Source organism: Sturnus vulgaris, chromosome 4 (genome assembly GCF_052056855.1).
Source record: "Sturnus vulgaris isolate bStuVul1 chromosome 4, bStuVul1.hap1, whole genome shotgun sequence".
In the NCBI taxonomy this organism is placed as follows: domain Eukaryota; kingdom Metazoa; phylum Chordata; class Aves; order Passeriformes; family Sturnidae; genus Sturnus; species Sturnus vulgaris.
In genome coordinates this window covers 36,070,113-36,185,036 of record NC_142246.1, presented here as the reverse complement: position 1 = coordinate 36,185,036, position 114,924 = coordinate 36,070,113, and the positions used below count along the sequence as shown (strand labels likewise).

The window sequence follows — 114,924 nt, the reverse complement described above, 5'->3', positions numbered from 1 at the left end:
CAGGTTTAACTCCATATATGAAGGAAGTGTGTCCCACAAGGGTCAGACACTGATAATTTTGGATACCTCTTCATAGCAGGGCTTGCATGTTTATTTCCATCACAAATATTCAGGAACTGAGAGGCAATCAAGCCCTTTTGCAAGGAATTAAATTTAGAATAAGGAGAACTGCCTAATCTTAAATGTATTGATTTTGAAATACATGATCACAACCGAGAAAAGCTTTGCAGGACCCCGAGTTTGTTCTGAGTTTTCCACCGATGGTGTGTGTGTGTGTTCCTGAGGATACTTTATAGATAGTACATAAAAGCAGAACATTATGGTCTACTTTTTTACTTTAGTTTACTATTTCTCTCTATCTCAAGCAATTTTGAAAGAAGAAAAGTATTTAGCTAAATTTTCCTAGGAAATGTCAACTTGGATCGCTGTGAAGTAGCTCTGCCTACTCCCTTTGTGGATCAAGATAAGTGTTTCTCTTCGGACATTTCATACAGCTCTTGTGGCTCTGCTTTCATGGCTCCTTGCAGCATTCACCTCGTTTATGCATTTCAGGTTTTTTATGGATTTTTTTTATTTTTATTTTGTGTTTCTTCCCTTCTGCTGGCTCGCTAACTGCCAGAATCCTGGTCCTCTTTCTTCCCACCTTTCTGGTCTGTGCCAGAGGTGTTTCTGCTTCTGCAGATCCCTTCCTTAAGATAAGAGCAACTAAAGCTGTTTTGATCTTGACTTGGCAGAGCCTCAAGCCCTTCTGCCTCGGGATACCTGGTTTGTTCTAGCAGAGGGATGGGGAGGAGAAAGGCACCTGAGGAGAAGGGAGAAATTCTGTTGTTATGGGCCAGTTTCACTGCAGATATTGTCCATGGAAGAGTTACAGCTCATAGTACGGACAGACAAACATCTTTGAGGGGAAAAAAATTGCATTGGTGATCTACTTTCTCATCCATTTTCAAAATTCAGTGCTGCCCAGAGAGGGGAGTATGTAAGAGCAGGAAGTATCTAATTCAGTGGATATATTTAGTTTAATTTTTATACTTTGTTTCATGTTTAATTGTACTTTGTACAAATATTTAGAAGCAACTGAACTTCTTGACTTCAAGTTTTTAAATTATGGTTATCCCTATTGAGCTAATATGGATACAAGAAACTGAGTAGAACTATTTTTTAAAGTGTTTTTTTTACAAGCCATCAAGGGGTTATAACAACTTTAACTGAAGGCATTATTCCAAATCTGAAGTGGATGTGTAATCTGTGATGAATGCATGATACAGGTTAATCTCTAGTCAAGCTGCAGAGACTCAGAGGGGCTTTATTTACAAAAAGAGAGAGATTGTCCAACGTGCGGAAGCCTTTTGCTTATAGATGTACAGGGCTCTAGTTTATTCCCCAGCATGTCAGCAAAATCAATATCTATAATGATTCCCATTGTCAAAGCAACAATTGCAGGGATGGCAGTAAAGCATCACCTTTTCCTTCCTACTAGAAGAGAATCCTTTCACCAGTTTCCTGTATGTCTTTATGCACCTCCAGAGTTTATTTGTAACCAGAACATATGGATAAAAGTTATACCCTGTTCTTTCACTAAACAAGTTCCTAGGAAACTGCAGTACCAATGTAAAGGCTGTACAAATGCACTGTCCAAAGGATTGTTAGCCAAGGAACGGGAGTTTCATACAGAAGAAAAATAAGACCTAAATGGACATGACCCAGCCATTTGCAGAAAGCCAAATGTGTCCTGGGCTGCACCAAAAGTAGCGTGGCCAGCAGAGCCAAGGAAGGGATTCTGCCCCTCTGCTCTGCTCAGACCCCACCTGCAGTGCTGCACCCAACTCTGGGTCCCTAGCACAGGAAGGACATGGTCCTGGGGGAGCAAGGGCAGAGCAGGGTCACCAATTAGAGGGATGGATCTCCTCTCCTGTGAGGAAAGCCTGAGAGAATTGGGATTGTCCAGCCTGAAAATGAGAGGGCTAAATTCTTTACTGTGAGGATGGTGAGGTACTGGAATCAGTTGCCCAGAGAAGTTGTGGATGCCCCATCCCTGGAAGTGTTCAAGACCAGGTTGAATGAGGCTTTGAACAACCTGGAAGGTGTCCCTGGCCCATGGTGGGGGGTTGGAATGAGGTGATCTTTGAGGTCCCTTCCAACCCAAACCACTCTATGATTCTAAAGTTTATTTTCCTTTATTCCTGTCATAGCAGCCTCCAAATTGCAGCTACTGCTCTATATGAAAACATATCATGGTAATCCACACCTGGAAGGATAGTGATGCATCAAGCCTCTGCTGCCAGTTTTTCATACAAATCGCAGCATGGCTATATAAACCTGTTCTTTGGGGTTGGAGATTGTTCTGCACAGTTGTTATCCTGGCAAGAGGTATATTCCTTCCAACTTTGGCTTGACCTGCAGTTTTCCACCTCAAACTCTGTTGGTTGAAGTAGATTGATATTGCCCAGCTCTCCAGGTAATGTGGTTCATTGCACATCTCTCAACACCTCACAGCAGTCTAGTCCACACACACACATATGGTTAAGAAGTGCTAGGTAGCAAAATAGAAATATGTGGTCCCTTCTGAGCCTCTGAAATGCTTCTACTTATCAGCTAGTCTTTCTGATGGTCAGAGTGTTTTCCAGGCATCTCTGTGAATAAACATACTTTCCTGCAGGTATCCTGCAAAATATCCATTTCTCTCACTTTTCTGAGAGTCTGGAAATACAGCCTTCACTTGCTGTTAAACAACATACAGGACAAAACATTTCCTGGCAATTCAGCTATTATAAACTATATATAAAGGGCCAAGAAGAACTGGAGATAACTTTCTGTAACCCCTGTCCAATGTCCCAGTAGGCAAGACAGACAGAAACGAGCTGGGCTGATAGGCAGCTATAGTAGAAATCGATCAAAAGTAAAATGGAGTTGTCTAATTTTCTGTGAAACAAGGTCAAAATATTTGTGATTTAGGAAATATAGCTCTCTAAAAAATGGGGGAGATATTTTCAGATGTGTGCATTTGAAGTATTATACAATAGGCTACAATTAGTAATATATACATTATAATAAGTAAAATGAAAACATACACTTCTGTGCTGACTAGACTGAGATAGTTGGCTTAGATATTATTAAACAACAGCTGTAGAAACTGACCAACTTACTGAATAATGTTTTCAGGACATGCTTAAAGGATTTACAGAGAGCACATGTCTGTAAATTTCTGGACTGTAATGAAGAAGCTGAACTCTGGAATAAAAATTGTACACCTGTCCTATTTTATATTTGGATGTATTATGTTACAGGATACAAAGTAAAGAATTGCTGACAGCAGTTTCAAAAAATTACCACGATCTGAATGAATAAATACCTCTCAGAAGCTACAGCATAAATTTTTCAGTTTGTTGTACATCTCCTGCTGCTAAAATAATCTGCTGTGTCAGGTGGGTGAAGAACTGGGCAAGCCCAACCAACTGCCCAGAGTCATATTGCTGCTCCCATTCCCGCAGCTCCAGCCATGCCAATCATGTAATATCACCAGAAGGAGAAAACAAAGTCTTCTCCATTAACAAAGAGCACTGTAAGCTCTGGCAATGCTGTAAATCATGTCTTAAATGGCCACCTAAACAGAGAAATAAAGAAGTGAGGACAAAACAGTTGTATACACATAATGGTCCACAAGTGACAAGTAAGGAAGCATTGAAAAAGTTTATAAGGACTTGATTCCAGTAAAAAGTCATGTAAGTCAAGATTTATTTGTCCCACTTCCACAAAAAAACAAAACGAAAAACACCAACAAAGCAATAACAAAAAAATCCCTAGAAATTCCCAGCACCACTAGTCCTTCTACCTACAATTGGTAAGACATAAAATACATAATCTTCATAAAGAGGATTAACTGCAAAATTTTAAGTCATATAGAAGAACAGTATTAGTCAATCAATCATCTTCAAAGGCTAAGGAAGAAAGAGTTGATTACTATATATTATTTATCTTTAAAGGAATTATTTTTCTTTTTTTTTACATTTGTGTCTCTTTAAGTCCTATAACTTAATTTTATGCATACTCATGCATTTCAGTTCTTCCGTGCTGTACATCTATCCAAAAATCTTCTAATCAAAAATTGTTAATTAAATCCGTCCCTGACATCTACTTCGTATGGCAGAGTTGTGGTAGGATTTAAGTGGACACAATCTAATTTTTATTTGTTTCTGAGGGAGCAGTTAAAGTGAACATTGCTTCCAAAGACCTCTGAACATCAAAACTAGCAAAACTAAGAGAACTATAAGCATGCATTGAAAATGTGACTCCTCCTTGTCTAGAGAGCTTAAAGGCTACTGTAGTCACATTCAAACTGAAGACAGCTCAATCAGGGGAAAAAAATGTGATTTTCTCTCTAACCTTTCCACTTAAACTGTTTGGGACTAATTTTTTACAGGCAGTTCTACTGAACAAACCTTGGTAAATATCTTCGCATTGAAATGGTGATTATAACAACAAAACAAATTGTAAGTCGGGGGCTTTGGCGAATAACGAAAACGTCTATCAGTCACTAAAGGGACTGGAGTCATTAACATTACAGGCACGACCCTTGGCAAGAGAACAACTAGGAACAAAGAAGAATTATTACTAAAAGAACAATAAAGTAGCTTAGATACATCAAGATCAATTAGGTATTAGTTTTAATATAGCTTAAAGTTAAAAGCTGTAAAACAACAGAGAATTTTTCCATTTGCATCATTTAAAGTTCACAGCTCAAGAAAAATACCGTGTATAAGTAACCAGAGAGCCTTTTGTGAATTGTGTGTCAATTATCTAATTACCTTTGATAACATCAGGTGCAAACCTTCAAGGAAAAAGCTCTAAAGAGCTCTTGCAGGTACTGGTGTATTAGGAGGGTAATGTGACTTGTTGCAGGGAGAAGGAATTGCATTTTGTACTGAAATGAGTGTCTTGTCCCTGGTTGCAAGAATGTGAGAGATAAGAGTTACACAGCGGTTACTGGAGCATGTTTATCATCTTCAAATGCAGCTTCTAGCTTGGGAAGAGAGACAGGGAGACTAGGCAAGTTTCTACTTTGACTCTTGCTTCTAGGCTGAGATGCTGCCATGTATTCCTGATAGTCAAGAAGGAGAGAATCCAAGGCTCCTACCTCCTGGCCTCCCTCCTTCTTCTGCAATGTCTGTGGATGGGGAAGGGTGAGTGCACTTTGTGATCCGGCTGCCTGGGCAGCTCCTTGCAGAGGTAGCAGAGCTCTCTGACAGAGGAGGTCAGCGACAAGAACTCAGCCTACAGACACAGCTCTCTCTTAGGGCTTGAATGGGCCAGCTGCCTTTGAATTCCCTTTATGAAAAGCTTTTGCACCACCAGCTTGGGCAATAGCTCTGAACATTAGCTGCTCAGTGGTGGTGCTTACATCCCTGCTTCTCTGGCTGATAATTCCCCACAGCAGTTGTAGGAGTGTTGCCTGTCTACACAGTGGGAATTGCTTTGAAGTCTGCACAACACACTGCCCCAGCCAGGTGGGAAGGAGATGTGTCTGCACTCCTGGTCAACACCAGTATCTGCCCTCTGGTTTTTGAAGGGAAATTGTAGTGACTTCTTCAGCTGGAAGCCTTGGTGAGTAGATGCAGAGGAGGGTGGCTGGTGGCATGTTTGTATTTGGATGATTGCTCTAATTAGCTTTTTTTTTTTTCTTGCTTTAAGATGAGGGGGGAAAAACACAGGAGTTTTTAATAGCGTTTTTTTCTTCTGCCTAAGTGATTCTCAAGTGACATTCACTACTGTTTTAATTAAACATGCCTCCCCATTTAGAATTGTTGATCTTCTACTTCAAGGAAATGCCAGGGTAAACTTTTATTTTGGCGGGGGAAGCAAAACTGGTCAGTAGAAGGATAGTGTCTCCTAAGAGAGAAGTGGGAAGAGTTCTGAGAGTGCAGCTAGGGGGGGACTAACCTCAGTAGTAGCACCTGCAAACTAATCTGTCACAGCCCTTTGCCACAGAGGTTGGCTCTGTAGCTAATGCCTGAACTAGAGGAGATGTGCACTTTGTCTGGATTACTTGGTTATTGTCATCTCCTCGGTGCTTCCCAGAACTCCAATGGAAAGCAGGAAACCTGTTACCATTGGACATCCCCCTGAAGTGCCTCCTTGGGCCACCCCACATGCTTCAGGTGACCCAAGAAGATCCATACTAGTACCAACAGCACAGGCGACTGCAATCAGGGGCAGGAACTGCCAGCTCCTCATCAATCCCACTAAGCAAGAGACCATGACAAAGATTTATATAAAACCTTTACAAATACATGCTCAAGGTTGGGGTTTTTTCAGCTGTTTGACCCGGGGTCTTGTTTGTACCTCCTCCTTAGCGACCAGCTGAGCCTTTTCCATCTTCATGACAAGAAGCCTACATTTGCAGCTCTTTAAGAAGGTATGACCCCGACTCTTCAAGGACTGGGACACACAACTGACATGAGACCACACCAACTAATCAGGTCAGTGATTAAACTTCTTGATGTTGGCAAGTCAAGTGTCAGTATCAGAAGAGAGCTCATGAAGTCATTTGTAGTTGTAGTCCTGAGAGCAAGAACTGTCTGTTTAACTCTTTCTGAGATTGCAGCCTGTGGGAGAGGAAGGTGGGGAGGCACAGCTTTTCTGCTAAAAAATTAATATGTTGTTTTAGGAGCTGCCACATCCTAATTTCCAGTAAATGAAAATTAACGACAATAAATTTCATGCCCTGTGTGCTAGCTACTTTTGGTATAGGGAATATTGCTGAACTTCTGTTCCATTGGAAAAAATCTTTCTCTTGTATTAGGTCTTCACCTCACTCATTACTGAGATAATCTTCAGCTAGCTAAAGGCTGCAGCTATGGTGGTTCTCGGAACAGTCTTGTCAATGCATATGTAATGAAATTAAGGGAAGTCTAGTCATGAATAAGGTCACTTTTTCTAGTTCCCCTGAGAGCTTCCTTCAAATAAAATTATTTTCCTTTTAAAGCACATGTTTGACAAAGGGGAACTACATATTTTTGCATTATTTGATTGCTGGAATATTCTTTACTTGGTGTCTGAGCACATATATATACAAATGGCGGCATATACAAATATTGCAGCTCATTTTTTAAAAAAGCATTATTATATCAGTAATAAAGAAAACAGTTTGCATTTCAGATAAAGAGAAAACAGTATATCACAAAATATTTACTCTGCCCAGAAGAGCAGCAATTTACAAACTATTTAACAGCAGTTTGTGTATGCATTTAAGGATTACATCTTTTTTTTTTTTTTTTTTTAACAAAGGTTTTTATTTGTGTGCTAAGTAGTTTTCTGTAAGTAAAAGGATTAGACCTTGTCTGGCATCTTTGAATTTATATTCTATAAAAAGCAGTAGTGACTTAGATCTGAGTTTTTATAGTATGTGGCATGTGTGTTTAGCTTCTTGTGGATGTTTTTTAATTTTTTTTTAAATAGATCATAGTCTTTATTTGCTTTTCTGGGGAGAACCAACATAAGCTCATAAGTGTTCTACTTTTAAGCAATGTAAAAGACCTAACCAAAAGAAGAACATTTTTACTGAGAATGGATCTTGGTCCCTCTTTTCTCTGGTTTTCTTGAAAAAACACGAAACAACACCACCACAAAAAACCCAAACGTATGATCTCATCAGTTGACTGGAGGGGCAAAAAAGAATCAAAAAATACCTCCACAGAGCACCTATTTTTACAAAGATTGTGGAGAACTGAGGGGAGATATCAGCAGGGAGTAAAAAAGGGCTAGGAAGAGCCCTGTCAGTGCATAGCCCTGGGGCAGACTCTTGATCCCTCTGTGTCCTGTGAGCTGAGTGAACTAACCGGCACAAGGGAATTTTGTATTGCTGTCATTAGAGTGCATCTGGTCACAAAACTGTATTGCAGACCTCTCTCTAAGCTTTATTGACTAGCAATGGTGACAGCTGTGTGCAAGGGTCAAATATGACCCAAATATTCATGGAGATGTTCTCATCTGCAAAGCCAAACCTCAGTGAAAGTTCTGTGGCTCTGGATGGTTTGTGTCTCAGACTGTGAACAGCAGGTGCTCATGTGGAGGGGGCAAGAAGTTTCCTAGTTCTTAATGAAATACGATTTACAAGAAGAATGCCTATTAGCACTTGGCTCTCCCCAGAAAGATGGAGCTGCTGTAATTCCCCTTACACAGTACACCATCACTCACTGTTTTGAAGCACATGTTCTCAGGCCACAGTGAAGTATCGAAGAGGTCCCTAAGTGGACTTTTTGCGTGATGAAATTCACAAAGAAGTGATTTGCTCCATGAATGGCATAACTACCTATGTGTAGCAAAATGCACCGTGTCAGACAACCCAGGCAGCATCTATATATCCTCACCTAATTGCTCTATTACTTGTGGCAATGATGCTTCAGAAGAAATCCCCCAATGCTTTTGACTAGAGCTGGGGCCCTGGCTGCCACTGTCATGGCAACTGAAGTGCTGCCAGCTGAGTCCAGAAAAGGTCACCGGAGTCCTTTAGAAACCCTGGGAAACCCTTTATCCTCAAAGAGGAAGAGGCACAAGTCTGAAGCTGAAAAGACAAAATCATTTGCCAAGGGCGAGCATACAAAATTTCCAGTTTGTCTCATAAAGCATATGTTTAATGTGTTTTTATTGCCTTTAGGGCTATTTAAGCACTCTGCATGGTTTTAGGGGGGATTGAAGGGTGACATGGCTTGGGGAGCAAGGATGGGAAGACTCTGGTTTTCTTCAGTTTCCACAGCTTGAATTTATTTACAAAGCTGTAAGGACCGAGACCTTACAGAAAAAGCCCCAGAGTTGCAAGAGCTGGCATAAAAAGGAGAAAATATATTGCCATTGGCTTTTTTCTGCACTGTCCCAGTCCAGCATTTGGCAGAGCAGATACAAAACACAGCATGCTGCTTTTGGGAGTGCTTGTTACAGTACTAATCTGGGTACTGTAACTTGGTCCCACCACTTGTGACATCCTGGAGTTGTAGGAACTGTTGGATCAATTTACCAGATCTAGGCTGGATCACCTTCTAAGTGGAAAGCTTTTTAAAAAGTTTCAATTCGTGAAGCATCCTTTCATGCTTAAGGCTGTATATGATTCTAGGAGTTCACTCTTGCATGCTTAAAGCATTTGTGTAATGCTTAACCTGTGAAAACTATATCTGAAAACAACTGCATTGGGAAGAAAAGTTCCCCCTGCCAAGAAAAGGTGTATTAAGGCTGCTGGGGTTCATACAGGAAAGAAGGTGAATGCACAGCAGCAAAGGCAGCCTGGTTCACTGACCTGAAACATTGCACTGGCCAAGGAACAAAAGCCTGATTCCAATCACCTTGCCTTTGCATCCCCTAAAGTAGCCATGCTGAGCCACATCACTGGGCAGCAAAATGAAGTAAAAAAAAAAGATGCCACCACCACACCCCTCCCCAAACCCCCTGTATTTAAAGGGGATAAGCTAAAAGGTGCTGGTTGGGAACATGTATTGAGGATTCAGACACATCCTTGGTACTGCAACCATCTCTACTCCCAGTGCGTGCTAAGCAAGGAGGTGATTCTGAATGCCAGGAGACTTTTTTTCTTTAAAATGAAAACACTTTAAGATACCTACAAATGCTTGTTGTATTACTAAGACATAAAGGATTTTAAAAAATAATATAAAAGCATAGCTGGTACAAGAAATAAGTAAGAATGAAGCCTTCTAAACACTTTAATGTGTGGAAATACTCAACAATTCTTACCATTTTTAAAAATTATTTTTAAAATTCTTTACCTTTCTACCTGCCTTTCACCTTTTCCTGTCTATGCATGTTATTCTGGTAACTTTAACATTTTCCAGGGTCTGTAAAATCTACAGCTAACAGTTCTGGTTATGTTTTTCTTCAGCAGACAGTTAATTCCAATGAATGGATATTGCTGTTTTGATTATGAAAAAGTCAATATATTTATGCAGCTTTGTCAGCATGACAGACACAGCACAAGCCTTAGTATCTTGGTTATCAAATTACTTAGGCATATGTATAACTTTATGATAACAGGGTCATCATAGATTGGCTATTGTGTAATTCCTGAGGAAAGTGGAAGGCAAATGAGGCCATGTGTGAAAACCCACACATGTACGAGATAGCTTTTTTTTTTTTTTTTTCCTCCTTCCGTCCCTTCCATGAGACTTGCACTGCATTCTTATTCTCCAGTTCTTTGTAATTATATTATAGCTCATTATTAACAGCATCATCTAAGCAAAAAGCTGCTGATGGGGAAAAACTGTGACACCCAAAATCTGGTGATGTCTTGAGGAAGCAGTAGCACAATATGCATTTTTGGTATGCAGGGGGCTTCACCACATGCTTTGACTAGCTCGGAAGAAAAGAGCAGGATGAGATGTGGTTTCATTGTGCCAGGAGAGGTGAAGGAAGGGGAAGAAAGCAGTAATACGTGTCTGCATCCTGGATTGCATCAGGAAGTTGGATTTCAGGTTGATAAATGTCCCACAGCACCCAGGGAGAGCACACACAGCAGCGGGTGTGGTGGAGGAGTGCCGGGCTGGCCTCAGGCAATGCAAACACCCGAGCACCAGCCGGTGCAATCAGCGAAGCCACCTCACCCTGCTTGGCAAGCTGATATTGCTGTGCTACAGCATCACTGCGAAAGCAAACAAAGGTATCCGAAAGCAAACCCAGCCCAAATCACCAGGTCGGGCATACTGCAGACAATAGTTACATGTGAGGTAGGCTTACTTGTCATGAAACTTGATGGGAAATAGTAACAGAAAGTATAAGGAGCTATGAAATGTCAGGAACAATTTGTCTGCAAAAACCAAGCATTTTAGATTAGCATTTTGGGCATTGCTAACTTGAGAAATGTGGCCCGTGAGTTACCATTTTTGATTGGACTGAGACTTTCTATAAGATATCCGCAAGCTGCTTCCACTTATCAGTGGAAATGTGGTCAGGCAAAGAAAGAGAATAAGTTGCTTGTTAAAGAAATGTGTAGTGCAAATATTTTACACACACAAATGCTAAGTGCAGAGTGGAGGCAAATTGGACAAAAACTGCAGCATGTATCAGCTGCTGCTAAGGATGGCACACCCTTGGGTTATAAAGTTAAGAGTAGATGTTCTCAAGCACAGTAAGTAACTTGAAAAAGAAAAGGCTAACTCTGCTGTAAAGGATCCATGCTCCAAGCACAGTGTTTACAAGCTAGCAGCACAAAGAAACCGATTTTTTGAAAATCTTTTAGCTCTAAAGAGTAAATCTTTATAGCAGTGCAAGGGAGTCATGCCCACAAATCTCATTATTCTGAAAGCTGCTTAGAAACTTTAGCCCTTAGAGTCAATATACCACAATGCATTCAGAAGTACAATTTCAAAGAGTTACAAATGCTTCTAACAATTAGCTAATTAAAAAAAAAAATAGGGGGAGAAGAAAAATTAGGATTTAAAAGGACTTACAAGGAAATAATTGGGGGAGGGGTGTTATAAGTAAAGAAGGAGGTAACTGAAAGGGATTGAGAGGAGTACAGTAGGAAGTGGATGTGGTTAAGGCATTCACAAGATTAGTTAAAGAAAAGTCTGGTAAAACTGGAAGTAAGAAGCCAAATCCTGGGACAAATTAATATAATTTCTTTCATGTATTTCAATATAGATGATTTATACATACTCAGTATCTAGCCTGTGGACCTTAAGAATGATTGGGCAAAAATAGTGACGAAAGCTTATTAAAATACTACCCAAAAAAAACAGTATGAAGAATTTGATGCACAAAAGGTTCTTATACTCTCAGAGATTAAATACCTAGTCATTGGTCCTGAGCAGCTGCAGGTATTTCAGCCTCAGGAGTCTTACAGAATTAAGAAACTTGACAGTAATAAAAGCTGTGACTTGCTATGCAAGCTGGTTTATTGAAAACAAAAATTGTCACAGGATTCATTACTGCTTTAGAGATGGATTGTGAGCTTGAAACTCATTTTCAAATTTGTCTTCACAACAAAGAGGATGATATGAATGCTAAAATTAGGGTGGATGAGGGCAATTTAAGGTGATGAGTAAAGCTCTGGCACACAAATCATACGAATTCCAATTAGTGCAGATACAAATTCCTGTGGGCTTTTGTATCTATAGAAAACATATTGAAATCCCGGATAAGTAGGTTGTGTGTGCATGTGTGTGCCTGCCTGAGGTCTCAACTTCTTCCAGGATTAAGAGACTGCAAACACAAGTCCCATCCTGTAGGTGCTCTAATAACAGCCTGGACTGGCCTGTGCTAGGCAACTGAGCAAACACAGGACAAGGATACACAATAGACAGTGTACCAAGCAAAAAGACAACACAGATAAAGAAAGAGGTGAACCAGGTCAGCATAACAGTACCCAAACTTTGTACTCCTTGCTAAACTTGCAGAGCTCCTAGGATCCTTTTTTGCATTTTGCATGCTGAAATTTCAAAACCAGAAGGCAAGGTAATCTCTGTCCTGATGTTAAGCAGAATAATTTCTAAGAAGACTCCTGTTTCATTTACCTTGCTTCAGAGAGCCAGTGCCATGTTCAGAGCACTGTCAGCGTTCAGGAAGAATAGAGGAGCACTGAGAGTTTCATGCTCTTAAAAATAAACATTGTCAGCAGGATATATAAAATAATGTATTGAATTTGAAACACAACATCACAGGAGAATGAAGAAAACCAAATACATCTGCTAAGGATTTCTGGACAGATCAATTTACGTAATGATGTTCTTTATTTTAGAAGTTGGACAGGACAGTGCTTCAGATCTGAGGTAACCAACAATGGACACCAGGCTTTTATTATGTCAAAAGAAAAGAGAAGCTCTATCCTTTATTTTAGTTTGGCTCAAATCTCATCAGGATGCTCATCCCCAGAACCCCGGAGCTTAGACTTGGTGGAAAGCTGGGTGTGTTCAGACAACTATGTGAAGATTTGTTTGCTTGATTTCTGCCACTTCTTTGGAGCTCGGGTTTTGGTGCACAATACAAGGATTGTTGTAATGAAGGCATGTGTTCTTATGCAGAGCTGAGGAACACTGAAGTCATAAACTTAGGCAGAGTGCAGGTATTTGTTGAGGGCTTTGGGTGTCAGAAGCTCTTGAACCGTGACATCCATTTGCTGAGTGATTCTGCCTGCTGTTTGCCTTTTATACCAGGTCTCAGGTTTCATCAGCGACACACTGCAGCACCCAAAGTGGCTTGTTTGGAGACTTGTTTGGTCACTATGAGAAGCTGCTCCTCCTACACCTGCAAGTAGCAGGGAGAAGGCTGTGGCAGCAGCTTTAGAAAGGTCTGGCTTTATATTAGTCTGTGTAACAAGTGTAAATGCTGATGGTATTGCTGGTCCTTTCCATGCACCATGGTGCACAGTGAAACACTTGTCTTCCTACTGGCAATTATTGTGGATAATTGAATGAAGATAATCATTTAACTGTACCCAGATAATTGACCAGGAAACTGGAATCCTGGTATCAGGAGCCTAATGAGGAATTCATAATATATTAAACAATTTTTCTTTTTACTTTTTTTATTTTTTTTTTTTTTTTTCAGGAGAGGAAGGAATGGCAGACTAACAAAAGGGCAGTAAAAGGAAAGGAAGAATTAGGTGAAAGCTTTGAATAGTCAGAAAGGACACTATTATGATATGAAGCAATTTCTAGCATTCAAGGCATACAATGAACTGTTTAAATTTTTCAACAACAATGCAAGTTGTGCAGGTACTCATAAAAACTTAAAAGCTCTTTTTAAAATAATAGCATGCATTTTACATGTACTATGTGTACTTAGTCTCTTAGAGTGCAGGTTATTTATCATTCTTGTCTAAGCTAATAGTGCATCGCTGTCTGGATTGCAAAGTTTAATTAACTTCTGTAGGTGTTACAAGGAAAATGATGCCTAGCTGACTCTAAAATCCACATTCTTGAATGTAGGGTATTTTTAAATTAACGTCTGATACACTTTTTGCATAACAACTTCACGTTTTTCTTCATACAGGGCAATAGCATTCCAAGTTTAGACCTGGTAGGATCAGCACAAATAACACGCCTTTCTCTCTCTCTCTCTCTCATCAAGATGCTACCATGAAGACTATCGATAACTCTAACAACTGTAACTTTTATTGTGCTACTTAAGGCTGGTGAGTCTGAGATGCTGGCCACAAAAAAGATGGTGAAAATTTAGTAGCCTAGTGGGCATTGTACATGATGGGGAATTACAAGATTAGAGAGCATTTTGGCTCTCTACAAGAGCAAGAGCATTTTACCTTGCTACCACCACTAAAGCACAGTTTGTACAGAGTGTGAACTGAGTGATGAAGCACAAGAAGGGATAAATCTCCAAAGCAAAAGGACAAAAATGCTATAATCTCTCAATAATGGTAGTATCCCACACCATCAAGCTTATTTTGGTATCTTACTTAATGCATAGCATCAGGAAGCTTATCACAGTTAAAACATCAGTAATAATCTAGTTCATCCTTCTGCTCTGAATTGAGCTGCATGACCAAAATTCAGGCAGAGACACATATGCATAAAGGACTCTTAGATACAGTCAGAAATTTGGGCCATGACAGAAAAGATGAGAGTCCTCTTCTAGTGAAGTCCGGTACCATAGTAGGGGACCTTGGTGGAAGAGAAATGTGAATTGTAAGGGCTTACACTAAGCTGGAGTGTTTTTAATATCATATCACCATCCAGTGTGCATTTTTCACCTGTCAAAATGACAATATTTTTTTACCTATCTGTGTGCTCATGCTAAGACATTAAATGCAAGACAGCAGGATTTGGCACTTTCCCTGCATTGCTATGGATTGCAATACCCCTATTGTACTTTTGCTGCAGGTGCACTCATCCTACATCTCAGAAAATCTGCCTTCCTACTTCTAATATGAGCTAAAACATAAAATGACTTCTCAAACACAGGTGCTAAGTATGTCAATTACCCACAACTGCACATCTGGAGGGCAGGTAAATCTTAACTCATGCAAAACTCATGACTGATACTGATTTGACTATTTTTCTAGTGACGTTAAAAAAAGTTTTGCTATAGGGATTTTTTAGTGTGTTAGTGAGCATTTATGAATAGCATTTCCTGCTTTAGTAATCAACTCACATAGGAAAGGAAAATGAGTATGTGACAGATCTGCATCTTATTTACATTTTTAATATTACATAATTCTGAAGGTATCAGTAGCAGCATTTAAATGAAGGTATTGACAACAATCCTGTACAAAATGCAGTGAAAATCCTTTTGAGATTGCAAGGACATAATTTGAGAAATGGAGGGTGAAGTTAAAGAACATACCTCACCCACTGCAAAAATGCCTGGGCTGTTCTTTTCCTGTGTTTTAAAGTGCATATTAATAGATCTCAAATAACAGGTATGTCTTGTTCTGCAAGTAGTAAGCTGTCTTGTCATGTAGTACTTTATCATCAGGTATAATTAAAAATCCACTGGCTTTTTGCATAGATGAATGCACGTTTACAGAGCACTGATTCCAAAAGTCACAGTACTTCACTCTTGGTGTACAAATGTGGTACTGCTTGAGACAGCCAGCACCTTGCATAATTGCATATAACTTTTGCATTGTTAGTTAATGGTCTAATAAATTAATGGTAAAATAAATAATAAATTAATGGTCTAATTAATGTTTTTAGTACTGTGATTCTGTGCTTCACTATTGTGATACACAGAACACAGATGCAGCATGTGCTTAGCTGAGTAAATGCTCTGGGTTATTTTTCAGAAGCCACCAGCTGTATATTCACTGCTCCATAGTGTTGGCTTGTCTTGATTTAAGCACCTCCTGGAGCTGTTATGTGTCTTTGCAAACTGTTTATGTAATTCTAGTGATGACCATGGCAGACTGCAGGCTGCAGCTTAAAGTGCAAAAATACAATTTAGTTCCTTAACTTTTGCTGATCTCCAGCAGGCTTTAAGGTGGAATTTTTATTGTGTTTTTTAGATCTTTTGTCTTTTCTGATCTTTGTTTGATTAAGCACTTTGTATTCACGTTTGGCTTAGAAAAAGTATGTGATTCTTTTGCATAGCAGCATCAAACTTGGAGATGAGAAGGCTGGTAAATTTCATCCTTTAAACAATCGGGAGTGAAATCTTGGCTCCATTTAAATCTGGCAACATTCCAGTAATTTCAAGTGAAGCTATTCACCTCTACTAAATAGTTTACATCCTGAGGGCTCTGTAAGTTGTTGCATAAACATTATGTAGTTAGACAATGAAAAAAACCACTTCCATTTGCCTTTAGGAAAGGAAGAATCTTCACCTAAGGTAAAATCTTTGCTGCCAGGTTTCTGAGGGAGAAGCTGACAGAGGTAATCCAGCAGTGATGGAATATTCTGGGATTAATTAGACGTGGCCTAGATACACACGAGAGAGTATCAGAGCTGACCTAAATGTTGGGAGGAACAGAGCCTCTATCTCCTGCTTTCTTCTAATCAGCCCTGACACCAAACACTTAGCAGGGCAAATTTGGATATAAACCTGAAAGAGAGGCAAACTGTTACACTCATTTTCAGTCATATTATAAATCTGCTCATTTAAATCTAAAATGTTTTGTAGACATGCTTGCTGTATCTTGGAGATTAGTAAGAAGTCATCCAGGTTTTTCAAGCAGTTAGCCAACAGTCTAAAAAAGTCCTGTGCTAAATCACCATGCTTTAATTGAATATGAACTTTTCCTGTCATTTCTGCTTTGTCCCAAAGCACTATTCGCAGGCAAAAAGAAAAAAATCCAAACAATTAATTACACAGATGCTGTGCTCATTTTGGGATATATACAAATGTCGGAGTTGTTGATAGTAAATCAGGAATGAAATAAACTTCAGCCTAAGGTTTACAGGAGCAGCTTTCATTACTCAAAGAATCAGTGAATGGAAATAAGGGTAAATCAGTGATTCTTCAGTTTAATTTGAAATAATGTTAATTGGATTAGTCTTCTGCTCTATAAATACGTTTTAGAAGTTGAATCGAGTGATTTTTTTTTTTAAGGACAAAACTGTAAATCAACCTTTTCCCACTTATCCTGTAAACTCTGACATCTAAACCTAAGGGTTGTCCCTGATTTGATCAAACTACTCAGAACAAAGATTTGGTTAAGCCAGAGTTGATGCCTTAAGTTTTTCTGTTGTTCTTGGGTGTGCTTTTCTGTTGTGCTTGGGTGGTGAAGACAAAACAGTCCTATTCCAGCTAAGGACTCAAGGACAATTTCTTCAAACTTCAGGCCCTAAGTATAAACAACATGGAAAGAGGAGGGCAGGAAGGCAAGCAAGCAAGGAGGATGAAACATCACAATTTGAGACTATTAATTGGATAGTTGACTCCTGCATGCAAATGGACTAAAACCTATAAAGACGCAAGATCTGGTGACCAAGCCCTCTTTTGCTTCCATCTTGGAGTCATCCAGGCAGGACCCACGACTGGCACTGCCAGGGTGTGGCCTTTGAAGGCCTCTCAATAAATACCCATTTTATTCTCCTTAACTCTGTCTAGCCTCTGTTCCAGCTCCTCTAGGCATCAGAGTAAAAATAGGAGCACAGTCTAGAGATCTGCTTCTTGCTAATTGCACACACCTGGGAATTTAGAAAAGTTTTTAATTCAACTACTCAGCTAACTAGTTTTTAAATCATTGCAGTTTGTCATGGATTCACCTCAGCCAGCATCCAAGTCCCACACAGCCACTCACTCACTTCCCCACCAGCAGAATCAGGCAGAGAATCAGAACAAGAAAAGCCAGAGAACTCATGGACACAATAATAAAAAGATAAAAACTGTTTAAGGGGAGAAAAAAAGCCTAGCACACAAGCAAAGCAAAACAAGGAATTAATTCACTGCTTCCCATGGCAGGCAGGTGTTCAGCCATTGCCAGAAGAGCAGGGCCCCATCACATCTAATGATGATTTTGGAAGACAAACTCCATCACTCCAGATGTACCTCCCTTTATCCATCTGCCCCAACTTTCTATACTGAGCATGATGTCTTATGGTCTGGAGGTCATTTTGGGTCCCTGTCCTGGCTGCGTCTCCTCCCAACCTCCCATGCACCCCCAGTCTCCTCCCCAGCACTGCAGAACGAAAAGCAGAAAAGGCCTTGGCTCTGTGCAACCCCTGCTCAGCAATAACAAAAACAGCTCCACATTATCAACCCTGTGTTCAGCACAAATCCAAAACACAGCCCCATCCAGCCACTGGGAAGAGAAAACCAGCCAAAACCAGCACACTGTTATGTATTAGAAAAAGGAGGGGTGAGTGGCAGTGATCTCATATCAGTGATCTGAGGGATCTGGAAACCTGCAATATTTGAAGATTGGTGAAATCCTGCCATTGTCACTCTTACTTGTCATGGGTGACTGAAAAGCAGTGGAGTTTTGCTTGCCAAGGTGATGACTTTATTATAAGTCTTTACTTTCATTTCAATGTCTTTTTGACTTGTCTAATAATTTTTACCCTTTAGTTGGTTAAGTGTGGGATTTTTTGTTCATTTGGTTTTGTCGGGGATTTTTTGCGGTTTTTTGGTAGTTTATTTTTTGTTTTGTTGGTTTTTGGGGGGTTTTTTGTTAACCTCTCAGTTTGTGAAAAATTTAGAAAACACTAAAAAAAAATGAAAGAATTATTTATATTGATACCTGAGATAAAGACATAAAAGTTAGAAATAATTTAATTCGTACCAAGTAGGGATATCTGTAGCTTTGGACCTGAGGAAAGGGAAAAACTGCCACAGGATTCTGCATCTACTAAAGCCCTTATGAAATCTATTTCATTGTGGTTATATTTAGTAGAAGATTTGAATGTGTGCAATGTTATGATACAACAGCTGCTATTGCCTGCAATTCCTGCAAAACATGCCTCTTATAAGGGAATCATTTCATTGAATTACTAATCAATACAACTTGGTGTCAGACGATACATAATAGAAATAATCTACTGTTTGAGAATTTCTCTCCAAATGGCAGCTTGCTACGAAAAGAGACTGCTCAGCATTGTGGTGTTTGTTTCCAACCACTAATAACATTGAACTTAACAGTTTTTGAAATCTGCAAATTAAGAGAGCTCAGAGCTGCCTAGAAATGCTTTTGTGATTCACTGCTACTAAGACCCTTAACTTCCAGTTAACAATTTGTGATAAATACCACAAACTTTATATGGCTAACAGCCATAGTCTTGCTATCATTCTGTGTTGCAAACAGCATTCCCCAGGATCCCAGTTTGAAAATCAGAGTCTGGCAGAACTCTGCAGTGTATAAATCTATCTACTGGACTGGTCTTTTCTAGTAATTATTCATGGACCTTTTATGCATTTATGTAAGATGAGGCAGGCCACTCTCTTTGAAATGGTGACTAAGCCAAGGAACAAAAAACATATCCTGGTTTTAGCATCTAGTAACTGCTGTACATCCACACTTTTCCATGTAACCAATTTTGAGTGTCTTTTTATATTTCTCTGTGAAACTTCATAAGGCTTTATCTTGTGCAGATTTGACACATTGGCTTTATTTAACTTTTCTAATGCTTTACAAATGGTTCATATCTTCAGCAGTTAGTTTTTGTTTAATTTTGAACAAAATGGCAGAATATATCCTGAAAAGAATTGTGCCAAACATATTGAAGGTTTATAGCTGATAAATTATACTGAATTGATAATACTCAAGTTGCCAGTTATTTGCTAAGATGTCAATGGTTTATCACTAAATAAAAAAAATCCTAAGAAATACAAAAATCTAATAAATTTACAGTTGTAAAATTTTCCATTTTTTTCTCTCAAAGGCACTGTGGTTCTTGTTCAGGCTGACAATTTCATCAAATTAACTCCACTAATTTACTATACTTGAAAAGTCTTTTAGAAAAATAGCTCAGCATCTGAAATTGTAGGTGTTTAAAACATTCATTTTTTCAGCATAACAGAAATTGCAGCAACCTATTTCAATTTTCTCTGCCCTAGATTCAAGAAATGATGCAAAGTTAATTTCTGTTTGAAATACTCAGAAATATGGCACCTTGAAAAAGGAAATTTTCCAGACCTGAGACTGGTGTGAGTATATGACTACTCATACTTTGTCTGTCTCAAAATACAGGTAAGAGTTTCTTTGAAAAGTAATTTAAAATATATAATTTACTTTTTAAATGGCAAAACCATGCTCAGAATCACCCACGTAACAGACTATCCCATCCACTATTTTAATGAGATCTAAATCTGTCAAGGATTGTCAACACTCATCAGCGTGAATATTCTGAGGACTTGTAGGTGCAAAAAAAGTTAATTTTTTTGGACAAAAGCAGTATTAATAATACAACATAGTTCATAAACATTGACTGGTACTCATTATCAGAAAGGGCAGCTGGAAAAAAAAATCATTTTACATTCCAATCTTCAGGACATTGGTAGAATTCAGACCGGTACAAAATAATGAGCTTGCTTACTGTTGCTGTGTGGGAAAAGAGAAGAGGAGCTAGAGGTGATACTGCAGGAATAAAACAGACTAAGTAGGCATGACAGGAGTATGGGGGCTAAATGTAATGACAGGAACTTCATAACACATTCTTCATAAGAGTGACAGGAACAGCAAAGGAGGCGAACAGCACTCTGCCAAAAGCATCTATTCAAATGCTGAAATACTGAAAGATAATTTTTGGTTGGACATGCATGGCTAAACTGCTGGTGTAAGAAAAGAAGGATAATTGAGAATTACGGGAAGGATGATACTAAAGACTGGAGATCATGAACACAAAACAGTGAAGATTAAGCAATCATAGTCTAGGTTGCAAAAGCATATATTAAGTACTCCCTAGAGGCACTTATTTGATTAAAGTACTTTTAAAACAATCTCAGAAATTAAGAAGAATTTTAAATCCTGTACTTCAGTTCCTTTTTGTCAACTCTGAGGTTAAATATACACACATTTTAAATATTTAGAGCATAATTTTATATTCATGATAATGTATGCCAAATTGTGCCCTTTGGATTATTCCTAGAAATGACCACCTCTTTAATCCAGAATCTTTCTTCAAATCTTTCAGTGCTTGGGATGGAGTCAGAAGGGAATATGAGCTTAACATAAAGTAAGGAAGATCTGGCCAGGCATCTTCAGCCATACATTGAGTTCCTACTTTCTCAGATGAAAACTAGGGACGGCGTGTCCTGGATTCCACCAGGACACCCCAGGGCTCCGATATGCAGTACTAATAAATCTGCTGTAGGGCTAAGACACTGCACAAGCTTTCCGTAAGTGTCAATGGCCAGCTCGCCTTAGATCCAAAGGAACAGCATGGAAAACAGCAAAGTCGTTGTTCAGAGATGGCCATCTAAATGCAAGGTCAGGATGGGAAAAGAGATTACATGGAGCTGGAAGGTTTCACTGGAGCAAAGGTGTTCCTTGTGTTGAGAGTATTCCATTTAGGAATGCAAGTTACTTTCTGCCAGCTGGTATTTTCGAACACTTCCTTTAATCAAAGCATGACTAATTTTGCTGTTATATGAAGCCTAGAGTATATGGTGTAGGGAAATACTGCACTTAATGAAGTGCTGGTAGTTATATCTGGAAACATCTAAGGAAAGTGTAACTTTTTGAGGTCTAGAATCCATTTGTCATGGTTTAACCTCATCTGGCAACTAAGCACTATGCCACCTCTCACACATCACCCCCAGCAGAATGTGGGTGAGAACTGGAAGGGTAGTGAGAAAACTTTCGGGTTGAGACAAAGACATTTAAATAAGTAAAGGAAAAGCCATGCACACAAGCAAAGCAACAAAAGGAACTCATTCACCCCTTCCTATGGGCAGGCAGGTGTTCAGCCATCTCCAGGAAAGCTGGGCTCCATCATGCCTAATGGTGACTTGGGAAGACAAACAACATCACTCCAAATGTCATCCCCTTCCTCCTCCTTCCCATGGTGCATATGGTCTGGAACATCCCTTTGGTCAGCGGGGGACAGCTGTCCCAACTGTGTCCTCTCCTAATTCCTTGTGTACCCCCAGCCTCCTCTCTGGCAGGATGAGGTGAGGAGCACAAAAGGCCTTGATTCTGGGAAAGCCCTGCACAGCAACAACTAAAACATCCTGGTGTTATCCTTTCCAGCACAAACCCAAAATGTAGCACCATACCAGCTACTATGAATATAAACACTACCCCAGCCGAAACCAGCACACCATTGCTAATTTCAAAGATTTAATTTCAAACATGACAAAAAAAACCCAGTTGTGTTTTGTGCTCTCTGCACTAAGTAGAAAGAAAATTTGGTCTCTGAACTGCAGATTTTACAAAGATTGTCTGTGTGTTGACAGAAGAAAACCCTCAAATGAGCAAAATGTGAGGTTTTATGTAGAGTGAAGCCTTTACAGCAGCTTGTTGTATTATGGAACGTGAATTTCACCTTGAGAGGTACAAAAGTCTGTAGGAATTTCCTTTCAGGCATTGTGCTCTGAACAAGCAGAGTGTTTTTTTGTGGCCAGATATTCAGGACAAGAGTTAAGAGATAGATCCACATCCAGATGCTTCTCCCATGAGAGGCACTGCATGAGGTTTTGACATTGGTTAGTGACCCTGCTCCAGACACCATCCCCCAAATCCCCAGCAATAAGTCAACTGCATGGCTTAGGGGATTGGTAATCGGATACCTCACCTCCAGGTCATCATAGGTCTCTGGTTCAAGAGCAGCAAGTCTTTGTAATGACTTAAATGCCATTGCGTATTTATTTGGAGTCATACATGGAAAAGCGAACATATGATTTCTGTGTGACAAGCAGTAGATGTCCACATAAAGATATAAACATTGTGACAGTCGCCAGCCTGTTTGAAAGATTTGAATGACTGAATATCAAACAGAGATTGAGTCCCTAATAACAGAATTGTATTTTAATACTGCCTGTATAGTAAAAGCATCATGATTTTTATATATTTATACATTTATCTATTATGTATTTGTTTATATATATTTATATTTTTATATATAAATTTATATTTATTTATATTTTGTAACTGAGTGAGACTAAAGCCTGTGTTTAACCCTCCCTCTTCTTCTCTCCAGGTTGTAAAAGACTTTGAAAAGTGGTTTTGAATAGTACTGGAGGCAATCCAAAGCCAAATTTAATTTTAATTTTCTGTCTTAGCTGATACAAATTCAACAAGAGTGGAAATATGTTCTTTAGGTCTTTTAGGCACTTTACTACATAGGAGGAACTGTAAGTGCAGAATTTGAAACTTGAGCACATCCTTAATGAGGATACAATTGAAATAAAACTTCTTCCAAGGTCAGTATTAACCTAATACTTCTGGAATCAGACTGGATGGCCTGTGTGTGAGAAGAAAAAAGGTAGATGATGTTCGTTGTTGAGGAATCAGGGCAGGCAGATATAATGGTCAAATAGAAACATGACACCTTCTCCAATCTGCTGTTATTGGTGGTTCCGGCAGAGAGAGGGGCTGGCTGGCATGAACATCCTGTCCATTGGCCCGTACTGCCTCCCAGTGGGCATCAGCTACTTCTCTTTCGGGATAAAACGCAGGGGGGTTTAAAATTCTTGGTACAGAAGCCATTGTCCTCGGATAGCTAATGGGGGAGTTTACTCACAGCAAGTCTTCGGGTATCTAAAACCAAAACGACAAAGCTCTTGATGATCTTCCAAGGGTGTAGCTCTCTATGAAGTCATGAATGCATGGTTTACCTTCCCCTATGGCTTCATGGAGAGCATACACCTCCATGTGAAAAAAGAAATAATCTGGTTTTGGCAGGCAGCCTTACAAATATGAGTTCTCATCATACCAACTTGCACGCAGAGGGCTCTGTCCCTATCACTCTCAGCTCTGAAGAGCAGCAGCAGAGCAGTATCACATCCCATGGCCGTACCCTCCATGCAGTGCTATAATTAACTTTTTTTTCTTCTCACTTTTCTTGAGTGTGCTGAGAGCAACAGCACAGGGCATTAAACAGGGATGCCAAAAATGAAGAATGAAACAAGAAAAGAGCACTGTTTGCTGCAGTAACGTCTCCACTAAGGAGTGAAGGAAGAGTTGAGGAGATACTTCTATACTTCTTTGACAGCCTACTGACCTTCACAGTTTACAGCCCCAACTTGTCTTTTCCTTCTGGGCTCAGCAAGCCAGGGGATCTCTACAGAGCTAGGCATCTCAACTCTGTTTGCCATCCAAAAAACCCCTAACAGTCCTTCCCAGCCCTGTGCAGATGTTGTTATCTACCTGAAAACAGTCACCTAAATCTTTGTGTTGGGATATTTGTGTGGTTGCTGCAACTGCAGACAGGGAGGAGGCTTTGAGGAAAACATTTCTGTGGTCCTCTGGAAGTCACAGGGCTGTGCAAACACTTGTAAGGATTAGAGCTGTTGCTCATACCTTAAACACTGCATTTGTCTGTGTCTCCTACCTTGATCTTACAGAATGAGGAAGAAAAAAAATACATCACACAGTGCTGTAGCATAAGTTATAAGAATAAACAAAGGCTTTTGTGTCTAGGTGTGTCCAACTACAAAGGTCAGTTAGGTGTGGGCAGCTTTTTCCTTCAAACTTATCCTGTTCAAGGTGTAATATCCTGTTTTGTTTCTGCGGTCCTTATCACTGAAAGTCAATGTTCAAGATCCATGGATCTGAAACCCTCCCAGTGCACGTAAGAAATAGAACTAAAAACATCGGAGCAAGGGAATAGTACTGAATACACAGAAAAGACAAAAGTCCTATTACATTGGAAGGGCTGGTTTTGCATCACTCTGGTTTTTTGGAGAGCATACAGTATCAGGTTTCTGTGTGTGTGTGTGTATGTGCGTGTGCGACATTCCTTCAAAGAAGGAAATAGGATGCCTAACTTTTAGCGGAGAAAATTAGTAACAACACACAAGCTGTGAGGCTGATAGCATCTCTATAATCTTGTACTTAATCTGCTATCCCCAAGAAAAATCTGTTCACTTTCCAGTTCTACTCTGCCTAGGGTGCACACAACAATTAATGGGCCTGCGTTACCCTACGTGTATATGACAATCCCTGAAGTTAAACATTTGCACCTTATTTTTTGCACAAAACGGTGCCCAAGCAGCGCTGCCCACCCAACTGTGAAAGCCCAGAGCCCACTGGAGGCGTCCTCCTGCTCCCCCCTGTCCCGGAGGGCTGCGGGCGCGGCTGTCCGCAGCCGCGGTCCGGGCGGAGCAGGTGCACGGGAGCGCACGCCCGGCGCTGTGCCGGGGCGGGGGCAGGAGCGAGCGGCGGCCCGGGGCGAGGCGCTCCCGCCCCGGTGCGGGGCGGCCACGTGGAACCGAGCGGCTCCCGCAGCGGCCACTTCCTGCTCCGCATCGCCCCGGCCCCTGCGCCCGGCGGGGAGGCAAGCGCGCAGCCCGCAGCCTACCGGGGCGGCGCGGGGGAGAGAGAAAAAAAGGGGGGGGAGGAAGAGAAAAAAAAAAAAAAAAAAAGGAAAAAAAAGAAAGTTTGTACGTGCGGCGGCGGCGAGAGGACAGCCTCCGCAGGCGGGCGGCTGCCGGAGAGCAGCGGCGGCCGGGGGAGGCGGGGGAGCGGCGGCGGGGCCGCGCCGAGCGGTGCCGCGGGGGACGGAAGGCGGCCGGTGCGCGGGGCCGGGCGCTGCGTGCGCGGCGGCGGGAGGCAGAGGGCGGGCGGGAGGATGCGGCTGAAGCTGGGCTTCCTGCTGCGCGCCGTGCTGCTGGCGGGCAGCTTCTTGGGGCTGCTGCTGCTCTGGTCCTCGCTGTCGACCCGCGCCGAGGAGCCGGATCTCCCGGGACGGACGCGGGTGAGTGCGCGGCCGCGCCGGGCGCCGGGGCGGGCGCGACGGAGCGGGTGGAGGGGCCGCCGCCCGGGATGTGACCGGCGGCGGCTGCGGGCGGGCGGGGGGCGGCTGCCCGGGCTGCGGCCTGCGGAGCCTTGCAGGCCCGAGAGGGGAGTGCGGAGCGGCGGGGCCGGCCCCATCCGGCACCCGGAGCCGGCGTCCCTGCCCGGGCGGCGGCGCGCCCTGGGGCCGCCCGCGGTGGGGCCCTGGGGCGCCGTGTTCCGAGGGGCCCGGGCGGCCGAGCCCGGGCGAGGTGAGGTCCGGTCCGCGCCGCCCCACCCGGCTGGAGCCGCCGCAGCCCCCCCGCCCGCCGGGAGCGCGCCGCCGGTGTCCGCCACCGGCGCGGTGCTGCGGGCAGCGTCCCGCCGGGGCCCTTCCCTCCCCGGGACCTCCCCGCCGCCGCTGCCCTGGGCACCCGAAACGCGTGGGATCGTCTTCCCTTTGGGGGCTTTCCATCCCTAAATAACCGCGCCGCTGTCCCCTGCGTAAGTATCCTGCAGAGGTGCCCCAGAGCTTCAACAAAGGGTGCAGGTGTTCCCTCGCCAACTCACCTAGCTGCCGCGGATCGGCTTCCCGACGCTTTACTAACCAAAGGGCAGGTTTGGCCAAGGAGAAGCGGCAGATCAGGTAACCGTAAGAGCAGCGTGCGGAAAGCCAAAAGGCGCTGGATTTACCCAGCTGGTGGTGCAGGTCTCTCATGCCGAAATGGTGGGAGTACAGGTGATAGGCGAGATGGGCAGCGCTTCAGCTAACTTCTAGAAATGCTTCAGGAGGTCAGACGAACAAATCTGCAGTATGAGTCTTGCCATGGCCTTGTATTAGTCAGGTGAAAATAATCTGACCCTTTGACACCAGGGTCTTAGAAGGAGTCAAAGTAATTCTTCAGTTTTCCCCAGATGTTTTAGAGCTCAAGGACATAACTGGACTTAAGGAGATCTGCTTGAAGTAAGATTAGCCAAGATTAAAATAATCTTGGTAAATTTTCCAGTGATTATCTTAAAAAGAGATCTTTTATTATGTGTTCACTAATGATCTTGGACCTCTCTAGTGGGCTGCTTTGGATAATTGTGTAAGGCAAGTGAGTTGACAGAACTCTTGTTTTTGAAAACTGGAAATGATTTTGGACTCCTTCAGCAGATGCTCTGTCTTCTGAAGCTGTTACAGTTTGCTCTATCTTGGCAGTGACTGCTGAGATAATAGACCATAGCGGTTTTTTTGAAGATAAGCAGTTTATTAAGTGGTGAAGTTTTTGTGATCTGTTCTTCTAGACACAATGTGGGATTTTCTGTGTGTGGAAAAATCTTCAGGAATTTATTTGTATGCCTCCAAGAAAGTGTCAGGCAGTAGACATTTTGCATCAAAACCGGTTAAATTACTTTTCCTGCACAGGAAAGGACTGTGAACAGACATTCAAAGTGACAATCTCGGGGAAAAAAACTTGTGGTTGCATTGCTGTGTTGGCAGTGACCATCTTCAGATGCTTATTCTGGAGTGACCACTGAAGTATTGTAGACGTGCCGTGCGTGTGCTGTATCAACTTATTCAGGTGCTGTAATGCATCATGCTGTCCTTTCTCGTGAGCCTGAAGGCTTTTGCTCGGAGATTTTTGATCTGAACCTGCTTCCATTCGCATGTGAGGTCTAATTCAGAAGTCTTTTTTAGCTCATTTGTGTACCAGTAAAGAAATTGCAAGAGTTTTTACAGTCCTGCCCCTGATAAGGCAGCATTCTGTCTTGGTTACCTGGTCTTGACCTGAGGAGGAAATATCCATGACAGCCATCTCAGGAAATAATTCAATCTCTGTTGAAAACAAATACAATTATATTAAGTAAACACTGTCAAAGATGAAATCTAAACAGTGTCTGATTCATTAGCTAGATCAGCTGTTTACTTGCCTTTGTGATATATATGAGAATAACACATGCTGCTTCATCATTTTCTGAGAAACATTGTTGTTATTACTAAATTCATGTTTTGGATTGGAGTGCTTTCCATCTCAGAAGCTGCTCAGGTAAGGGATGAGTTATGAAGCAGTAATGACTGTGTTTCCTACTAACATTGCTCTGGCACATTACTGGGAACCTGTCAGAGCCCAGGAATATGTCCAGAGGTTAGGACCTGCATACCCTGCATTGTGTTAGGAGAGGCAGAGCTGACCCCCCGAGATGAGCTTGTGTCTTGGAGTGTGCTCCCTGCAGCACCTGGGAGCAGCGTGTGCCTTGGTGCAGCTTCAGCATAAGGGAAGTAGGAGTTTAATCTCAACTGCTTCTCAGAAATGCAGTGGTGTGCTCTTTGTTCAGTCGTAGAAATGTGTGTGTTCACTCTGTTGTCAGTTGCCCAAAAGTTTGTTAAGCTAAAGATGACAGATAAATAAATCTTCCTGTACAACACCCTCCTCCCTTTTCTTGCACTAAAAGCTCTAACCAACAAAATGAAATTCCTTGTCAAACAGTACCAGCTTAAAATAAAATTTAGCTTTTTTAGCTAACTTCAGGCGATACCCTTTTCCTCTCTGCATTGTAACCCTGGGTACTTTTTAATAATATCAAAGCACCAAGGATGCAAAGATTAAAAGATTTTCTATGTTGTTTTTTTTTATGTTTATAACCTTCAATGTTTTCCTGCTCATAGCAGCAGACAATAGGTAATACAGAAGATCTTTTAGTGTTATAAATATGTACCTTTAAAAAAATATCCTTTCAAATACTGTGTTACCCTTTCTTTTCCTGATTTAAAAGATTTCAGAGGTCTTTAGGAAAGTAAAAATGATAAATGTACAGAAAGTTTTCAAAACAAAAGTGAAAGTGGAGGGATGGCTGTTTAGGAAGGAAATGAGAACAAAGTGGCAGTAGCAGTAATACAGATAGTTGGAGATAACGCCTTTCTTTCAGAAGGCTCTGACTGATGCGTATGCAGAAGTTAGGAGGCTGTTCTCTGAGTAACCTCGCATGGAACTTCCTCCATTTGAGGAAAAAGTGCTTGTGGGATTTGGAGTGAGAGATTAAGTATTCATTTGCATTAGCAGAAATATCTAAAGATATTTTAAACTAACTCTGATCTTTAAGAACAAATCACAACAATGAAAACACATTAAGGTCTGTTCTCAGAGTCTTAAGTGCACATCTTTTGTGTGAGTGATACCTGCTGTGTGATAGTAAGGATTGTAAGGCTACCAAATATTTAGGCAGAGAGGTAGATTTAGGTAGAATCATTGATTTGATTACCATTTTGTGTCTTTTGGATGCTTTCTGATACCTTCTGGTCTTCTGGATGAAGGGGTCACAGTTCTGGAGCCAGCAGGAAATGAATGAGAATCACAGAATATGCTGAGTTGGAAGGGACCCATCAGGATAATGGATTCCAGCTGCTGGCCCTGCGCAGGACACATCAGGAGTCACACCATGTGCCAATCACACCACTGAGGCCATTCATCCTAACAAGATTGCTGTAGGGATCCCAGCTACAGTATTTGTTGTTCTCCAGTGAGATGTGTTGCTAATGATCAGCCTCAGAGGTACAGCCTTGAAGCTGCTGTTGTCAAGGAGTAGGTAGTACAGCAGACAGAACCAATGGGTTGAAACAGTAAAGAAAGATTCGTTACTGAAAAGCTGAAAGCTTATTTAAAGGAATAAATGTACTGTAGGTCAACTTTAACTCTCCAAATCTGACCAATTACAAATTACCCCATTCATTTGTCTTTATGAAGGACAGTAAGGAACAGTGTCTATTGTGTTCCTAGGGTCCAGAGGGAGATAGTAAAGTAGTAAAAGATTTGCTGGAAGTATGTGCCTGACCTTGCACAAGGCAGAAATGTAGTGATGAGATTGCTAAACCCACAAAATAAATTCTGTAGTCTGTCCTGTTCACAGGTGTAATGAGGAGAACTTCCTGAAAATTTGGCACAGGCTGCTTGGTCTTATATCTGGGGCCCTTATGCTTCAGATTTGAAACATTACAGTAAATTCAGCATTTTCCATAGCTACACCTGAGCCACCAATGGACTTGCCATATATTGAAGGCATTTCATTTTCTGTGTCTGTAAGTCACATGATTTTACTAGGGTTTTGTTGAGGTCTTATTTGTTTATGAGGAGTTCTCAGACTTTCTGGTCTGTGTTGCAGGAGTTTTTTCAAAGAGTGCATGAGTAGTTGGACAACAACTGTCCCCCTCCTCCTTCCACCCCTGAAAGTGTGCATGTCTGGGGTACCAGATGTGCTTAACAGGAGCTTGTGAGGTCAGTCTCCCACCCTTAGACATTTATACTCTCATCTCCCTGCCAGGACAGCTAACTGTCCTTGCTGCCAGATGTCATGGCACCCGTGCCAGAGTGAGGGAAGAGTGGTTGCCCTTGGATAGGGAGAGGAGGCTTTTCTGAGTGCCCTGGTCAAGTGGCAATTCTGGCACATCCCTCTGGTTCAGGAAACCAGATGACGATCTTCCAGCTAGGGCTCTAGGGCTGTGGGCCTTCACCAGCTGCCAAGTTTGAACATTACAATTCCCACGTGGCCAATAGAAGGTGGAGAGTTTATGATGTGGAGGCAGAAGCTTTAGAAAAAATTGAAGAAATAAAAGCTGAATGGACATTTTCTGAGCTTTCTGGTGACACTCCTTCTCCCTCACTTTAGGAACTGCTAATATCCTGTATACCTTGGCTTGATTGTGCCTGAGATCTTAATGACAAGTTGTAGACTGAACTTGAAGTGTTGTTGTGGTTTAAATTAGATTCTTTATGTGGAAATCCCAGAGGAAATGTTCACTTTCCCTTAAGGAGTAAGTGTGCTTAGAACAAAAACTGAGACATGGGAATTTGCAGTTGATATCATTACTGGAGGAAAGGCAGGAATTGAAATAGGACAAAACGCCTGATGTAAAAGGGACAGTGGTGTTCGGTAGTGAAGGGATTTGAGTTTTCTGAACTTGGTAGAAATCATTATGCATGGTGGTACATAAGTGATTAAATGACAAAATGATCTCTCTCCAATTGCTTTGTATAGTTATCTATACATTGCTCACTTTTTTAACTGGTTTACCTTTCTGTAATTGAGTGGCAGCAACACAAAGGGCACTGCTACTCTGGCATTATCTGAAAGCTGAACACAGTCATTCATCACCTGGGTTTGAAAGGCTCTGTACAGGTGCAGGGCTAAACATGCAGGGCCTCCTACAATCAGAGCTGTAATAAGTGCTACTTCTTGTGTGATATTCACCAGAAATTAACATCTTGGCAAACTTTTCGTGCTCAACAAGTTTGGTTTGAAGACTGTGTGCAGTGAGATAATGAGCTTGCTATAGCCAAAGTACTGCTGTTGTAGAAAGCAACCATCACTTCTTACAGTAATCTTTTGTGTTGCTAGCAACAATAATAGGCAAAATGTTTTGAGATATTAAATTATAAGTTTTTAATATGTGGTTTATCTAAATTTGCTTTGAAAAAGCTTGTAAAAATCTATCACCCTTGAGAGAGTATAAAAACCCCAATCCCTATCATGTTAAAATGGAAATCGTTTGACGTGTTCTTCCAGTTATGTTGCAGAATCAGTGAGCACAGAGCAGATAGTGTGAAGAAATGGGAAAAAAAAGGAAGCCTATATGATACCTACAATTTAGTATACATATATAAATTATATTAAAAATTACTTGAACTCTCTTATCGTTCAAAAAACCCTTCTACTAAGATAGGTAAAGAACTCATTATCTCAAGACTGTTAATTATGTATATGTCTACTCCTCTTTTAAGGGCAGTTTTATACCATTTTTATGTATGTGACAAGATGCCTTTTGTCCTATTTTAGCTCCAGGTGTTACCATTTGTGAATAATGTAAAAGAACTGGACAACTGAAAAATCAAAGATCTTAAGCTAAGACTGGCATTTGCTTTTCAAGAATCACATTGCAGGAGAAGAGGGATCTAGAGGTATCTAGGAAACGCTTGGCAGGATCCTCAGCGTAGGATGAAAGGTGACTCTGCCCACTTAGGTAAGATAATGCAACAAAAACATAGCGTTGTATCTGTTTTGGGGATCACACAGGTAAAGCTATTAATCTGTTGCAGTACCTAATGAATAAACTTGTGAGTAACACCACAGAGATTGGGATCAACACCATGGACTGGGTAGGCTGTAATTTGTGGTTTTGGGTGAAAAAACCAAAACAGAAGTGGTAATTTGTGCTGTTTAGGGTCCAGATGGTGGGAGATTGAAAATAACATATAATAATTCCTCTTTTAAATAAAATTCTAGGTAATAGTTAACTCTCGGTTTTAAAGCTGGTGAATATGGATGGCTAGGCTGAAGTAGTAGAAATTCTGATGCTAGTAAATTATGTTATTGCAAAAGACTCATTGGGTCATCAGGAGGACAGCATTGTCCAGAAGTACATACGTAGATTTTTCTCCACATGACCAAGCAGCATTCACCTTCCCTAACCCAAGCTCAGCAGAGTTAAAATTGCTTGTATTGAGCTGACGTTCTCTAATGAAAAATGACAGCGTCTTTGTCCTATTTTTGTCAGATATTAAATCAGCATTACAGGAGACTGCCAAGTGGAAATAGGGCAGGATAAGCTGTAACATTAATAGGTTTGACTTCTACCTGGGGGGGGCTGGGAGGATGCTTTTTACAGTAACTAGGCCATATCATCTGAGAGGACTTTAAGTCTGGCAACAGTTGCATTTAATTACTAGATTTACTCTGTAAGTATGGCAAACAAATGTCTGCTCCGGACGATTAGTTTAAAATTAGCAACATAGAATCACAGACTATTCTGAGTTGGAAGGGACACACAGGGATGATCGAGCCCAGCTCCCAGTGCTGTACAGCACTATCCCTGAGAGCCACACCGTGTGCCTGAGAGCATTGTCCAAACATTCCTTGAACTCTCAGGCTGGTGCTGTGACCCCTTCTCTGGGGACCCTGTTCCAGTGTCCACACACCCTCTGGGTGAGGAACTTTTTCTGATATCCAGCCTAAACCTCCCCTGACACAGCTCCAGGCCATTCTCTCGGGTCCTGTCACTGTCCCCACAGGGCAGAGATCAGTGCCTGCCCCTCCTCCTGCCCTCACAAGGAAACTGTACCTGCAATGAGGTTTCCCCTCAGTCTCCTCCAGGCTGAACAGACCAAGTGATTTCAGCTGCTCCTCACTTGGCTTCCCCTCGAGGCCCTTCAACACTTTTATGGCTGTCCTTTGGATCTTCTCTAATACTTCAATATCTTTCTTGTGTTTCAGTGCCCAAAACAGGACACAGTGTTCAAGGTGAGGCTTCCCCAGTGCAGAGCAGAGCAGGACAGTCCCCTCCCTAGCCCTTGGTGTGCCTGATGCTCCTGAGGGCAGTGTTATGGAATACATGCAGTGCAGGCAGCTCTGTGCTGCTGCAGTTGGAGGTGCAGGTTGAGCTCTGGATGGCAGAGGTACCCCAGGCAAGAGGCTGTGTATGAACTTGGATCCTGTGTGTAACAAAGAGCCCAGGGACCAGGTCACCAGACACTGGGAGGCACAGCAGGAGGCTGTACATACATCAAGGTTTGCCCACCCAGGTGCTTTTCCAGCTGTGTGATGGATGTTTTGTCCAGATAGACACTGAGAGATCATAATCAGAAGCTTTAGTGAAATCCTAAAAGATTACATTGACTGGCTTCCCTTGATCAGCTACTTGGGTTATCTTGTCATAAAAGGAAATCAGATTTGGCAAGCAGGGTTTCCCCTCATGAAGGCATGTTGGCTGTTACCAATTACTGTGTTGTCTTTCACGTGTTTCCCAATACCTCCCAGAATAATCTCCACAACTTTTTACCCGTCACTGAAATGAGACTGACAGCCCTGTAGTTTCTAGGGGCCTCCCTCTTGCCCCTTTTGAAAATGGGAACTTTGGTAAGCAGCCTCCAGTCAACTGGGATATCTACAGATTCTCAACACCTTTCAAAAACCACCCAGAGAGGCCTTGAGATGACAAAGCCAGGTCTTTAGTTATTCTTGGATGAATCTCATCAGGCCCCATAAATTTATATGGATCCAGCTGGAGCAGCAGATTCCTCAGAACTTCAGGGTCCCGTGGGAGTTTAGCATTTTCACAGCCAGGGTAGTCGATCATCGGTGTTGAAGACAGAGGCAAAGAAAGCATTAATCATCTCTACCTTGTCAGTATCCCTGAGTGTGAGGTGACCATCCTCGTCCTGTAACAGATGATGGCCTTTCTGCACTGCCTTTTGACGATGTATTTTAAAGAAATCATTTTATTGTCCCCCACAGATCTGGTCAACATCAATTCCAGTTGAGCTCATACTGGTCAAAAGGCCACCTCCCCCATCAGTTTTCTTTAATATTTTTGTGAATCAAGGGGAATTTATCTTGCTTGAATCTGTCTTTAGCAGTCCATCCACCTCTGCCTCACAGTGCATTAGGTTGGACACAGTTTGGATGAGTGAGGTTCTCCCCATCACTAAGTGCAGTGCTCAGGTAGTGTGTTGAGGAGGGAGGGTGTCCCCAGCAAAGGGGAGTTGTTAGCAGCCAGCAGCGTGCACGTCCTCACAACCTGTGCTACTGTTTAGGCCTGGATTTGGGGGTTTTCTGGCTTTTCACTGCATACAGGTTGTAGAAGAAAAAATTAAACTCAGTGGGCTTCTATAAACTTAAATAGTTTAAGATTGTGCTTTATGGCAGATTAGGAGTTATCAGTTTAATTGTAGCTTCCGCCTCTGTGAAGGAGCTTGTGGGGAAGATATGTGCTTTTGTGGAAAAAGAGTATTCTGTTGTTAATAGCTGTACAAAGACATGGAGGAGAAAGCTGATACTTGTATTCTATCTTTGTTTTTCAAATAAGCATCCCCTTGCTTGGGATCAAATAATTTTTAAATATTTGCTTAGTCATTGGAATATCATTTGAATTGGCAGGTCTGAAATTTGAAAAAACCTGAAACAGAATGAGCTGTTTTTGTAATAGGTTGGTACTTTTCTTCCAGGTGCAATTTTTTAGCACAAAATTCCTATTTTTTGAAAACCCATGGATTTCCCATTTGGGAATAAAATATTTTTCTTACCGGGCTGCATACAGATATTATTACTGAAACAAAAATGACTACTTTTGTAATTAAGAGATGATGCTTTAAAAAGAATTGTATTAATCAGGAATTAAGCGTGCTTCTCCCTGCATAAGCATATCTCTTTTCAAGACAACAAATTGCTCTTTTATTTTTTCTCTCTATTATAATAAACTAATTGCTTGCTACTCTATGGTAGCATGTACTTCTTTTAAGTTTCTTTTTGTGTCTTCTTGAATCCCTGATTGTAATCCTTAAATGTGGTAACATTTTGTAGTATTGCTTTTACTTTCCTAGGCTACAATGTATTTTCCTTTGATTTCTTTCTGGAACCTTCAGTTGCAAATAGCATCAGTCAGCACTGATGTGTGAACCTCTGAGCAGCAGGAGAGAATTGAAGGAAGGTAAAAGTTTATATGCTGTTTACATGTCGAAAACTTGCTTTACAGGTGACAGTCTCAAAATATAATTGTTAGTGAAATTACAGCATGAGCAGATGGTGCTCAACCCACAAAGTTTTGTACTTATTTTTGTTGTCTCTGCAGAAATTGGCAATGAAAATGGCTCAGCAAGAACTGTTCTGAGTTGAGTTGATCTTTTTAATAAAGCAGAAAGATATTACTTTAAATATTGTGTTTTAGAAAAAAAATACAGTATTTTTAATGAAATCAAATGCAGTCTTTTTCAAGCATTTTTACCACAGTTTGGGGATTAAAATTTGCTTTGGTTTTAACCTGCAGTGAAACATTTTCTTTTTAAGCATTAATAAATGAACAAAGGGCCAAAGCATAGCATCCCATTTTATTTCTCAGTTCCTGCCTTTATGTTTTTGAGATGTTGAGGCATTGTCTTTCTTTTCAGTTAAGAATTAGAGCTATGACAGAGAAAGTATTTACCATTTAAAATTTGCTGTAGAAAATGTCTCATCTGTAATAACATTTTGAAGAAAAACCTTAGAAAAGTAACCAAGCTACCTCTTTTAAAAAGTTCCCTTTTTTCCCTATTGAGGAAAGAGGATCAAGAAAGACAGTATTAAGATAATGGGATCTTCAGAGAATATTGATTGTTCTCTGCACGCTTTAGTCTTGAAACAAGTTGTGCTACACTCTCAGTTAAATGAGGCCTTGAAGTCAGTTCTTCAAGGCTTGTAATATATTGCTTTTATTGGACTGCTTCCCCTGCTCTGGCTCTGCTATTCCATCTCCACAGTGTTATTCTAACATTTCAAAGTCTATGAGAAGCCTTAAACTGCAGCTATGAAATATATTGGGTTTTTTTCTCACTTCTTCCATGTTTCCCGCCTTTATTTCTCTCCCCTCTATGAGGTATGTTCTGCTTTACAGAGCCAAGACCTTCAGTAGTGATGGCATGAGAAGAGTATCTGAGTAAACAGCAGAAATAGGAATGTGCAGTAGGTGGGGTTTTGTTGTTTGCTTCCTTTGATGGAGTATGAGACTCTAGCCACCCACTATCACCCACTTCTAATCGCAGAGTTCCTAACCAAGAGCCCTCAAATACAGAAGGATGCTTCATGGGTTTCCTGTGCCTGAGCTCTTGCTGGTGAATAAGAATCTCCTGCTGCCTTTTGGATAGCTTTTTGGAGATCTTCAGCTCCAAATTCTGATATTTCAGTTAGTATGAGTAAGGTACTCCTACAGCATGAGATTTACCAAGTTAGTAAAGAGGTCTTGAGTACTCTGTAGAGGTATTCCATCCCTGGGTGTCTGAAGCAAGACTGTGATTTAGTTCCTTGAATTCATATATTTGATCTTGGTGAGTCTTCTGTCCCTCATTGTGTTTACTTAAATACTTGCCTATTTTTTTGTTTATATGAACACTACAGGAAAGTCTGTGCTAAGAAGGGCCAAGAAATGTTAACCTGACAGTGAGGCAGTGAAGCTCTTTGAGCAGGTCCAGGTATAATGTCATCCTTCAGGGTCATCTGAAAACCATCCTCAAGGAGAGCAGCTATCCATGAGGCTGGAATCAAGTCTGGGACCAGACTTTGATGCCAAACCTGGGGCGAATGTTTGCTCTGGCCCAGCTTTGGCAGTGGATGATGAGACCCTCGAGTGCTTATTGACAGAGCAGTGAGTAGGTGTCCAAAGTGTCAAAGCCATCACCATTATTTTGTGTAGAGAAACAGTGGGGGAGAAATCTCTGCAAGATGCACAGTTTCTGTCTTAGAGAGCAAGCTTACCTTTTGCATGAATAGGCACATCAGTCACCTCTCAGGGAGTTAACAAGTTTTGCTCCGTTTATTATCTTCTACCACGACTGGTGATGACAGGGGAGTTGTCAAGCTGTTGTGATAAAAGGGAGCAGACTGCCAGGATAGTTCATGTAGCTTTTAATCTTTGTGTATGCCTGAGGGGCCTTGGGAAAAGAGGATGGCAGGGAGCAGGCTGGATTAATTTTTCTGGATGAAATGGATATGTCCTGGGGGTTGGCCTACTTTAAAAATAATTAGAATTCTTTGAAATCTGTTGTCCTTGAGCACACTTCATCTGTCCTATGTCCCCTTTTCTCTGATTCTCATATGCCTAGATCTTGTGGTTGAGAGATGCTGTGTGCCTCTTTGGGAGGCATTTGTTTTGATAATATTTCCCAGGGGTGCATAATTTCTGAATCAAAGCTGACTCACATGTATGTGTGTGGTGAAATGCACACAGGGACTGCAGGTAATCAGAGGTACCCAGTTATGATTTTGCTCTTAAGCCGAGAACAGAGAGGCTGCTCGACTTACAGTGAGGTGTGTGAGACGTTGATTATCAGTTCTTAACATTTATATTTACTGGAAACAATGATTTGGTTTTCATCTTTAAAATAAATTTTAAAAAATAATCCTGCATGTTTGCATCAGGTGACAAAGGTGTGGTTGGATCCTTACAAGGATCCTCGATGGTGATCACTGATTGACTGCAGCCAGCACAAGCCTGTTAGTGTAGTGAGATGCATTGGTCTTGCTTGTATCTTGGTTATTTCATGTTTTTATTCCAATCTCACCCTCAGCTAAAGGATGAATACCTCATTTACTCTATTTCTTTTCTTCCTGCTCGTTTTGTCTTTTTCATCTTTCATTCTTTGTGGGAATTGGGGGAGTTAATAGGCTTATTCTCACAACCCCCTGTTCAACAGCTTAAGAATATTCTTGTGTTGCAGTAAGGTATTAAGTGATGGATATCTGGAATTAAGGGAGAAAGATAAATGGTCAGACTTCTCCTCTTGACTTTATAATAGTTCGGGCAATGTATCTTCCAACAGGTTTGTCACAGGATATAACATGCTAAGGTTTTTATGCAAAAAGTAAGTTTTCATTTTAAACTCTACAGTTCATATCTTTGATTAGAGAAGCCTTCACAGCCTTAAGCATTAAGCACCAATTTTTTTACTAATAGACTTGGCCAGTTAGCATTGCTGCAAAGGAGGGGCATATTGAACAGGTTTTTGAACAGATTTTATCTTGTATGATATTTGCGAGAATTTATTCTGTACTGATAGCTTGTCAAAATACTGTTTGCAATCTAATCCCAGCAATCATAATTTTCCAGGTATGGCTTCATAGCTGTTAATTTTTAAGAAACAGACAGAACTTTTATCTATAATTTGGTCCATCTACCAACCATAATGTACTACTTAGTGTCACCAAAGGCATGATGTTGCAAGCAGAATTCATTACAATTTTTAGGTTGATGCTTTAAAAATATATTTTATTAGCATAACAAAATAATCTTGACTCTGATACCTTAAAATGTTCATTGATGAGAATGCTTTTGCATGTCAGAAATAATTATTTGTTTTTTTCCTTTTTTTACTCTCCAAGCTGAGATTTCTTTATTGCAGAGCATCGTATTTTTTATATATTTAGTAAAACGAATGGGCATTTATTTTAAAGCCGAGTATTAGTGATGAGGAAGTTAAGATTTCTGATATTCTGTAAGTCACTTTGGCTTTACATGTGGAAACTTTTCAGCAGTGTATATTTAATAGATCTATTCATAGCCTAGCACCAAACCCCAACAACTTTCCTGCTGGAAGTCCGTTTTCTGCCCTACATGCATTTATTAATTCTGTTATGCCTCAATGTTGCTTAACTGATTTTATACTGTATGGTCTATAGCGTTCAAAGAAACTTTAAACTGTGTGAAAAAGACCAGTTTTGGCAACTCAAATGTTTTATAACTGGTACTGTTTTTATCCTAGTGTGTGTTAACCTTCATGATATTCCTTTACCTTAATATATTTACTTTAAAGTCTTTGTTTCTTAACTTATTTTGTCTGTAGACTGAAGACATACCAGCACTAGGCCGACACATTCCCTAATACTCTTTCTTATCTAGCTGTAGTGGCATAAAAGATTGGATAAAAGAGTGAGAAAGTACATATTAGGTAGCTCTGCCTGACATTTGGGGGCACTTTCTAAGGAAAGGGTAGCTTTGGACACCTAGAAATACATATTCAAATCATCATGCTGTGAAAAGTCACCAGTTCTATAAATATATTTTGATGAAAACTCTATTGAGACTCAGAACTTTCCTGAAAAGTGAGAAATGCTCTTTCCTTGTGGAGGGCAACCACTGGTTATGCACATCTTCCCTCTCCTCCATGAATATAATAATGTGCAGCTTTCTCCTTCGTTTTGTAGCGAGAAATAAAATAATCCTTTGTTTTTAGATTTTATTTGAAAGAAGAAAAGGGGATTCATATTGATAAGAATATTTAACAGGAACATACTTTGTTTTGTGGAGCATAATGGTGTTCCTGCATTACCATAATGCCACAGGAATCTCTGGGAGAGCAGTTGTGGGCTCATGGGGAAGACAAAACAGCACCCCATGGGGAAGTGAACTGACCACTCAAAATAATCCATTTTACTGTTGTGGGCTTCTCCTAGTTGGATTATTTCCACTTGGGTTATTTCTGATGCAGGATCTGGATGTGATGGCTCAGTAAACCACACAACCAGGCAAGTCTGCTGCTTTTTGTTTCCTTCTGCTCACAATACACCATGAGTATCTGACCCTAAACACAAAAGTGTGCTGCCTTTTGTGTCTCTGCTTTCTCAGCACAGCAAGTGGATGTCCTCCAAATGAGAAGAAATTTTTAAGGAGAAGAACTTGGTGGGGAAGGTTTGTGGTGTTTTGTTCACAAGAACCATAGAATGGTTTGGATTGGAGGTGACTTCAAAAATCGTCTGGTACCAACCTCCCTGCCACAGGAAGGCACACCTTCCACAGGACCAGTTTGCTCAGAGCCCCGTCCAACCTGGCCTTCAACTCTTCCAGGAATGGGGCATCCACAGCTTCTCTGGGCAACCTGTTCTCAGTGCCTCACCATCCTCATAGTAAATAATTAATTCCCCATATCTAATTTAAACTGACCCTCCCTCAGTTTGAAACCATTCCCTTGTCCTTATAAATCCTGCTCTTTGTCTCCTGGAGGCCCCTTTAGGTACTGGAAGGCTGCTCTAGGGCCATTGCAAGGCTTTCTCTTTTCCAGGCGGAGCAATCCCGAGTGTCTCAGCTTGCCTTCACAGGAGAGGTGCTCCATCCCTCTGGCCCTCCTCTGGACTCGGTGTAGTGCTGTAGTTGAGTTGTGTAGTCTTGTTTTGAAGGCACAAAAGAAGCCAATCCACTCCAGCCAGGCAGCTGCTGTCCTGCCCGTGCTTGTTCTCCCTGGTGTCCCTCTGAGGATGGGCAGCCCTTGAGCCCTCGGTGTGCACAGGTGATGGTTGTAGGCAGCAATGTTCTCTGTGTTTTGCTACTCCCAGGCACTCTGTCAGCTACCCCTCGCTTCCAGCAGCTTCCCCCCTGCCCCACTCCTGTTTTGAACTGGCTCAGCACTGGTGTGTACCCTACTTAGAGATGCCAAATTCATTTGGCTTGCCCATGCAGCTGTCTGCGGGGATTCCTTGATCCAGCTCAGCATGCAGCTGTAAAGGTGCTCATGTTGGCACGCAGACAGGACAAAAATTCAATGTGTAGAAGTAAACTGACTGCAAAAATGTAGCCATCCCACTCCATAACATCAGCCTGAAATATCCAGCACCTATCAGACAGAGGTTTAAATCCAAAACAAATTAGAAAAACCAAAAATTTAAAGGCAGCTCATCTGCAGCAGCTAAAAAATGCAGTTTTCATAAATCTTCTGCAAGAACTAGATGCATCTTGTAATTCGTATTTCTGCTGTTCCACAGTTCTCATTGCAGCAGAGATGGAAAATATCCCCTTCAGGTTTTGCAGTATATCTGCAGTGATGAGAAGATAAATATCCCTGTAATGCATCAGTGTTGACATTCAGAAGCCTTCCAAACTTTGCTTTTTAAATCAAATGGAAAAGTTAGCTTTGAGCCTCTTCACTCTGTAGGAGAATGGGCAAGTGATTTTTTTTTCCTTTGCCACATCTTATATAAATCTGACATCCTTTACAAATCTGCAATTGCCATACTGTCAGGAATTACAGAACTGGAAGTGCTATACTAAACAAAAGGAAAATATGCTATTTCCAGGTAAAACACTATGTCTGAAGCAACAGCAAATCCATGGAGTTGTGCTGTTCACGTTCTGTTTAAATTATTAAAAATGGAAAGCTGCATAGTAGCTTATTTTAAGCTGTTATTTTTTTAATTGAAATGAAATGAAAAGCAAAAAGTTCCAGGTTTTGGTGTAATTTTTGCACTGTTTGTTTGTTTTTCTTTATTTATATAATTTACTGGAAATGTTTAGTGCAATAGTGAATCAATTTGTTTTTTTCTGTCTTAACTTACAATATTTGTCCAAGTCTATATGGGATAATAAAGTAATGTATTGAGAAAATTTTGAATTGGATAATTTGCATGTGACAGTTTTAAACAGGGCATATACCTCTTGTGTTGTGCTGTTGTCATTATTTGTATGTAAGAACTTCTCAAAAGAAAGCATGTCATCCCAAAAGGCAGCTGATTATTGGCAGCAATAATATTGGCGTGGTTGACAACCATGGGCATGTAGGGTCTCTTAGAGAAGCAGCTCTTTTATATTGCTTTTCCTTACCATTTTCAATATCAGAGTTTTGCAGGTTATTGAACAGTAGCAAAACACAGTGGATTTTTGTGTTATGTTGTGTATTTTGATTAGAGTATCATCCGTGTGGATTTTGGTTTCTTTTGCTGATTCTGTTTTGATGTACAGTAAACAATTTTGTACTGTTTAGTGTCCTGTCCTGGTACATTTGCTAGTTCATCCTTCTGTGGTAATTGATGCCTGATGTATGTAGCTTCTCTCTTACATTGGAGATTGAAATGCTGACAGTTTTCTTCTTTTGCAATTCTTCCTCCTGGGAGGCACTGTCTCACTCCCCAGTCAGACTAAAGTATGAACTGCCTTACTGACTCTTCATTTTCCAGCTGCAGGCCAGATTTTGCTGTGTTGGAGACAACAGACTCTCTTTCCCAGGGACTCCTGAGGGCTTTTGAATTGAGTTTTCTGACAGTCTTATACAAAATTGTCATTGTTAGAAGTTAAATTGCAAGGCTAACATGTAAAGGTCTTGATTCAGTGAACTGCATTTCAATTTAAACATCCATTTAATGAACTGGATAGACCATAAGTAGACTTTGTAATGTCTCTTCTATGTTAGATGCAATAAGTGAAGGGCACAGTTTTCATAAGTGCAGTTATTAGCACCCCTGTTTGAAAACCACAAGCAGTGCACATGCCTAGGGCTTGTGGAAGTCACTCCAGATGGAAACAGCATTACTGGGGTGATTATACCCTGAGGAAAGGTTCACTGTCATTTTGAGATCAATTTTTAGCCAGTGTTCCATTCTCAGTATTTACATGGAGAGTCTGAATTGCCAGAACTTCAGATTTCATAACAAAAGTGTTAACAAGAAGTGAACATTTGTTGAAAAGATGGTGTTGCTTCAGAGAAGTGCCTGTTGCTATGCTGGTTGGATGGTGAGAGTATCCTGCAGACAGAGGCACCGTGCTGAGAAAACTGACTTCCATTTTTTCCGAGCAAGAAGGAGCCTCATGCATCTCTTTTGTGTGTGTTGTACACCCATTAATTTGAGCAGTGGAATGCTACAGTCCCATTGCTGAGGAGTCAGTGCAGATGGAGAATGCTGTTCACTTGCATCTTCCCCAGATGTGTGGTCAGAAATGCCAGCCATAGTGTACCTGAGCTGGAAGCACAAAGGTCAGGATCTACCTGGTGTAAGGAGGTCCCTCAAAAGACATTCAGGGCTAGAAGTTAATCCTTGGTGCCATGTTAAGAGAAGGCAGTGGGATTTGAGTTCCCAGCATTGACTTGGAGAGTAATGTTTTGATCATTAGTCTCATACAGCTTCAAGTTTATATTGTTGGCTCCACCGTGGATCATCTGCACTAATAAAGTCAATGTCAGGGAAGTCCATTACTTGGAGTTCAGGTGCAGTGTGTCTGCCCTTCTGATTGGTCCTGTGGTCTCAAGGTGCCCATGCTGGCTTCCATGCTCCAAATAAAAGATGCTGCATGGCAAGTGCAGAGAAACGTGCAAAGCTGGAAGCACAGTGGAGAACAGGCTGGTTTAGTGGAGCCCATGTAAGGAAGTTTATGGATTGTAACATAGCATTTTTGCTGGCTATCTAAAAGATGCAGATACCCCAGCTGTGCTAATACATTATGTGGCTTCTAAAGCAAAGCTACGAGATAGATTTTTATATTCATGATGTTTACCTCGCAGCAAAACAAACAATATCATTAGCTGTATGTGTCACAGAAAGAGTAGTCTGCTTACCAAGATTGATTTATCTGTTCAATAAATTGGTTTTTATTAGTTTAGTGTTGCTGCAGATTTTTTTTTCTTTTTATGCTTTAAATGCATGTACTGTGTTGATTTTTTGGGTTTCTTTAAGTATTTGGTGCACATAAGAACTTACCTCAGTGATTCTGTAGACTATAACTAATTTATTGGCAAATACCACACACATTCTCCTATGCAGGAAGGACTAGGAATGAATGCCAAGGAAAGATGAGATCAAATTGCAGAGAACACAACTGGTCGCAAGTTACTTCCCTTCTCTTGTCTACTCAAACAATACACAAGGTAATTACATAAATATTCTGAGTTTTTGAAATGTTTTGGGAGTTCAGATGAAACTTGCAAAAGCGGGTTTTAGACTGTATATATAATTTGCATAAAATGCTGGTTTTGACTTTAGCTGGCTATTTCATTGAAGAAGTTTTCAAAATAGTAAGGTTGATCAAATTCTAAAAAGCAATTTAAAAAAATGACAGAAATAGATTGTGATAAAGCTTGAGAATGGTGACAATATTTCAAGATAAATGAAAATCTAATCATGTGGTTAGCTCCTAAATAGCAAGAAGTATGAAATGAGATTGACGTATCTGTCTTTAAAAAATGAGGCAGACAAGATGTAGCACAGAAAACTGCATCTCTTGATCAAGCATGTCCATTAGTGATGGATTTATTGTATTGTAAATGTCATTTACTTGCTGCGTTATAGAAAAGAAATGCATGTTTTTAGATATCCATCTGTCCCAGATGATTGAGAAACAAGAATGAAGTTCCTCTGCAGGTTTGAACTAGTGCAGTGTTCATAGCTGATGCCTGGAGAGCCAAAAAAGCTGACCCCAGCCACTTAGAACATGACGATTGATGATAGTTTTTGTTTCTTTCTGAAAAATAATAGAAGTTGGATTTGATCTCTAGTAAGGTTATGGATTATAGTTGTAACTCTCTTAATTCAAAGTGAATGCCTGTGTTGTGGCTTAAGCCCAGCCAGCGGCCAAGCCCACACAGCCAGTCACCCACTCCCCCACCAGTGGGATCAGAGAGAGGATCAGATCGGTAAAAGTGAGAAAACTCCTTGTTTTTACCTGCTTATCTCTACAGTTTAAAACTTAATTACTTGGATTTTGATAGTTTCAGTCCAAAAGAAACAGTTTTATCTATTTCTTTCTTCAATTTATAGAGAACATTCCTAAAATGGGCTTGGTCTTGGTAAAGTTAAAAATCTTGCTCCTTCCTCGTCCACTCTGTAATAGTTCTATATAGGAAAAGGAGAATAATTTTTCCTTTTTGGAAGGAAATGAAGCTGGACAGAGGACATCTTAGAAGTTCTTAAAAATTCTTAACATCCGTATGAATAAACATGAGTTCTATTTTTAAGATCTCATTGAAACATATGCATAAAATGAAGGACATTCCTAGAGTGAAACACAACGTGGAAGGAACAATGACTCAACTAGAAAGGTCACAAGCTTAATTTAATGTTGAAATGTAGTGATGAGAACAAATTTTGTATTGAAGCTCTTGAGTGATGCTGTGTTTTAAGCCTTTTCACCTTGGAGGGCACAGCTTCCCAAGAAAAAGGATGAAGGAGGCTTTGGGGATGGAAAAGACGTGTTTGTAATTGCTGAACTATTAAGGGCTGTGGAAGAAAGTTCTTAGCAATTGTAGCAAAGTGTAAGTCCAACTCAGTAACACTGAGTGTATGGTAAACACTGAGATAGCTGCTGGGCACAGAAGACAAAGGTGGTGGAGCTGAAGATGTGTTGTTGAAGATCAGAGTGCAGGAGTCAAATGAGAAATTACCAGAGAAAACGTCCGAGTGACAGAGGTGTTAGTGTTCTGGATTGTGGCAATATTGCAGCAAACTATTTCATTCTCATGTCTGCTTTGTCTTCCTTCCACTTGATTGCAAAATCTACAGGAATTGTTTGCCAAGTACTTGACAGCGTATACGTGTGGCAGCAGTAGAATAATACTGTAGAAAGAGTTAGACTAAATGGAACAGCATATACTACATTGCTAAGACATCAATACAACACTTATTTTCGAGTATTCACGCTGTTTTTCCTCCTGATTTTTATTAATCAATAAAGTTGCATATCTACATTACTAAAAAAAAATCCTCTTCTGCTAGCCTCTTATTATAGTGCAAGGACAGTAAAAAAATTCAATGCATTTTTTTAATGAAGAGGGTAAGAAATACTCCACAAGTCATGAAGACCTGAAATCCAGAGGCCCTTTTACATCTTACAGTCAGCTCAGCAATTGCCCATTTTGTTTTTAATACTCATAATTTTTCCAGTAAAGTGTTCATAAAATCTCTCTAAAAAAGAAAACTTGGGGACAGTTGTCTAATTATGGTATGTTTCCCTTTTTTTTCTTGCATCATAGGCCAGAAAGGTGTTAGTTATTCAAAGTATTGTGAAGCAATTTGCTATATCTCAAGTATGCTTCTGATTAAACATTGTTTTCAAAACCTGGTTGTATTGCTCCAAGCCACAAAGCCCTGTGCAAATGTGGTACTCTTAATCACTTGGAGGAGGGAGACAGGATGAAAACATCCTGCATTTTGTGCCATCATTTCTGCAGTCCGTTTTTCAGAAGAGATTTCCTGATATTTATCTTTTGCCTGGAAGAAAGAGTTGGAAAAATTTCATGCCTTCACCTTCTGTCCGTCTTAAATAGGATAAGTAATGGCATCATCTTCATCAAAACATTGTACACAAAACTGGAAATTTGAGAAAAATTAAAAGGAGGGCAGAAGGTGGCATTTGAACTAAGTACATAGCAGTAAATGTTTACAGAAATGAGTGATGATGACATTGATTAGGGCCACCAGAATTCTGAGTATTTGGAGATTTCCCATAGTCTTCATCTGCTTAAACATTGTTCTGGAGTTGGCTGTGTCCCTAGAAGCAATTTTTTAGAAATGCGTTGTTCATCTGCTGCTTTTCTCCTCCACTGATACCTACAGCAGCTGGCACATCAGCTTCAGGAGCAAGTCACCTTGCTGATCCTCTTGTGCAACAAGGCACCCTCCAGGTTGAGAAGTTGAAAAATATTTTCATTATGTTTTTTAAGTGAAAAAAAGGTTTAACTTTCTAGGCAGTAAGTGTTGGCCTTTCTGTGCATAGATGCAGCTTGACATCTCCTAAGACTTGATGTGAAGAGTGGCTTCAGGAAAAGAAGGAAAACTGATATTGATTGGGTCCTTAGTGTCTCTGCTGTCAAGACTGGACAAGAAACTAGGCTTCATCTTGGAAAGATGGGTCAGAGCCTGATGGGCTTTGCTTACCTGAGACAGATTTTCTCTCTGGTGCTGCAGTAGAAGAACTGTACCCCAGGGCTTGGTGCTCTCCTTCTCTTCAGCCTCTTCATGGGGCTTGGCTGTTATCTTAACAGCATTCTGAGCAACTAAAGTACAATAAAATGTCAAATGGCTGGATTTAGCAGGAAATCAGTCAACTGGCATACAAATTAGTTTGGGGGTTTTTGAATTTCTGTGGAGTCTCACCTATGGTGTAGTAACCCATATGGTGTATTTGAGGGTAAATATAACAGGTGATTTTTTGTTGGCTTTGAGCTTCAAGTCACTGCAGTCTGTTTCAGAATGAATTAATGTGGGTGATACTCTACAGAAGTTCATAGTTTAAATACCATGGTAAATACATGCTAATGACAAAGTAGGCTGCAGTATGCAGAAATGCATTTGTCTGTTGAGCAGAGAAAGAAGGAGGTTATGGATGTTTGGAAAGCTGTTGGTGGCAGACTCTTCTTCAGTCACTGGGTCAGCTTGTGGTTTGTTAGATCAGTCTTAAGTGCTTAACCTAAACTGACTTATCTTGTGTGATCTACAGTATTTGTCTTTCCTCAATTCGTGTCTAGAAGAAGGCCAGCATCAGTGCAGGCAGGTCTCTTGTGTCTCTGGTTCCTTGAGGACCAAATTGCACTTGGATGCAACAAACAAAGCCATTTAATTAGCAAGGAGCATAAACATACCTGAAAAGATGCAGTGTGTAGGGAGATACTTGCTTTTATGCTTCTTTATGTCTGTCCTACTTGATCAAGGCTAGGTTGGATGAGGCTTTAAGCAACCTGGTCTAGTAGAAGGTGCCTATGGCAGAGGGGCTGGAAATGAGAGATTTTTAAGGTTCCTTCCAACCCAAGCCATTCTGTGTTTCTATGATTAATTCAGCTTTCTTCTACTGAAAATGTTGATTGGTCTAGTTGTAATAAACTTGCAATAAATTCTTGCTATTCTGAGTTTAAAGTTTTTCTGTCATCTTTAGTGTGCTGTCTGTAAGGATAGGATTTAAGAAGCTTTGGATCATACTTCTGTCTCATCAAGGGATCCTCTAACAACTTTTCTGTTATTCTGCAGCAAGCTGCAACAGATAGTTTTGTGTTCTTTTCATTGCACAGGTTTCTAGTGCCAACATGTTTTCATTTCTAGAGCATGGGAGAGACTAAAATACATCCCCTTAGGTAATGCAGCAGCTTCATTATGATTCAATTTAAGAATATTTCTGTTACTTGGAAGTGATTGTAATCTTAATCTTGAGAGACTACTTTGCTTTCTTCAAAACTAGCCTTAAGTTATAAAATCAAGGACAGATTTATTTGATATCAGTTTATTCAGGTATTTATCTGAGACTTTCTATTTTAGATCTCATTAATTACTATGCAGATTACATGGTACTCTCCATAGCCACAAGGAGCAGTATTTTGAGAGGTACAAAGAGATATTAGGAAAAAAGTCTTTCCTGTGAAGGTGGTGAGACACTGGAACAAGCTGTCCAGGGAAGCTGTAGACACGCCATCCTTGGAGGTATTCAAGGCCAGGTTGGATGTAATTCCAGCCAACCTGGTCTAGTGGAAAGTGCCTCTGCCCATGGCAGGAGGATTGGAACTAGGTGGTCTTCAAGGTCCTCTTTCAACCCAAAGCATTCTATAAATCTATGATTGCTTGTGGTTAACTCTGCATAGTTCTTGGGCATAAGTGAAATGGATCTGTGTGAAGACTGTTGAACTACAGATGGGACCAGGGCTAGTGTGACAGGACCAGGAACGGCAGGATGAGATGTGTAAAAGCTGAGTAAGAGTTGGATCTCAAGCAAGGAGGAAGGAGATTGGTAGGTTTAAGAGCTGGTTCAGTATTCCCCAAGTGCTGAGTGCTACTGAAAAGGAGGACATTAAGACTGCTATTTTTACAGTAATTTGTTCTGAAGCACTCAGTGTCTTCATTTTTACTTGCTTTCAGTCAGGCAGAGTCTAATTGTGAAACTGCTTGTCACACAGGAATTCGAGGAGTGTACTGCACCTCTCCTAAGGAGGTATCATGTAAAATAGGTAAGGTACAGGCCATGTTCTATCTGTCATTTTTTGTACTCTTAAATCGCCCTGAAGGTAAGAAAGTGAAGTTTGCAATTTTTGGGTGACCAATGGCATCTCTTGTAAGAGACTGAATCTGGCACAAAACACTCTGGCCAGGTCTCTGGGTAGTCTCTGTTTTCAATGAAGTTATCTGAACTTCCCAAAGTAAAAGAACTTGTCAGTCTGGGCAAGAAGCATAGGAATATGACAACTGCATTTGCAGAAAATCCAGACTCCAGGAGAGACATATCCAGCAGTAAGTTCTGGGAGAGTAGTGTCATTGGAAGAGGGAGTGAGGAGCAGGGATAGTGGGTAAAGCAGTGCAAGTTAAAAGAGCAGTTGTGGCAGGATTGCATTTCTTGGTGTGAGTTTTAAATGATAAGTGCACAGCAAGACCAGAGAGGATGACAGAAGTATCATCAGCTCCCCTTGCAAATGAAGGATAATAGCACAACAGAACAATTTCATTTAAATGGGATGCTTAGATGGGTATCATACTGACATCCAAGTTTGGATACGTCTTTGAACAAGGTGTTCTGAAGTAAACTGGTGAAACTCGGGATTGATTATGTTCCCTTCTGTTAGGCAAATAACCAGGGAATTAGGTTATTTCCACTGAAAATAAGTATTCTTCCTTCTTCCACAGGATTTGTTATTTGAGGGCTTCCATAGCTTAATACCAGTTTCTGTGCCTTGAGAGGGACCTTGTGAAATGCTGGCTGCACTGTGGCAGTGTGCAGCATTAGCCTGAAGTTGCTGTCCTAGATGAAGGCTTCTGCCATGACAAAGTAGATGGTATCCAAGAAGACAGGAAGAGCTAGTTGATCTTTTTGCCCAGGGAGCAACCATTCAACAACCATGAACTAAGCCTTATCTTCCTCAGTGTCCTTCTTGAACTCACAGGTACAAACACCAGCAGAGGTGACCTCAGATGCTAGTGAATATTGTTAGTTTTTAGACTCATTACTAGATAACAGGAGGTTGTTTTTATCCATTAATTGGAATCAGTGATGCAGAGGCTCATGTACATTAATACAAGTCACTCAGAACTTTAATGCTAAATTCTGTCAAACTCCTTCATTACAGCAGAACATTGAGCTATTACCAAATTCCCATCTCTACAAACAGTTCCTCTCCTTTACTATGTGCCCTTCTTATTTTTGGACATGTCACTTTTCCACAAGCAATGCTCTCCTATCTCAGAAATGTCAATTATAAAATAGAATAAAATTATTGAAGTGACTCCTCACTAAATTGTTTTGCCTTGGCTAGCAGAGGTAATCTGGGGTCTCAAAAGTACTGCTCCTTTATTTTTCTCTCAATGGGCTGAGTCAATATTAATGGCTGTGGTCTGCTAATATCTGCTGAAAACTCAGTAACTTCTGTACTGTGGAAGTATATGTACTAGTGATTGTCCTGTTCTGCCTTATCACATAGGACATAAGGAGTGAGTGGGAAAGGGATTTCACTCAATGCTGATGACTAGCAGTTTTATTACAGGTATCTATTCCTGGCAAAACTGTTTCCTCTCAAAGAGCTACTTGGGATCTAAAAGAAAAATAACAAGTTGGCTAAAAGATTGTGCAGGGCAATGAGTAGTGTATCACATGTCAATCAGCCTGATAGATGCTGTGAAATCTAGGAAACAGGTGAAGGAGGAAGTTACCCAGCTTTTTTAAAATTAAGTTTCAAAAAAAGAAGAAATAAAAACCAACCACAAGGGGTTTTTTGCCATTCCTCAGATATAGGTGGGAGTACAAAACACATCAATATAAAAGTACTGCTCAACACTCCTTTATTCAAAGCTGCTTGTGGCCCTTGCACTTCATTTACACTTCAGTGTTATGTATTTTTTAGTGAGTAGAACATTTATATATACATATATATGTGTATATATATGTATGTATATATATATACATGTAAATATGCATATAGTATAATGCTTGCTTGTTTATATAATCAAAATTCTTTTTAGTTGTTTGGACTCTGTGATTCATAAGTGGCTTCTGACCAAGTTTTCGTGCTGAAGACTCAAAAAATAACACAAGTGGTTATTGTCCTGTAGGATTAGATTACTTGCTCTTTGGAGATGCCATCACAGCAATGTGTTTGTGGTACAAAGCTGTACAGTTGTAGTAGTTCTGTGTACCAAAACTTTTTCCAGGATGGTAGATATGAATTGGTCTTGTTTAAAATTGTTCTGTTTCCCCTAGGATATTTAAAGGGGCAGAGATCTGCTATGGAGACGTAGCACTTACTGCAGTAATAGGCTTTCATATTGTCAGTATATGTCCAAATTGAGGGCAGCTGTGAACATAAAAATATAACTTACAGATTTATATTTTCCTGAAACTGCTGGTGACGAACAACATCAACAGCATGGTTTCTCTCTTCTCTGTGTGCTTTGTTGCACAAAGCATACAGTGGAGGGATTTAGCAATCTGTTAGTTTTACAAACAATTATTTTTAAACTTCAAAAGTTTTCTCTAACTTAGTGTCAAATTGTATTTATTTCTCTGTTTCTGCAATTCTCATAAATGGTCTGTTCTAATTTTCCACAAGTTTCAAATGTCACTAATGTTTTAAATGTCAAGTAGGAGGTACTGATCATGTATGCATTCCATCACCTTTGGAGTGCCTCTGAAATACACTGAGAGGAGTCATAGCAGGATAGAGGCTGTTTTACCCAGGCACTGTGACAGTACATGGCCCTTTCAAGCCAAATGGCTTGAAAGTCATTGCTCATATCTGTCAAAAGAACTCTCATGGTCCAACTTCAGCCTTAATTTGAGTCAACGGAGTCATCTTGTCGCAAAATTGTTTGATGGAAGGTTTAGCAAAATATTATTTAGAAGCAATGCTGCATGTGGAGCTTAAAACAGACTTTTTTGTGCAAAAAGTTGTAGTGATTGAAAAGGCTTTATTTATTTTTTTATTTTTAAGTGATAGTGGAAGTGCCATAGATCTTTATCCTTGTTTGAGAAGCTTGTTCTTCCATTTGTGGGTGCTTTTGGTCTGCAGCTGGTCCTGCAGTAGGTGTAAGTTCTAATTGCTCAAATGGAGGGTACTGTGGCGGGGCTGGGAGGTGTGAAATCTTATGGGATGGAACCCTTTGAGAGTCAGACAACTGTGTTGAGGGAATCATTGCTTATTTTATTTGTTCTGAAGCTCTCAAATGAAAATTCTGAATCAAATCCACTTTTCTAAAATAATTTTTTTTCAGACATTATTTTGTTGAGGTTTTTAGGGAGTTGCCAGTCTTGAACTAGTTAACTGAAGAAAAGCAGATTATGCAACTTTCGCATTGGCAGTTTTATTGCCAGTTACAACTCCAGCCCTCCTACCAGATGACTGATCTTGCAGCCTTATTAAGACCTCTCACAGTCTTTATACTTTGTGTAATTTATAGGCATGTTTTCAAAGGGAAACAGTTATGTTTTCTATACCTTCAACTGCATTCCTGTCTTCTGCAATAAGGCACCTAATTTGTGAAGTAAAATGACAGTGAATAACCCCCTTTTTTTAATTTACAAATCAGATAGTGACTGTATTTATATCATGTCAACTTTTTCTGAAACACCCATTGCAGTTACTCATACATATTTCCCTGAGGAGTGAAAAAAACATTCAAAAATTAAGGAAGCATTCACCAAAGTGGATCTAGAAAGCTGGCAGGAAATCCTAGGTCCAACCCTACAGGAAAAAATAATGATCTGTGGAAAAAACCTTTTATCTGTATTGTGTCCTTTTTATAAAGACGTAATGAGATTTCATTGCCTTTGTTATTTGTCTTCAGATGTGAGAGAATTCACAGTTTTTGCTTCTCTTTCCTCATTTTTGGACAACCTAGAAGTGCTGTATTCAGATGTATGTTGTGCTCACTTCTTCTGAGCCCTTCCTTCACTTTGCTGTTACCATCTCTTTCAAAGCTTTTAAAGTAATTTTCAGACCATCTTGTTTTGCCACTTTAGAAAGGTTATTGTGGTTTATCTTTTTTTATATGTATGTCTTCCAGTTTAACTGTTGTTGTATAACTACTATAACTACTTTTACCTGTGCCAAACTTGTAATCAGTGAGGAACACCAATTAAAAATTCTTTCAGATTTTTGGTACGTCATTAATTTTTTTTTACTTTTAAATAGGGTGTGGGTCATAATTCATAAAAGAGAGAGGAAGCCTTAGAAGTTCCTGACTAAGGCATTGTGATTTATACGATAACTGAAGCAGTTCTTTGATTGTGTTTTGACTTTGCTTTTTTTCCAGACAGTATCTGGAAAATCCTTGTCTCTTTTATCTGTGGAGAAATGACCATGCACTTAAACACTGCTAGTTCCTCTTCTATTTATTTATTTTTTTTAATGTCCATAAAATGCTGAGATTAAGTTAGTGTTCTTCATATCATCCCATATGATTGCTGTGTTTTAGATCTGTGTCCAGAGGTAGGGAGGAAGGATTGAGCAGCTGTATCATGCTGAGCTGCTTGTAGGGGTTAACCCACAACAAATGCTTTCTATCTTATTTGTCCTCTGTGCGTAGGTATTGGAGGAGTGGGGTCAATGAGTGTGCCTGTGTGTTTGTGTATAATTTCCTTGTTTTAGGAAATATTTTTCCAGCAAATATGGAATATATTTAGTGTGTAGAAGAGAAGTACAGAATAATGCATTATAATGCAAATCGTACATAACATGTGCATAGCTATAATGAGGCTAAATGTAATAAAAGATAAATCATAGTTCTGGCAGCAGCAAAATAAATGTCTTTCAGAAGAGTTGTGCTTCAGTCGAAGAATTGGCAAAGTGGAATCTCATAACTGTTTTATAGGTAATGGAAGTGGAATGAAAGGTTATTTAACTCCACACAAACCAGGGGAATAAGAAATTCCTGTCTGATTGAGACTGATGATCCAGGGTGGTGACTGCATGTGGCAGTGTGTAAACCTGTCTGCTTTCTATGCTGCCTTCCCTTTGGACTCTTCCAGCATCTACAGTTGTTTAATTCAAATTTTCAGAAGGTTTCTCACAGCCCTTTTACAGTCTCCCTCTGGACTTGTCATCCATCACAGTAAACAGTGAGTTTCCATTGGGTTTATCAGTGACTTTAATGATTTTTTAAACTTCAGTTGTATGCCCCTCAGCCATCACATCTCCAAACTGCAGGGTCTTGGAGATGAAAGGTGAGTGGCCTTTCTGGTCTTTCATCTCAAGATACCATTTTACCTTCTCCTTGATTTTGGTTTACTCTGCGCTTTCTCTGACTCCTTTTGAGATGTGGAGATCAGAAATAAGTATTACTGAATACATGAATGCATCAAATTTTATGTAGTCAAAATTATGCTCTCTTTAAGCATCCTTCCTGATGATGCTGTTTTGTTGGCTTTTATAGCTGCCTCCGCACTCAGAGCAGGAATTAGATGTGAACTGAGAGCTCAGCAGTGTTCTGACAGTCTAGTGGCAAAGCCTTCCTTTTGATTTCTAGGGTAAGTGTGAGATGATGCTCTCTTCAAAAGTCCTCTCGGGGTTTTATTTAGATCCAGGACAGCCTTCAACTTTCTTGCAAAATATGCCTTTTCACATGCCCTTAAACTTCCCTTTTCTAACACTGACTTTGGAAAAAAGTCCTGAAAAAATGATGATAGAAGAGCAGAATAATGTAATGCTTCTGCCTGTTGTGTCCTCCCTGTTCAAACTATAACAAACAGAGACCTGAGAAAGTTTTTTGAATTAACTCCTTATTTTGAATTGGAGCCAATCATGTTGTTACCGTGTTAATCTAGAAATATTATATACTGTATTTTTCTTAATTTCTGAAGGTTTTTTACACGGAATGATGTGAGGAAGATAGTGTAATGTAGTAGGAAGTATTATGTGGTTTAATTGAACATGGACATGAGTCAGCATTGTAACCTTGTTGCAGTAAAGGCAGAGTGCATATTCGGTGGATGCCCTAGAAAGACCTTGGCTGTCTGGAACTCTGTGTGGTTTCTCCTGCCACATTTCCCCAGCACAGGAGAGAGGTTCGCATATGCAGAGGACCTAGCAAAGACCTTCTAGGGAGGCTGGGTTTGGCTGGAAAAACGTCTAATGGGGAGTCTCATTGCATCTTTTCACCCTAAAAAGTGAAGTTGTAGAGCAAATGGAAATAAAATCTGAGGATTGCAGACTGAAAGGACAAGATGCAATGTGAGAAGCTTATACTGAGGCATGAGGGAAAAAACCTTCACTGGGTCAAGCAACTGGAACAGGTTGTCCTGAGAAACAGGACAGAGGGATGTGACTGGACAAGCCTCTGAGAAAAACCCCATCTCACTGTGAACCTGCCTTCAGCAGGTTTGAATGAGTGCTATCCTCCTAATCTCAAAACTTTGTTTGATTCTGAGACGCTGCTAAAATGTGTGTTGTTTTCTGCAGATTTCTGAATGATCTAACATTTGTCCTGCTTAAAAATAAACAATTTTAGTAGGCTATCTGAACCTTCAGCAGCATTTGCCTGTCATACTCTTGGACAGTAGTATTGGAAAAAGTTGTGACTGTGTGTTTTGGAGTGCTTTCATGGGTGGTGCTGTTGTATTCTGGAGACTTCACACTCAGACACTTCAAAGCCTTTCTGTCTAGAGTCTTCCAAAATCACCCACCCTTGTTCTAACCCCACCAATCCCACTGATCACTGAAAATGCTGAGCAGTTTTCAAAATGCCAGTCTTTCTTCTCAGTAGAACTTCCAATCTCTTAGTATGGAGAGAGGAAGGAGCTCAGTAAAATTGTTGTAAACAAGGCTGCAGGAGGTGCCAGTGGCCGTGGCAGTTCTCTTCAGCCTCAGCACTGCCTCCCCAGGGAGGTCTGCCTGCGTCCATGCAGCTGATCTCATTTCTGCCTGCTGCCCCCAGTGCCATCAGCATCACCCCCCAGCTGTAAATAAGCTGTTGCAGCAGAGGAGGAGCTTGATGGGAGCGAGGTGGGGGGATGGGGAAGTGTGTGACGGGCAGGGATTATATGTGGCTTGCAGCTGCCACAGGTGAGTGTGCCATTACTCACAGATAGAGCACTCTTTCCCAGCTGGGGCTGTTTTTAGCCACCACTGAGACTATGAAAGTCTGAGTCACAGAAACCTCATAAACACCCCTGTCTGACAGTGGGACCAAGGATGCCATGTGGTCTGTGGCACTGTTTGCCTCCATGCCACCTTCTCCTTCATAAAACGCTCTGTCAGTGCCCTTTGTACATCAGTTTGAGCTACAGCTCAAGCTACATTCAGGTGAACATGTCCTACATGGGTATTTGGTCATTTCCAGGACCAACTCACCAAGGTAAGTGTGGACAACAGCTGGTGGTGTTCTTCAGCAGTCAGTAGCTTTAGTAAAAAGTGTTCATTGAGCTCCTCAACAGAGACTTCTCCATACTTGCTCAACATATATTTAGTACCAACTCTTAGAGCATTAAGCTAATGACTGTAACAATTCATATGGTCTGCTGTTTCTCTGTGTCTGTATATAGGATGACAAAGAAGCCAACAGACCCCTGCCAAACAAAGGAGACCATGGACTAGGAAATGAGAAGTTCAAACCTGTGGTACCTTGGCCTCATGTTGAAGGTGTGGAAGTGGACTTGGAATCCATTCGAAGGAAAAATAAGGCCAAAAATGAACTAAATCATCATGGTGTTGATAACAGGCAGCAAAACATCATCCAGAGGCAGTATCTCACATTTAAACCTCAGACATTTGTATACCCAGATCCTGTGTTACGACCTGGAGTTCTTGGCAATTTTGAACCCAAAGAGCCTGAGCCTCATGGAGTTGTTGGTGGCCCTGGAGAGGAAGCGAAGCCATATGTTTTGGGACCAGATTATAAAGAATCTGTTCAAGCCAGCATTAAAGAGTTTGGGTTTAATATGGTGGCAAGTGATATGATCTCACTAGATCGGAGCGTTAATGACTTGCGTCAAGAAGAGTAAGCAAACCTTTTGTTTTCTTTTAGTTCTCTTTTTATGGGATTCAGTCATTTGCTTTTCATATATCTGAATTGATTCTTAAAATATTATTTATTAGGCCACTTAAGGCTTGTACTGAAGGCATGAATGCTGTACTATACCATGTTTCCATATATTCTTAATGCTGTTGCAGTGATTCCTTCCATGAATACTTAAGCTGTAGTGATTTATCTCTGGAGTCATCTTAGTGTCTAATTGCATGTATTTGCATATTCCATGTCTAGCCATAGTCTTCATTGTCATATCTTTTCTTAATCCATAACTTCTTAAGATTTGTCTTCAAGAAGCAAGGATTATCTTTACTAGACATCCCTATGCTAGTTAGTTTATTCACTTTTGATTTACCCTGGTGCCTTTAAAATGGAGCATAAATAGAGAACAGAAACAAAGAAATACTGTTCTCTTTAAATAACACTGCCTAATGACCTGCAGTAACAGAAGTGTGGATCTGCCATAGCAAGGGTTGGAATAGTCGTCCAACAGTTTCTCACAACATTTGCCCTAAAGAGGAAAGCAATCTTAGGAAAAACATTTATTTACTTGCTGAAAGGATGTCTAGTTTGTTTTGGGAATATTCTGGGAAGTTACTAACATTTGCTCAAGAATTACTAGCAGGTTTACATAGTCTATTCTGACTTGATACATGTTGAAGCCAATTTTGTTCTTAGGTTAACCTGCATTTGATATAATTTTCCGTGTTAAATATCAGCTAGGAGCAGGTTTCTGAGCAAACTGATTTAATGGTAGGGCATTTTTGAGTCAGTTTTTTGGTTGGGGTTTTGTGGGCAGTATATGAAGTTAGATATGGTGTTAAGTACTTTGCAGTTTTCACTTTCCCCTCATCCCCAGCAGTGGAGCTGTGCTGATCCCTGACTGGGTGCCAGTCTCTGGGCTGTGTGTTTCCAGCTGTGGTAAATAATCTCTTGGTGGTTCATTGACGGGTTACTGGGGCTCTGCTCTGGGCTTTTCTGGTGGGTGTTTTTTTCATTTTGCAAGGTAGGAGAGAACTGGCCAGCTGTGGATCTGACTCATACCCCATGCCTGTGCAGCTGCTTGAATTTGCTGTGTGGTGTGCACTCATTGAAAGCAAATGAAGCACACAGAATGCACCATTTCACTTCCTTCGTGCTGTGTTCTTCAGGTGACTTACTAAAGGTTTCCACTTGCTGGCAGTCAGAGGAGAGGACCATGCCTGTCTGCTGTTGGTGGCAATGAAGTGCCAGCTTTCCTGGAGGTTCACTTTGTTTTTCTTTCTTTGCTGTGCTCAGAAGTCGGTCCTTCATACTAAAGAGATTTTTCTGAAAGGGAAGTAATATTGTGGATAACCTGTCTAGGTCAGCATTTTCTTTTTAGGAGGTTATTCCCTAGGCACTGCTGCTCCTGCTGAAGCATTTCTTCTCTCTGTAAGGACAGCAAAGCAGAGGTGGCAACGTGTCACATGCAGGTGGGACTGGGCTGCCTCTGCCCAGCTGAGTTGCCATATCTTTGACAGCAGAACTCAAGTACTCCCTCCCCTTCATTTTTACTCAAGGTGAAGGGCATCAGAGAGCACACGGTATCTCAAAGAGTTCCACACCTGTAACTTCCTGAAGTATTTTTGGCATAATCTCAGAATTTGTCTTCTGTTCTGAAGGATATTAATAAATAGATACTCCCAAAAAATGATAAAATACTTTGAGGAAGAGGAGGGACAGCCATGAAAAAATTAATTTTAGAAACTGTTTCCTTCAAGCATAGCTGTAGATAAGCCTTTGTGGAAGTCAAAGCCAGCAGCTCAAATCAGTTAGGTTTTAGTATTTAATGATTTAATGTTCTAAGCAACCAAATAAAACAGCATGAAAAACCATGTGAACAGAAGGTATCTTTCAGACAACGTTACATCCCTTTATTTTATGTATCGAATACTTGGGATGCTTGCAATTGCCTAAGTAGGTTAAAGGTTTATAGCTTCTGCCTGTCTCCTGGGAACAGAAGTGAGGGGAAGCAGTGTGAGATTGGCTGATATTGCTATATGCTTTCAGGCTCCCACATGCTCACTTTCCTGCTCACTCCCCAACACCAGAGAGAAATATGCAGCAAAAGGTAGCAGATTGCCTATTGGATGTACCATTTATTTTCCTCCCACTGATCTGTTTAAAAAGACATTTATGGCTGGTAAGCCACTCAACATTCACTTTAATCCTACCAAAGAGCTATATAGTAATTCTTATTGTTGTTGTTATTGTTAATAGTATCTAATGGAGGAAGATCTTTCTGGTAAAGACTGAATTATTTGTTCATAGATAGGTATACCTCCCTTTCTTCAAGCATCAGAATTTTGAAGTGTTACCCTGTGCAGTCAGATTTGTTCAGTGAAGTATGCCAAATGCTTTCCCAGGCTGTGCTAGCAAGAGTGAAATAGTGCTGCAAGAACTGTCTCTCTCAGCTTAAAAGCCATATAGCCTGAGGGCTTGTCCCTGCTGGAGGGAGAAGAGGAAAGAAATGCCAATAAAGGGAGATTCAATTCTGCTATGTTTGGATTTGACTTTGTAGTCTGACATGTTGCCAGGATGATTTGCCAGCTGGCTTTATTGATTTAGGAGGAGCTTTGCTGGTGATTCTGGGCAGTCTCAGCTGCTGCAAAAAAGCCTTAATTCTTGCTGTATCCCATAGAGAGGAATAACACTGGATGGTGTGTTGAAGTTTTTTTTCAGGTACATTAGAATATTTCTGTTTTGCCAGTACCACATACTCTTGGCTTGTGGATTTTAACCAACATATGTCAGTGTTGATGCCCAGCACTCGTGTTGACATACAACAAGTCATAAGTTTGGTTAAAAAAATCAAGAACGTATGTGGATATATAAAAGTCAGTGTACAAAATGAAGAAGATGGCTCATCTCACTGCAGTCTTTCAGCACTCTGCAAGAGGACCAAGGGGATTATGGTAGAGAAATACCTGTTTTCCAACTTATTTCTAGCAGCAAAGAAGTGGAGCAGGCTTAGCAGGCCTAAACTTCTGCATAGTAGCTGGATGAAAATTTTTTCTTTAATCTTGGTGATTTTTACCTTTTTTGGATCTATTTTTATCCTGATAGGTGGCAGCCCCTTAAGAGCAGCCATTTATATTGGATTTTACACATTATTCCTGCTTCCTAGCAGACCTGCAATAAAATTAATGTTAGCTTTTAGGAAGAATTCTATTAATTTAATTGCTCTCTGAATTTTTTAATTTTTTTTTTATATTCAGGAGTCTTCACAAAAGTAGAGCTGAAGTAAAAATAGAGTGATAAATTTTCTGGATTATTTTTGTTCCAAGATAAATACACCATTCTAAGGAAATAAAAAAGGGACCTAGGTTTGAGAGTGAGTGCTGTCAGGTAACAAAATGTGTCCTCTCAAAAAAAAACCCAAGAGATAACTGTAGAGAATTGCTGCTAGGAATAACAAGAATTGAGTTGTTTAACCAGTATAACGATCCACTTGCCCAGACTATTTTAAAATTTAATTTTTAAAATTTAATTTTTAAAAATGCATCTGTACTGGGTCTTCTGACCAGTGATTGTTTCTCTTGACAACTTTATCTCTGGCCAAAAACATATGCTGATGAGAAAACATACAAGAATAGATAAGTGTCATTCCTGGCAACCAGTACACTGGGACACTGGAGCCAAAAATTGCAACAGGGTTGTCATGCTTCAGAGACCTCTTTCTATGTACAGACTTGTCTTTTGAATGCATTTATAATCTTGAAATTAATGACATCCTGCCTCAGTGACTGCAGAATGTGATGCTTGTTTAACCTCTTCTCCTTGATACAGATACTGTTATGTGCTTCTGTGACTCTGCTGCCCTGTGATATGGGAATATCAGAGATAGCTCCATGAAGTTGCTATATAAATGTTTCATTTCCATCCTTATTATTCCTGCTGTTTTATTTCCCTTTTCATTAACTATGAACTAAAATTCTGAAAGACCTATCCACATTTGACCCCAAGATGTTTTTAACTTTTTTTTTCCCCAGTGGTAATGCAGAGTTTAGGATCTGTCACTGAGTGGTCTAACACTCCATATACAATCATTTGTGCTTGCACTGAGCTCTCCTGCTGGCTCATTTCCTTGATTGTGTTTTTGAATTATTCTGCAGCTGTTTATAGTCATTTTAATTGCAACTACCAAGAACTTTGCTATTGTTCAGGAATGACATGGAAGAGGAGGTGGACTGCTTAGCTCCCAGCACAGTCATTCATGCTGCTAAAGTCGCAAACTTGCTTACAATTTGGAATTAATTGACTTTAGCAGTTACTAGCTTAAGAGATCTGCCATACTTTGATGAAGAATTGTGCCATAAAGAAAGCAAAGAACCTCATCAAATGCTTTGGAAATTCAGTTACTGTATTAATAGCCTCACTCATGTCCACATAATTTTTGATTTCTTCAAAAAATGATTATATTTTTCCGTGGCATGACTTTATTTCCATAAAAGTTGTGTCTATGGTTATCAATTTTCTTACTTATTACTAGCTTCTATTCAACACAGAAGTCATACTTAGTGGTCTGCAATTCTTTAGAACCCCAGAACTCTTTGATAAAAATTGGTGTTGTATTTCCCCTATTTGATAACAAGGCTGGAGTCAGTACACTACAATCATTTGTCAATTCATGTTGCATTGTTTAGGAAATACTGGGTTTATTTTTAAAAAGGCAATGAGGCTATTCATGGCAGAAAATTCCATAGAAGCTATTATGCAGATTATCTGAAGATAGGAATATTTAGTAAGAAGTATCACTGTGTACTTGCCCTTTTATTTATTCTCTTCTCAGGGTATGTGGTGTTGGGCACTGCTAAGAGTTCAGCGGAAATACTTAATTTAGCTTTCCTGCTTCTGAAGTGATCTCTTTTCATTTTTATTATGTATCAGCCCAACAGATTTTCTGGCTGGCATCCTACTTCTGGTGTTTGAAAAAAATATTTCAATAGCAGCTTTCATACTTCAGTGAGCTATTTCTCAAACTTGGGTTTTGGGGTTTTTTTTTTACTCTGTCTTATTATTTACATGCACTTAGCTTCACTTAATGCTCATTTCTGTTTCCCTTGTTTGGACACCATTTAAAGAATGTATGTCTTGCTGCTAACAGCATCTGGTTTTTAATCATGCTGTGTTTCCCTTCCTCACAGTTCCCCTTTTCAAAAGAAGGTGTCTCCTGCCTGTGTCTTCTGTCAGGTGCTCTGATTCTTCCATACACATCATGATTCTTCCATGCAGAGGTGCTGCCTGAGTGTTTCTTGGATATCCAGTACTTCTGTGTGGTTCTATTGATAGCTTTCCCTTGACCTTATGCTGAAAAACAATCGTGGCACATTTAAACTTTAGTAAACTGGCTCTGAGCTATTCTAGCAGAAGCAGTCCTTCATGGACTAAAGTTAACTAAAGTTAATCAGTTCAAAAAATTTCACTCGGTGTTAATGAATTCAAGGTCATTGTTTCCTGGATCCTGCTTCTTGAAGGTGAGCCAGAATTTTAGTCAGTCCTCAGGAACCACTGTTGAGCACCAAGACCTTGTAAATATGGTAGAGCATGTTCTCACAATGACATCACAAACTTCTTCAGTGCTCTCTGGTGCCATCCACCCACTCTCATGGACTTGTGCTGTGTGTATCCCATTTGCTGTGATATGTCCAGGGTGGTGGTCCCTGACTCACCTCTGTGGTGGATATTCTTTCTCTTCTGCCCTTGGACTCAGGGACTTGGGAGGTGTGACAGCAAACCTTGCAAGTAAACAGTCTAGCAAACCAGATGTTGAATGTGTTGGTATTTATGTGTCCTTTGACACAAAATTTCATCTCTTTTATCAGTAAACTCATGTTTTCTTTAGTTTTTCTTTAGCCTACAAGCTCTTTTCTTTGCGCTTTCCTTCTTATGAGTTTCTACAAAGCTTTGCCTTTAATGCTCTCTTCATGGGCTCAGGCAATATTTCTGTACTCCTTCTAGGTAGCCAGTCCATGCCTCTACCTTTCCTACTTTACCTTCTAGAGCTCTTGGTGCAGCCAGGTGGGTTTTCTGCCATGCCTGTTTGACTTACTGCATGTGGGAATGGATGGCTCCTATGTTTTGGGGAGGTTTTCCTCAAAGATGCCATTCCTGGGCCCTTTTTGACAAAGTTATAGCACCCAAAATCATTAACTTCTTATGTCAGATATAAGGAGACATGTAAATAATGCATGGGAGAGTCAAAAAGGGAGAGAAAGCTGCCTGATGGACAAAACCATTGATGACCACAGCTGCAGAGCTCTGAGAAGAGGCTGGTTAGTGTATGGCTTACAGGAGCTACACCTGATTACACAAGACCAAAGCAAGTGCAAGGTGTTCCAAGGAACCTGTATTCAGTATTTCTAAAGATACTTAGTTGCAGTAACCTCTTTTTATACTTCTAGCTCAAAAGCACGAAGAATCAATGTAGGTTTTCCTTTTTGAAGTCCACTTTCACAGTAGAACACTCCAATCCACACCTGCCATTTTCATTCCTCTATTTTGCTGGGTTTGAGACATGTTTATTGCACTTTTGAAGTCAAGAAACATTCTCTTACAGTATATTTTAAATGATGCACTGTGAAACTCCCTGTTCCTCCTATTAACAAACTTGCACTACCGTAGAGCCCTTAAGCCAGGGATGTTCGTAGTGCTGATCAGATTTCATGCCAGGGTAATTAACTGTGTTGGCTGAAAAAAAGGATTAGAGCTCAACATGCTTGGCTCAGGCTTGATATGGTGTTGTTATCCAACCCATGGAAGACTTGCTTACAAATTGTTCTTACTGACCCAGAAGGTTTTAGTCTTATGACTTTATTAAAGCTAAATTTTTTTTGACAGCTTCTTTTTACAAGTTTTGAAGGAATTTTATCCAGAATAGCTTGACTGGGAAAGGAAGCATCATTAATGTTCATGGCATGAGACAAATTAATCTCTTGCTGGATTTTTTTTTCAGTATGACAATAAATAGCTGCTGTCTACTCATCAGAGTGAACCAGAATTTCAGCTGCATCACCCACACACATCTGTCAGTATGATTGCGGCAGAATAAATATTTTTAAGTGTTTTTTCCTTCTGTGGATTATCCAGTTTGAGTTTTCCTTTATAAGGACATTGTTGCTATTACAGGGCATAGCCCTTGGGCCATACAAATTTGTACTTGAATAATTGGATCTGTTGCCACAGGTCACCTTTGACTTCAAACAGAGCAACTGGCAATGAGCTTTTGTTGAAAAACCTGAAAAGGTAACTCTTCCTTGCTTGAATACAATGTTATGTTCATACAGAAACGTATTTTTGGACAACTTCTTTGCAGCTCATTTTATAGAACTAAAGGGAATGAGAATTGGCTTGTTTTTTAAAATTACACATGTACTTTTGAAGGGTGTTTGTATTTTCAACTTTTCAATTATTTTTAGTATTAAAAAAGGAGGGAATTCTTGCCAAAAATAGACTTCTAACTTTACTGTGTGTACATACATGCAGGGCTGTGTGATAGTAAGTCAGAGCTGTTAGTAAAGATATTTTTTCTATCATAGTTTGATGGTACCAGCTTGGACCTTTTTCATGGTCCAAATGCTATTAAAAATTTTGGATTCCATAGAAAATTGTTAGTGTTACCAGAGTAAAAAAAAAAACCAAAATCTTTAGCTTTAACTAATTACTCAGGGTATGAAATAAGGCAGATGAGTCTTGGCTCTTCATTAAAAATGGACAGTCTTATTACTCTGGGAAAATAACATAAATTTAAATATGTTCTCTTACAGTAAGTAGTCACTTGTCCAGTCAATCTTGTTGTAGCTAAGAAGATTGAATACAAAGGCTCTGGAGTGGAGCCTGCTTTCTTCAGGAATGTGATTAGTTCCTTAATTATAGCACTTTACAAATTACAGATTTGATACTGTTAAAAGAAAAAGGATTTCAGTAATTACTTTTCGTATCTATATCATTGGAAACGAAACACTAGGGACTTGGTTTCATTTCACATGTTACCTTGGGAAAATCTTTTATTCCAATGCCACATAATACAGTGGAACTGTTCTATAACAAAGAAAACTAGTTGTATAATGTGCATATAATTTTTTGTGCATCTCAGTGAGAGCTGCAGTTGAGAATCAGGTGAATTATAGTGGTCACACTAAATCAGGCAGGCTAGCTTTCCACTGCACATTATCAGCTGCCTTATTGCAGGCAAGACTCCTGGAAGAAAAAAAAAAGGGTGTTTAAATTGCAATTAGACATGTATTGTGAAAGCATCTCACGTGGTCAGGAAAGATTTAAATTCCAGGCATTCACCTTAAAGCAGAACCCAGCATTTTCTGTTAATATTTCAGGTCCCGGTAATGAAAACTACAGAGAAAATGAATCCTTTGTCTCTTTAGTGTTGGCTCCTAGTGTTGCAAATGTTAAGTTTGAGGGAGAAATAATTCACCTGAAGAGTACAAAGAGGTTGACAGAGGCACCAGGTGTGCTATCTGTAGTTGGATTTACTTACCTCTCTGTGTGTGCATCTGAAATGAGATGACCAAGCTCTGAACATGACTTCTTATTCAACAAAAATGTATGTATAGAACAGCACCTGGAGTATATTTAAATTCTGACTTAAACCTTCACTTCAGTGGAAGGGCAGAGAAGAGTGTGAGCGATTTCCTGCAGCTGTTCATGTAACCCTCCAGGTGACAACTTGCAGCCTAGAAATTCTGGGGCACATGAAGCAATCATTTTGTCAAATGAGTCGTAATCTGAACGTGAAACTAAGAAATGAATTGCACTCCTTATGCTCTGTCTTGTTCCTGTTAACCAGACTGTACTGTGCTAGAGCATTCAAATAAATGTGCATGATAACAAGTTATAATGCAGTCCAGGTGAGCATGGGTAGGAACTTCAATAGGCATGTGCAAATACAGTATTTCCGTGGGACTGAGCTCACTGCCTGAAGTTTCTTTCTAGTTGTTTATTACATTAGGTTATGCCAGTAAAAATTTGATAAATACCTGCAATACCTACAGTGTGTCACCAGACTGCAGAAGGCCTCGAGAGCTGTGATGTCTTCCTCCCTTTAAACCAAAACAGGAAGGGCTTTTGCTCCATCTCCCTGTATGGGAGTTTCCCCTTCCCTAAGGAAAAGATTTTATTTTACCCACCTAAGTACCCCAGCTTTCCTCGTCTGTGGTGCTTATTGCTTCAAATTTTTCAGTGTTGGATAAGTGATAGTACAGGCAAGAATCTTGTGATTAGAAGAATTGCAAAGGTTATTTCTTTCATTCTCTTGTTATCCCTAATGTTGGGTTTCTATGCAAACGTTGCCCTGGATTTGGATCATGATGTTTTCAGAGGTACAGTAGATATAGCTTTTGCTTCCAAGGGCACTAATAATAAAATGTAGTCACATAGGAATGGAAATGGGCAAAGCTTGTAGCTATTTTTAAAATAGCAAATGCTGTTTCAGCATAGGTTTAAGCTGTTTGGTAGTGTGTAATAGAGGTTTGGCTGCTGTCTGCCAAAGGGAAAAAAATTATTCAGCTGATCAATCTGTCCTTCTTGGGTTGTCTGTTTACCTCTGTTTCAGAACCTCTCTTTTCTAAGTCCACTACTATAATCTCATTTTAACGTTGCTGGTGCACAAAAATGCCCTGCAAGGCTTCACAGGTAACAAATCCAGTATTAGCATTGGATTTACCTAGTTGTATCCTAACAAAGAAATGCCCAGTTCTGTGATCTGTTTCTGTCTATTCTGTCTACTCTAGACTTAGGCAATGATCCCTCTGACTTGCAGGTGTTAAGGAGCCAGTCTCAGCTATGACCTTGGTGATGTCAGCCATACAGATGAGCAAACAGTTGAAGGTGTTTTGTGGAAAAAAAATCCCATCCATCTTCCTGGGGGTTAGATTCAGTTCACTGCAGTAGTCGTAATAAATTGGTGGTCTAAAATAAGAAGGAGACCTGAATTCAGTATTAAAATTATGTACACAGCATGCTGTCAGCTGGATGCCTGTCTCCTTGTAAGATAAGAATAGGACTTATTAGAAAATGGAAACAGATCTCCTAACTTGTTTTTGGGATTTGCTTGTGCTGGACTCTTTAAAAGATTTGAGAAAAATACATGCGCTGTAAAGCAATTATAATAGGTAATAATACAACTCTGAATTTTATACCACTTTAAATGTGAAATAAAATTTAAAATAGAGTTTAAAATTGTGAACAGTTCTATATTAATGGAGAAGAGAAATTCTATTTTTTAGTGTTGGTTATGATTTCAGGATAAATAATAAATTGAGACCTTCAGCTTTGTACTGATTCAGGTCCCTCATCTTGCAATAGCTAATCAGCGTTTTAGGAGCTTCTTTGGTTACTGGAGTGATTACAGGAATGTGGTAGCAGCTGCCTTCCTTCTTGGAGGAATCTCTGCTGTTACATTTTGGCCGTAGCACACAAGTACAGTGCTTTAGAATCCACTGATGTGTCCTGATGTGCTGATGTGTCCTTGGTATGTGCAGGTGCAAGTCAGAGAGCTGACACGAGGAAAATAGTATCAGGATGGAGAGTCATGATATAGTCATGATACCTCTTACTTCTGGAGCTTAGATGCTGATATGCTGGCAAAGTCAGGGGTTCAGCATGACAGGAGAAACACTTCTGTTGGCTCAAGATCTTAAATTGCCCTCTCAGTATCTATCTGATGGGGCTCACCCCTAAATTGCTGTCAAGGTGCTATCCTTTTTCAGATGTTGCATTTTGTTTGGTGGTTGGATTCCTCTTCCCGGAAAAGCAGACTCCACTTCTGGCTTTTTTTAAGCCTGAGGAAATTTGAGTTTGTAACTGCATGTTGAGAGGTAGCTAACAGGGAGTCTGCACGGCCATCCCAGCCTTGGACCATGTACCCACAATCATGGCTGTGGGGCCCCAGCACATCCTAGGAGCAAACCAATGAATAGAGTACAGAGCTGTATGAGCAAAGTTTCCCCAAGCCAAGGAGCACTCCAGGCCAGATGCTCAGCTTCTTGTGCAGAGGGTCCCCTGTAAAAGCTCTCCTCTCTGCTGTGGCTGGTGCACAGCTTTGTGATTGAGGGATAAGGGACCTTGGCGTGGCACAGCCTCCAGCACAGCTATTCCCTCCAGGGGTGGAGAGGGAGTAGAACTAATTCACATCCTAAGTATGCAGGCTAATAGAAAAAACATTACTCACCCTGTTTCTCAATTAGATCACAACTGTGCCTTCTGAAGGGTTTCATCTTGCTTCGGTGATGAGTCAGTCCTGTTTTTCCCCAGTAGTACCAATGCTGATTGCAGAATGGAAAGTTTTTATTCATGGACTGATCTGAAGGTGCTGTTTCCTTTTACCCATGAGTTCCCCAAGGAAAGGGAACACAAAGAGAGCAGCTTTCCCCTGCAGCACTGCCCAGGGAAGGTGTTGCCAGCCCTTTGTAAATCTGTGCACGCTTGTTCCTCTTTCCCCACGCAATAACTCTTGACAGAGCTCGGGAAAAGTGATGTGAAATGTCTAGAGGCAAGCCTGGCTTAAGGATGCTACCTTGACATTCCTGCGTATCTGCTGCAATGTGCCACCCTCTCAGCTCTATCAATAAGGATTCAAAATACCTTTGTTAAGTGATTTTGTTTACTAATTTGGTGCATAGTGTATTGCCAGAGCTGGCCTGCAGGCTGCACCTGAAGGAGTACTGTGTTAGTATGTGGGCAGGGAGTGAAGCACCCAGGGAATGAAGCTAGAGGTTGAAACATTTAAATCCTCTTTGTCACAGACCCTTCTGTACTTTGAATCTGCTTGTGCCAGTTTTCAGTAGCTTTCAGGTTTTGCCTAAACATTCATTTACTCTCTCTTTTAAAAATGTATCGCATTCCTGGAAATTTAGGCATATTTTTTTGCCTTTTTTAGAGCCTAAAATCTACAGAGAAACGCATACTGTAAGGAAAGCGCATTTATCTTTTCTTGGTATGTGGTTTGCCAACCACTGGATGTCAGTGCTGCTCCACTGAGGAAAGGCTCCACTGAGGAAAGCTTTCCATGCTTCCTTCCCTGTAGATGTGAAGGAAATGAAAGCTGAGGCTACTGGCTTTTGTTGCTTAAATACCTGAGCAACATTCACATTTACTGAAAAAAAAACAAACCTGCCACAGAGATTAAAACATTTAATATCTGCACAGATCTAGAACAACTTCTATATTTCAAACCTCTAATTCTCAATTCAAGATGAGAAAGAAGACTGCACAGAGGTTACTGCAGTCTGTCAGTGTCTATGGACTTGATGAGTCGGTCTGTGGGCTGTCTGGTAAGTGAAATAAAGTGTCTGGAAAAAGCTGGAAGCATGATCTTACTAGAGATATAAACGTAGTGTTCCACTGCTTGCAAATTTAGGAACACCTGATTTGAGGAGATTTAAGTTGGCTATGTAGCAAAAAGCCTGTCTAGACCTTTGGGTTTGTGTTTCAAAAACGTATTAAATACTGATCTAAAAATGCTTATAAATCGTTCGTAGATGTATTGTTCAATTCAGGCTTTTGTAATTATGCAAAGTTACTTACTGTCCTTCATTCTTATGCTCTTCACCATTTTGTTCCTAAACATGACTAACCTATACTGCAGGAAGAGGGAGAAATAAACGATGAAAAGATTTGAGTTCAAGGTTTTGGTTTTGTCCTTGAAGGCAGTCTGAAACGTTGTAGTTTGTCCTTCTCCTTTTATTCAGAAATCAGCAAAAAGGTTTCCTAGCTAAACTGCTGCAGGTGCAGGTCAGGAGCACAGTGCAAGCTGCATCAGCTCCTGCCTTCTCCTTTGAGACAAAAGGTGCTGTTCTGCCACCTTGTACACAGAGCTCTTGGATGGCATTCAGCTGGTATGCTGGTTTTTTTCAAAGTATAACATCCTGTTTTCCACATTTAACATAACCAGATCACCAAAATTAATACTGCGAATATATGTGTGAAGCAACACTCTTCTGTTATAAATCTGTTATTAAACATATTAAATCTTCCTTCTACACAGCCTGCTTGACACACCTAGGTAGGGTATCCATTTTATCTCTGCAGATGACTGAGTGTGTTGTTGACAGATTAAATGCTTGTGCTACAAATGGAAGCACTGCAATGTGTAATCAGCTGAGATCTGTGGAAGGAAGGCATCCGTGGCCTAAACCTTTTAAACAGCCAGTCTAGCACTTTTTTTATTGGTAACTATGATTAGCTGCAGCTTCTTCAGGCATAAAAACTATCGAGCTGAGGAATTTTAGTCAGTAAATTTGTACTTTTAGAGATTGTGCTGTTTCAGAGGTTGCTTACAGCCTGCCTAAGAAACTATATGCCTTAATAGATAAAATTTTGTTATAGTCTGTTTTGATTCTGTAATTTTCTTCTCCCACGAGAACAAAATTAATAGTATATTTCTAGCAATGTCTTTGATTTTCCATGAGGTGAGAAATGCATATTGATGGCATTGAGAAGTGAGATGCATCCTTCACTAGAGAAAGTCTTTAAATACCTATGGATCTGTTAGGCGAGTTCTTTCCATGTTTAACTGAATGTCCTTTCAGAAATTATGGTGATCTCTGATGATTAAGGTAATTCTTTTCAAAAGCAGCAATGTTTCTGTGCATTTAAGTTTTTTGTTATATAAAGAGAACTATAACTAGGGAAGTTTGTGCATCTGTACATTTAGAAGTTTTTTGTTTGTCACTAATAATTTCTTAATATGATAGCTGTCTTTGAAAAGTCAGAATCTCTCTATTAGAGACTTTATTTGCTGAAAGATGAAAAAGGGAAGGATTTTTCCCATTAAAATCAAAAGTGCTATGTTCAGTGATAGGAGCTATATTATTATAGTTGGAAAGGGAGCTAGTGATCAGCTGGGTAAACTTCCAGTTAAGGAAATACTTGGACTGGTTGTAGGGAGACTGTGAGTAGTCTCACTTAGGGATGCACTAAGGGAAATTTAATTGCAAATTAAATCCATTGTTGACAAATGTGATTTAGAAGTATTGGAAAGTGTGGAAGGTATTGGAAGTATTCACACTGCATGTTTCTAAATCATATCTAACTGCTTAGGAAAACTGTCTGCACTATTTTTGTTTGGTTTTTTTTAATCTCTCTTTTTTCTTGCATTTTTTTTTTCCTCCATGTGCCATATCTTTCAAGGAAGGAGCCCATTGAAATTGGACCTGAGACTTGTGCTTGGCAGTCTGCTTTTCTTTTTATTTTTATTTGTATCTGTATCTGTGATGCACTTGAGCTGTATTACCTTCTATATCCTGTCTCTCTTAAATCTGAAGCTGTCAGCGAAGATTTCATTTGCACAAGGATGCTGTTAAGCAGTTCTGTAAATCACAGTCTGAAAACTAATAAAATCAATTCTATTTACAGATGCAAATACTGGCATTATGACGATAACCTGCTCACCTCCAGCGTTGTCATCGTCTTCCATAATGAAGGGTGGTCCACACTCATGAGGACAGTCCACAGTGTCATCAAGAGAACACCAAGAAAATACTTGGCAGAAATTGTTCTGATTGATGATTTTAGCAACAAAGGTACATTGAGAATATTAACACCCTCCTTGTAGAAAAGAATTTTTTTTTTTATTTTCCTGAAATAGTTTTCTTTTGATTTATTATCTGCCATGGTTTGAGTTGACTATGGGAGAAAAGATTGCTTCTTCACAGTCCTTCGAGTTCTCTACTGCAGTTTTTGGGTAGTATGTAGAAGAAAGTTGGGAGAGCCAGTATCTCTCTTAGCTCTTGTGAAAACAAGTAGTTTGAAGAGTATCAAAGGAGTTAAGCCTGTTAGGAGTAGCAAGCTTCCTTTATTGCATACAGGAATACAGATATCTATTTTGTTAACTATAATAAAAATATACCTAGGCTATCAAATTATTCTGATTAATTTTCAATATCTTTTTAATTTCTAACGTCCTTTTAAAATTAAACATCACATTAAGCTGCTTATTGTTTCTTATTGAGAGGGGGAAGCTTTTAAGAATTTAAATATGTTTTAATTTCTGCCTTTCTTTGAGTCCTGCATATCAACATAAGTCCAGAGATTTTCTTCTTCCTTTGTAATTTACGTTCTAATCTTGGTTTATAGTCAGGATGCATGTACTTGTACTTGTTTTATAAATGTAAGCATACACTGTTTGTTTTTTTTTCCTTTCGGTGTGGATTGTCAGTGTTAATGCAATACAGGGCTGAATGCAGGGGGAACTGAAAGTGGTCTCCTAGAGATATAAGTTGATTGAGACAGAGGAAAACAGACTGATTTTTAACTTTAAACAAATTTCAAAGTAGTGTATCAAAGCTGCACGTTCTGTAAGATTTTGTTGCAGCATGGTTCTTGAATAGATGTTGACAGAGAAAAGGAGTAGACACATAAATAAAAACATAATTTTGACTGGGTGGGATGCCAGTCTCTTCTAGACGATGTTGATGATGGCTTTGAGCAAAGGTAAATTTGGTGAGAAGCCCAGGATACCCTCATCTTTGTTTTCATAATAGCTGAATTGTGTAGTGGAATAGAAAACAGATGACTGTTCTGAAACTCTCCTATTAAGTGATCTGGACTTCTCCCAGTTTCAGTCTTATGGTAGTTGTTTTCCATGGGTGTATTCACTACAACTTTTAAAAATTAAGTAATCATATAGTTGAGGTAGCCTTTTTTGTTCATTAACCAGTATTAAAAATAGTTTTTGTGTGTTATTTTTTGCATACCTGTAGATAGGTAGGTATCATTTTTGCTTTGGTGTAACAGGAGAGGGCAAGTTACCTGTATTATAAACTTGACTACATTTGGCTTAGTCTAATAAAGATACTGAATGCTAAATTATAGTCTTCTGTATCCTTTAACAGCTGTTGAGAATTTGGCTTAGATATTCACACATGCTGTAAACCAAAAATATCTTCTCTCCTAGGGGATATAATTTTAATAATTCAGTCAGCAGACATATGCTATGTTTTTGCCTTTCAGCTAGGATCATAGCTTTGCTTCAGAGCTGTTCAAGGACTGACTTAGCTGTATAAAGTAACTGTGACACTGATTGTGTCTAGAATACTTACCAGACTTTTTACTAATGATAGGTCTCAATACTTGGGTTTCACATGACTTGTAGCTGACTCTGTGCCATGTATATGTAGTTCATGGAATGAGTTTGTCTGGCATAACAACTTGTACTATTTTTCCAATATATGACATTTGTTAAACAAAAGCAGTATTTTTAAAGATTTATTTTTTTTCATGCAGAACTTTTTTTGCTTTCTGCTCATAACTAAATGGTTAGCAGACACAGCTAGCCTGGATCTGAGGTCCAGCAGACCCTTGACTCTATATTTCTCATACTTCAATTTCCTAGATAACTTTCTTAAATGAGAAAATTCAATAAAGATCGAGGTGCAGTTTTCTCAGGTATGGGTGACTGGTAAGACAAGCATGGACTGGAATTCTCTAAACACCTTGCTGCAATTGCACTAGTTCACTATAATAATTCTTCAAATTGCTTTAGGCTATTACTTGGTAAATATAATTAACTTAATTTCATTAATTCAAATTATGTTCTAGATGAAAAATGGCCAAGAGAGCAGAATCTTGCTCTACTTCTTTCTCCCTAGAGAGAAGGATGAACTAGTATGGGCAGCAAAGCGTGCCAAGCTGCCTGAAGAGCTCTCCAGTTGTTAGGAGAGCTGCAAAATACAAACAGTCTTAATCACAGCAGAGCTGCTGGTAGCTTTTTGCTTTTTCAGCCAGAAGAAAAGTCATGCTGACAGCACAGATACAGGATTTTCTTCTTCCTCACCTATTTTCAGGCTGCACACTTCATGCCTGCCTTTCCACCCAGCAGACCACCTTATGCTCTTGGAGCCTGGTGCTGAGTGACACGTGCTGGACTGGGCAGATGTTTGCTCATGCTTAGTGTGACTGTCCTTATTTCTTAGCTGCCATCCTCTCAAGTGATATGAAATTAAAATGGAGCAACAGCAGTTGCAAACATTTCTAAAGGCTGGCTCCTAAAAACCCCTTATGAGAAATCTTTCATCAGAAGGGAGTTACAGCTGCATAGAAGCTTTATATATATTATATCTTACAGGGAGGAACAATTGCAATGCTTGGAAAATGTCTTTCTATTATAATTCTCAGTATAAAGTCGGTTGGGAGCAGTACTTTTGCTGAATGACATTTTTTCCTTAATCTCTCTGGCAAACAGCAGGCTTTGACTGTGGAGAACTGTGCAGAGATATGTGCTGAAATCTACTCTGGCGTTTTTTTGTCAGAGCACAAAGAGAACAGTAACAAGAAGATTGCCAAGCTAATTGAATGATTCTATCTCCATTTTCTATGGAGACCTCTGTATTAATTCATTTTAGAGTCCAAGAAATGTTGCAGCAATTTCTACCACAGTGGCAATGAGGCCAGGCTGTTACACATGGGGGATTTTTCCATCCCCCAGTTTTTCTTCTGTTCTCAATAGAAGCTGTTTATTCTAATGCTTGTTGTGTGAAGGAAACAGCTGTTCTGGAAGGGCAGTGGGAATTCATAAAACTGTATTTTCTAAGGCTTCCTACAATTACAGTTGTGTGTTTAGGTCTCCAGCACTTGTTAAGTATTTGGGCACCAGCTTACTTGTTTTCTAAAGCATTCAGAAGTTCTGGAACTGCTTTTGTAGGCCTTGCACCTGTAAAGGGTGGCTGTAAGGTAAAAAATACCTGTGTTCCTAGTAGCATATAAACGCTTTGTCTACCTTTTATGTTTACTTTTATGTTCTTTATTGTTACCTGTATTTCCAACTGATGTAGCATCCCATGAGATAACCAAAGGGGAAGTAATGAGCATAGGCAGGCAGCAGTATTTTTATTAACCTGTGTAATGGTGCTTGCCACGGGGAAACAAGCAGTAATCAGTGCTTGTGTTAGAGCTGAGAGCCCCACATTTAACAATATTACAGTGCAGGGTGCTCGCAGGCAGGAGGCAGCTGCTCTAGGAAGCACTTCTGATACCATTTTTCTAGTTCTCAGACTGCTGTCCGTGAGTTGAGGGGGAAAAACTTGCTTTCCTCCTCTTTCCCCTCTGTAATCTGCAGTGCCCAAGATTCTTTGGAGAAACCATGTGTTTTTAAAAGACACTGATTCATGCTTTAATCATGCACTTAGACATGAGATAGGAACTCACATAGGGGAAGGCCAGATTGGTGATTATAATATTTTGAAAGGTAAAATATACATTTTTGAACAAAAACCAGATTGCTGTAAGGCTGTTGAGAGATGTCATAAATACACATTCTAGGTGAACAAAATTTAATGCTGGCCAAGCAATATTTTTGACTGTAAAAGTATCCGGATTTTTTACACAACTGTCATGCAAGCTTTGTAGTATGGGAAGGAGGAAAAATTTCAGCTTTCCTGTGGGAAATAGCACTTGCTGCTAACCCTGGCATGGTTTCAGATAATAGACTGCAAAGTTCTGAGACTCGTACTGTAGAAAAGCTTTACACAATCAATATGACAGGTTTTTACAGCTCCCTGTGAGCCTTACATAGTTGAACATTTGATAAGTAAAACATTTGGCCTCATAGGCAGGAGAGCTGGAAATCACTTCAGGTTTTAAATCTTTAAAACATTCCTGACAGTCCTTCTGTAACACATACTTGGAATTTGCAGCATAAATAATGGTGTGGTATAAAGGTTCTCTTAGTACCTCTTCAGTCTGACCTCAAAACTCTGTTGATTTTATCCTATAAAAATTTATATCACAGCTATCAAATCATATATTCTCTATTTATTATAAGGCATGTTCTTCTATACAGAATATGTGATAAAATTGTTCTTTCTCGAGTTTGACATTTGTGTATCCTTGAAGTTTTCCTAATGCACAAGGATTTCCAAAGAAATTTTAAATGTGTGTGGGAAAGGAGAATACATAAAACTTGGTTGAGAAAACTTTTTCCTTTATAAAGGTGGAGAGAAAGGATAATAAGAGTATCAAAACATAGTGATTTTAAAATATTGTTCTTTGGTAGAATTGCTGAATTTTCGATATTGGAAACTTTGCTTCCAAGAAACACCATTTCCTTTTCAATTGCATGTAGCTTCTGTTCAAACTTTTTTTTTAAATACTGCTGACAAGAATAAAAAACATACCAAAACATAAGTTGCAGTAGTCTCCAGACTTCATCATTTTCATTCAGGTTGCAGAAAATATTTCTGCTGAAGTAATCTGATGGCATGTTGCTGCTGAAAGAGACATCCTTCTGCTTCCACCTCTGCATGTCTCCCCTCCTGTTAGATCAGCACAGGCTTGGCATCTGTCAGCCCCTTGGAGCTGCTGCAAAGCAAACCAGTGCATGGATGCCTCAACTGTAGATTAGGTGGCTTGTTTTGGTTCCTGACTGAGAGAAACTGAAGCTGTAGGCAATTCTTTTGAGCCTTTGAGTACAAAAATAGATTTTTAACAAGCACCAGTAGCTAAGTCAGCACAGCCACAAACAGCAGGTGCCTGATTACCAGCCTTTCTGCCCTTGTGAGTTTTCTGAACAGAATCATCTGGGCAAAAATGTTAAGCAACATTAGGATCCTTTACTCAAATTGTGTAGTAGAAATGTGGTTTCCAGATAAGTTTGGCCAAGACAATTACAAATCTGCAAATACAAATCTGAAACCATTGGAGCATAGCTCATCTTGATTCTTGTGTGGTCACTTGTCCCTTTACTGATAGAAACCTCTTTGGCTAAAGGTTTGTTGTCTCCTCAGTATGACCGCTTATGGCCTTCCAGTTATTCTCATTAATTTCGTTAGAAGATTATAATAAGACCTTCAAAAGAGGGAGCAGGTTTTCATGAAGGAGGGCAATAATTTGAGCATGGTCAGATTCTGCCTCAGGTTTCCAGATTATTAATAGACTGACAGAAACTTTTGTGAGGCACAAAGTGAGTGAAGGGAAATGTTTAACTGAAAAGTGGTGCCTTCAGCTGTCCGTGTGACATCATCTGATGAGGAAAGACTGTGTGCTGAAGTGTAGAAACTTCTCTGGATGCTTGGAATACAGACAAAAATCTGAAAGCCACTGTGTGATATGTTGAAGTGACTGTGAGTGGTCCACCCAGCTCCCTGTGGTGTGGCCAACCACTTGAGCTGCCATTTCTTCAGATGTGCCGTGGGGTCAGTGGTCTTCATCTCCTTGGTCTTAGTGTTTGTGAATGGTAGAATTAAAGGTTCTTGTAAATGTCTAGATATTTTTGGTTTACATTAAGAGTACAAAACTCTCTATTATTAAACCTCACCAATTTTACTTTTCTTTGTTATCTGATAGCACACTTACAAGAGAGGCTGGATGACTATATAAAGCAGTGGAATGGCCTTGTAAAGGTATTTCGAAATGAGAGGAGAGAAGGTTTGATCCAAGCTAGAAGCATTGGAGCCCAGAAAGCTAAACTTGGACAGGTAGGAGCCAGTTCATTCACAAGTCTGTCTTTTTTTCTTTTTTTGGGGTAAAGCTTGTGGTGGCTTCAATAGACATGTGGAAATTATTGATAATGTTTTAAGAAAAGATTCATTTTACTAATTTAATCTTCATTTTCTTGTTTATAATATGAATGTATCTCAGTGTAAGTAAAGTTAATCAAGTAATGATTTCGTATACAGAAATATAAGTTACTTTTCCTTTTTTTCTTTCCAAGGTTTTGGTTTACCTTGATGCCCATTGTGAGGTGGGAATTAATTGGTATGCACCACTTATAGCTCCTATATCTAAGGACAGGTAATGTTCTCCTGTTATTTACAGTGTCTGGCCTTTTAGAAAGTAAAAGTCACAGTAATAATCTTTACTTTTCAAAGTGCAGTCAATATGTTTTGTATCTATATCAAACTATATCAATATTTTCTGTATGATGATTATATTATCTCTGAGCAATAAAGATACATAATGAGGAGGGAATACAGTCAGACAAATTAATCTCTAGGTAGTTCATTTTAGTAGATATACTGAATATTTTGTCTAGTGTAGATTATATATAACTCTTATCTTCTGCAGTGATTTGAGGCACTAATATAGAAATGTTCCAGTCTAGCTGAACAAGGAGGATGATTGAACAAAATAACTGAAAAACCTGTGGCTTTTGGTAGAGAAAAAGTAGCAATAAATGTTTTGATTTAATGGGAGTTTAAAGTCCCCATGATCTCAAGAGTTTATAACTTCCTCATCTTTGGTCTTGATGTATGGTGTTATTTGTTTCCTCTGAAGGGCTTTGCAGCATTGTCTGTAGGAAAGCGAGGCCAGGCTTGAGGCTGCCTCTGCCACAGCCCCAGGCACTTGCTGGGAGTCTGTGGTGGAAGTGCCTGCACTGTGAGGGGGGAATCTGTGATCTGTGGCAAAGGAGGGATCCCCAGGGCTTTCATTTCTTCCAGCTGTTGAAAATGCTGTTGTTGCTGTGTGCTACCACACTCTTAGCTTGTGTGGTCAGTGGTATGTGTGTTTAGGAAACCATGTGCATGTTTAAACTCTTTAATCCCATAAAAAAGGTGCTTAATCCTAAAAACTATTTGTTAACCTGCTGTGCTACCAGAACTTTTTTGAAGAATTGGGTTCTGCGTGTTTTAAAGGCTGTAACTCAACCCAGACTCTGTTTGGGCCAGGATACTAGAAAGAAGATGGAAATTCTTGTGTGCTCCCATTGATTGTATATTACTGTTTTACACAAGAAAGACTGGTGACAAGAGGGGGTTTTAGAGGGGTCCTCCAGCAATGCCCACAGAGGTGAAGGCTGCAGGTGGAGCAGAGATGCTGAGGCACACAATGCCAGCAGACAGTGCTTGGCAGCCTCCTTCCAGGCCCTGGTACCCAGGGTGCTGCTGCTTCTGCCTCAAAGAACAGCATGGTGTTATCATGTCTCTTCCCCCCCAGCCTTTTCTGTCTCTTGGGCGTCATTTAAAAAGGTAGAAGTGCTCCAGCACTGGGTCACTGGGAAACTCATTTGAAAAATGTGGGAAGAAAAACAAGATAATGTCTTTTCCTTGGTGAATATTGTTGTGATAGATCACAATGAGGAGTGTGTTGTAAATCAAACAGGAAGAATTCTATTGAAAACTCCTTCTAGGAGAGCACTAGTAATGGTTTTTTTTATCCTTAGAACTTGGTGGATTTTCAGGGCGTTTGAATAGGACAGTATAATGAAAATGTGTGCTAACACTAGTACAAGCTAAGTGTTTATCATACTTGTTGACAGCTGAGATCTGATATTAATAGAAATCACAGGAAATAATAATACTGTGAGAACCCTTGCCCTCTGAGGACTCCTCTGTTGCCTTCAGCAGTGCTTTATTAGAAGACCAATATCAAGAAATCCACATAAAGGAAAATGTACTGATAAACCAGTTGATATATTAGCATCTCAGACCTAACTTTCCTGGTTTTAGAACATCTTAAAACAATATAAAGAAAAGACCATCTCTTTTTTCTTCTAATGAGGCTTCATTTTTATAATAGTATGTTTACAAGCGACTTTTTATATACACTGCTCTATAAACTTAATTAATGGTGTAAATTTCAGATTAGACAGATTACTCTTCTGAAATTGTATTTTGCTCTTTTTTTCCCTTCTATAAATGTTTCAGAACTACATGTACTGTACCTCTAATAGATTACATAGATGGGAATGATTATTCCATTGAGCCACAACAAGGTGGGGATGAAGATGGTTTTGCCAGAGGGGCCTGGGACTGGAGTTTGCTATGGAAACGAATTCCGTTAAGCCACAAGGAAAAGTCCAAACGAAAACATAAAACTGAGCCTTATCGGTAAAGAGAGCTGTTTACATACTGTGAATCGTAACGAATGATTGTCTAAACCCTGTCGTTTTTCCCTCCACCCTCTCTCCCCACGAACCACGGTCGGCGCACGCGTGCCCATAACCTGCGCCGCCCGCAGAACCGCATGCACTGTGCCGCTTATAGATGTCATAGATGGCAACACTTTTAGGATTGTGCCGCAAGGGGGTGGTGACGAAGATGGGTTTGCTAGAGGAGCGTGGGATTGGAGTATGCTATGGAAGAGGGTTCCCTTGACCAAGAGAGAGAAGGAAAGCAGAAAGACAAAAACTGAACCGTATCGGTAATCACTAAATCACTTACCCGTTTCTTTTTTTTTTCTGAAGTCAATATTGATCCACTAAAACTTGCATGTACTTCTAGCCTGACCACCTTCACATTTCTAACCACACTAGCTGCTCTGTTTAATCACACCTGTTTGCCACAACTATTTGCTCAAAATATCTTTGCTACCTTGTGTTGCCTCTCCATTCCTGCTTGTGTGGTTAATAGGGTGCACATTAGAATTTCTGGATTCTGTTTGGCAAAATAAAATACTGTATAACTTTGTTGCCAGGGAAAACTTTAATTAGCCGTGATTTTTTTTAAAGTACTGGAAGTTGGAAACAACAGTGCTTGTTTAACCATTTGGTTTGAAATAACGAGCATGCTGGAAGTATTTCTAATAGAGGGTAATGCATAAAATATGCTGCCTGCTGTCATGGCCTGATGCATGCATACAGCTGGAGGATTATGCATGTGTATAAAAAAAAAATCCCTTTTGTCATATTTCTCCCACTTGCTTCACAATGGATCATATCTGACAAAGAAGCATACTGTTTAAGAGTCTTGGTTAGATATTTTCTAAGAATTTTTATATAATACACATAACATTAAAAAAAAAAGGAAGAAAAATAAAAACAGCATTATTGTGGGAAAACTCCAATAATTTTCACAGAATTTCTGCCTTTATATTTTGCTTTGTAGTGGGGTATGTTTTCTTCCCAGCAAACAAAAACTGCCTAAAAACCCTAGCTTAGAAACTACGGTTTCTGGATGCCTTTTCAATACTGGGAGACTGTGGTTCTGCTGGTTTTTTATTACTTTCCCCTTCACACTTAACTAATCATATTACTACATTTGAAAGCAATCTTCGTATCTTCAGAACTTAATGTCTTCTATTGCTCGTATATGATTTAAACATTGTAAGAACTGATGTTGGTAATTCCCTATCCTCACCCATGATTGTTCTTTGCTAAAATGGCAACACATGCAAGCAAGTTATGAAGCTTTGATCTGTTATGTATACAGTTTAAATAATACCATTTTGTGATGAGGCTGTCCACGTTGGAACTTTAGTATTCACTTAGAGGGGGATAAACTATTTCAAACATTGCTGTAGTGTTCTGTGTTTACCATCCAAACAGGTCTTAAAATCGTTTAAACTATTCCCAGAAACACAGAACACATGTTCTCAGAATGTTTCAAAAGATGACTTTATTTTTAATAATACCTTCAGATTTACAATGCTTCCTTTAAAGAGACATGCCCTGCATCTGTTTGTGTCCGGGCTGCGTGCATTTTCTTGCAGCAATACCAAGGCCAAGTAAAAGTCTTGCTGAAGCTATAGCCAGGATTGCTTAGCTTAAAAAGAAAACAAAAAGATCCTCAACAGCTTAAGGCGCCGAGGCAACGTTTTTGTAACGTGAGAATTGCCCCAGGACTGAATCCTTCTTTCAGTAACAGTGCTTACCTCTTTATATCCTCTGAAGTAAACTTCTGAGCTTATGTGGGTTTTACTGTGTTCTTTAACACACTTGGCAGCATCTTGGAGGCCAAGACTGAAACTGCAGTATCTGAGGCTTCTACACTTGCCAAGTCTTTATGGTGCTGAGGAAAACCAAAGGTGCAGGCAAGCCACGGGGCTGTGCTATGCAAAGTGCTTCCCCCTGCTGTGTCTTCTGGCTTCTTAACCTCTGTACCTCCAGGTTCAAAAGCAAAGGATGCAAAAGCAGCAAGTAGAAAGGGATATGTAGCAGTACCTTGGCATGTGATCACCTAATCTGGACAGCAACTAAACTGATAATTATTATGCTTAGAGTCAGCAGACTCACACAAGCAAAGCCAAACAAGGAATGAATTTGCCATGAGCATGCAGATGTTCAGCCATCTGCAGGAGAGCAGGGCCCCATCACAGGTAATGGTGACTTGGGAAGACAAACCCATCACTCCAAACATTCCCTTCTTCCTCCAATTTTCATATGTTGAGCATGATGTCGCATGGTCTGAAATATCCCTTTGGTCATTTTGGGTCCTGTCCTGGCTGTGTCTCCTCCCAGCCTCCCATGCACCCCCAGTCTCCTCCCCAGCACTGCAGAACGAAAAGCAGAAATGGCCTTGGCTCCGTGCAAGCCCTGCTCAGCAATAACAAAAACATCTCCACATTATCAACCCTGTGTTCAGCACAAATCCAAAACACAGCCCCATACCAGCCACTGGGAAGAAAATTAACTCCACCCCAGCCAAAACCAGCACAAGCTGTAATCCAGACCACGGCATCTTTTTGACACATTAAAACTTGCTAATTGAATCATGGCATATGGGAAGAGATTTACAAAGTCATTCAAAGAAAAAGGGCAAAAAAAGACTAAACCAAATGGAAGCCTTGTACTACTTTATCTAGGTCCTCTTTAAAATTTTACTGAGTTTAATGTAAAATGTCTCCTGTTAGGACAAAAAGAGCTAGAAGATTAGAAAGCTGCAAAAACTCTGTTGTTTAATAGACAATGTGTTTCAATGTGGCAGCTCCTCATAACATAAACCTGTTTGCAGTTTCATGTTGCCTCAAAAACTAGAAAAAATTTTAAGAGAGAAACATCTCATCACACTGATTCTCATCTTGTTTTTTATTTTAATAGAAGGATGTTGACTTGATGAATGGAAAATTCGGACCAAGATTTTCTATCATCAAATTCATTAATTAAATAAATTATTTGTAGAAGAAAACCCACAACATAATAAAAAACTGTGACCTCACTAAAAATTATATAGATGCCACTTCAGAAAAATGCTGCAAGCTGATGACAAAGCTTCATAATTTTTCAGTGTATTGCCATTTACCTGATCTTTACTATACCTTTACTGAGCTGCTTTCTTCACTAAAGCTTTCTCTGACCTCTATTGTATCCTTTTGGCAGAAGGAGTTACACTGTCTTCCTCTTTCAGGTCGCCTGCAATGGCTGGTGGATTGTTTGCCATTGAACGTGACTTCTTCTTTGAACTGGGTCTCTATGATCCAGGGCTTCAAATCTGGGGTGGTGAAAATTTTGAAATTTCTTACAAGGTAACATCAATATTTGAAAACTAATTCAATTAGATTTTTTTTTTTCTGTAAATACTTCTGTTTGGAGTTTATCAGACCTACCTCTTCCTGGTGAATCCCAGGTTTTGTTGTGGGGAGATGTGACAGAGATGTGTCTCTTCACACAAGGCCTTATGGACTTTAAGACAGAAGTGTTCAGGGAGGTGGCTTTGTGCTGAAACCCAAATGATGCATAATCTAGGTTTTGTAAACAGTTAGGGATTGCACCTTTAACTGCCCAAATATCCGATAGGAAAAAATTCCAGATGGGAAACCGAATGTCCTCATAGTGAGTATAGAAAAATGTTGTTTCTAATGATAGAGAACAAGTAGTCCTCATAGTCCTCAGTTTTATGCATGTGTGCTTGGAAAGTATATAATGGTGCAACAAAAAGTAATCTGCTCTCTCCCTGCCATTTTTGTGAGTGAAAAATTACTTCATATACTTTTCAGAATTTCAATAACTGCTTTACAATAGAAGTCTTTATAATTGAAATACTAACTGCATAATTCGTAATCACTGAGGAGAATTTTATTCTCACTCCTAGGCATATGCATGATCTTCAGTTTGCAGGAAACATAAGATGATCCTCATTAGTTTCTTGTAGCTTCAGCTACATTCATTTGTAATGGCATACATTACATTCATTTGTAATGGCTTGAGTGCAGACCGTGGGAATCAGTCCCAATTAACAGACAAAAGTGAAGATGTCTTGTATCCTCAGAAATGATGTGTGAATTCATAGCTGAATTTTACAAAAAGTACATTCAGAGCTCCCTTAGTTACTCTTGCTCCTCATGAGTTAGAGGAAAGCTCTGAGTGCACTTGCTCAGCTATAAATCCAAGGATATTTACTGAGGATGTTACACATACGGGGTCTTTATCCATATAATTCTCCATCTTGCTTAGATCAAAGTCATGATTGAAATTACTTACAGTAGTTCTGTAATCGAAATGTTCATTATGTAGAGACCTCCAGACTGGTTTCATGTTGATCATAACCCATCTTCAGAAGAACTAAACAATTATCAGCCTTGTGTGCTCACTCCTAGATAGCTAATAAAATGAATGGCCTTGTGTATGTGAGGAGGTTTTTGATGAAACTTAGGAAAATTAATGTAATGATGCAATGAGGAAAGTGAGATATTCTGCCCATCTTTTCTAATACTGTTAGATCATATTTTTAATATGGAATTTAGACTAATTTGAAACATTCAGAAACTTAGCTTGAATCAGGATTTGGTGCTACAATTAAACTTCTCCAAACTATGAGCAACTAAATTCTGATTTAAGTATGTTTTCTTTTTCCCATTAAGGGATTATTCAAAGATATGTGGGAGTGAGGGAATTTCAGAATGGTAATATATTTTACCCATTTTTTTCTTTTCAGTTACTACAGTCAAATAAATATCTGTTTCTACTTGGAGCAACGGGTTACCTAACACTTCCTATCTCCTACCAGTCTTTATTATTTAAGAAAAACTTAAATGTGAATGGGCATCTAATCAAAGCCCATCTTCGTGATGGCATGTGAATTACTTTAATAAAATCCAAATATCATTAATTCTGTCATAATAAAAATTACCCAGTTTCTGATTTTGTGCACTCGTTCATTACTGTTGTTCTAAAATAGTGATGGAATGAGATGCCCAACTTTTTAAAAAGCTTTTTAAAATAGTGTTTTAGTTGAGTAACTTCCTGGCTGAGTTCACAGTGTACTCAGTATACGTTTAACTTCAAAGACCTAATTTCTTTATGCCTACTTCTAAAGCAAAAAATATGTAAGTATATGATCGTATGGTAAGAAATGTAGCTGACATTTCTTCCTTAATTTATTATCAATTTGTCTGTCTTAAATTCCTGTGCATATATATTAATAATAACTTTGTTTTAACTTGTAGATCTGGCAGTGTGGGGGAAAACTGCTGTTTGTTCCCTGTTCTCGTGTTGGACACATCTATCGTCTCCAGGGCTGGCAAGGAAATCCACCCCCTGTGTACGTTGGGTCTTCTCCTACATTAAAGGTACTGTTTTGAAGCAACCTTGAAGGTGGTTTTTTATTTCAGATAAGAACAGTTTTAGATAAATTTGTCTAAATTATTAGTAACAATTTAGAGAGCGCTTTATCAAAAGATATTTAGTATCTAAAGTTCTCATGATCGTGCCCACAGGAGAAAAATCTTTGTGTTAATCCCACTGTTATTAAGAGTAGAGAATCCTGGAACCCATCTTCTTGCTCTAAAGCCTTCCCCCACTATCTTTGAGGTACAAATATACTTCCTATTACTTAATGTCAGCACCTCCAGCCTTTGCTGCATTGTGCCCAAGTATGTATGAATAATTCCAGCAGCTATAGCACACTCCTGGAGACAAAGATCATGGCCTTGAAATCCCCCTTTGTCTTGATTAAGATGAGTATGCTCCTAAGCCAAGTTAGAGAATTCTGGAATCTAGCATCTCTCAAACTTTTGTGTCTACATTTGTTAGCTAGTTAAGCAGTAAATGACACCTGGGAAGACGGCATGCTCTGCCCTACATCATAAGAGTTGGCAACTCCTCAGGTACACTGCAGGTTCTAGAAGTGTTACTGAAGACCTGAGATTAAAATTAGACATCAATTCCAGAAAACAAATGAGCCAGCTCTCTATCTGAAGAGAGAATTTGAATCAAAAAACACGTGTTTATATCAGTTCTCATCTACCAGCAGGAAGAGAGACAACCCTCCTGTTAAGTTTTTCTATTGCCCAGTTTAAGCTTTCTCTAGTGTGCTGTTCTGGCATCGGTAATTTCCATTCCCAAAGACCCAGCTCTTTGTAAATTCCAATTCCAGAGCAGTCTTCCTAGACAATGAGTACCTAGACAATGAGTAGGGATATAGAGTATGGCTTGAGCCAACCTAACAGTTAGTTCCAAAGGCAATGTCCCATTCTAGCTAAATGGTAAAAATCTAACCTGGCATACACACCCCCAACTCTCCCCAAAAAGAAGTCCGTTATTAGTAATGTGAATTGATTAATATTCTGATGAAACAAGGACTAGAACCAGTACAAGGGAGCCCAGGGGGACATATCTGTGAGTAGGGACAGAGTAATGGGCAACAGAAAAACAAACAGTAAGTCTATTGCTCAGTGCAGGCAAGATGTTAGTTTGCCTTGTCTGAAGTGATAAAAATAATTTCAGTCTCTTAAAAGCTGATCAAAAATATTTACTGCATATCTTAACGCCTTACATGAGTCTGCTGGCGTGCTTACTGAATATAAAAAGCACTGCTGAATGTTCTTAAATATTAGGTTGCTTCTCTATACAAGGCAAGATGTAGAAATAGCTTATTCCCCGCTTCAGGCACCCTCCTATCCTCACAGTAAATGTCCTTTTTTTATAGCTTTGTTCAATTTATTCTGGATGTGGATTAAAGTAAAAGTCACAATAATTTGTGCCGTTAGTCAGATCTTTTAAGACTGTTTCTAACCCCAGGTCTTTAACATTAGAGGAATTGGACGAAGTGAGGTGTGCATCTAGAATGTGTACAGGTGATATAGAGATAGGAGCCATCAAAGAGAATGAGAAGAAAGATGTGAGGGAGAGGCATTTTACCAAGTGAGCTATCCAATTTTCCCCGTCTCCAAGTAGCTGACCCATTTATGACTGAATTTTTTTCCCTGTTAGTGGACCAATGTGTATCATTCTCTTCATTAAAAAATCATAGAAGGTGAATAGAAACCACGAGTTGCAGTTCTGACAGCAGCAAATGAATGCAACGTTTTATTGCACCCATAACTGAAAAGTCTTTATTTTCAAAAAAACAATCTCTAACCTTAGAAAAAGACTTTACACTCCCATTAAGCTGCTCAGTTTAATTTGCTGGCTTTAGTCCTAAACTATCACTTGAAAATAATATTCATATGTCTTGTATAGTCTACTGATAGTGACAAATTATTACTGCTATATAATAATACTATGTTGTCACTTTTTAAGAGGATAAATCCTTAAATTTCTGTTATTAACAGGGAGTTGCTTCTGGCCTGTTTGTGTGTGCTTTGAAGTCACAGCAGTGTCTTTATTCTTCACAGAACTATGTCAGAGTTGTAGAAGTGTGGTGGGATGAATACAAAGATTACTTCTATGCCAGCCGGCCGGAGACAAAAGCACTGCCCTATGGAGATATATCTGAGCTGAAAAAATTCCGTGAAGATCACAACTGCAAAAGTTTTAAGTGGTTTATGGAAGAAATAGCATATGATATAACTTCATATTATCCTTTACCACCCAAAAACGTGGACTGGGGAGAGGTAGGTACAGCACATAACACCTATGTATTTTAGGAGCTTTCCTTAAAAAACTGTGAATTCAAAAGGAAGCAATTGTTACTTGACATGTGAGCAGGCTATTTGATTACTTCTATACTAAACTATATTATACTAACCAGAGAGCTATAAAGATGTAACCCAGGAAAAAAATTACATTTACCTTTGAAAGTATGATTTTTTAAAATTAGTTCTACAGGTCCTTGAAGGATAATTTTTTTCCGTAATTGGAATTTAAGTTTTCTCAAAAGAAAAAAATGTGAATCCTGCATGTAGGAGTATTGATGAAGATTAATAGGTGAAAATATCTTTTGTGTGAAGGCCAAGAGAAGATATGAAATCCAGGAGTTCATTCTGCCTGTGTTTGCTAGACTGGGATGTACTCATACATTTACAGCCTCAGCAAGTCCCTTACCTGCATGTAATAATTTGATATGATTCTGTAACCATAGTTTCCAGCGTTAGTGTATACAGTTATGACTTCATTAAATTAAGGATGGGGTTACTTTCAAGTGGTTGGCAGAGAGAGCTGGCACATCACAGGTGAATGCAGGACTCCCCACTGAACTCTGCCTGTCTCGTTCTGGCATTTTGCCCACACCTTGGCGAGCATTTAGTGCAGGTCTCCTGCCTACTTTCAGATTTTTTCCCCCTCTGCAATTGATTACATCGTTGCACTGTCTCTCTTATTTATTTCACTTTTGCAGATAGTTGAAGGAAAACCAGAAAATCTTCTTGATAGCTGAGGAGAGCTGCTGTGTCCCACCAGATTTAGCAACCTTCTTTCCCAAGAAATGAATATGACACATGGTTTTGTAACTTCAAAAGCACATAAGAAAATACAGATATGTGCTGTCTCCTATCACCAAGCATCACTTCTAATTTCTTAATGTCAGAATTAGTGATACAGAGCATGTGCATGGTGAAAAGGGGTACAAATTATCTTTTATCTGAGGGACCAAATGAACAATGCCACCTTGATTGCTCACCTAAAAGCTAGCACAAACTATCAGCTACTATATGAGCCTTAGACCTCCTCTGGAATCTACATAAAGTGTTTAGAAGGTACACTAAATATTACTGTTCACCAAGGTGAAAGCATCTGAAGAGCATAAAATAATACTGGCGACCTTGCAGGAAATCATCCCCAATAAAAGCAAGTGGGTCTGGTGGAGCAAGAGAAAGATTCTAAGTTCGGAGACTTCTCTGAAGTTTTCTTCAATTCTTCTTCACAGGCTGCTAGTTATCCTACATCTGAGAAATCCTGTCCCCCCTCCTCCCATTTCTAACACCACATTGATTGCATTTCCAAACTCTAGGGTATGAAAGTGTGGGGTTCATCTTCCCTAACACTCCCTGGAAGAGTCTAAGCTTAGTCTTCCAGACTTTTTTTACCATTACAGAGAGGAAAGAGGCTCTGGCAGAGAAAATAGGTCTGGAAAAATTGTTATTTGTGTCATAAAGTCTTTGTAAGGCTTCTTGTTGGCCCTTCTGAGAAGGGAGTGAGATAATCAGCAGTTGAGACGTGCTTTATGACAGGACTTCTGTTTTTTATCCCTGTGCCTGCCCCTCATCAATTTTTTCTTTTTTTCTTTTTTTTTTTCCTGGGTAATTGCTGCTGCAGAAGGTCCATCTGAGCAGCTGGGTCAGTGGGCTGTGCCTGGCTGTGGGTAATTGCTGCTGTGCAGAACTTCTCTGCATCCTGTTTCTCTCCATCCACAAGATGAGAGCAACTTACCTGAGCTCCTGAGTTTGTTTATGAAGACCTGGGAGATGGAACATGATCTGATAGGAGATTGAATAAATTAAAATACTTGAAAGTACTATATTTTGGTGTTATTAGTTTCGAATTGAGCTTTGCAGCTCTGGCTTTATCAGCACACTCTGACTCATGGAAGAGCCTGCAAACTAGCATGGGCAGGTTGAAGCTTCACCTCCCGGAACAGTTAACATCAGTATTTAAATTTCATATACACAGGTTTGTCTAATCTCTCTGTCAGATACCTGTTTCTGGTTTGAGAGATAAGTGAGAATTTTCTTAACTCCTTAGCATTTATTTTTCCCTTGAGACTAAGTGCAAAACCTCTTTTCCAGATTAGAGGCTTTGAGACCTCTTACTGCATTGACAGCATGGGGCACACCAATGGTGGCTTTGTTGAGCTTGGGCCATGCCACAGAATGGGAGGAAATCAGGTAAGGAGCTTGGAGGCAAGTCTGAAGGAGAATTGTTTGCTGTGGATTGATAACAGCAGGTTTTCTGTTAAGCCTGTACATTAAATCACCTGGGTGCCAGCTACAAAGGTGGGAGTTAGGGTTTGCTGTAATCATACTGACTTTGCTAAAATACAGAAGTCTGAAAATACCATTTCAAACATAAATGGTATGAAGTTGAAGGCAAATTTATAATCCGTTCTTCAGAGAAACAGAAATGAAGAGCAACAGTATCACTGCTTCAGCTCTTAGCTCCTGATTCACCACTTACCTTTACTTAATAATTTTTCCTTCAGGAAAAAAGCCCTTACTCACTGTGGCTCAATTATGTAATGAAGTTGTTTTGGTCCAAGTATAAAACACTTTTGTGCAGTAACTCATCTTCCACGACATGAGAGAAAAAAATGATCAGAAATTTGTCTCTGCTTCATTTGCAAATTAATTGACAGAACATCATTACTATTAGATGGTTGCAATCCAAGCTTTTATTGTGTTTGACCTGTATCTTCACAAACCTACCCACACTACCACACAAACATGCTGTTCTGTCTTGATATCTTCTTTTCTGGTTGGAAAATTTTTCAGAATTTAGAGTGCTTATTAAAGCCCATGTAAACTTAAAACAGACGGTTTTGTCATGGCATTAATAAAATTGCATTTAGGATGATGTTTTTAGAAATTCTATATTCTATAATATGGATTAGCTCTTAGTAGCCCCTGGAAATGCCTCTTTTATTCTGATACTTAATGAAAAGGTTCCCTAAACTACTTTTTCTGCATATGCTACCCAAAAACACTCTGTAGCAATTATTCTGTAAGAAGTAGCTAGGATAATCTTTTTGTATCTGGATGAATTATATTGATTTTCTCCATGGGTAAAATGTCAAAGTTTTAGTGTCTTATGAAATTACTGTCCAGGATCAAGGACTTGCTATCAGGCTTTTATAAAGATAATGGGTTGTTTGGTCATCAAATCATACAGAGGTTTTCATTCAAACACTTTCAGAAGTCTCCCAGATAGGAATCTCTGTACCATTTTTGTCTTTCTTGTTAAGTTTCTTGGCCTTCTAAGTCCTACATGAAAGTTAACCGTGAAATTTAGAATTGTGATAGTAAAAGTGTGTTAATGCAAAATAAAGAACCCTCCTGAAATACAGATGTAATAAAACCAGAAAATGTTTTGAATGTTGCAATTTCATTGTATTTTCAGTGTTTCTAAAATGCTCGTTGAGTCAACTGTTATACAAATGGCTTTTTCTTTTCCATTAGCTTTTCCGAATCAACGAAGCAAATCAACTCATGCAGTATGATCAGTGCTTAACTAAAGGACCAGATGGATCCAAAATTATGATTACACACTGTAATCAGAACGAATTCAAGGAGTGGCAATTCTTCAAGGTATGCAACAGATACATGGAAGAAAATAAATTTTTAGATTTCATATTGATCTTTTTGCACCTTTAAAAATTGTTTTATGTACATCTGAAATTAATGGTGTATGAATTGAGTAAAATTTTAATGGCGCATTCTCAGAAATACATGCTTGCTAGAAAAACTCTCTCTAGTGAAAGATGCTTTTATTTAGTGATTCTATTCGCTGTCTTCTGTAGCAAGATCTTTAAGGAAAACTCCATGAGGTTACATTTATTGCCACAGAGATATTATGAGTTAGCATGTGTCTCAGAGGAAGCGAAGAGCATGTCCACTACTAGTGACAGACTTTATAAAAGCTTTTAATTCCATCACCCTCTCTGCTTGTATGGTCTATATCAAGAAAGTCTCTATCTCATATGTGCTGTGAGAAGATGGCTTAAATGTTGGAGTGCATTTAGAAGCTAGGGTCAGTATTAGGTCTCATTTTGGGCAGTCTAAATTGAAGTGTTTCTCTGTTTAAAGACTGAAAATATTTTTAAGCCTACATAGAAGCAGATAAACATAATATTACTCTGCCTTTTATGTTGTCTTTGTTTTCTTCAGTATTTCACTTCCTGTTCGTTAGCCCTTGTCTAGTAGCAATAACATGCTCTGTTCTTAATCCTGGGTGTGGTGCTGTTATAATGCTATTGCAAAATCTATAAATTTTTAATAAGGACTTGGAATGTTGGCTGATATACATATGAGGGCTGCTACAGTCTATTTAGTCATTACATCTGTTAAGTCCTCTATTCATATAAGTTTTGTTAGTCGTCTGAGTTTCTGTTTGTCTCTTTAAAAAGTGAGACTGAATAGTCTAGGGGTGACGTTATCCTTGGATATAGCCATATAAACTTGGTTCTACATCTAAGAAACTATTCCACATCAATTTTTCTTCAGCTTATATAGCTAGCATATTGCATATTTATTAATTCATTAGCTGGTTATTTAGATTCTTTATTGTTTGTCTGAAAGATGCAGGCACAGTTGAATGCAGTGAAATCTATTTGTTGTCCTTTAAGCCACTCCACATTTTCTCGTGTTTGCGTAGAGCTAGGAAATATCAGGTACCATAATGCCACTTCCATCCAGCTAGCTTCCTTGTGCTGGCTAGACAAATTTCTTTAAACCTGAAATATAAAAATCAATAAGCAGTGGCAGGTAAGTGCCAACTTTAGCATGAATATTTCAGCAGAATAATACATAGCAGTTTTTAACTCTACAGCCATTCTAGCATGCCCCAGCATATTACTTGGCATCTCTCTAAGAATTTCATTTCTGCAAGATCCATTTCCTCTACACTAGCTCCAGTTGTATAATTGTTTGCTTATTACCACAAGTTATAAGGAAGCCCAGTAAGCACAGTCTGGGCTGTAGAACAAAACACTGACTGGCTTCTAGAAGGATTAAAAAAGGAGGGTGAGAATGAAAGGACCACCAAGGGTGTGTAACCAAATACTAGGAATTAGGCATGCTGCTGTGCAGTACAGAGGGTATAACTGTTTCTTCTAATGGCAAAGGTGTAAGGGATGAAACACTTATGGACTGCTGAAAAATGTTGTGGCCTTGTGTCAATTAATGCTGCAAACAGATTTTATCTGGTTGGTCAGCTGGCTGTCTCTGAACAAGCAGTGTGCCAGTTTGCTGAGTGTAACGTGCTGGTTGAGCACTGAGCAGTAGCTGGGCAGACATCAAGAACAGGGCTGGTGGTAGTCTGCCTGTTGCTTTTGTTTAGACATCCACTTTTCTCTCCAACTAGAGGATCTCCATATCTGGACACACAGCAGGAGCCAGGTGTTGATCTGAGCCCGCATTTGGCTGTGCACATGTGTGTGGGGTGATGGAGAGGGTCCCCATGCCAGGGGTATCTGTGTGCCCAGCGCAGGGCTGCAGAGCCCCGGCCCAGCCACAGTGCCATGGGCTTGCTTCTGCTCCCTTCCCCTCCACACTGGATGCAGCCAGTCAGTGAGGCAGGGCTGCCTCTGGCACACAGTGTCAGCAAGCAGGACAGGAGCCACAGGCCAAACACAGGAGACTCAAGCAAGGGAACATGGTGGGTGTGGAAGGAGACAGATGTGCGAGAGTCAGCCTGAATGCGCCCGGCACAAAAGGTTTGCACTTCCTTAGGCAGCCTCCTATTGCTCCAAAAGCCAGACTTAACTCTCATTCTCTTTACTCTTCCTTCTGCCAGCCAAACAGGGAGCCAAGGTAGTATTTTTTTACCCCTGTGTGGTTAATATTGGTGTTGTGCAGTTGCTTTCTGTGAGGGCTTACTGGAGGAGGACCTGCCCAGTAAAGTCCTCATAGAGCTGTCCTCAAGAGTTAATATTTCAGTTTGGTTACAAGATGGATGAAAAGGCTCATCTCATTAGGAGTTTGTTGCCTAAGAGAAACAGGAGGCATCTCAGGTGGACCTACAGGAACCAAAAATTTAATATGAAGGCTGCAAAGTGCTAGGTTTAGCAAATAGTAAAATGAGTATAGAACTGATCTGTTCTGGGATGCTGAAACCTGGTTTTGTAAATAACTATATTGCAGATGTAAAGAAAATGTTAAAAAAAACCCCAACACAAAAACTCAACACATTTTCCTGGTGGTTTTGTCTTTCAGAATCTGCACAGATTTACTCACATTCCATCAGGGAAGTGCTTGGATCGCTCCGAAGTCCTCCATCAAGTTTTCATTTCAGAGTGTGACTCCAGTAAAGCAACACAAAAATGGGAAATGAACAACATTCTTAGTGTGTAGACAGACAAAACCTACCTACTGATGCATTCATTTGTACAGGACTGAAAATAGCCTGAAAACTGCTGCAATTATTAACTTTGTACAGCTGTGAGCCTCCTGGCTTGGATGAAGGACATAGAGGAACTGTGATTATTACAATAACATTATCATCCGCAGTTAATGTTTACAAAACTGCTTTACCTTAAACTCTGTAGATGTTTACATCTTTTTGTTTCAAGATGTTGGTAAATTAATGTGCTGTTAGCTATGGTTCATAGGAACATAGTTAAAAGCGTCGTCTTCTTTGGGATTACACTCAGGGGTCTGAAGGCAGTTTTTTTACACACACTTGAAAAGGTTGGAGTAATCAGATTTTCATAGAACTTGGTGATTATCAACCTGCTGTATATTTTTATTTAATTTTACATCTTACTAAGCACTGCCACAGGTTATTAGCCAGGGTGGCCTTCTCTCACAGTCATGCTGCTTTTTTGGAAGATGAATTTCAGCATATTTAGTGCCTCTTTCATTTCTCTCTTTCACAAGGAAAGCATTTGTTGGAAAGTTACAGTGGGTTGTTCTGAGCTGTCACCAGGGGTAGGGACCAGCCATACCACCATATGTAATTACTGTGCTAACGAAGACAAATTTCTATTGCCAGTTTGGCTGCTCTGCTTCGACTGAATGCTTGGTACGGTGGAAGGAAGACTGTCAAGTTTAGTGCTAGTGTGGTACAATTTGATGGAGGTAAGCACCCTCACGAATCCAGTTAAGAATTTATAAGCACTAATTTGTTTGTTTAAACCATGCCTTACATAAAAATAATTAGAATAAACAACTACAACAGCAAACAAGCTGCACAATTATGTAAACCTTGTAAAGAATCAAATACTTCATTTATATTTTGAATAGAAGTCACTTAGAGGTGGACTAAAACTTTTAATTAGGAAAAAACATCCAGCTGCTTAACACATCTGCGTAATCTATCACAAGGACATCTGTCATCCAGTTTGGATGCCAGATTTAGATTCAAAAAGAGAAATGGAAATCCTGAAATCATACTTGTTCGTACTAATTTTCTTGTTATTTCTGTTATTTGCAACTTCTCCAGAGGGATTACAAACGCAGAAAACCAACTGCTTGGTGCTATAGTGTACAGAGTAGAATGTGAAGAAGTTGTTTCTAAAAATGTTGTGGATAGAGTTGATGCAAACTCCCTTAGGAGTATAAATATTTACCCTGAACGAATAGAGAGGTGGAGGGGAAATGACTTATCCTCACTTCCTTTGTCCAGATTTTGTGACTTAAATGTTGACATCAGTGTACTGATTCCATAACTGTTATCCCTCTAACACATCACACACTTAAGTAGGACTAAATACTTCCCTGAAGTCCAGAATAGCATTGCATGCAGCTTCCATGTTAATGTTAACAAGGGTTATGTATCATATTTGTGACAGAGTTGGATCTTTATAGGGCTGTCAGCACTGATCTGTTAGTTTGGGATCTTTCCTAGTTTCTTTAAACTTCTTATCTATCCTTTCAGAGCTATGAAAAATAGAAAATAAAGGAGGGAGAAATCGGAAAAAAACAAAAAAAAAATGGAAAATAAGGTTTTGTGCTGGTACTTGTTCCTTGTGTGTGTGAAAACTGACTCCATTTGTGTGTTGGGTAGATTAATTTAATCATACAACTATGCATAAGAGGAAGAATGGTGGCACATAAATTGTGCGGGTGTGCATTTTAAATGGGTATTATGTGCAATTCATTGAAAGCTGATGCTGTATGTGAATATGAATCTGTATGTGAGACTGAAACCTTACAAAACATGAGATCATAAGAAGCTGTTGCTGTAATGACTTTTTCCTACTATAGCCGGCTTGGAAAAAAATAATTCCCATATTCTTGCTTTGTAAGTTGATGATTATATCACTATGCATTTCTACATATTTTATAAATTTGATTTATGCAGATTTTGATACACTGTATGTTTCTGTAGAAATTGTATAAATCTTTAAAAAATTTATTAGGGATAAATCTGGGAAACCTATGTATATCTTACTCATGGGTTGCTTGTTTTTTAGGTGAAGTAAATAAAATATTTGAATTTTTCGTTTTACTATACTTTTACAGAGTAAAAATGGATTATTATCTTCATAGAAACCCTCATATCTCAAAATCTAGACAACTTCAACGTTACAAACTTACAGATATTAAATGCCATTTATTTTAAGTTTTATCTAGGTACCTTTTTTTGCATCTGTGGGGACTCAAGATTTTTTCCCAGTGAAATGAATTTCACTGAGAAATGCCACATGGACATATTTGGATTTTTATGTCACCTGCCGTGATATAATTAGGTAGATTTAATATGCTCATAGAAAATGAACTTGAGAGTAGAACCAAAGGTCAGGTCTAATTTGTAGTGTTTTTAATGTGTCTTATCTTAGTTCATTTACGTTTCCACCAAGAAACATGTTTCAAGCAAACTTTATTTTTTCCTGAGGTTCCTTAACAAAGGAGGATGGAATTAAATTAGGGCATGAAAGACACAAGTTCTAAGAGCAAACCTGAGTGCTGAAGTCTACAGGGCTTTTATTATAAATGGGATTCTTGCTTCCCAGCCATAACTTTTGTGTATTCAGGTTTCAAAAGCCTCTTTTGACAAAACCCTGGAGTTAAAGCAGAGACTATTCATGTAGACAGCACACTTTAATGTATGAAAAGATGGACTGATAGGAAGGAGGGGACATCTTTCTTTATTACCAGAGATGCTGGCACCAGGAGAACCTGCAGCACACTTAGAACAGTACCAAAGACATTGTCCCCACTGATGGCATGCTAGAATCAGTACATTATTCTCTTTCCGTAAGGCTAGTCAATCTTTACTACTGCCTGCTTCTTCCATACCATTTGCCTCCAAACTGCAGTCCCTAAAGCCAAAACTTATCAACTAACTGCTCTAAAACTATATCAAGAAACTTGAGATCTATTACACCGTGCCAGAGATGTTAAAATTTTATGCTTAACTCTTGATCTGTGAGCCTTCTTGCAAGAAAGAGTAAAACATACCACTGCCTGTAAACACACAAAAGGTGCTTTAGTAGATTTTGCTGTATATAAAGCCCAATTTTCCTTTTACTTTGAAAAACATCAAATTATGCTAGAATTTATGGAGGCAAAGTAATAAGGGGAGTTTAAGAACATGAAGAAGAAATTATTTACGCTATTGAAAACAAACTTAGTTTCTGTAAAAGCATTTATTGTTTGTTCCCTGCTGGTGAGCTTAGAGCCATCAATTGTAATAGGTGAAAAGACATAATTCAAGGGAAAACAAATCGGCAATGTTTCTGTTTCTGGTTGCTCTCATTGCTAGGAAAGGCATGAGAATACTAGGTCTTGCTGTGTTCTGAAATCTTATCCTGCTTACTTTTGTGAGAATAATCTGAGAAGTGTCAGTGGTTATCTTCCAGGGTGATATGTACTTTCAGGGAACATCAGAAGTGGTCGCCAGCATTTGGTCCTCTGGCTGTTGACTTTACTTATCCTGCAAGCCTGCTCTGAACTCCTGCAGTGTTGGAATAGTAAGTTGTGTAGCTTGGCTGGCACTATAAAAGGACTCTACATGGAACGAATCTAGTCAGAAAAAGTGATAGGCTATCAAAAAAATGTAGGTGATTTTGGCTCCCTTGGGTTTTGAATAAAACCTGAAACATAAACTGTAAGTGAGCCCAGAAGTCTGAAGCCAGTTCAGCCCTCCTGTGCCGGGGAGCCTCACTCACTGCTGCCTCGGGTGTGTGACTGGTGTGGGCTTTCTCCCTCGTCACACTCTCAGCTGTGGGGCCCAGAAAGGTGGGAAGAAGTGATTGTGTGGATTTTACATCCCAGTAACCCAGGTAATGGTTAGTAATCTTTGTGTTTTTAAATCTTAAAAACCTAACCCTTTCTTTATTTGGAGGAACTAATGAAGTGTTCTCCATGACCACGTACTAAGGTGTCTGCACAACCCTGGGATTTTTTACCTCATTGCTCTGCTCTGTGGCTTTTCTGAACAACAATGTGAATGGAGACGCTCCAGCAAAGTCATGATCTGTGGTGGCTGATGGGTCTGAACTGACTGATGAAAAATGCATGTTCCTTCAGTCAACAGATCAATGAAGATGACAAACACCGAGGTCTGTAAGGAGGAGTTAGAGCTGCTGAATCACCAAGATGAAAAGGTTTGTTTGCATGTTTTCTTGCTAATATGCTTCACAGAGTAAAACAAAATTGTTTTAGGGACAAGAACAGTGTCCTCTCTGGAGTGTAGCCAAAGCAGGGCTGGGGGCTGGGTGTGTCCAGCAGCTCTCATGAGTGCAGTTCAATGTGAAAGCAGATCTTTCTCCAGTGATCTAACATTCAAACACCTCCATGATGTTTCTTGTGCAAAAGTAATGTCTCCTGTACAAAAAAAACCCAAGCAAACAGAAAGATGGGAGAAAAAGCATAGCCCTAACTCATAATAAAAAACACAAATGGCTGAGATGAGCATGATGGCAATAGCAGCCGTCTGGCTGAACATCCCTGGGAAAGGGAAAATGAATGAAATGAATGGAGAGATGGAGAGATGATATTTTACTTCCCTGGAAAGGGCTGCTGGTGGCAGTGTGTGTCAATTAGAGAAGGCAGCATGCCCAGCCTGCTGTTAAACTGCAGCCTTCAGATGAAGAAGCGTGGCTTGAAACAGGCTTTCTGAACCACGTGAAGGCACTAAGGTGGAAACAGGAATCAAAATACAACCTTTCCCCTTGAAATTTGTGGGAGGATTTCCCCAAGAAAAAATGTAAGGCAGTATCTTTCTAGAAGCCCTCACATTAGACAGGAGTATGTCTTTGGATACAATGTCTTCTGAATCATCTGTGTGTGGGGGTGCATGTTCCCTGAGTTAGACCTGCCACGGGAAACAGCATTAGCACTTGTGGGAAACAGTTGGGCCAGAGCCATGGAGACTGGTACTAGCATTCTGAGGGCTGGTGGTGAAAATACCCCACTGCAACTGATGAAAATACCACTCCATACAGCCAGGGACTTTGTTCCACTGTGTCATTCTGCACAGGAGAACCCAAGCCCTGTCTGGAAATGCAAGTTTTGCCAGACTGAGCCTGTGGGATGGCTGCAGCACCTTGCCAAAGCCCTCAAGGCCATCACAATTGCCCAACAGACAGCTACAAATGCAGTTGTTGTGTTTTTATTTCTGAGACAGCAGAAACTGTGGAAGAAAGTAGAAGTGAATGAAAGTAGAAGCCTCCTGGAAGATTCTTGTGAGTTCCTAAGAAGCAGAGATTTGGGAAAAGCTGACCAGGAGAAAAAGCATGCCCAGCTGTGGAACTGCTACTAGTCATGCTGGTCTTTGGATTGCCCTAAGCAATGCACTGAAGTCCTACCTGTCCTGAAGATACCAAGGAACCTCTAGAGGTACAGCTAATCAACCTGCCAATGGAAAGGACAGCTGTCCTGCCATCTGGGAGAGAAGGTAAGATGATGTGGGGTATTGCTGAGGAAAACAATTCTGTAGCCCTGTAGCAGAGTGGGGTCTGGTTAGTAGTTTTACTAAAGCTATTGCGGATAAAGTAATATTGAATGCTCCATTTCCAGTTGGAGGTAAGAAACACTCCTGGATTTTTTTTCCCTGTAACATTATGCCATTATCTTCCAAGTCATTAGAAAAATGGTGTCCGTGTTCCAGAATTATCATGGGCAAGCTGAAAAATATTTTGAATTAGGATAAGAACTGAACGTAGCATTAAAACATTAAGCACATGCAAGATCAGACCAAAAGTCCAGGTAGCACAGCAGCCTGTGTCACTCAGAGGTCAGAAGGATCAGTGTGGTCAAAGAGTGCAGGGCAGAGTGAACAGATGCTCCAAGGATACTTGTCTAACCTCGTTTCTGCTTCTGGCCTTATGTAACTCAAGCACTTTCTGACTAGAGATGGTGTTTCTATTTAATAGTTGAGAATTTCTCCAACTGCTGCTTCAATCTAGGCAGACTTTAGTCACATGTCATCTGATTTATGCAAAAATTTTTAAGGTTTCTGAAGAGGCATGGTGACTCTGCAGTGCACTCCTCTGCTGTGACAAATCAGTGACATATAGGTGAATTATAAAGGCTTGTTAAAGGTCTTAATTCCTGAAGGAGTAATCAGTGCTAGGTCAGTGCAGAGTTCAGCCAGTCAGGAGCTGGTTTCAAGGTGGCAGCACTGACAATAACATCATCAACTGCTCATTTTCCAAAGGGCCTTTCAGAATGTTGTGGTCTTGTCCATGCAAATAAAATCCATCCAGCTCTGCTGAAGAAATGATTTATGAGTACAAACTTTACCTTTACATATTTGGGCCAGGAAATACTGACAATAGCTTTTCCTACAACTTACAGGTGGAACACAGGATCTGCTAGCTATAAAGATTTTTCTGATGGTTGACTTCATATTCTGTCCTGGAACATCATGAGCCTCTCCAACACTGAGGCTTACGGAGATAGTTGATTTCAGGATGTCAGGATAACCAGAGCTATGTACAGGTTCACTTACTAATTGATGCTGGCTTGTGACAATTGAGTAATTTGAGGAATTTGTGTGGCAAGTCATCTTTTCTTATCAGGTAGATCTGAATCTTACGTTATTCCACAGTTAGGAGACTTAATGCATCCCTGAAGAGCTGTGTGCATTGGAGAATGCAGCAGTGAGCTCAATATCTGGGCTCTGTTATGGGATTCTTGACATTGGATTCAAATAGGATCACGGAAAAGCAGATGGGTTGTGATGCAGCTCATACAAGAGGCCCAGCAATTTTTGGAAATGCAGAGCTTGCTGGCCAAACACTAAGATATTTCAGGATGTGTAAACAGATAGAAGCCAAAATGAGAAAACAAACAGAAAAATAAATCTATGCTAAGGCAAGTGAAGTGGGATCATCAACCATCACCACCACAGCAAATAATCCATCACTGAACATGTACTAGATTATGTACCAATGTTATAGACCAGATGCCCATGATACACTGTTATGAATCATTGGCTAATCAAAGGTAAAACTCCTATTTAATTTCTTTTCTGATTTTCTCTCCACAATCATTTGCAACTTCATTAGTGTTCTAGGAGTTTTAAAGCCTATCTATTCTGAAGTCAGTTCCCAGCTCTGTGACTGTTCTAATCAAGACACACACACACATGCATATTTGCAGTTTTCCAGACCATAGGTTTAGCTTTGGAAAAATAAGACCAGCTTTGTAAATAGGCAAGAGGAAACCTTATATTCTTCTAGGAAAATGATAAGACAATACTGAATATGTGTTTTGTTTGTAACTCTTTTACCTGATAATGCCTAACATGCTATTTGCTTTTCTAGCAAACATTCATTATGTCTTCACCGAACTGTGTGTTACAGCTCCACTGTCTCCTCCAGGCTAATGTAATGCTACCCCATATTACCCATAACTTGAATGTTAGGACTGCTTTTTCCCCTTCTTGTGATAGAGCAGCACATGTTAACATGTAATACAATTTGTACTAACACCGTAGTTCACCTGCTGATATTACTGTTCTGTCACTTCAGGCTGCAAGCTGTCTTTGCACATCTTCACTGTTAGCTCTTGTTATTCATGCAAGATCTTCCATGGTGACTTATTTCTTTTATGAGAAGTAGACCAGAAAAGCTCAAATAGACCAAAACCACCTGATCTCCTTTACCTTAAGGTCTGCAGGTTTCTTCGAAGAATACTTACAGCTCTGTGGAACAGGATATTCTCTTGCGAAATCACAACTTCTATTTAGCCATTTGTCCAGCAACTCTCAGCTGTGCTGTGGCTCCTACCAACTTGTCATGTGGACATTACTGGTCCAAAGCTCTCTGCATCTCCATGGAATGCTTTCTAAAAATTAGTGTCGTATTTGTGACCTTGCTTTCATCTAGCACTTAAGACAGTTTTAAGTGAAAAAAAATATAAAGTACAGTTCAAAGTTCAGCCATTTCATCACTTGAATTTCCTTAGAACTCTTGGATGAATACCATCTGTCCTGTCATTTTGTTTCAAGTTCTTTTACACTTGGATTTGAGACAGATGCTTTACCATGCCTCTTCCATTAAAAATATTTGTCATGCAAACTGCCTGAAACTCCTCTACAAGGTTAAAAAAGTTTTTTTTCTAGGCATTGCTACTGTATCTTGAGCTTCTATTGTCCCTAGGACAGTTTGTCATCCACTTTGGTTCTGTGGATGCACAGGCCTTGGATGAGTTAATTTTCTTCCTAGTAGCTGCTACAGTGCTGGGTACTAGATGTAGGGGGAGGATAATGTTGGTAACACACTGATGATTTAGTTGTCACTGAGCAGTGTTTACACTTAGTCAAGGACTTTTCAGCTTCTCATGCTGCCCTGACAGCAAGGAGGCTGGGGGTGCACAAGAAGCTGGAAGGGAACACAGCTAGGACAGGTGATCCCCACCACTGGCTACAGGGATATTTGATACCATAAGAGTCAGCATGTAACTAGGGTGAAAGCTGGCTGAAGAACACTCTTTGGAAACTGGCTGGGCATTATTTGGTTGTTTCACATTTGCATCACTTGCTTTATTTCTCTTTTTGTTATTTTCCTTTTTAGTATAATTTATTATTATTTTATTTCAGTTACGAAGCTACTTCCATCTCAAGGCATGAGCTTATTTACTTTTACCATTTCAATTCTCTCCCCTATATCACCGTTTGGGGGAGTGAGTGGCTGCTTGGGGCTTGGTTGCTGGTTGGAGTTGAGCCATGACAGATGTGTTTAAAAGTCTGTTTTCTCATGTTGCTCTGATGCTCTTTTGCTTTGCCACATGTTGCTGTGCCTGGCCTGTTGATATGCAGCAGGTTTTTTTGGCTTACTGGTTTAGAAATAACTTGAACTTTCTAAAAACTGCTTTCCTACATTTGTTATTCTCTTGTTCTTCATCTTTCTCCACGTCAGACTTATTTTTGGTGTTTGTCTGCTTTACTGTGTGGGATGTCTTTATGCTGGACGTCTTGTGCAATGTGAGAATTCCCCCCAGTGCCTGCAACCATTTGGGGCATCCCTTTTAGTTTTGGTTTTAGGCCTCCCAGTTCACCTCCAGTGAGTTATTTCATAAGTTTGTCCATATTGAACACTGACATGAAAAACTAATTTAGCTTTTCTTCTATGGCCTTATCTTTACTGAACATTCCCCTTATAGTTTGATAACTTCTTAGTCCTTTCCAGCAAGTGCTCACAGATGGGCATTACCTGAACTTCCTGACCTGACACACTTTTTAAAGCTTAATTTGAAAGCAGTAATTTTCATGTAGTTTTCCATTTGCCTTTATACTGAACATCCTTCTTAGCAAAAGGACAAAATATATTTGAGTTTTTAAAAAACATTGATTATCTTTAGTTATTACATCATTCTCAGTTGATAGATCAGCCTGATGCAGAGCTTTTAGTGTGTAACTTGTAAGGACACCTGAAGGGTTATATTTTGTCTCAATTAAAAAAAAATAAATTCAAATCATCAAATTAGTCAATTTACTCTGACTTTACTCCTCCACTGCAGAAAATTTAAATAATCTTTCCAGAAAGACTTCATGAAGCACCACTGTTCTGCCCAGGGAGAGAATGTTAGAAGTGAGAGGACATGATGGTGCATTTCTATAGGGAAGTCTGAACAGGATGTGGTAACAAGATCAGCATGTACACACTATAAGAGGGAATTGCCTCTGGATGGAAGAATTTTTGAGTTAAGGACACAGGTGCTGTAGGACTGCAAATTCTACAGCAAAAAAATGTTCTTGAGCTCTGGAGGTGCTGTGCACAGAACCACTGCCTCTCACTTCTTTTTTTATGCCTGTGGCTTCATGAAATTTGAGCCAGGAAAATGGAGCCATTGATCTTACCTGTGCCAAGTTATCTCTGGCAGATCCAACATGTAAAACAGCAGCTAATCCTTCAGATGATACTTAAGTATCTCAGGGGCACAGTGGGGAGGAAAAAGCAACTCTGTGGGTTTCTAAGGCTCTCAAAGATCAACACTTACTCCAGTATAAAAATGTTTGAATTGCCTTTACAGTTACTTAATTTCCATGCTTATAAGAATATACAGTGTTTTTCTCAAGCCTCTTGTTTCAGAAAGTGCTGTTATCTTTGACGTATGCAGTGACATTTACCATAGTAAAGTCCTGAAAACACTTTTTATCTTACACATAGTACAATGATGGGATGCAAACTTACTTCATAAGCTAATGGACAATAGGGAGGCATTTTAAATAAAATCTTGGAAGCCTGCCCTTTATATTACTTAATTTTTTAGACATTACACATTTCAGGGCTGGGCTTTCAAGGGCTAATAAAAGTTATTTCCTGGTATTTAGCTCACCAAATTAGACTTAAGCTATTTAGTTTAGCTGCAGGATGCCAAATTCCCCAGTTGAAAATAGTATCTAGATTTAAGCCGTTACATGTACTAAAGTAAAATAAAAAGTTAAAGCCAAGAAATAGTCTAAGTGGTGACACTGTTACAACCATGAACAGGAATGCATCAGGAGCACTTGTTCTTTACAAATGCCTTCTCTTTCTGCAGCAATCTACTGGCATGTGTGGGGATAACATTCCAACATTTTTCATGCTGTTCTGCAAGCTGTGTATTTTATGAGAAGCCACTAAGCCACTAATACTGGAGCTACGGGGAGAGGGAAGGAGTAGCAACATCTGGGAAGACATGCCTCTAACCAACATCTGCCTTACAGCCAAGGCCAGTGACCCTGAGCTCTGGAAGAGCAAGTTCCAAACATTCACTCATTATCAGCTACTATGCCAAAACAAAGACCTGTGCTTCAGCAGTCTGGGGAAAGAAGATAATCCAGGAGTAATTTCCCAAGAACTTTATTACTCAAGAGATTTTTTTTTTTTTTTTTGCACCCACAAGGTAACACAGGCAAACGCTACTGCAAAGGAAGCATCAAGTTTTAACTAACAGTAGTGGATGTGGGAGAGGAAATCAGTTAAAGGAGTTTAAGTGGCAACAAAAGCGCCAGGAGCCAATGCCTAAGGGACTTGCCAGTTTTGCAGTAACAGCAAGAGCCCAAGAACACTGCACGTTCCCACACAGGATTCCAGTATTATGGGGGTGCCCAACCTCTTAGAAACATCATGAATACAAAAAGAATCATGTACAACATTTTATTACAAAACTGTTAAAAAAGTAATACAATGCAACAAAATACTACAAAATACAAGATCAGCTATTAAGCTACCTTTGTTTTACTTAGCTAATAAGAAACACCTGGCTATCAGTCACTGAATTTCAATAAAACCATTAAATATGCAGAAACAGCAGAAACATTCAACAACTGTTTTTTTCCAAACCGAACTGTAGCAGCCCTTGGCGACTACTTACATTATAAACTGAAGTCTCCCTACAAAGAACCACATTACTTATACACAATTCTGTACAGATTTTTATACTGAAGCTAACAATGAGCTGCACTTGAGTTCACATTCTTAGCAAAATATTGGATTCTGAGCATAAAACTTTACAGCAGGACATTAATTTATTCTTCATCCTCATCTTCTTCCTCCTCTTCCTCCTCCTCTTCCTCTTCTTCCTCCTCCTCCTCTGGTTCTGCTTTCTTCTTAGATCCTGCAGGCCTCCCTGGGCCCTTTTTCCCTACATCACTCTTGCTCTTGGCACGATATGCTGCAATATCCTGCAAGAAAAATACTATTAAGGTGCTAGCAATTGAACGCTGAAGACAAATTTGGACTGCTTTGGTATTTCAATACTACTGTACTGCATAGATCAGATACAGTGCATGCAAAAAATCAGAATTTCCACCTTGGGACTTTTATGCTTAAATCTTTAAGCAAAAGAACATGCAATGCAGACAGTTTTAAGAATTTTATGACCACTGTGCTTTGGAGTCTGACTACATTTATTTTAGCAAGCAGGTGACCTGCTTTCTGGCAGTAAGGCATCCTACTGGTAAAATCTCTAGACATGCAAAACCCACATCCAGGTTCACTGTAAGGGTTCGAGATACCTGCCCCGCCACACCTTTCCATGTCTTCTAAAGCCTCACAAACATTGGCATAAGCACTAAGAATTATAAGCCCCATGTAGTTTGGGTGCAAGACACCCTAAGTCAAATATTTACAGTGAGCTCCACAATTTTATTACTTTTACTGTACCTTTTCATACTTCTCCTTTAGTTTTGCAGCCTTCTGTTCATATGGCTGTTTATCTTTGGCCGACTGTTCGGACCACATTTCACCTAATTTCTTTGCTGTATCTCCAATAGACAAGCCAGGGTGATCATTTTTGATTTTCGGACGGTGTTCAGAACAGAAAAGGAAGAATGCAGATCTACAATCAAGAGACAGTGGTTAAAGTAAAGTATTAGAACTAATGCTTTTTTCTGCGTGGGAGGAAGGAGTCATAGAAACACTCACGGTGGTCTTTTAGGAGCGTTGGGGTCCTTTTTCTTTCCCTTCTTCTCGCCTTTGGGAGGAACATAGTTTTTCATCTCCCTGTCATAACGAGCTTTGTCTCCTTTAGCCATTTCTTCAAACTTTCCTTTTTCCTTGCTTGACATTGTCTGTGGACAGACGGAGGGGAAAGAAGAGTCTGGATGAGATAAAGCAGCTACTGACCCACTAACGCCTAAGCAGCAGCTGCTACCAGAGATCTTTTCCCAGCAGCCCGGAGCAGGGGCGGGGGCTGGCCCGGCAAGGGCTCAGCACGGCTCGGCCCGGCCCCGCTCACCTTCCACCGCTCCGAGCACTTCCGCGAGAACTCAGCGAAGTTGACGGACGAGTCCGGGTGCTTCTTCTTGTGCTCCTCGCGGCACGTCTGCACGAAGTAGGCGTACGAAGACATCTTGCCCCGCGGCTTATTGGGGTCGCCTTTGCCCATGGTGAGGTCGGCGGCGGGTCCCTGAGGGAGGAGGTGGGTGGAGAGTCGCCGTAAGGCGGGGCCGCGCCTCAGGCCATTCCCGCCTCTCGCCCGCCGGCGCCTTCCCGCCCCAGCGCGGCCGACCCCGCCCCCGCCGCAGCCCCTCTGCCCGCGCCACCCCCGCCGGGGCCGCGGCACCTTCTGCCGCCAGCGCCTCTCCCCGCCCCCCGCGGCGGCCGCGGCGGGCAACCCGCCCAGCCCCGCCGCCCGTGCCCCAGCCCTCCCCGCCGGGGCCGGAGCCGCCGCCACCGCCCTCCCGGCCCCACCCGCCCGCCAGGAATCCTCCCCTCAGCCCCGGGCGTGCTGCCCGCCGCGGGAGCCCCTCGCTGTCTCTGCGCGCAGGACCGCCGCTGGCGTCCGCTCCTTCTCGCTCTCCCTCCGTCCCTCCCGGGGCACCCACGCTCCGCGGGTGCGCGAGCCTTGCCTGGCTGAGCGGAGCGGGCGGCGCGGGGCTCTGCTCCCTCAGATGCTGCTGCCGAATGGTGCCCGGCCGCGCACTTACCGCCTCTTGTTTTCCGCGGCACTACCCGCCACAGCAACCCGACCCGCGGTGCCCGAGAACCCGCCCCCTGCCTCACCCTATTGGCTGCCGCGCCGTTTCAAACTGCCCGAAGCTCCGCCCCCTGGCGCAGGGGCCGGGCGGGATTGGCTGTCTGCCTCTCTGACGTCAGCGGCCGAGCTACTCCCGGGCTAGGTCGAGCGCGAGGGGGTCGTTGGCGCTCATACCCGTTGGAACCGGTTGGGGTAAGGGAGCGGGGGGGCGGGGCTGGGCGGAGCGCGCTGGGCGGCGATTGGGGGAGAGGGACGGTTTAAAAAACCGCGGGGACCCTCGCCATTGGCCGGCCGGGGTTGCGGCCGCTCTGATTGGGCGGAGCTCGGGGGCTGCAGCATGGTTTAAAAATACAAAGGAAGCGGGGCCGGCGGCGCGCTGGGCAGCGTGTGCTGGGAGCGCGGCGGATCCTTCAGCGGGTCCCTCAGTTCTGCCTGCCCCAGCTCGGGGGTGGCTGAGGCAGCAGCGCCGCCCTCTCCTTCCGTCCTTGGGGTGGGGGCCTGGCGGGCAGCAGCCTCTGGCTGTTAAAGTGGTCTGGAAGCTGGGTTACGGCGCCCAAGCGAGCCTCGTTCCTGGGGACCCCGAGCCGGCCCGGCCCGGCCCGTCCCGTCCCGCCGCGGGGTACGGGCTGCGGTGGTGGCCGCCCCCGGCTCCAGTCCGGGGTCCCCCGCGGAAGGAGAGTGCCTGGTTAGTAGCGATCCGTGGGCAGACAGAGCTCCTGCTCCTCTCCCAGGCTAGAGGGGTTTGGAAGAGCCCGGGGCTGCCTGTGAGAGGTGGGTCCCTCAGCCAGGCCGGGGCACAGGCACCGGCGCTGAGGAGGGAAGGTGTCGGCTCTCCGAGCTTGGTGCTGTAAGTGTAAAGTGACAGCTGCAGCAGTGGAAAGAAAGCCTGGGACACAACCTAGCTTGAACTGAGGTGTTAATGCAAACCATGCCTGTGGTTTGCATTAATGCTTTCAAGTGTACTTTCAAGTGCCCTTCGGGTTTGTGGAGAAAACTGGAGTCTCCATACAGTCACTTATACTGCGATGTGACGCCAGACTATGTGATACTGGTTTTGCTGACGTTGTTTTTCTTTTGTCTTATTATTTTCATCTAGTTCTCTACGTTACGTAAATATTCTTAGTGAGCTGAGTGGTTTTTAACACTCTTGTTTTTTTCAGGTGTAGTTCATAGCCTTGGTGAAAAGCAGGTTATGATTTTGTTTACTGAAGATGTGGTGCCTTCAGTAGAGCTTTAATCATGTTAACCTTCCTCAATGGTAAGAAAAAACGAATCCCTAAGCTGTGTGAGAGTATTGAGTAGCTGCAGATGTGAGAGTGGTCAATGTCTTGATCTCCTGTCTCCCCAGTTGAGAGTTGCTCAATATAAGAAGTACTTACCAGGTACAGTTCTTCAAGCCTTTCTTCTTTCCCTTCTGATAAGAACAGGTTCACGTGGAACAGTTCACTAATGTGGTAGTAAATCTCCTTTATCCCTATTTCATTTTAAGCTTTGTGTATTTGCCCAAACTGCAGGCCTGAAAGCCAAAATCCACTACAGAAGAAGGTAATTGGGAGGTAAATTGACAGAGCAACACACAGATATGCATTCCCTCTGCACATGTCAAAGCCTTCACAAGCCAGTTATCCAAAATCTTGTGTCAGTTCACTTATGTGGCTATTACTCTTAATAGTGTTTAGCGTACAAATAAAGCATAACCTTCCACACCTTCCAAAATAAATATTTGCATGGGGAATGTTTCATGTTCTGGTTTGGGCTTGTTATTACTGTATTCCACTGCTTCTCTGTAGCAAAATAATGTTCTCAGTTTTATGTTACTGAGTTCTATGCAGGCCTACGTATCCACTTGGCAGAGAGTTGTTTTGTCATGCAGCTTTAAAAATGCCTTTACTTCATATTTTACAGGGAAAGCGCTATTTTGTTTGATGAGTTAAGTTGCCAGATGGGTCACTCATTTACTTTGTGGTAAACCACCTCTGTAAGACAGCTTCTTGTGAAGTGTTTTCTACTTAATAAAGCAATTTTGTAAAAGATGGTAGAATTTTACAATACTGGTGTGTACTGAGTGAATCGTAATACATCCATTGGTATCTGTGGTGTAAAAGCATTCCTTGCTTGCTAGACTGACCTAAGTACTCTCTGTCAGTTATTGGGGTGGGTGGGGGGGAAGCTTTAGGTAAGTTTATTAGCGTTTTTACTCTTTTAACATTAATATAGCATGTTCTTGGAAAAAAATTACTTTGTAACAGTCTTTGGAAATTTTATTATGTAATTGCAGTAAGGCTTCTGCTGTTGCATATGCTTTTATATTTGCTCTAACAATATGAAGAAAATTATTGCAGAAAAGCAGTTGGGGTGAGAAAGTATAATTATTGCTATGGGAAAATGAGATCTACCTTTCAAATGATTTAATAAAATGTTTTAAGAAAGAAATTAGGATCTTTAAACTTTCTTGCCTGGAAAAGAGGTTTTGTACACTTTACTAGATACATAGTGTTATATCATGCTGTCTCATACAACACGTAAGAAACCAAAGAGTTGTACTCCTTAACATCTGTCTGTCCTCCAACAAGGAAGGCAGTATTGAGAATTTTCCATGCTTGAACATGATACTGGAAGCTTCCCACAGCAGTGCCAGTGCTGAAAGCCCCACACAAGAATGCTGATATTAGGAACTTGTCATTGCCAAAACTGTGCTTTCCTCCCAGCGCCCTTGTGCCTGGAAAAGTGCTTCTCTGTTTCCACAATAAGCTGTCACTGTTTTTCATTGCACCACACTGTTCCTTTTCAGACAAAAACACAATTTCTGTCTCCAGAGATTCAGTCACTGTTACTCTTCTGAAGCAGTGATCTATGCAGTATTGACTTTGGTTGGTATGCGTGGTTAATTTATTAACCACATGTGCTTGACAGTTGTGGGGAAGAAGCATAAACTCCAGGACCTGAAGTTTACTTCAGTGTGAATAATTCTGCTCATGAAATGACTCTTAGGTTTTATAGCTCCTTGGCTTTGAGCCCTTCTGAGTTTCTAATCTGCTCCACAATTGGAGGTGCTATTGTTAACTCGGTTTAATCTTCAATAAACTGCAAGTGAGGAGAGATAAACAGTGAGGCTAGAAATGCTGGATAGAAGGTAGAGAAAAGACCAGATGGGTGAGACCGGGTTACGGAGCCGAGAAACGGATTTAAAGAAAAGTATGTCACGGACAACAAAAATGTGTGATGGGAGTGACACTGCTTTCTGTCATACGGGTATCTCTTGGCTTCTGTGGGCTGCTTCTAGAGCTTTTCTGGACAGTGGTGTCAGTGTGGACAAAGCAAGGGAAGAAAGGAACAAAGGCCTTTTATTTGAATTAAATCATCAGCGGATCCATTACAACAGATACTGTTCAGCTGAGGAGATCGCAAACTACAGTTGCATGACATTAACTCTGACCAGACTTTCATTCTGGTGTAAGGGTGTTTATATAGTGATGCTGTCAGTTTTAATTCAGTCAGTTGGATAAGGAAGCGCTACTATCACTTTCCAGAAAATCTCCTGCTAGCCAAAATACTGTATGGAATATGCCTTTAATGTAGCCTAATGGCAGTAAAATTCTGCTTTGAAAAGTTATCACTCTTGATTGATAGGCAATTTCTTCTTCTGGACCTGAAAAGTCAGTGGATGAATAACGAAAGTGAAGTAAAACTGCTCTTGGTTTTAATCAAACCAAACTTCACTAATAGGAATGGGAGATGTTGAAAGAAAGCAAGTTTAGCTTTAATCAACAGTTATTTCTGTTACATAAAAAAAGATTAGAATTCGAGACACAAAAATTATTTAAGTAGGTCACTGCTTTGAAAACCCTTTTAATGTGAATTATGAAGTCTACAGACAGCAACAATGTTTTAGGCCTATTTTTTGTGAGCATCTCTCACTAGAGATTTTGTAGGAGCTTTAGGATAAAAAGCAAAAATCAAAATTATTTAAGCTACTGCTTACCTAAATTCAACACAAAACTTAATTTGTAGTAGCGTTCTAGTTATAAGCAGTTCTTTTCTTTCTACTTTGACAAAAACACTTATAAGTGCTGCTGCCTAAAAGTTTACAAAACTGGTATTTCTGTCAATATCTTAAAGAACTGCATTTAAGATAAGGTATTAGAAGTTCCCCAGTTTTTCTGGTGTTGTATAACATGTAAATAATATGTATGTTGTAAAAATGAAATATATTTACCCTTTAAACATTAGGGGTTTGTTATGCCAGCCATTGTAAAGCCTGCATAACCAGTTAAGCAGCTCATAGGCAAATGCAGCTGTGTTAGTTACACCAGGCTGGGTTAGTCTAAAAGTTCAGGAGCTTAATTTGACTTTGTGCTGTGTACCCAATACCTAAAACAAAGGCAGCCTGCATGAGACACTATCTGGGACAGCTGCAGAGCAAAGGCTGAAACTGCAGTGGTCATATGTCAAGAAATAAGTACAACAAATCTCTTATGGTACTAATACAGATAATATTAGAAAAAATAGCAATTCCTGATAACAATAATTGTTGCCTGAACTTTTTCAGTCTTAATTTGACAGTAACTTTTTTTGCATTGGATTTACAAGCTTTTAACTTTTTAAAAAATTTTTTTGCTTTTCTATTCATGTGGCTTTCACTCTCTTGTTTACATTCAAAGTAATACTCATGTAACATTTTATCCCCAAGATTTTTTTTCTTTGTTTTGCTATACTGCTAAGCCCTTTTTACAGGTATGAGAAGAAAGCAACAATTTGTCTTTATATATTAAATAGTTTCACAGGCAGGTTGGAGGGGCTCTAAAATGTGGATAGCCCTTATTTAGTGTAAGAATGTGGTTTAAATGGGTAAAAAAAGTTTCTGCTCTCCTCTCCCCACTCCCAAACCCTTCCACTGTTGGTGAACATTATACTTTTCCTGAAACATATACACAACTTACTCTTAAGAAATGAAATTTAACTGCCAATAAAATTGTTCTATCTTTTGTGAATTGGAGAGCATAGTTTGAGAACTTTTTTTTTCCTTCTAAGCTGTAAGACAAAGGGTTGAACTGCCTCTGGCCCTAGAGGTGTGACATCCAGTGAGGAGATCCAAAGAGGCTGTAGTCACAGTCCAGCTTCTGAATAGTCGTGTTTGACACTAGTTGCCAAAATAAGTACGTGTCAACCCATGGTGACTTACAAATATTGATACATTTCTACAGAGCAAACCAGAATGCTTCGTTTGAACCTTTGTCCATTGTGAGGAACTGTTTCCTGCTGTAGTCATGTGGGCTAGAAACTTAGAATGAGGCTGAACCTGACAGTAGAATCTGTTTCCTACATCACTGCAGCTCTAAAGTCTCCTGGGAAAGAGAAAGAATAGTGGGAGTTGACAAGACTCTGTGTCATGTGCTGCAAGACGAAGTAGCCAGCAGAGATAAGCAGGTCTGGCTGGTAACAACCAGGTACCTCATAAGCACTGTGATCTTCATCAACATACTGGTCTTTGTCTTGCATCCAGGTAGTGGAAAAGCTCAAATTAATTTCAATGGGTCTCAAGTGTTGGTCGTGTGGCATGCATCCTCTGGCGTTGTTAATGTAGACATTGTTGAGAGAATAATTTATTCTGTTACTTCTGGCAGCTAGTGCTGTGATGTGTCACAAATGACCACAGGATACATAGGTGATTTGAGACTGGAAATAAAATGCTCAAGAAGTTTTGAAATTGTTTCCATTTTGAAATTGAACTCATTTTTAGTCATTGTTCCCATGGGATTTTCCAGCAACTGCTGAAATAAATGTATCATTTCCTTACAGCACCCCATTGCATACCCTACTCTATACTGCTAAAGTACTTTACAGTAACAGGGGAGGTTGTTGCACAGCTATTATGCTACTAGAAAATGTGTCTGGGTGTAATACCAGTCAAAAGCTAATGCTTCTACTCCAGAGCCCCAGTTCTTGTGGGGAAAAAAAAAACCAAAAAAAAAAAAAAAAAACCAAAAAAAAAAAAAAACCAAAAACCCTTGAGGTCTGATAATAAACCTGTGGGCTAACGGTTAATCCTCATCATTTAGTGTGACCGTATGTGAAGTTAAGTGGAAGCTCTCCCTAAGTACTGGCAGGGATAAGCACCTGCTGCAAAAGGAAAAGAATCAGGGAGTAGCACAGTTCTGCATCTGAAGAAATAAATACAGAAATTTCAAACTGTTCCCTGTCAAAAATAGGTTTGCTTATTCAAAACTACGGAGAAACTAAATAGCAGCCCAAAACATGTCTCTTCCAGTTTTTGAAATCTGGAAAACAAAAGCATCTGTATCTGTAAACTCTCAACTTCAATGTAAGACTTTAAGAGAGAAACCACCTCGATGAATGCACTCCAGTTCCAAGGCTTGATCATGTGCAATTTTTATGTTGCTACACTTTATACTGCTAATTAGCATTTATATGATCTTAAATTATTGTAATATGTATAAATACTAAAAGCAAAAAACTTATTTTCTAGTAGTTAAGGTTTACTTTGTAAAGATATGATTCATTTTTTAACAGATTTTTATCATGTAATTAGAAACACAGATAATCAAACAACAAAGAGATGAAAGTTATGAGGTAAAATATCTGTATTATTATTTCCAAACTCTGACATAATTTACAAGATGATGTAAAGTCCTGCTCCAGCAGTCACTTCTGGAGAGAGGTAAGGATTTTTTTAGGGCCTGTGAATAGCTGTAATAGCAAAGTTGGGTCTCGTTTGTGGTGTTTATAAAGTTAATAAATATTAACAACCAAATACTTGGATAAAGAAAAAAAACAAAACACCAACTTCTAAGTTGATATTTGTTTAAAACCTTTAATGTTGAAACTGGAGAGTGAGGGTCTCTTTATAGTGTTCTGCGGTTTTAGGGTATGTCTTTCAGCAGTCAGTCATACCTTCACAATTGTAAGGGCTAGAAGCTTTATCAGGATGACAGCTGAGACTAGTAAAGAAGTTGAGGTTTGAGAGCATTTAAGATGAACAGCAATATCTAATAAAGAAGCAATGCTTTTGGTCAGCTGTTCTGTATTGAATGTGAATAGTAGCAGCAAGTACTGTTCAAACATAGGAACATAGTACATTCTACCTGGTGGCCATTTTTGCAAACAAACTCTGCAAAACATTTTAGCTGATCCTCTTCCCATAATATTTCTCAGTTAAGGGTTTATTGTCAAGTAATAGCAGCAAAAACCAACTGTAGTTCAGAACTATTGCTATGCTTAAGTTTTCTGGACTATAAGTCTATCTATATGTCTTACCCAGAAGGAGCGCTGCAGGAGGTCAGGAAAGCATTTAAACCCCAAATGCGCATGTAATTTTATTAATTTTATTTTTATAGATGTGTCTGCATTAGTATCAGACTATTTTGTTTTTACTAAGGAAATCCAAGTATCTAACTGATGGTTTGGTAGAAGTGTTCACCTGGTCTCAAGAGGCACTTAAAACCTGCTGTTAACTTCAACAAGAGCTAAGTCAGACCTAGAGATGGTTATAATTGTACTGCAAAGGCAAGGGCACTTAAAGAGGCAATAGGGCTACAGAAATTTCCTATTTTCATTTCTGTAAAACGAATCTGTATCAGAAGGGGACATGATGATGTAACAGAGCCCTGTAG

The 114,924-nt window shown here is 40.1% G+C and overlaps 2 protein-coding genes across 6 annotated transcripts; one reads left to right on the top strand and one right to left on the bottom strand.

Moving 5' to 3' along the window:
* Nucleotides 1-3,510: 3,510 nt before the first annotated feature.
* On the top strand, nucleotides 3,511-95,890 carry GALNT7 (polypeptide N-acetylgalactosaminyltransferase 7). Of its 4 annotated transcripts, XM_088163590.1 has the most exons (15): nucleotides 3,511-5,601; nucleotides 6,351-6,476; nucleotides 13,152-13,285; nucleotides 13,546-13,712; nucleotides 56,457-56,911; nucleotides 71,333-71,499; nucleotides 77,258-77,388; nucleotides 77,625-77,704; nucleotides 79,558-79,740; nucleotides 82,975-83,092; nucleotides 85,013-85,135; nucleotides 87,182-87,400; nucleotides 89,510-89,608; nucleotides 90,896-91,024; nucleotides 93,650-95,890. In XM_088163590.1, the coding sequence occupies exons 4-15, from the start codon at nucleotides 13,671-13,673 to the stop codon at nucleotides 93,785-93,787; spliced, it is 1,884 nt and encodes a 627-aa protein (XP_088019716.1). In that variant the 5' UTR covers nucleotides 3,511-5,601; nucleotides 6,351-6,476; nucleotides 13,152-13,285; nucleotides 13,546-13,670; the 3' UTR covers nucleotides 93,788-95,890. The 4 variants fall into 4 exon arrangements, with proteins under 4 accessions (XP_088019716.1, XP_088019715.1, XP_014739464.2 ...); XM_088163589.1 differs by having other exon boundaries at nucleotides 3,511-6,476; XM_014883978.2 differs by lacking the exons at nucleotides 3,511-5,601; nucleotides 6,351-6,476; nucleotides 13,152-13,285; nucleotides 13,546-13,712; nucleotides 79,558-79,740 and adding exons at nucleotides 25,605-25,748; nucleotides 79,871-80,053.
* A 9,066-nt stretch (nucleotides 95,891-104,956) lies between these two features.
* Nucleotides 104,957-107,318, bottom strand: HMGB2 (high mobility group box 2). Of its 2 annotated transcripts, none has more exons than XM_014883980.2 (5): nucleotides 107,166-107,318; nucleotides 106,553-106,723; nucleotides 106,240-106,385; nucleotides 105,979-106,153; nucleotides 104,957-105,497 (listed from the first exon to the last, which is right to left on the bottom strand). In XM_014883980.2, exons 2-5 carry the CDS (start codon nucleotides 106,700-106,702, stop codon nucleotides 105,342-105,344), a joined length of 627 nt encoding a protein of 208 aa, XP_014739466.1. In that variant the 5' UTR covers nucleotides 106,703-106,723; nucleotides 107,166-107,318; the 3' UTR covers nucleotides 104,957-105,341. The 2 variants fall into 2 exon arrangements, with proteins under 2 accessions (XP_014739466.1, XP_088019719.1); XM_088163593.1 differs by having other exon boundaries at nucleotides 107,244-107,317.
* Nucleotides 107,319-114,924: the final 7,606 nt, after the last annotated feature.

Coding starts and splice junctions, on each gene's coding strand:
- GALNT7 (XM_014883978.2), top strand. CDS start 25,623: ATGCGGCTGAAGCTGGGCTTCCTGCTGCGCGCCGTGCTGCTGGCGGGC. Junction 77,389..77,624: donor AGAAAGCTAAACTTGGACAG/GTAGGAGCCAGT, acceptor TTTCTTTCCAAG/GTTTTGGTTTACCTTGATGC. Junction 80,054..82,974: donor ACAAAAACTGAACCGTATCG/GTAATCACTAAA, acceptor TTCCTCTTTCAG/GTCGCCTGCAATGGCTGGTG.
- HMGB2 (XM_014883980.2), bottom strand. CDS start 106,702: ATGGGCAAAGGCGACCCCAATAAGCCGCGGGGCAAGATGTCTTCGTAC. Junction 106,386..106,552: donor AGTGCTCGGAGCGGTGGAAG/GTGAGCGGGGCC, acceptor GTCTGTCCACAG/ACAATGTCAAGCAAGGAAAA. Junction 105,498..105,978: donor TAAAGGAGAAGTATGAAAAG/GTACAGTAAAAG, acceptor TTTTTCTTGCAG/GATATTGCAGCATATCGTGC.